General features: G+C 38.5%; 5 protein-coding genes across 11 annotated transcripts; 2 read left to right on the top strand and 3 right to left on the bottom strand.

The window, feature by feature from the left end:
• The first annotated feature begins 42,888 nt into the window (after positions 1 to 42,888).
• Positions 42,889 to 47,677, top strand: LOC104224071 (E3 ubiquitin-protein ligase At4g11680-like). Of its 6 annotated transcripts, none has more exons than XM_009775633.2 (4): positions 42,889 to 43,399; positions 45,655 to 45,777; positions 46,181 to 46,515; positions 47,405 to 47,677. In XM_009775633.2, exons 1-4 carry the CDS (start codon positions 42,948 to 42,950, stop codon positions 47,425 to 47,427), a joined length of 933 nt encoding a protein of 310 aa, XP_009773935.1. In that variant the 5' UTR covers positions 42,889 to 42,947; the 3' UTR covers positions 47,428 to 47,677. The 6 variants fall into 6 exon arrangements, with proteins under 6 accessions (XP_009773935.1, XP_009773932.1, XP_070021541.1 ...); XM_009775630.2 differs by having other exon boundaries at positions 46,181 to 46,511; XM_070165440.1 differs by having other exon boundaries at positions 45,658 to 45,777.
• A 2,214-nt stretch (positions 47,678 to 49,891) lies between these two features.
• LOC104224073 (large ribosomal subunit protein cL37 alpha-like) lies at positions 49,892 to 51,861 on the bottom strand. Its single transcript, XM_009775635.2, has 2 exons — positions 51,739 to 51,861; positions 49,892 to 50,518 (listed from the first exon to the last, which is right to left on the bottom strand). Exons 1-2 carry the CDS (start codon positions 51,812 to 51,814, stop codon positions 50,166 to 50,168), a joined length of 429 nt encoding a protein of 142 aa, XP_009773937.1. The 5' UTR covers positions 51,815 to 51,861; the 3' UTR covers positions 49,892 to 50,165.
• A 2,706-nt stretch (positions 51,862 to 54,567) lies between these two features.
• LOC104224074 (uncharacterized) lies at positions 54,568 to 59,057 on the bottom strand. Of its 2 annotated transcripts, none has more exons than XM_009775636.2 (2): positions 58,869 to 59,057; positions 54,568 to 58,706 (listed from the first exon to the last, which is right to left on the bottom strand). In XM_009775636.2, the coding sequence occupies exon 2, from the start codon at positions 58,561 to 58,563 to the stop codon at positions 54,787 to 54,789; it is 3,777 nt and encodes a 1,258-aa protein (XP_009773938.1). In that variant the 5' UTR covers positions 58,564 to 58,706; positions 58,869 to 59,057; the 3' UTR covers positions 54,568 to 54,786. The 2 variants fall into 2 exon arrangements, with proteins under 2 accessions (XP_009773938.1, XP_009773939.1); XM_009775637.2 differs by having other exon boundaries at positions 54,568 to 58,623; positions 58,869 to 58,973.
• An 11,639-nt stretch (positions 59,058 to 70,696) lies between these two features.
• Positions 70,697 to 72,194, top strand: LOC138883570 (secreted RxLR effector protein 161-like). Its single transcript, XM_070164265.1, has 2 exons — positions 70,697 to 70,754; positions 71,554 to 72,194. The coding sequence occupies exons 1-2, from the start codon at positions 70,697 to 70,699 to the stop codon at positions 72,192 to 72,194; spliced, it is 699 nt and encodes a 232-aa protein (XP_070020366.1).
• A 13,281-nt stretch (positions 72,195 to 85,475) lies between these two features.
• Positions 85,476 to 95,287, bottom strand: LOC104224075 (syntaxin-52-like). Its single transcript, XM_009775639.2, has 7 exons — positions 95,049 to 95,287; positions 91,104 to 91,206; positions 88,108 to 88,331; positions 86,663 to 86,868; positions 86,469 to 86,569; positions 86,278 to 86,322; positions 85,476 to 85,928 (listed from the first exon to the last, which is right to left on the bottom strand). The coding sequence occupies exons 3-7, from the start codon at positions 88,323 to 88,325 to the stop codon at positions 85,803 to 85,805; spliced, it is 696 nt and encodes a 231-aa protein (XP_009773941.1). The 5' UTR covers positions 88,326 to 88,331; positions 91,104 to 91,206; positions 95,049 to 95,287; the 3' UTR covers positions 85,476 to 85,802.
• Between the last annotated feature and the right edge of the window lie 48,892 nt (positions 95,288 to 144,179).

Here is a 144,179-nt window from a genome sequence, read left to right on the forward strand (position 1 = left end):
AAGGAAGTTTACTCAGTGTACGATTCAGAGATCTGATATTTCATTTCCGGCAGAGGAAAAACAATTGGCCTATGAATGTCAAGATTTGGGGTGATGGAGTAACGAGACTTGGTATCGGGCCCGTATCTTGGTTTCGGCGCCTGGTACAGGTCTTATATATGATATAAGATAACTCTGTGAAGTTTGGTAAGAAACGGAATCTGTTTGATGTGATTCAGACCTTAAATACAAATTTGATGTTTAAAGGAGTTTTGAGAAATTACATTGATCTTGAGGTCTAATTCGATGGTCATGATGTTATTTTGGTGATTTGAGTACATGAATAAGTTCGTAGGATGTTTTTGAGATTGTGTATATATTTGGATTAGAGCCCCGAGGGCTCAGGTGAGTTTTGGATAGGCCACGGGGTGGATTTTTAGGCTCAGAAAGTTGTAGAAACTTTGCTGGTATGATCAGGCCTGCAGGCTTCGCATTTGCAAAGCCTGGCTCGCAAATGCGAAACCAGCCCAGGCCTGTCTTCCTCGCAAATGCAAGGCTTTGATCGCAAATGCGATTCGTCCTGTTTCAGCCTTGAGTCGCAAATGCGACTCACCTCTCGCAAATTCCAACTCGCAAATGTGAGGGTCCTTTTCGCAAATGCGAAAGTCCAGCTTTCCTATTTGCGAACCCTGTTTTGCATTTCCCAACTTAGCAGAGGTCGGTGTTCGCAATTGCGAATCCCTGTTCGCATTTCCCATATCTGCGACCTGCAACTTTATACTTAGACAATTTTAAACTCATTTTTCACATCTTTTCAAAACGCAAACACCTTTGAGCGATTTTCCAAGAACAACTCTTCTTCCAAATCGATTGTAAGTTAATTTTAACTCATTTCCTTCAATCATTAACATCTTTTAACATGATTTCAACTTAAAACCAATGATTTTCATGGGGGAAATTGGGTGTTTTGGGTAGAACCTAGATTTTTCAAAAAATTTAAGATTTGGACCTCGATTTGAGGTCCTATTTCAAAACAAATTATATATTTGGGTTCGTGGGGGAATGGATAATCGGGTTTTGGTTTGAACCTCGGATTTGACCATGTGGGTCCGGGGGCGTTTTTTGACTTTTTGGGTAAAACTTTGAAAAACTCATTTTTATGCATTCAAATTGATTCATTTGGCATTTATTGATGTAATTAAGTAACTTGTGACTAGATACGAGTGAATTGGTGGTGGAATCAAGGGGTAAAGCTATAATTGAATCGTGAATTGTGTTCGTTGCATCGAGGTAAGTGTTTGGTCTAACCTTAGCTTGAGGGATTAGCAGTTGAGTCCTACTTGTTATGTGGTAATTGTTAAGTACGACGTATAGGTATGGTGACGAGTACCTATACGTTGGTGTCTAGCATGCCCGTGAGTCTTTATATTGTGATTATCATGACTTTGTTGTATCTTCCATGCCTTAATGGTGGTTTCTATTTGTTGTATAAATTTTGTGGAAGGAATTGTGATCTATGAACCTTGAGGAGCGTTGGCTCAAGTTGTACAATGAATTGTGAAAGTATAAGTGATAATTGAACCTCTAGAGCATTGGCTCGAGTTGTGAAGTAAATAGTGAAACAAAAGTGAGAAAGAGAAGAGATCATTATGTTGTCATCTTTGCCGGGCTATTGTTGATTTATTTGTTATCTCCCTTGCCGGGATGTTGATGTTATTGATGTTGTTCCCTTGCCGGGATTAAATTGTTGCATTGTTGTTCACTTGCCGGTATTTTTACTGCATTTTCATTTGTTCCCTTGCCCTATTGTTTGTGATTGTTGTTTGGGTGAGGAAAAGAGTTAAAGCACAAAGGGTGATGTCGTGCATTGTTTGTTTTGTGAGGAAAAAGTGTAAAGCACGAAGGGTGATGCCATATATGATTGTGAGGAAAGACACGAAGGGTGATGCCGCGTATGATTGTGAGGAAAGAGTGTAAAACATGAAGGGTGATGCCATGCCGCACGATGTACCATTTCGTGCCGATTATATTGATTATATGGTGAGGAAAGAGAGTAAAAGCACGAAATGTAATGTCGTGTACATTTCTATTATATGATTGCTTTGGTGAGGACGAGAGTAAAAGCACAAAGGGTGATGTCGTGCATTTGTTGATTTCTGATTATTTGTTGATATTCGAGTTATATTGTTCCTTTTATTACTTGATGTCTTTCTATTCGGAATTGTTATCTCCCCCACAACATGCTCCCCCTCCCATATTGACTGGTTATTTCTGTATTTCTTTCCGCTGTATATTTATTTGAACTGCACAAGTTTATTTGGTAGTCTGGTCCTAGCCTCATCACTACTTCGCCGAGGTTAGTCTAGACACTTACCAGTACATGGGGTCGGTTGTGCTGATACTACACTCTGCACTATGTGCAGCTCCCAGAGCTCCTTTTGGATAGCAGTGTGGAAGCTACCTTCAGTCCACCCGGAGATCTAAGGTAAACCTGCAGGTGTCCGCAGGCCCTGGCATCTCCCTCTATCCCTATTTCCTGTTTCGTTTTCCTTCTATTCAAAAACAGTGTACTGTTATTTCTTCAGACTTTGTATGTAGCAATCTTAGACAGTCTGTGACACTGTGACACCAGGTTTTGGGTGGTTAAGGTTTAAGTATTTGTAATAGATAAAGTTTTAATATATTTTATTGTTGTCTTCCGCTTAAACTTGAATTTCCGCTGTTATCACGTTATCGCCTTATATGTGTTATAAAGAAATAATCGGTTAATGAAGTAATTAGATCAAAGGTTTGGCTTGCCTAGCTCACATTAGTTGTCGCCATCACGACTCCCGAGGGTGGGAAATCTGGGTCGTGACAGGGCCCGCTTGGTCAAAACACGAGGTTCAGACTAAAACCCGATCACCCATTCACCCACGAGCCCGAATATATAATTTGTTTTCAAATCTGACCCTAAAACGAGGTCAAATTCCCAAATAATCAAAAAGCCCTAACTCTACCCAAATCCCTAATTTTCTACCCTTAATCACATGTTTTAGGTCTAGAAATCTAGTGGGTGTTGATAAAAATGAAAGAAAACAAGTCAAAGATTACTTACCCAAGAGGTTATGGTGAAGAAGTTCTTCAAAAATTGCCCAAGAGGTGTGGAGAAGATGAAGTTTATAAAAAATTGTGGAAATCCCGTATTGTGTTCTATTTTTGAAACTTAAAATAACTGGGTGAAAATGGTCTTTGCGTTCGCGACAGGCTCATCACGTTCACGATGAGTCAAGCCTGAGAGACCTTCGCGTTCGTGTAAGTGGGCTCGCATTCGCGGAGAAGAAACTCCTCGAGCCTTTGCATCCAGGTGGTCGCGTTCGCGTAGGGTACAATACCCCTCCCCCTGCCCAGGCTATAAGCCTTCACGTTCGCGATACCAGGCTCGCGTTCGTGTAGAAGGAATTTTCCTTCAGCACAAATAACACATCGCGTTCGCGAGGGTCCTCCCGCGAACGCGAAGAAGAAAGTATCAGCACACCAGAAACTGGACAACCCTGCAACTTTTGAGTTCCAAAAACCTTCCGAAACACACCCGAGCCCTCGGGGCTCAAAACCAAACATACGTACTAACTTAATAACATCATACGCACTTATCTGTGCGATCAAATCACCAAAATAACCTCAATAACAACGAATTAAACCTCAAAATCAATGAAATATTTCAAAACTTCTTAAAACGTCAAATGACATCCGTTTCTTACCAAACTTCACAAAATTATCTTAAATCACATATAAGACCTGTATCGGGCGCCGGAACCAAAATACGGGCATGGTACCAATATGTTCTAATTAAAATTCATTTTCAAATCCTTTAAATAATTTCAGAAAATAATTTTCTTTGAAAATTTATTTCTAGGGCTTGGGTCCTCGGAATTCGATTCCAGACATACGCCCAAGTCCCATGTTTTCCTATTCATGGGTCCGGGTCCATTTACCCAAAACGTTGACCGAAGTCAAATTAATTTTTTTAAAGTCAAAACTTATCATTTTTCACAGATTTTCACATATAAGCCTTTTGGCTACGCGCCCGGACTGCGCACACAAATCAAGGTGATTCTAAAAGAGGTTTTGAAAGCCTCAGAATGCAGAATTTATTTTAAAAATAAGTGATGACCTCTTGGGTCATCACACCCCTAGAATGTCTATTCAACAGATAGTGTGCCTAATTAAAACCTGAACTAAAATAAAATCAATTGGAAAAAAATTCTAGTGATGGAAAAAGAGTACACATGTTTAATAATATGCCTTCCGGTTGCCGCGTTAAAAACCTTGTAAGGAAAACCTAGTGGGACAAAACCTTATAAGGAAAAAAGAATACAACGTGTATTAACTCCCCCAGATGAGATAATCAATTTATATCTTTGAGCCTTCGTATTCCAATCTTGTGCACCATCTTTAAAAGATCATTGGTAGAAAATTGATAAATAAATCAGCCATATAACTTGAATGAATATGTGCATTGAAATCATCATTCTTGATAGATATGTAATGTCTTTATATAATGTCGTGAAATGACCTTTTCCATATCTCTATAGAGGTAAAAATTCTCGCTATCACATTATCATGCTTATATTATAGCAAGATACATATGTGCACAAATTGCACTTAAGATGTGGTACTTTAGGACTAAGAATTGTACTTGATTTAAGTGATTTAAATCCTTCAGGGCTTGTCATATAAGTTAAGTCATATAATCCATATTAATATACTTTAGATGCATATCAAGTTTTCATGTCTTGCTAGATATATAAGATAGATAAAAGTGATTTCACACACTATTGACTTAATACTTTCAAGTGTTCGAATTGCAGGTCCAAAACTATATGTCTTTCATATGAAACCCATTCTACTTGAATTGTTTCTCTAGACTTAAGATCATCATATATATTTAGCATTATCAGAGATGTAGTCAACGAATATTTTATATCGGTTCCAACCTCCTTTTTTTTCTTCATAAAGATATAACATAGATATCTCTTCATTCATATTTGCAGGTACCTGAACCTCTCTTGAGATTTTATGAAGTGTTATGTCATATGATCTTCTATATCACTTCCTTCTTATTATGATCATTTGCCCGACTTCTTTATTAAGAATTTTATTTGAGACTGATTTGTCTACACGCTTTAAGTGTACCATAGACTTTGTCCTTCTAGGACTTGTTCTAATAAGAGTATTTGCAGTGAGAACATATTTACTTTTTTGATTCAGCAAATACGTCTGGCGTGCTTATTCGAGGATCTAGATATACAAATGAATCCATTCTACATAACTTTTTCTCAACTGCTTATCATGTCTCCCCCTCATGTTAAAAAAACTAACTTGCTTCCTCAATTTTTTAAATCCGCCTTTTGTGCGTCATGGTGTTAATCAAAATTTATACCGCACATCGATAATAATAAGATAGAGTTATTTGGTTCCTGACCTTGAACCACTTGTGAGGGAAAAATATAATATATTTTCGTATATAACATATATTAAACTATTATAGATAATTTTGTTTTCATGAGCAATAGTTTAGCTATTAAGTGGAGGCACTCAATAAATCATTTTGCTAAACCAACTGTGATGTAAACTAACTTATCAAGATGAAATGTCTTAAATAAAAAATTTGAAAATCATGCTCTAAATTAAATTATTGAGCAAATTATCTCATAAATACTATGTTGCAAGTTAATAATAATTGCACATGTAACCATCTCATAGATGCATCTTATGTGGTATACATGAGAGGTGAATGTGCCATAGTCACCTTTGATATTTCTAGAATTCATGGTATTTACTCTCAATTTTAGTTAGTCTATTAGTTAATGAGAACAATCAACATAAGAGAACTCGTAAAAAACTTTCTAGTTCTTTAATTGTAATGGCCCGACCGGCTGTTTCGAGAGTTGTATCCCTATTTCCCTATTTACTGCTAATTTTATGCTTTACAGTCGTTATGTGACTTTCCGGAAGTAGTTGATTCGGGTCCAGAGTGGTTTTGGTATAAATTAAGATACTTAGTCTCAAAGTTGAAATCTTAAGTTAAAAGGTTAACCGGATGTTGACTTATGGGTAAACGACTTCGGAATGGATTTTTGATGGTTCCGTTAGCTCCATTTGGTGATTTTTGACTTAGGCACGTGTCTGTATAGTGGTTTGGAGGTCCGTAGTTGAGTTAGGCTTAAATTGGCGAAAGTTAGAAATATGGAAGTTTGCCTGAGAGTGGACTTTGTGGTTACCAGGCTCGAATTAGGTTTTCGAGAGTTGGAGTAGGTCCATGGTGTCATTTGTGACTTGTGTGAAAATTTTGGGGTCAATCAGACGTGATTTGATGCGTTTCATTATCGAATGTAGAAATTAGAAGTTCAAAAGTTTATTAGGCTTGAATTGATGTACAATTCGTGGTTTTAGCGCTGTTTGATGTAATTTAGGACTCGACTAAGTCCGTATGATGTTTTGGGACTTGATGTGTTTGGTTGAGGTCCCTGAGGCCTCGGGTGAGTTTCAGATGGTGAACGGATCAATTTTGGACATGGAAGATTGCTGAATAATTTCTGGTTTCCTTCTATGTGATCGCATACCTATGGCTTGTTTGGGGAAGCTAGGTTTTTACTCTATGTGTTCGCGAAAGGTAGTAGGCGATCACGTAGGTTGTCCCGGCAAAGCATCGCAAACGCGTGGGGATAGACGCATTTGCGAAGAGGAAAGGAAGCAGGAGTTGAGGCACGCGCACTGTTCTATGCAAAAGGGTGAGAGGTTATGCGATCACGTAGGTTGAGAGAAGCAATGCTTCACATTCGTGTGAGGACTGTCGCGTTCACAAAGGCTTATTTTTTGATCAGTTGAGTTGTGCTTCACGATTACGAGGCAATTTTTGCAATCGCGATTAAGGGTCACCGGGCATAACTTGAATATTTCAAAAACGAGGGTTTGAGTTCATAACACAAATTTAATTTGGGAGCTCGGTGAGAGGCGATTCTTGGAGAGATTTTCACGTGGGTGATTGGGGTAAGTGATTCTTACCTAGTTTTGGTTAATTTCCATGTTTATGCCATTGATTTTATCATTAAATTAGTGAATTGGGATGGAAAATTGGAGGGAAACGGAGAAACGTTATTAGGCCAAATTTTGAGGTTTTGATCGATATTTTCACATCGGCTTTGAGTAATTTTGGTATGGTTGGACTCGTAGTTGAATGTGTGTTCGGATATTTTGACTTTTATCTGATTTCGAGACCTGGGTCCGGGGGACGATTTTTGGGTTGACTTTTTGACTTTTGATTTAGAGCTTGATATTTTCTTATGGAATTGATTCCTTCAGCTCGTATTGATTGTATCGTACTGTTTTGGCTAGACTCGAAGCATTCAGAGGCCATTTCGCAAGGCAATGTTGGAGTAGGGATTTTGCACAGTTTGAGGTAAGTAACACTTTTGAACTTGGTTTTGAGGGTATGAAACCCCAAATTAAATACTATGTGATAAATGTTGAGGTGACGCACATGGTAAGTCACGGGCGAGCGCCGTAGAAGTTGTGATTTAGTCATTACCCTGGGGCTGTGTAGCCATTTTATCTCAACATTCTTGTTGTATTCTATGTGTTAGAACACTTGAGTTGTGATTCATGCTAGGAATCATGTTTAGGCTATATGTTGGTACTGTTGGGACTTATAGTGGTCGTCCTTGCTGTTGACTTTTGATTAAACTAAAATTTCGTACTCAATCATACTTATTCATTGTGTATCATATCTCAGTCTCTGTTGCTATTTATTGTGTCACGACCTAATTTTCCCTCCGTCAGGTTTCGTGACAGCACCTAGTCTTAAGGACTAGGTAAGCCTAATGTTTACGGAAGAACAACAATAATAAATAACATCTTAAAATTCTTCTAGAATGAACCCTTTATACAATGAACATATTCCCAAAACCCGGTAGTACAAGTTATAAGCTCTACAGAGTTAGCTACAACTTCTAAATATAACTGTTTGGAAAAGAATGAGAACAGTTGAATACAAGTAAGAAGGTGACTCCGAAGCCTGCAAACGCAACAACAGGATTACCTTGAGTCTCCTCAGCAATGTTCTGCACATCTACTAACGATCGATAACTGGATCTGCACAACAAAAATGTGCAGAAGAGTAGCATGAGCACACCATAGCGGTGCCCAGTAAGTATCAAGCCTAACCTCGATGGAGTAGTGACGAGGAACAGTCAAGACACCCACTGGTCTAATAAACTGTACAAATATAAGCATAGGGACAATAGAACATGATGTATTTATAAAGACTACACGATATGGCTAACAATACAACAATCACAATAAGGGAAGAAAAACAACAAGTAACAATGACAATACCATAATAATGACATAGAAGAGCGAGCGAAAACACAAACCCAAATACTAAATCACAAATACAGTAAAAGTAAGAAATAACTCAGATCCTACAATAGTGTTTACATCAGGTCTTAGCCAACAAACTCCACGAAATACCGAACCTCGAACACATTTACAGCTCACGGGTCCCAGTACCTAAAATCTAACACTTGCCATCCTGTGGCCCCATCACACCTCATGGTCATGCTGACAACTCACTTGCTAACTAGAGCCACTCTCACATATATGACAAGTAAACGAGGGTGTACATTTATACCCAGCAAAATTAGGAGAACTTCACATCCAATAGGAGTGTTCAACTACGTGTATGCTTGTGCAAGTGCTCTAACATAGTTCCTACCAGCTAATAAGCATAAGGAAAAGAACGGACAGCACGTAAGATGTTTCCTCACAACTTCTATGAGATAAAGCTCATACAGGTAAGTGTACCACAACACAATATCAAACAACAGGAATGCCCCCAGGCCATCACAAATCATCACAATCAATCCCCGATATGGCCCACCTTGTCTCGCCACGTGTGCAAATAATAATATGATAAGTGCCCGCCTTATTTCGCCACACGTGCATCATAATGTTCCCACCTTGTCTCACCACATGAGCAACCCACATATAAGCATATATATACATATCCCGCCTTGTCACACCGTATGTGCAATATATCATTAGTAGCAATCGCACGGCAGAAACCTCGTGCAACCTTATAACAACAACCGCACGGCAGAAACCTCATGCATCACAATATCAATGACCGCACGGCAGAAACCTCGTGCACCACCACAACATGTACAACAGAAACAATGACAATATATACAAGAACACGACAAATAAATCAACTTGAGAACTTTCGATTACAAGGAGACAGTAAAACTAGCTCACAAGGAATAACCACGATAGAGAATACTAAGTGTATTATGAAAATCTCAACAAGGGAAAAAATAATATGTAGCAACGATCCCACAATATGTAGTTCAACAACAAGGAAGCTAACATGAGTCAAATAATTCCAAATAAGGAAATGTCAACTAAATATAGGATATCTAAACTTCTTTTAAGGTTGGGAAACTTATGAAGAATATACAACAATTTCAATTAAGGATGAGAAGAGGGAAGATAATCATAACATCAATTAAGACTAAACAATTACAGGAGAGATAATAATAATTTCCAATAAAGACAAGCAATTATGAAAGATAGCATGACAATAGAAGAGGTAAAAATATTCAATTAAGCAAAATAAGAGTCAAATAGGCAATAAGAATGAATCATAAAGCAATTAATTCCAATTAAAGCATGTAGAGGTAAAATTAGTAAATGGGAAACTCAATCATATCAAGAACAACTTCATACTCAATAAATATCAGGACCTAAGAACTCTAAAAGGATAACTTTCCACAAATAAGTCCAAACACGCACACGTCACCTCGCGTACACGGACTACAATCAACATAGAAGACTCAAATCCTAAGGGGAAGTCCCCCACACAAGGTTAGGCAAGATACTTACCTCAAAGATGACAAACTAATACTCTAAATGCACTTCTCGGGTGAAAAGACCTTTGTACGGCTCAAATCTAACCAAATTAACTTCAAAGCACAAATAAAACACATAAGAAACTATTCTGGTTCATAAAGTCTCAATCTTTAACAAAATTCAAAAATCAGTCCAAAAGTTGACCCCCGGGCCCGCACCCCGGAACATGACAAATTTTACCAAAACCGAATACCCATTCTGATACGAGTTCAATCATACAAAATTTATCAAATTCCGATACCATTTGGTCCCTCAAATCACGATTTTTCATTTAGAAATTTTCTTTCAAAACCAACATTTTTCTCAACTCAAAATACAAATTAAATGATGAAAATGAAGATAAAATCATGGAATATGATAGATTGTAGGTGAAGAACACTTACCCAATCGATTTGTGTGAAAACCCTCAAAGAATCGCTCAAAACCGAGCTCCACAAGTTAAGATATGAATAAAATGATCTAACTCTCGATTTTGGGATATATTCTATCTACCCAGGCATTTGTGCATCGCAAACGCGGAGGGAGGCTGCCCAGGTTGCTCATCGCGAACGCGACAATGAGCTCACGAACGTGGAGAAGAAGAGCAGGAATCTATGCGAACGCGAAGAAGGAAAATACAGGGCTTCGCGAACACGAAGAAGGATTTCGTGGTGGTCAGCAACAAAGCATCGCAAACACGAAATGTTGCTCACGATCACAAAGGAGAATACTAGAAGCAGAAAATAGCAGTTCCAAAAATGGGAAGAATGACCCGTAGCCCACCTGGAACACACCTGAGGCCCCCGAGACCCAGTCTAAACACACAAACAAGTCATATAAGCTAAGAAGGACTCGCTCGAGGTCTCAAATCACATCAAACAATGCCGAAACGATGAATCACACCATGATTCGAACTTAGGAACTTTCAAATCTTCCAACTTTCAAAACTTGCGCCAAAACCTATCAAATCAACTCGGCATGACGCCAAATTTTGCAGACAAGTCCAAAATGACATAACGGAGCTGCTCCAACTCTCAAATCGCATTTCGACCCTGATATCACAAAAGTCAACTATGGGTCAAACTTCTCCATTTTCCAAACTTCAACTTTTCCAACTTTCACCGAAATGCCTCAATTTTCCCTGCGGACCTCCAAGTCTGAATCCGGACACACGCCTAAGACCCAACTCATAATAAGAAGCTGTTGAAATCACCCAAAACCCATTCCGGAGCCATTTACTCAAAGTTCAATTCCGGTCAAATTCTCACCGCTTAAGCTTCCAAAACTAGATTACTTCTTCCAATTTGACTCTGAATCATCCGGTAACTAAATTCAACCACGCACGCAATTTGATAAACGTAATATGAAGCTTCTCAAGACCTTATGCCGCTGAATGGAGCTTAAATTCTCAAAACGACCGGTCGGGTCGTTACATTCTCCCCCTCTTAAAACTAGCGTTCGTCCTCGAACGTGCCAAGATTCGCCTCGAAGTCCTCAAGTTGCTGAATGCACACTTCCAACATACCCCCGCGGTGATCCCACATCACCCCACTCCACATAAACCTGACGACATCATCTCAACTGAAATTTAGACTTTCTAACAATACCAATAAGCCTTAGAGCCAGAATTCTCACTTTCCATCCATTTCCAAAAGACCCGATTCTAAACCGATACCCGATATCGGTATCAACCAGCTACATCAATTCATGCCAACGCCCATATAGTATAACCTTACAATATGACACATCACACATAGGCCTACAGTAATATTTCTAATTACAATATTTGCTCGAAATCAAATTCAGCACCGTCTATAAGCCTCATATTCAATAGGAACCCGTTTCAAACCTCGACAACACTGGCGAGGATACAATAACCACGTAAACCACATAACTAAACACATGAATCACCAAATCACATCTAATACCAATAGGTACACACCCCACAATCTAAAACTCAAGAAGCATAGAATGAAAATGACTGAATATGGAAAGGGAAACATATAAGGTAAATATCAAACAAGCCCGACAAGCACAATTTTTCTTTTCTATCAATACTAATCTACAAAACAATCTAACAAGAAAGAATTAAAGCATATAAAAGAATCGCAAGGATCTCATACTGATATAACTTCTGCCGCGGTACACAGCCTGGTCTCAACACATCAAATCATATTAAATCATGAGGGTCTCGCCCTCAACTCTGAATCAAAAATAGGATATATATCAAACCAATTGGATCCTCTCGCTAAATCAATTCCGCCACAATTTACAACAAGTGCTGGCTCCCACACTGATGGATCATAAACATCATGGCTCGTAGCCAAAAATACTCATAAATCACATCAAGCCTACCGAAAAGGACAACAGGAATTTACTACTAGTCTCATGACTCTCAACAAGGACTAGAAACAGACATAGTGCCCTAGCGCAGCTGCTCAAACTCTGCGGGCCATGCATCCCGAAGGGACTGAGGTACGAACTCTCTCAAGAACATCTCTGAAAACTGAACCCATGTAAGTGAAGCTGACTTAGCCGGGCTACCCAACTCATATGTCCGCCACCACTGATAAGCCGCTCCTCTAAGCTTGAACGTAGTAAAATCAGGCCCACTCAACTCAACAATACCCATAGTGCGGAGAATGTGATGGCACTCCTCCCGAAAACCTTGTGCACTCTCTGAAGACAAACCATTAAATGTAGGAGGGTCGTACTTCTTGTACCTCTCAAGCCTAAGCTACTCTTCTTCAGATGTTGTTTCCCTGGCTACGGGCTAAACTGGAACCACAGGTTGTGCTGCCGTGATGCCTAGAACTTGACCAACATGAACTTACTGCTCTGGAGTGTGGGCGGCGGGAGTCTGAGTCCCTCCCCTGGTCTGTGAAGTAGCCTGTGCAATCAGAATCAACCCCGCCTAAGCCAACGTCCCAAACATGCTCAGTAACTGTGTTAAGGTCTCCTGAACTTCGGGGGTAACAGCAGGCGCCTTCGGTACCTGCCCCTCCCCCAATTGGAGCTACTGGCGGCTCCTCAACAGCTGCTCTGGGAGCAGCATCATTGGTAACTGCAGCACATGTCCTCACCATCTGTGAGAGAATGGAATGGTAATAGTTCAGACACCGAGATCAATAAGCTCGCACGATAGGAGTGAAAGAAGTGAGATTGTTCTAATAGTTCTGTAGCCTCTCGAAGATAAGTACATACATCTCAGTACTGATCTGCAAGACTCTAACTCTCTTATGACTCATAGCACCTACGAACCTAGAGCTATGATACCAACTTGTCACGACCCAATTTTCCCTTCGTCAGGTTTCGTGACGGCACCTAGTCTTAAGGACAAGGTAAGCCTAATGTTTACAGATGTATGACAATAATAAATAACATCTTAAAATTCTTATGGAATGAATCTTTTATACAATGAACATATTCCTAAAATCCAGTAGTACAAGTCATAAGCTCTACAAAGTTAGCTACTACTTCTAAATATAATTGTTTGGAAAAGAATGAGAACAGTTGAATACAAGTAAGAAGGTGACTCCGAAGCCTACGAACGCAGCAATAGGTTTGCCTTGAGTCTCCTCAGCAATGATCCGCACAACTGCTAATGATCGATACGTGGATCTGCACAACAAAAATGTGCAGAAGAGTAGCATGAGCACACCACAGCGGTGCCCAGTAAGTGTCAAGACTAACCTCGGTAGAGTAGTGATAAGGAACAGTCAAGACACCCATTGGTCTAATAAACTGTACAAATATAAGCGTAGGGACAGCATAACATGATGTACATATAAAGACTACACAATATGGATAACAAAATACAACAATCACAATAAGGGAAAAAATAGCAAGTAACAGCGGAAATACTATAATAATGACATAAAAGAGCGAGCGAAAACACAAACCCAAATCCTAAATCACAAATACAATAAAGGTAAGCAATAACTCAGATCCTACGACAGCATTCATATCAGTTCTTAGCAAACAAACTCCACGAAGTACCGAACCCCGGACAAACTTATAGCTCACGGGTCCCAGTACCTGAAATCTAACACGTGGCATCCTGTGCCCCCATCACACCTCATGGTCATGCTGACAACTCACTTGCTAACTAGAGACACTCTCACATATATGACAAGTAAACGAGGGTGTACATCTATACTTAGCAAAATCAGGATAACTTCACATCCAATAAGAGTGTTTAACTATGTATATGCTTGTGCAAGTGCTCCAACATAGTTCCTACCAGCTAATAAGCATAAGGAAAAGAACGGACAATACGTACAATGTTTCCTCACAACTTCTACTAGATAAAGCTCATACAGGTAAGCGTACCATAGCACAATATCTAACAACAAGAATGCCCCCCAAGCCATCACAAATCATCACAATCAATCCCTGATATGGCCCACGTTGTCTCACCACATATGCAAATAATAATATGATAAGTGCCAGTCTTGTTTTGCCACACATGCATCATAATGTTCCCACCTTGTCTCGCCATATGAGCAACCCACATATAAGCATATATATACATATCCTGCCTTGTCATGCTGCATGTGCAATATATCAGTAGTAGCAATAGCACGACAGAAACCTCGAGCAACCCTATAACAACAACTGCATGGCAGAAACCACATGTATCACAATATCAACGACCGCACGGCAGAAACCTCGTGCACCACCACAACAAGTACAACAACAAAAATGACAATATATACAAGAACACGACAAGTAAATCAACTCGAGAACTTTCGATCACAAGGAGACGGCAAAACTAGCTCACAAAGAATAACCATGATAGAGAATACTAAGCGTAATAAGAACAGCTCAACAAGAGAGAAAATAATATCTAGCAAAGATCTCACAATATGTAGTTCAACAACAAGGAAGCTAACATGAGTCAAATAATTCCAAATAAGGAAATATCAACTAAATATAGGATATCTAAACTTCTTTTAAGGTTGGGCAAATTACGAAGAATATACAACAATTTCAATTAAGGATGAGCAGCGGGAAGATAATCATAACCTGAATTAAGACTAAACAATTACAAGAGAGATAATAATGGTTTTCAATAAAGACAAGCAGTTATGAAAGATAGCATGACAATAGAAGAGGTAAAAATATTCAGTTAAGCAAAATAAGAGTCAAATAGGCAATAAGAATGAATCATAAAGCAATTAATTCCAATTAAAGCATGTAGAGGTGAAACTAGTAAATGGAAAACTCAATCATATCAAGAACAACTTCATACTCAGTGAATATCATGACCTAAGAACTCTAAAAGGCCAACTTTCCACAAATAAGTCCGAACACGCACACGTCACCTCGTGTACACAGACTACAATCAACATAGAAGACTCAAATCCTTAGGGAAATTCCCCTCACACAAGGTTAGGAAAGATACTTATCTCAAAGACGACAAATCGATACTCTAAAATGCACGTCTCGGGTGAAAAGACCTCCGGACGGCTCAAATCTAACCAAATTAACTTCAAAGCAGAAATAAAACACATAAGAATCTATTCCGGATCATAAAGTCTCACTCTTTAATAAAATCCAAAAATCGGTCCAAAAGTCAACCCCTGGGTCCGCAACTCGGAACCCGACAAATTTTACAAAAATCGAATACTCATTCCGATACGAGTTCAACCATACAAAATTTATCAAATTCCGATACCATTTGGTCCCCAAATCACGATTTTTCATTTTAGAAATTTTCTTTCAAAACCAACATTCTCCTCAACTCAAAACACAAATTAAATGATGAAAATGAAGATACAATCATGGAATATGTTAGATTCTAGGTGAAGAACACTTACCCAATCGATTTGTGTGAAAACCCCTCAAAGAATCGCTCAAAACCGAGCTCCACAAGTTAAGATATGAATAAAATGGTCTAACCCTCGATTTTGGGATATATTCTGTCTGCCCAGGCATTTGTACATCGCGAACGCGAAGGGAGGATCGCGTTCGCGAAGAAGAAAAATGAAGGCTGCCCAGGTTGCTCATCGCGAACGCGACAATGAGCTCGCGAATGAGGAGAACAAGAGCAGGAACCTACGTGAATGTGTAGGGAAGGACGCGAACGCGAAGAAGGAAAATGCAGGGCTTCGCGAACACGAAGTGCTGAAAGAAAACGTGAAGAAGGATTTCGAGGTGGTCAGCAACAAAGCATCACAAACGCAAAAGGTTGCTCGCGATCGCGAAGGAGAATACCAGAAGCAGAAAACAGCAGTTCCAAAAATGGGAAAAATGACCCGTAGCCCACCCGGAACACACCCGAGGCCCTCGGGACCCCGTCTAAATACACAAACAAATCATATAACCTAACACGGACCCGCTCGAGGTCTCAAATCACATCAAACAATGTCGAAACAACGAATCACACCATGATTCGAACTTAGGAACTTTTAAATCTTCCAACTTTCAAAACTCGCGCCGAAACCTATGAAATCAACCCCGAATGATGCCAAATTTTGCAGACAAGTCCAAAATTACATAACGGAACTTCTCCAGCTCTTGGAATCGTATTCCAACCCCGATATCACAAAAGTCAACTATGGGTCAAACTTCTCCATTTTCCAAACTTCAACTTTTTCAACTTACACCGAAATGCCTCAATTTACCCTGCGGACCTCCAAGTCTGAATCTGGATGCACGCCTAAGACCTAAATCATAATACGAAGCTGTTGAAATCACCCAAAACCCATTCCAGAGCCGTTTACTCAAAAGTTCAATTCCGGACAAATTCTCACCGCTTAAGCTTCCAAAACTAGATTCCTTCTTCCAATTTGACTCTGAATCATCCGGTAACTGAATTCAACCATGCACGCAAGTCGATAAATGTAATATGAATCTTCTCAAGACCTTATGCCGCTGACCAGAGCTTAAATTCTCAAAATGATCGGCCGGGTCGTTACATATTGATACATCATATCATCATTTTGGGGTTAGTTTCGTGACATTGTGAACCCGAGAGGCTGGAGAGATTGATGCCTGAGTGAGGCTGAGGTCCTAATTATGAGTGATATTTATGGGATCGGGCTGCATGCTGCAGTATGTTTTATTGATTTTTGCCTGTACTGAATTATTATAGCGCTTGGGCTAAAGGAGCCCCTCCGGAGTCTGTTTACCCCCGGTGAGCGCAGTTGATTTATATTGAGGGGATGAATCTTCTCTGGGCATGGATATTGCCCGAATCATTTATATTTGGGGATGGATCTTTCCCGGGGATGGATTGGCCTTATACAGTACTAAGTGACTGACTGTCAGTTGATGTATATATATTTGGGATGAATCTTCCCTAGGTTGGATTGGCCATATGCAGTATTGAGTGATTGAGCATTCTGATAGTGAGAGTACGCGAGGCTTTCAGCGTGGTGCATCACATACAGCTTGTGCACTGGCATGTAGATGTAGAGAGGTCATATTCCTCAAATCATTCAGAATTGATACATCTTACTTGTATTGAGTTTAACTGATAAACTTGAAAGCATGCCTACATTTCTGTACAATTATTTCTATATTGAACTGTACATTCTGAGTTCGTCACTACCTTCAGTCCAAAGGTTAGATTTGTTACTTATTCAGTTTGTTGTACTCACGCTACATACCCTTCACCTCGTTTGCAGATCTAGGTGCTTTCGGTCACGGTGGTTGCTGCGTTGCGGAGTCTGAACCTTTGGAGATCATTGAGGTAGTTGCTTGGCATTCACAAACCTTGACTCTCCTCCCTTATCTTTCATTTTATGCTTCAGTTTTATTTTCTAGACTGTATACCAAACTATATGTTTATATAGATGCTCATGTACTCGGTGACGCCCCGATTTTGGGATAGCTTTTGTATTGAGTTATGATTTCCTATTTTGTTTTTAAAATGTTTCCTTAAATTAAACTATTTTTTGTATCTTTCAAAGCTTTTGAGCGTTGGAAATGTCTGAGTAGTCGACATGCCTAGTACTATAATAGGCGTCATCACGACGGGTTGGTTTCGGGTTGTGACATTAATATTTACCCATCTGAATTCTCTTTTATTTTGCACATGATACTTAAATTAACACGGCTAAACCAATTATGCCAATTGGATAAATTATCAATATTAATAACTTCATGTTTATACCATGACGTGTGCAATTATTGATGTCGTGCTATCATTCCAAATATTTTGACGTTATTCATCTTACTTGTTTGTTGTTTGGATGCTAATTCATTCAACAATTGAGCTTAATTGAGTTCATTTTACGTGTAGGAATACTTGAATATGAAGTGGAGAAACGTTGCACGAAATGGTACCTCGAATCTACAAATTATAGCAATAAAAGAAGACATTGCAAGGCCATGAAAAGTCATAGCATTAGACATTGTAAGGCCATGAAAAGTCACAGCCTTAGATGTTGCAAGGCTATAAAAAGTCACAGCCTTAGACAGTACAAGGCTTTGTCCGGGGCATCAACATTGGCGCCTTTGATGGTGCCTTTCCGTATATGTTGGAGCCTTTGATGGCGCCTCTCAATGTAGTTTGGCGCCTCTGACGATGCCCTGCGCCGACGATGCTTATCCGGGCGACTTTTTATTCCTCATTAATTTTGAACATGTAGACTTTAAACCTACCTTATAAACACCTTCTAAACATAACTTTTAGAGAGAGTTATTGGAGAGGCAAAAGGCTACAGAACACTCTAAGCGCGGATCACGAGAGTTTTTCTTTTCGTTCTTCTTTAATCTGTAGTTTAATGCTTTTGAATGTGACTATGATTGTGTAGAAAATTATGATTAGCTAAACAATCTAATCTAGGATTTGATGGAACCTATCGGAGTATAATTTTTATTACGTTGATTATAATTTAGCCTTTGGATTTTTCTACGTGCTCAACTATGTGCTTATTGTTGTTGATTGAATGGCCATCAATTGACCGTGCCTATTTATTATGTATTTCTTGAAAAATAGTACATATTTAGGTTACTGTTGAACAACATCACTCCTAACGTATCTGAAAAATCAATACGGAGGGATTAACGGTGGGATTAGAAATAACGAAACTTTGGTATGATCTTAGTAAGTGGTGAACTAGTGTCAGCTAGCGTAGTTCGAGAGAATATGTCTAGTAAATTGTGGTAGTTTACGACACTTGAAGTGTTCCTGATCTGTAGAGAATATTTAGGCATTATTATAGGAGACATAGCGGAAGGATTCCGACAATTGGAAAAATCATAACTCTAGACCTCCTTAATCTTGTCTTCAACCCTTAGTATCTTTAGTTGTTAATTCACTCATTTAATCTGTAAGTTAATTAGTTAGACATAAGAATCTTTATATTTGTAACTTAGGAATTGTTCAAACTTGTCTTTTTAGTGATAGTGAATAATTGTAGCTAAGTCTTAGTTCTTTGTGGGATTAGATTCCGAACTTTTAGATCGGGTTGTATTTGCAGTGACAACTTATTTTTTTTAGGACTAGAGTTGGGAATGAACAAATTTTGGTGCCGTTGCCGGGGAAGTAATGGTGTAGTTGTAGATGTATATATTGCTAGGTTTCAAGTTTTAACTTTTATATATTTTTTTTAGTTCTACTTGTTGATTTAAGAAAAATGACATCTTGAAATTATGGGAATTTAGGTATTGGTAATTCTTATTTTGATCCTCATACATATTGTGAAGGAAATCGTCTATGGAAAAATTATCAAAATGTTCCCAAGAGCGAGTTATATGCATCAACTCAATCTTATTTGTTGAATGTGTGTGATATATGTGGTAGTCAAAATAGTCACTTTCATAGTTGTGCGTATATGTCTTATCCTCCCCAACCCTTTACTATGATGGTTTTTTTTGTGAAATTAACAGGAATAAAAAACCCAAGGCAGATGACCTGAAAGAAATAAAAGATATGCTAAGGTACCTTGTGAAACAAAATAATAACACACAATTACAGATACAAAGGCAAGAAGTAATTATTCACAACTTGAAGGCTCAGGTGAGTCAAGTGGTAGAAGCTTTGAATGTTCAGCAAGTCAATATGCCAAAAACTATGAATTAGAGTCAGCAGTTGACACTCTGATGGAGGAGGTCAGAGTAGAATACCAACAACCTAGCCAACTAAAATTTGAGGATGTCGATGTTGAAGACGTGATACTAGAGTCAGCGAAGGATAGTGAGGATACAAATTTTGTTGATTCTAGTGTCATTAGTGTTGAGGATGTTGAAATTCCTGAAGTTTATGTATTTGAGCACATTGGTCCTTACTCCAAGCATTTTTGCACATTATGTTTGGATGATGATATGAAAATAGAGTTATCCAAGACAATTGAAGAATTAAGGAATGAGGAACAAGGTCCCTACATTCTGGAGCTTTTCATGCCAGAAAGATAGGATTACATTTCTTATCTAAAAGCCATGAGTGTAGAATTGTACGATGGTTGCTTGTGCCAATTAGATTTGTTCCACCATTCCTGGAGCATAACCGAAAACTTGAAGCTAAATTGGGGGTTCAATTCAAAAGTTTGAGGTGGAGACAAAAAGTGGTTCTAGTCGTGTCGTGGCTATAACTTAGGTGTTTGTTGGGAGGCAACCCAGCTTTACTACTTTCTTTAATTTTTATTTAATTTATTTTATTACTTTTGTAGTATTTATTTTTATTTGTAGGATTACGAGTGTAGGAAGCAAAGCTATTGGAAGAATGCAAAAGCGAGCTACATGGTGAGAACGAAGAGTGGGATACCCACACAAAGGACCATGCCTGGAGGAAGTCTAACTACCTCGTAAGCCGTGATTGCTTCGATATTTGGCCTTTCAGGGAGTTTCTTGTCCACCTTCATTGTTTTTTCTTTAATTGTGCATTGGGGACACTGAACTCTTTTAAATATGGTGTGAGAAAATTCCTTTGGATAATTAGTAATATTACCTTCTTATTTTTAAATTTTTTTTGTTTAGCTACTTATTTTTATTTGTGTCGTGTTTAATTGTGTCGTATTTTAGTAGCTTAATTTATCCCCAAAAAATAAAAAAGATTGGACTTTTCCCAATGATGGATCTCCTAGATAGTTTTCTTGAGGGATTAAAGTCTAAAAATTACAAAAAATGGAAAATAGGAGGAAAAAAACATACCTTTTATTGACTTTAGGTAGTAATAATCTCTGTGGTTTTTCTTTGCGCCTCAATTCTTTTTCATGGGATGTAACTTGAATCGGATAGTAGTTATTTTTTAGTAGAGTAGTACTTAGGAAATAAATGAGAAGAAATGAAGAGATCCGCACCTTTTGACTTATTTAATGGTTGCATACTTAGGTTCTGGCATGTGTTTCACCTTCCCTTAGCTTTTAATATATGATGATGCCTTGATAAAAATGACTCATATTGAATTGTAATGACCCAGCCGATCATTTCGATAGTTGTAGTCTCATTCCCCTATTTCTTGCTTCTTTTGTGTTCTGCAGCTGTATTATGACTTATCGAGTTAGTTGGTTCGGGTCCGAAGTGAATTGAAACACTTAGTCTCTTATTTGAAAGCTTAAGTTGAAAAAGTTAATGGGATGTTGACTTATATGTAAACGACCTCAAATTTGAATTTTGATGGTTCTGTTAGATCCGTTAGGTGATTTTAGACTTAGGAGCGCATCCAGATTGTGATTTGTCGGTAGAAGAATTAGGCTTGAATTGGTGAAAGTTAAAATTTTGGAAAGTTTGACAGGGATTGGACTTTTTGATATCGTGGTCTGATTAGATTTTCAAAAGTTGGAGTAGGTTTGTGGTGTCATTTATGACTTGTGTGCAAAATTTGAGGTCAATCGAACGTGAATTGATAGGTTTCGGCATTGTTTGTAGAATTTGGAAAATTCAAAGTTCATTAGGCTTGAATCCGTGTATAATTCGTGTATTCGATGTGTTTTGAGGTAATTTGAGGATTTGACTAAGTTTGTATGATGTTTTGGGACTTGTTGGTATATTTGGCTGAGGTCCTAAGGGCCTCGGGTGAGTTTCAAGTGGTTAACGAAGCATTATTGGACTTTGGTTGATGGTTGATAGCTGCTGGTCTTTTTATTCTGGATTCCTTGTACGTGATCACAGGACTTCATCCGCGATTGCGTAAGCTTATCTAGTGCAGAGGTGAATTTCTTCTACGCGATCGCGTAAAGCTGGATGTGATCGCGTAGGTCTGACAAGCAGTAGTCTGCGATCGCATGGAGGTATCCGTGTTCGCGAAAGGTAAGCTGAGGGGCAGTCTGTTTTGTGCTTCGCAATCACGAGGCTATTTCCGCGATCATGAAGTTATTTCCGTGATCGCGATGAAGGCGTATCTGAGCAGATTTTAAAGATTCAAAATGAGGATTTCGAGTTCATATCATAAAATTGAAGTGGGAGTTCGGTGGAAGGAGATTTTTGGAGAGATTCTTGCGTGGGTGTGTGGGGTAAGTGATTCCTATCTAATTTTGGTCAAATTCCATAATTATGTCTTTAATTCCCCCATTTAATTTATGATTTGGGGTGAAAGATTTGGGGAAAAAGAAGAAGTATTCTTGAGATGGATTTTTGAGGTTTTGAATGGGATTTTGTTATCGGATTTGAGTAAATTTGGTATGGTTAGACTCGTGAGTGAATGGGCTTTTGGATTTTGTGGCTTTTGTCGGATTTCAAGACGTGAGTCTGGGGGTCGGGCTGATTTCGGATTTTTGGCTATAATTTAGTACTTTTCTTGTAGAATTGATCCCTTTTGCCTATATTGATTGAATTGTACTACTTGTTGCTAGATTCGGGACATTTGGAGGCCGATTTGCGAGGCAAAGGCATTTTGGAGTAGCGTTTTGCTCGCGTCGAGGTAAGTAATAGTTTTAAATCTAGTCCTGAGGATATGAAACCCCGGATGTTGTGCTATGTGATTATTTTGGAGGTGATGCACATGCTAAGTGACGGGCGTGTGGACGTGAACCGTGGGAATTGTGACTTGGTCCATCCCGTGGAAACTGTAAAGTGGAATAACTTGTTATTAGCTATATGTTTCTCTCAGTGTTATAGAAATTAAACTGGAACTCATGTTAGAAATCATGCTTAGGCTATATGATGTCACTGTTGGGACCCTAGAGGTCGTGTACTTGTTGAATTAGCTGCTATTTATTGTCTTGTACACAGTCATGACTTTATTTGTGTATCATACCTCCGTCTTTTCATGTTCCGTACTGATACATGTTATTATCTCTGTTTGGGCTGATTTATATAATTTCTGAGAGCCCGAGGGACTAGAGAGGTTGCTGAATGAGATAGGGCTTGAGTGTCGAGCTGTGAGCTATGTGTGTATCTATGGATCGGGTTACACGCCACAACGAGCTTTAGGGTTGTGTGTGTATATATATATAGATCTGGTCGCATGCCGCAACGAGCCTTATGGCTATTTATCTATCATGGATCGGGCTGCACGCCGCAACGATATAGCAGTTGGGCTGAAGTAGCCCATCCAGAGTCTATACACCCTAGTGAGCGCAAGTACCTATTCAGTGTGAGTACTGAGGGCTGAGAGACGATAGATTAAGCTGTTGAGATGAGTTGAGTGATTGTTGCCCTAAGTGGCTGTACTTGCTTTCATTTATTGTTGCACTTAGTTTCTATCTATCATTGTCGTGAAATTTGAAAGATTTTATAACCAGTTTACTTGAACTTGAAATAGTATAAAACTGATTTGACTTAAACTGTCAGATTTCAAAGCATGTCTATTCTTTACTGAAGTTGTTATAAATGAACTATAACTGTGTAGCTCGTCACTATCTTCAGTTCCTTAATTATTATTGTTACTTACTGAGTTGGATGTACTCACGTTACTACATGCACCTCGTGTGCAGATCCAGGTGCTTTCGGACACTGTGGACATTGATCGCGTGCGTGGTTGAGTATCGGAGACTCACGAGGTGCTCCCGACATTCGCAGTCATTGTCTCTCCTTTTTTGTTATCTTTTCTTTCCTATATTGGCATTTTGACACAGACTCTTGTAGACACTTTTTTGGACTGGTTGTTTCGATGCTCAAAAATTAGTGGCACCCCGATGTCAGGCTTTTCCGACTTATGTTTTGGGTTTAACCCGTTCTTATGAAAAACTCCAGTTATTTTAAATGTCTTAATTCATTTCAGTTAAATATTGAAATTGTTTTTAAAACACCGGCTTTCCTAGTACCATGATAGGCGTTATCACGATGGATTAGGTTTTTAGATCATGACAAGTTGGTAACATAGCCTAGATTCCATATGTCTCACAAGTCATAAGCAGGTTTAATAGAGTCTTGCATATCGGTACGGAGATGTCTATACTTATCTTCGAGAGGTTGTCGAACCCTTAGGAAGCTTCACATTCTTGAATTCTCATCGTGTGAATCTGTTGATTCTAGTAACTAAACTTCTATTATTTTATTCTCTCACAGATGATGAGGATACGTGCTACTAGGCAGGATGGATAGCCACCAATATCACCAGCCAAGGCCGCGAGAGGCCGAGGTCACGGTAGAGGACACGGTAGGGGTAGAGGACACGGTAGGGGTAGAGGTACAACTCGCACATCAGCTAAGGCAGCACCTGCGAATCCACCAATTGCCCCAGTTCAGGATCAGATCCCAGTTATGGATGCGCTAGTGGAACCAGCCCAGGCACCAGCTGTGCCTATTGTGATTCCAGGCCTTAACTCAGATTTTGACCATATGCACCAGTCTTGCTTAGGTGGTCTCTATTCCGACTACAACAGCCACTTCTCAGGCCCGGGGAGGTACTCAGACTCCTGCCGCCCGCATACCAGAGCAGGTGATGCAGGGACTCTAGACACCGGGGGCACTACCAGCCCACCCGGTAGCAGTTGCTCAGGCCCATGTGGTTCCTGCTATGACTAATAATGAGCAGTGGAGACTAGATAGGATTGGTAGACTTTAGCCTCCATCTTTCAGTGGGGCAGAGTCGGGGGATTCCTAGGGTTTCTTGGATAGATGTCAGAGGATCCTCCGTACACCATGTATTCTGGAGACCAGTAGGGTATCGTTCACTACTTTTCAGTTTACCGGAGCTGCCTTCACCTGGTGGGAGGCTTATGAGAGGCGTAGGACGGTTGGTGCAGCGCCACTTACATGGCAAGAGTTCTCTATTCTCTTCTTGGAGAAGTATATACCGCAGTCTCACAGAGAGGAGCAGCTCAGATAGTTCGAGTCATTGTGTCGGGATGATATGACTATGATGCAGTACGAGATAAGGTTTTCTGAGTTGGCCCGTCATGCGATTTGATTAGTTCCCACTGATAGGGAGAGGATCATGAGGTTCATTGATTGCCTCACATTTCAGCTACGTGTGTTTATGACTAGAAAGAGGGTATTTGGTGCTTCTTTTGATGAGGTTATTGTCATTGCTCGAGAGATAGAGTCAGTCCGCCGCTAGGAACGGGTTGAGAGGGAGGCCAAGAGGTCTCGTGGATCAGGTAGTTTTGGTGGTGTTCCTTTTAGAGGTCTAATCTACCACGGTAGGGGTCGTCCCTATAGGCAAGCTCAGACAGCTTGTCAAATTCACCATGGTGCATCATATAGCCATGGTTCTCACAGTTCTCAATAGGGTCACTCATCTTTCAGTGCCCTTCTAGCTTAGAGTTCATCCCATGCTCCATCGGTTCAGGGCTCATCTATGCCAGGTTCTTCTACCAGTTATCCTGGTCCTCGGGGCTCCCTTCATTTCCCACCACCGACACCAGGGAATTGCTATGAGTGTGGAGAGTCTCGTCATATCAGGAGATAGTGTCCCCGCCTAGTGGGAGTTCTAGCTCAGCAGAGGAGCCAGCCTATGACTTCAGCACTAGTTAATTCACCACTCGCCCAGTCAGCACGGGGTGGAGCTCAGTCAGCTAGGGGTCTCTCAAGAAGGGAATGCCGATCAGGTGGTGGTCAGGCCTGTTTCTATGCACTCCCTACCAGGCCATATGTTATTGCTTCAGACACAGTGATCACAAGTATTGTCTCAGTATGTCACCGAGATGCCTCTGTATTATTTGACTCTAGTTCCACCTATTCATATGTATCATCGTATTTTTCTCATTATCTGGATATGCCCCGTGAGTCTTTAGCTTCATCTGTCCATGTATCTACGCTGGCGGGCAATACAATTATTGTTGACCGTGTGTATCGATCGTGTGTAATGACTATTAGGGGGTTGGAGACTAGAATTGATCTCTTGTTGCTTAGTATGGTTGATTTTGATGTGATATTAGGTATGAATTGGTTGTCTCCATGTCATGCTATTCTGGACTGTCACGTTAAGACTGTGACGTTAGCGATGCCGGGGTTGCCAGGATTGAGTGGCGAGGTTCTTTAGACTATGTTCCCAGTAGAGTGATTTCACACTTGAAGGCCCAGCAGACGGTTGGGAAGGGTTGTTTATCTTATTTATCCTTTGTGAAGGGTGTTAGTGCTGAGACGCTGACTATTTATTCTGTTCCGGTGGTGCGACATTTTTCGGATGTGTTTCCTGCAGAGTTGTCAGGCATGCCGCCCAATAGAGATATTGATTTTGGTATTGACTTGGTGCCGGGCACTCAGCCCATTTCTATTCCTTCGTACTGTATGGCACCGGCTGAGTTGAAAGAGTTGAAGGAGCAGCTTTAGGAGCTCCTTGAGAAAGGGTTTATTAGACATAGTATGTCACCTTGGGGTGCACCAGTTCTGTTTATGAAGAAAAAGGATGGCTCTATGAGGATATGCATTGATTATAGGTAGTTGAACAAAGTCACTATCAAGAACAAGTATCATTTGTTGTGTATTGATGAGATCTATTTGACCAGCTTTAGGGAGCGAGGGTGTTTTCCAAGATTGATTTGAGGTCAGGGTATCACCAGTTGAATATTCGAGACTCGAACATTCTTAAGATAACTTTCAGGACCCGTTATGGTCATTATGAGTTCCTTATGATGTCTTTTGGGCTGACCAACGCCCAGCAGCATTCATGCATCTGATGAACAGTGTATTCCAGCCTTATCTCGACTTGATTGTTATTGTATTCATTGATGATATCCTAGTGTACTCTCATAAACAGGAGGAGCATGCGCAACATTTACGGATTGTGTTGCAGCGGTTGAGGGAAGAGAGGCTTTATGCCAAGTTCTCCAAGTGTGAGTTTTGGCTCAGTTCAATGGCATTCTTGGGGCACGTGGTGTCCAGTGAGAGTATTCAGGTAGATCCGAAGAAGATAGAGGCAGTTCAGAGTTGGCCCAAACCATCCTCAACTACAAAGATTTGGAGCTTTCTTGGTTTGGCTGGTTATTACCATCGATTTGTGCAGGTTTTCTCATCTATTGCATCGCCCTTGACTAAATTGACCCAAAAGGCTCCTTTCAGGTGGTTGGATGAGTGTAAGGCGAGCTTTTAGAAGCTCAAAACTGCCTTGACCACAACTCCAGTTCTAGTTCTACCATCAGCTTCTGGTTCTTATACAGTGTATTTTGATGCTTCTCGGGTCGATATTGGGTATGTTTTGATGTAGGAGGGTAGAGTGATTTCTTATGCTTCACTCCAGTTGAAGCCCCATGAGAAGAACTACCCTGTTCATAATTTGGAGTTGGCTGCTATTGTTCATGCATTGAAGATCTGGAGGCACTATCTCTATGGTGTGTCTTGTGAGGTATTTACTGATCTTGTAGCCTCCAACACTTGTTCAAGTAAAAGGATCTCAATCTGAGGCAGCGGAGATGGTTAGAGATGCTAAAGGACTATGATATTACTATTTCATATCATTCGGGAAAGGCCAATGTGGTGGCCGATGACTTGAGTAGGAAGGCAATGAGTACAGGCAGTCTTGCATTCATTCCTGTTGGGGAGAGACCTCTTATAGTTGATGTTCTGGCTTTGGCCAGCCAGTTCGTGAGATTGGATATTTCCGAGCCTAGTCGGGTTCTAGCTTATGTGGTTTCTCGATCTTCCTTGTTTGATCACATCAGAAAGTGCCACTATGATGATCCTTATTTGCTTGTCCTCAAGGACAAGGTTCAGCACGATGATGCCAGAGATGTGACTATTGGTGATGATGGGGTGTTGAGTATGCAGGGCCGAATATATGTGCCCAATGTAGATAGGATATAGGAGTTGATTCTTGAGGAGGCCCGCAGCTCATGGTATTCCATCCATCCGGGTGCCACGAAGATGTACCAGGATTTGAGACAACACTATTGGTGGAGAAGAATGAAGAAGGATATAGTTGGGTTTGTAGCTCGGTGTCTCAACTGTCAGCAGGTAAAATATGAGCATCAGAGACCAGGTGGATTCTAGAGTGGAGGTAGGAGCGGATCACCGTGGATTTCGTAGTTGGGCTCCCACAGACTTCGAGGAAGTTTGATGCTATTAGGGTGATTATGGATTGGCTGACCAAGTTTGCAAACTTCATTCTTGTAAGTGCTACCTATTCTTTAGATCGATTGGCTGAGATTTACATCAGAAGAGTTATGCTGACAAGAAGGTATGTGATGTGTCTTACATGGTTGTGGAGAAGGTTCTGCTAAAGGTTTCACCCATAAAGGGTGTTATGAGGTTCGGGAAGAAAGGCAAGTTGAGCTGTTGGTTCATTGGTCCTTTTGAGGTACTCCAGAGGATTGGGGAGGTGGCTTACAAGCTTGCCTTGCCACCTAGCTTGTCAAGTGTGCATCTAGTATTTCATGTTTCTATGCTCCGGAAGTACATTGGCGATCCGTCTCATGTTTTGGATTTCAGCACAGTTCAGTTGGATAGTTATTTGACATATGATGTGGAGTCAGTGGCTATTTTGGAGCAGCAAGTTTGACTCCACATCATATGTCAAATAACTATCCAACTGGGAGACCGAGCGGGAGATGCAGAGCAGATATCCACACCTATTTATGACTCCAGGTATATTTCTAGATCCGTTCGAGACGGACATTTGTTTAAAAGGGGGAGGATGTAACGACTCGGCCAGTCGTTTCAAGAGTTGTAGCCTTATTCCCTCATTTCTTGCTTCTTTTGTGTTCTGCAGCTGTATTATGACTTATCGGGTTAGTTGGTTCGGGTCCGGAGTAATTTCGGAGTGAATTTGAAAGCTTAAGTTAGAAAAGTTGACCGGATTTTGATTTATGCGTAAACAACCTCAGATTTGAAATTTGATGGTTCTATTAGCTCCGTTAGGTGATTTTGGACTTAGGAGCGTGTCCAGATTGTGGTTTTGAGGTCAATAGTATTAGGCTTGAATTGACGAAAATTGAAATTTTTAAAAGTTTGCTCGGGAGTGGACTTTTTGATATCCGGGTCGGAGTGGACTTCCAGAAGTCGGAGTAGGTTCGTGGTGTCATTTATGACTTGTGTGCAAAATTTGAGGTCAATCGGACGTGAATTGATAGGTTTCAGCATTGTTCGTAGAATTTGGAAAATTCGAAGTTCATGAGGCTTGAATCCGTGTGTAATTTGTGTTTTCGATGTTGTTTGAGGTGATTTGAGGATTCGTTAAGTTTGTATGATGTTCTGGGACTTGTTGGTATGTTTGGTTAAGGTCCCGAGGGCCTCCGGTGAGTTTCGGGTGGTTAATGAAGCATTTTTTGACTTTGGTTGATGGCTTATAACTGCTGATATTATTCTTCTGGTTTCCTTGTATGCGATCGCAGGACTTCATTCGAGATCGCGTAAGCTTATCTAGGGCAGAGGTGAATTTGTTCTATGCGGTTGCGGAGTCAAGAATGTGATCGCGTAAGAGTATTAAGTTGTGCTTCGCAAACGCGTGGCTAAGGACGCATTAGTGTAGAATGATTTGAACAGTGGAGGAGGTGAGGAAATTTCTCTACACGATTGCATAAAGTTGGATGCGATCGCGTAGGTCTGAAAAGCAGTAGTCCGCGATTGCGTGGAGGTATCCGCATTCGCGAAAGGTAAGTTGAGGGGCAGTCTGTTTTGTGCTTCGCGATCGTGAGGCTATTTCCGCGATCGCGGTGAAGGCGTATCTGAGCAGATTTTAAAGATTCAAAATGAGGATTTCGAGTTCATATCATAAAATTGAAGTGGGAGTTCGGTGGAAGGAGATTTTTGGAGAGATTCTTGCGTGGGTGTTTAGGGTATATGATGTCACTGTTGGGTCTCGCAGAGGTCGTGTACTTGTTGAATTAGCTGCTATTTGCTATCTTGTACTCAGTCATAACTTTATTTGTGTATTATGCCTTTGTCTTTTCATGTTCCTTACTAATACATGTTATTAACTCTGTTTGGGCTTATTTATATGATTTCTGAGAGCCCGAGGGACTAGAGAGGTTGGTGACTGAGATAGGGCTTGAGTGCCAAGCTATGAGCTATGTGTGTATATATGGATCGGGTTACTCGTCGCAACGAGCCTTAAAGTTGTGTGTGTGTATATATATATATATATATATATATATATATAAATATATATCAGGTTATGCACCGCAACGAGCCTTATGGCTATTTATATATTATGGATCGGGCGGCACGCTGCAGCTATATAGCGTTTGGGCTGAAGGAGCCCCTCCGGAGTCTGTATACCCCCTAGTGAGCGCAGATACCTATTGAGTGTGAGTACTGAGGGCTGAGAGCTAAGTGATTGAGCTGTTGAGATGAGTAGAGTGATTGTTTCCCTGAGTGGTTGTACTTGCTTTCATTTGTTGTTGCACTTAGTTGCTATCTATCATTGTCGTGAAATTTCTGAAAGATTTTATATCCAGTTTACTTGAACTTGAAACTGTATAAAACTGATTTGACTTAAACTGCCGGATTTGAAAGTATGTCTTTTCTTTACTGAAACTACTGAAAATGAACTATAAATGTGTAGCTCGTCACTATCTTCAATTCCTTATTTATTATTGTTACTTACTGAGTTGGATGTACTCACGTTACTCCATGTACCTCATGTGCAGTTCCAGGTATTCCCAGACACGATGGACATTGATCTCGTGCGTGGTTGAGTATTGGAGACTCACGAGGTAGCTTCCGGCGTTCGCAGTCCTTGTCTCTCCTTTCTTGTTATCTTTTTTTCCTGTATTGGCATTTTGACAGAGACTCATATAGACACTGTTTCTGAATTGGTTGTTTAGATGCTCATAACTTAGTGACACCCTGATGTCGGGCTATTTTTTCGCACTTATGTTTTGGGTTTACCCCGTTGTTATGAAAAACTCTGGTTATTTTAAATGTCTTAATTCATTTCAGTTAAATATTGAAAGTATTTTGAAAATGCCAGCTTGCCTAGTACCACGATAGGCGTCATCACGACGGGTTAAGTTTTTGGGTCGTGACATGAATAGCATGTGGTATGGCTCCTATGTCTCATTTTCTTGACTTGTGTTCACTTTGTACTTTATGCTTAATATATCTTGGTGAATACTTGTTTGGTTGAGAGTCAGAATGAGATCGTCCTTAGTGAGTCATGTGCCATGTATGAAGTGAGTTCTTTGCATAGTCCATGTCATTGCGTTTAAGTCTAGAACTTACCCGAAAATATGAATTGAAGTGAAATCCCAGATGTTGCTCAGTTTGAAAAGTGATATTAGTCTTTCTTTGATCTTTTTGAGTTTTGTTGCTTATCACAAATAAAATCATCTTTAGTTTACCCTTATGAGCATATAAGCCTTTCTTTCGGCACCCGCATTTCAAGCCTATCCCTTTTTGTTCTGAATTGAATCATTTTCATCCTTATACATCTTAAAGCACTTGAATTATAAAAAGAACGCTAGAAAGAAGGAATGAGAAAACTTAGGGTAGCTTTTAAGTGGAACCAATAGAAGGAAGAAATATACACTTGTATTTAATAAAATTCCACTAGCACCATGACAAAATACAAAAAAGAAAAGAAAAAAAGGAGAAGAAATAAATAAATAAGGATTTATTATTCTTGCTAGAGGATGTGATATGAAGTAGTGCATAAAGAAGAAGGAAAAATATTCTTGGGTGAGCTATTTTGTGATGATTGAAGTGGATTGAAAAAATTTTGCACTTAAAATTGAATGTGTGAGGTGTTAAAGTGCTTAGGAGGGTTACCCACTATATCCTAAATATATATTACCCGTCCCTTAGCCTACATTAAAATCATAATAAAGTCCTAGTTGATTTTGGACCGAGTGTGCCTACATTAATAGATGTTTACATAATGGGCAAACCTACGATACCTTTTGCGTGCATGTGACTTCTTTGAGTGAGTGATTTTCTTCATATGTGTGAGTCCTTAAAATATATTCGATCATGTGATTTGAATGTGTGGACTGCTTACTCTTTTATTTTTATCGTAAGGGTACGTGGTTTCACAAAGGATAGGTAACATTATTAGACTTCTCTGTTAGATTAAGTATTCATGCCTTGGGTGCATTGTGACATTGAGTTAGTTTTCAAGGCTAGGATTGTTATAATCATGTTGTTCTTGTGTTGGATACTTTGAAATTGGGCATAAGTACTAGAAGTGTATTTTGACCGCATATGCTAGAGCTTAAGTATTGCTATTAACCATGCTCATAGGTGTAGTGTATTTTGAATGTGTGTCTTGTTCGATACTTGAAGCAGAAGTGTTTAGTTTGTTGACTCAAGGGAAAGCGACATTTAAGTATGGGGTACGGATGTCACTATAATTCCATATATTTTGATATTATTCAGCTTACTTGTTTATTGTTTGGATGCTAATTCTGCGACAATTGAGGTTAATTTAGTTTATTTTACGTGTAGGAATACTTAGATATAAAGTGGAGAAAAGTTGCACGAAATGGTATCTCGAAGATACAAAATAGAGCAATAAAAGAAGACAATGCAAGGCCATAAAAAGTCACAACCTTAGACATTGAAAGGCCATGAAAGGTCACAACCTTAGAAAGTACAAGGTTTTGTCCAAGGCATCAACATTGGTGCCTCTGATGGCGCCTTGTAGTGTATATTGGCGCTTCTGATGGCGCCTCACAATGTAGTTTGGCGCCTCCGATGATGCCCCGTGCCGACCTTATTCGGGCCACTTTTATTTTCTCATTAATTTTGGACATGTAGACTTCAACCCTACCTTATAAATACCTCATAAACTTAGTTTTTAGAATTAGGGACATTATTGGAGAGGCAAAAGGCTATAGAACACTTTGGAGCGCGGATCACAAGAGTTTTTCTCTCATTCTTCTTTAATCTGCAGTTTAATGATTTTGAATATGATTATAATTATTTATACAATTATGAGTAGCTAAACTCTCTAATCTAGGGTTTGATGGAACCTATTGGAGGATGATTTTCATTATGTTTAATATAATTTATCCTTTAGATTTTTCTACTTATTCAACTACGTGTTTACTGTTGTTGATTGAATGACTATCGATTGATTGTACCTATTTATTATGTACTGCTTGAAAAGGGATACATATTTAAGTAGTTGTTGAACAATGTCACTCCTAATATTTGTAAGATATTAAATACGGAGGGTTTAAAGGTGAGATTAGAAATAACAAAACCTTGGTGTGATCTTAGTGAGCGGTCAGCTAGTGCCAGTTAGCGTAGATCGAGAGAATATGTCTAGTAAATTGTGGTAGTTTCTCAAAAGCGAATTACGACATCTGAAGTATTCACGATCAATAGAGAATACTTAGGCGATATTATAGGAGACATAATGGGAAAGATTCCGACGATTGGAGAAATCATAGCTCTAGGCTTCCTTAATCTTCTAACCTTTAGTATCTTTAGTTATTAATTCACTCCTTTAATTTGTTAGACATAAGAGTATTTATATTTATAACTTAGGAACTGTGCAAACTTGTCTTCTTAATAGTAGTGAATAATTTTAGCTAAACCTTAGTTCTCTGTGGGATTCGACTCCGAATTTTTAGGCCGAATTATATTTGCAGCGACCGCTTATCCTTTTTAGGACTAGAGCTGAGCGTGATTAATTATCAATAAACTTCAAGTTTATTATGATATGATTTTTTATATCAATGAACTTATACTTTATTGTAGCATTCTTTTATTCGTGTAGTACAAACTAGAGAATATAGGGCGTAGATTTTTACATACATATTACCCCGCTACAAGTTATAGTAATAGAGAATATTAAGTCTTTCCTTTACTTACAGTCTCAATATAACCAACCACTTTCGCGAATACTTTAGAAACTCAATAAGTTTCTTTGAGATTTAGTACGACACAATACTTTATTGATAATCAATTTTATTTTTTCAAAATAGTGTAATTGGCTCTTCCAGAGCTCTCAATTAATTTTATACTACCACATATTCATCAACATCCATATGGTGAATATCTCTTTTACGGAGAAAGTTATACCATTATGGTCATGGTCAACATCATTATAGACAAGATATGTTGCTTCCATTACTTTTGACATGCAATAATTATACTGCCATAATATTTTGGCATAATCACAATATGTATGTGATTAATTACCATTTATGCCATAATAATAAAAGAAATTCTATATTTGTCACAACCCAAATCCGTAATAGGTCGAGACTGCGCCTAATGCCGCCATTAGGTAAGCCCACAAGTGTAACTACTATTTATTTACCCGTCCTTAACAAATTAAAAAGGAAGTTTCCCCTTTTCTTAACATATTTGTAATTACGCTAAATTTCGTGCAACTGTGATAAGTCTTTTTAAATAAAATATCAATATAATAAATACATACTCTGCGGTGATCGAAATGACAGGTACAGCAGTACATAAGTGCTACAAATTCCCAAAATCTGGTGTCACAAGTACATGAGCAATCTAGAGAATATACAAAATTACTAAAACTATTGTCCAAACAGGAATAGAAAATAAGATGGAAGGAGACTCCGGTGCTGCGGATCGTAGCAACGCAAGCAACTCACCGCTAAGTCTCTGAAGATGATCGGCTACGCGCCCACGTGACCACTGATGGATACTATATCCGTGTATCTGCACATCAGTACAGAAGTGTAGCGTGAGTACGAAGAACAACGCTTACCCAGTAAGTATCTAGTCTAATCTAAAAGAAGTAGTGACGAGGGGTCGACTTGACACTTACTAGAGGTCAATAACAATAATAAAAGTGCATAAAGTAGACATGGTGAGCATACAAAAGGTATCAATGAGACAATTTAAAGCAACTACAATAAATATAGCAAGGGTCTGTAACACATTACCAACATCTCATAACTGGTCGTGAAGGAACTACCCCAATTATCCAAATTGGAATCCATTTCGATTATAAGCACGAAGTTGCTAAGACTAACGAACCGATCCCATAAGAATAGACCATATTGTCGAGGCAAACGACCCAATCCCATAAGAGTGGTATTATCATGTTGCCGAGGAGAACGGCCTGATCCCATAAGAGTGGCGCTACCATACTACCGAGGCAAACGACCCAATCCCATAAGAGTGGTGTTATCATACTACCGAGACGAATGGTCTGATGCCATAAGAGTGGTGTTATCATACTGCTGAGACGAATGGCCCATTCCTATTAGAGTAAAGAAGTTTAACTCGCCACCGGAAGTACATGCGAGGCGAGAGGACATGGGTTTTTCTCAGTTATTAAGTATTCCTCAATTTTCCAAAATAAAAAGGCTAAATTGATAATTGCAACTTTAATCCTTCGTTTCAGCTCTATTCAAGACAGTAAATACGCAAGATAAATACAACAGTACAACTAAAAGCATGATCTGGATCTAAGTCTATCCGGACATATCATGGAATATATCTACGCACGGACTCTTGACACCTCGTGCGTACGTAGCTCCTCACACAAGTAATACACAAAAAGATACATCTACGAGGATGAATTTCCTCTTACAAGGTTAGACAAGAAACTTACCTCATTCCAAAGCTCACTTTTCGGCCCACAAATTTACTCTAAAGCCTCGAGTTGGAGCCGAACAATCCGAAGCTAGCCAAATATTACATAAATAAATCAATATAAACTCACAAGTTCATAATTTAGCTATTAGAGTAATCACTCAACCCAAATTGGAAGATTCCTAAAATTCACCTCCGGGCCCACATGCCCGGAATTCGGAAATTTTCGAAGATAAATATTACTCATAGCCTCACGAACTCATATATATATATATTACTTAATTCCATAACCATTTTCATGATCAAATCTCATTTTTATCAAAACCCTAGTTTTTTTCCTTTCAAAATCCCATTAATTTTACCATTTTTCTATGTTAAATCTACCTATGATTCGCGTATTTAGCTAAAGAATTGATAGGGATCGCTTACCTCTTGACGTTCATGAAATCCCTCCATAAAATGCTCTCAAAATCGCCCAAGATCAAGTGGGAAATTAAGGAAATAAGCTAAGTCCCGCAATAAAAAGCTCTTGCACCAATCGCAAAATGTCGCATTTGCGACATTTTGTTCGCAAATGCGACAAAACCATCACAAATGCGAAGGCTGGTCATCTCTGCCATGGTCATAAATGCAACCAAAACTTCGTAAATGCAAAGAGGGGCAGTTTGCAAATGCGGCAGAATCTTCGCAAATGCAAAATCCTTAGTGCCTTCCCAACTTTGCAAATGTGAATGGTTCCTCACAAATGCAAACAAAACTTCGCATTTGCGAGACCTTCAGCACCAGCCCAGGAAACCAGAAAAACTGAAGTCCTTCCACCCCTCCAAACACGTCTGAAACTCACCCAAGCCCTTGGGGCTTCACACCAAACGTCCACACAAGTCTAAAAACATCATACGAACTCTCTCGCGCGATCGAAACACCGCAATAACATCTAAAATCATGAATTGCATGCCAAAATGCATAAATTAAATCATGAAGCTAAAAAACTTCTAAAAACACTTACGCGTGTCCGATTCCTATCAAATCAACTCAGAATAATGCCAATTTTTTCTTGCATGTCATAAATCGCCATATAGAACTACTTCCAGGATCGGAATCTCAAACGGACCTCGATAACACCAAAGTCTACTTCAAACCAAACAAAGAACTTGGAAAACCTTCAATGCACCAACTTCAATATTAAGCGCTGATACGCTCCTGGGTCATCCGAAACTCGATCTGAACACACGCCCACGTCCAAAATCATCATACAAACCTATTGGGACTGTAAAATCCCGATTCCGAAGTCGTTTACTCAGAACATTGACTCAAGTCAAACTTAACCATTATAGGCTATTGTTAAGAAACTAAGTGTTCCAATTTCAACTCGAACCCTTCCAAACCCGAACTAACCATCCCGCCAAGTCATAAAATAGTAGAAGCACATACGGCGAGTCTTAATTAGGGGAACGGGGATCTAGAAAGCAAAACGACCAATCGGGTTATTACACTGTGATAAGTCTTTTTAAACAAAAGATCAACATAATATATACATACTCTGCGGTGATTGAAATGTCAAGTACAGCAGTACATAAGTGCTAGAAACCCCCATAACCAAGCGTCACAAGTACATGAGCAATCTAGAGAATATACAAAACTACTAAAGCAACTATCCGAAAGTAATAGACGGGAATAGTAAATAAGATGGAAGGAGACTCCGGTGTTGCGGATCATAGCAAGGCAAACAGCTCACCCCTAAGTCTCCATAGATGATCGGGTACGCGCCCACGTGACCACTGGTCGAACTATCTCAGTACCTGAACATCAGTGCAGAATTGTAGCGTGAGTACGAAGAACAACGCATACCCAGTAAGTATCTAATCTAACCTCGAAGAAGTAGTGACGAGGGGTCGACTTGACACTTACTAGAGGTCAATAATAATAATAATAAAAGTGCATAAAGTAGACATGGTGATCATACAACAAGTATCAATGAGACAATTAAAAGCAATTACAATAAATACAGCAGGGGTCTGTAACACATTACCAACATCTCATAACTGCTCGTGAAGGCACTAAACCAATTATCCAAACTGGAATCCGTTTCGATTATTAAGCACGAAGTTGCCGAGGCGAATGGCCCGTTCCCATAAGAATAGTGGTACTTAGTACTGTCGAGGCGACTGGCCCGATCCCATAAGAATAGTGTTACCATCTTACTGTCGAGGCAAATGGCCTGATCCCATAAGAGTGGTGTTATCATACTGCTGAGGCGAACGACCCGATCCCATAAGAGTGGTGTTACCATACTGCCGAGGCAAATGACCAATCCCATAAAAGTGGTGTTATCATACTGCCGACGTGAACGACCCGATCCCATTAGAGTAGAGAAGTTTAACTCGCCCACGGAAGTACTTGCGAGGTGAGTGGACATGGATTTTTCATAGTTATTAAATATTCCTCAATTTTCACAAATTAGAAGGCTAAATCAATAATTGCAACTTTAATCCCTAGTCTCAGCTCTATTCAAAACAATCAATATGCAAGATAAACACAATAATACAATTAAAAGCATGATGTAGATCAAAGTATATCCGGACATATCATGGAATATAGCTACGCACGAACTCTCATCACCTCGTGTGTAAGTAGTTTCCCACACAAGTAATACACAACACAGATACACCTAGGGGGATGAATTTCCTCTTACAAGGTTAGATAAGAGACTTACCTCATCTCAAAGCTCACTTTACGACCCACAAATTCACTCTAAAGCCTCAAGTTGGTGCCGAACAATCCGAAGCTAGCCAAATATAACATAAATAAATCAACATACACTCACAAGTTCATAATTTAGCTATTAGAGTAATCACCCAACCCAATTGAAAGATTCCTAAAATTCACCTCCGGCCCCACGTGTCCGGATTCCGGAAATTTTCGAAGATAAATATTACTCGTAGCCTCACAAACTCAAATATACAATTTTTACTTAATTCCATAACCATTTTCGTGGTCAAATCTCATTTTTATCAAAACCCGAATTCCCCCCCCCCCCTCAAAATCCCATTAATTTCACCATTTTTCCATGTTAAATCTACCTATGATTTGCGTATTTAGCTAAATAATTGATAGGGATCACTTACCTCTTGATGTTGATGAAATCCCTCCACAAAATGCTCCCAAAATAGCCTAAGACCATGTGGAACATGTGGGAAAAAGCTAAGTCCCGCAATAAAAAGCTCTTGCACCAGTTGCAAATGTCGCATTTGTGATATCTTGTTTGCAAATGCGACAAAACCATCGCAAATGCAAAGGCTGTCCATCTCTGCCATGGTCACAAATGCAAAGAGGGTAGTTCGCAATAGCGGCAGAATCTTCGCAAATGTGAAATTCTCAGTGCCTTCCCAACTTTGCAAATGCAAATGATTCCTTGCAAATGTGCGCTCGCAAATACGAACAAAACATTGCATTTGCGAGACCTGCAGCACCAGCCTAGGAAACCAGAAAAACTAAAGTTCTTCCGCCTCTCCGAACGTGTCCGAAACTCACTTGAGCCCTCGGGGCTCCACACCAAATATTCATACAAGTCTAAAAATATCATACGAACTCGTTCACGTGATCGAAATACCTAAATAACATCTAGAATCATGAATTGGATGCCAAAACGCACAAGTTAAATTATGAAACTCAAAAACTTCTAAAAACACTTCCGCACGTACGATTACTATTAAATCAACTCGGAATAACGTCAAATTTTGTGTGCAAGTCATAAATCACCATACGGAACTACTCTTCGGCTCGGAATCCCAAACGGACCTCTATAATAGCAAAGTCTACTCCAAACCAAACTTAAAAATATTGAAAAACCTTCAATGTACCAACTTTCAATATTAAACATCGAAATACACCCGGGTCATTCGAAACCCGATCTGAATATACGCCCATGTCCAAAATTATCATACGAACCTATTGGGACCATCAAATCCTGGTCCCAAGGTCGTTTACTCAAAACATTGACTCAAGTCAAACTTAACCATTATAGACTACTGTTAAGGAACTAAGTCTTCCAATTTCAACCCGAACCCTTCCAAACCCAAACTAACCATCCCCGCAAGTCATAAAATAGTAGAAACACATACGAGAAGTCTTAATTAGGGGAACAGTGATCTAGAAAGCAAAACGACTGGTCGGGTCGTTACAATATTTCATCTCAAACCTCCTTCTAGAGGTAAGTGTGGTATATTCACTACCACTAGCACGTTCATATTCTTCCAAGAATGAATATGTATCCATAAATCACATGTTGTCACATTCACATTATGAATGGACCATAATCATTTGTATGTGATTTACAAAAGCTCATGTCAACTCGATGACAAACATTACCTTCACAAAGTATAGGATTATTTTGAGAATTCTTATTGGGCTCATTACCATAGTGATGACGATTATAGTTTCGTTTATTGCCACGTCCACTTCTATTGATACATTTACAGTAATAATTTTATCTTCTTTCAGATTTATCACATACTGCTACCGCATTCTCCTAAGAGAACGAGAATAAAGCAAATTCAATCGGATGCGTTTCCACTTCTTGTGCTCACAATCATACATGAATTTGATCGTGGCAAGATATAGAAATTTTACCAATTTGGGTGGATATAATTTCTTACAAACTCTATTAGAGTTATAACCAAAATTTATTATTTTTGCTTATATTTAAAATCAAATTATAGAATTTCAAGAATTTAAAAGTGAAAAATAAGGTAAAATACTTTCCTTAAATCCAGAATTTATTCCTGAAGGAAGTTCATAGAATAATTGACAATCATTATGCTCAATATTATGTACAAGTTGAGCACCATACACGTATCTCAAAGCCTAGTGATCAAAGCAGATGCCTAATATAGGAATATCAATGCATGCACGCAAGAGTCACACAAATTCCTATATATTCTCTCCACGGGTGGTTTAATTTCTCAAACATTGTACAACTAATTAATAATATATCTATAAATTAAAATAATCGTCTGCTACTCAATTGGTTAGAGTCTTGTGTTGATAACGTGCTATAAAACAATAAGGGGTCATTTGGTAGGATGCATTAGATAAAATAATGCATGCATTAGCTTTGTGTATTAATAATACATTATTTGGTACACATTTTGAACCTATGCATTAGTTATGCAAGCATTAGCTATACATCCTATTTGGTATTATCCTATGCATAACTAATGCATCGAAAACAATGGTATTAGCAATGCAATGAGTTTTAATGCATGCATTAGCTTAGTTAAAGACAAAATTATCCTTCAAAATTTATGTTTGATTAAAAATGCTAGTTAGTATATTAATGCAAGTTCAAATAATCCAAATAGTGAGAAATAAAATTATATCCTAGTAAATAAATAAATACTTAGCATATTTTCTTTTTTATAAATAAATATTTAATTTAATTTTACAATATAGGTAGACAAATCAAATAATTTTTGTAAACTTTTTCATATAAAAATATTTCTCAACATATATTTCTTTTAAAAAGTTAGAGTGTGAACTAGTTTTGAGGGCATTTTTGTAAACAAACAATTCTTTTAGAAATTGTGCAATGCTTTAATACATCAAACCAAACAATGGATAAGAAATATGTCAGCATAACTAATACCAGCATAACTAATGCAAGCATAACTAATACCAGCATTACTAATACACCCAACATTATTCTTATGCACCCTACCAAACGACTCCTAAAAGAAGAAGAAGAGTATTGCATAAAAAAGTATAGAGAAAGAATACTTATTCATTTCGGATGAATTACAATGGAATAGAATCTCTTCTATTTATTGAGGAAAAGGACTTAGCCATAAAGTAACAAACTCTAAAATCTCTCTAAAAGATAGATATTCACCATAAATGAAATATCACTATTTATAACAGTAATCAAATTTCTTTTTTGCCTTCTGGAAAGCAATTTTGTAAAATTAACCTACTTCACAGAAAATCAATAAATAGCGGAGCAGTAGTAATAAATAAATTGAGAAAAGATTCTAAATCTGTTTACTGTATATTTGGTCAGTACGCCTTAACAATAAAATTCTTAGTGCACTTTAACAAACTACGACATTCAAAAAGCAAGTCCTTAAAAGTGTCTGGTGTGATAACAATTTGGTTTAGCATATAGTATTTAATTAAAATTCTATTTAAATATTCAGCAGTACAACCATATAGTGTAAATTATTAACTAACTGTCCGACAAAATATATGGAGACTTTGAGAGGAAAGGTAATTAAGTGTATTATTAAAACTGGATAAGCATCCCTTAATCATGCCAGCCAAGACAGAAGGTCATTATATTTTACCTTATCTGATCAAATTAATAGGATACTATTTTGAATCAATGGGAAAGTGATTTACTTTCTTTTCTTGCACTAAAGTCGGATATTGGATTTTACCTTGCTGTTCATTATCATCCATCTTCCTCGCATGGTAAAACCGTAAAAATATTGACAAAGAAAGGCTTTAACATTATATTTCTAATGTCAAGGATAATGATAAAATTGGAGAAATTTTTTAATACCTAAACTCAATTTTAGGCGCTAAATCCGTACTGATTTATCATGATTAAGTGTTAGATTTGCGTAATAATATTAGTTATTTATCATGATTAAGTGATACTAGAATATGACAAAGTCATGATACACATTTGCTAGTTTGGATTATGTATCCAGTTCAGTAAATATTTATCCTAAAGTAATGTACCAAAATTACAACTATAACCAATTCTTAACAACCCTCTCCCCAACCTTGTCCTTCAACCATGTGTTATGTCTCCGTCCTTGGATAATTTTTTTAATTTATTCTTATTTAGAATTTGTGTCTAGATAAGTAAAATTCATAATAACATCACTATATATATGCACTACCAAGAAAAACAAAGTTTTGAATGGAAAAGTTTAATTGTTTCACTTGACTTATAAGTTAAAATTGACTTAAATAAACAAATAAATTTGAAAATTAGAGGAAATTATGCAAATCAAATTCTATAATTGTTATTTTTTTTTTCCTTTTCCTTCACTTCATAATTTATGCATATGACAAATTTGGACCCCGCACTCACAAGAGTGCCAATGGCACTTACCAAGTATTACCAGAATTTCTGCTGATTTTGCTTTTTCTCTAACCCCACTATATATAGCATTCCACCAGTTCTCACCCAAAACAAAACAACTAGTCATCACTTTCAATCCACCCCCCCAAACCCCACCCACCCAAATAGACTTCACAAGAACACTTGAACAAGCAAAAAGATTCAAACCTTATGCAGAATGGACCAAGAATTTCAAAGAAATTTAATTAGTGAAAATGGTGGTTTTGAACAGAGCTATTTTAGAGGTTTAGGTACCCCCTTTTCTTGGTATTTTTCAAGAATGGCCTCATATTTGAACCCACAAAACCACCATCAAAGTTTTGATGATGATGGGGTTGTTTCTTATGATGATGATGATGCATCACCATTTTGTTATTATGGATACTCAAGACCCATTGTGGTTCTTGATGTAATATGGAACTTGGCATTTGTTTGTGTTTCTTGTTTTGTGCTATTGACCACTTTAAGTGAAAGGCCTTCTACTCCTTTAAGGCTTTGGATTGGTGGCTATGCACTTCAGTGCCTATTGCATGTGGGTTTTATTTGGATTGAGTTTCAAAGAAGGAGTTTTGATGATTTTGATGCTGTCAATTTTGATGGAGTTTCTTCCTTTTCACTGTTTCAAAGCAGGTAACTCTAGTTCAATTTGTCTGATTTTTAGGGTTTGATAGTTAGTATTGGGTTGGCTTTTTGTTTATTTTTTTGTCTGACTGGATGGTTTATGAAACTTTCTAAACAGGGAAATTTTTTTGTTTTAAAGAAATAAACTTTGCTTGTAGTTGACCCGTTGCATGGTACTCTATACCTAGTTAAGTGTTCATTCTCTTTTCCATTTCCTCTTGCACCATTTTTTTACTAGTTTACTGCCATTCTGTGGTTTGTTTTACAATTGTTCTATTTGCAGTAAGTTTTTGTTTTTTCTTTAGGGTTGGGACTGGGATGGGGTGGGAGTGGGGGGTGGATAGTTCATAACTGAGGGAATCCTTAGAAATTCATCTACCTAGTTTGACTAGTAAATTTTTGTATTTTGTCTCTTTTCCTTGTTAGGTTTCTGATTTTATTCAATCTTTGCCCTATACTTTAGCTGTCATAGTATTCTTAGCTTACTGACTTTCCGAAGAATAATAATTGGGATAGCAGCATGGTGTGCCTTTAACAAAGATGAGGAAGAAAAAGCATTCCTTTTTTGTTAGAATGTGTGAAAGCTATTGCATGACCCCAGCTTTTGTAGTACATATTACATATATCTCGGGTAACGTCTATCTAGGAGTGCTTATATCAAAAGACATAATTTCCCATTGCTTCCCTTCATTTGAATCTAAGATCCTTTTGAAATAAGTGTAGCCTCTAGTTCTATGTGTTTTTCTTTAATATTAATTAAAACCGAGTCTAGCTTCTAGTTCTTGGATACCTAAAAGTTAACCACCTTAACATGGCTTTGTATCCAGAGTGGTCTGTTTTATGGTAGATTGAAAAGCAAATCTTGTTGCAAGTCGAACGTCCTTAAGCTAGAGTTGTTTCTCTTTGCTTTGTGGTGCCATGACACAACTCATAGAGTGAGGGCCGTGGGGTTGAACCATTCTGGTTTTGTGTCACTAGGAGTGTAAAGCTCTTATAGCAGTCTATGTTTACTGGATTTGGTGGATCTCTTTTCAGGAATACTAGGATATTTGAGGTCAATACATGCCTATAAATTGTATTAGCATGAAATGAGATGTCTTTTAACGGTTTCTGGGCTTTAGTTGGCCTTCCTAAGAAATTATTCTTAAGTGACTATTAAATGAGAATGATTGCCTTTAGTATTTTGGCATCTTTCTGATACATATCCGTTGAAAAGCATTGTCCATCTGCTCTGAAAATTTTCAGCTATAACTTAAGAGAGCTCATGATTCATCACACATAGACACATACACAAAAGGGACTTTAGAAGAGGTCCTGACTTTCAATCATAAGGAAATCTAGGGACTTTTTCTCAAATGGTCAATTTTGATGGGGATTTCCCGGAGTTAATAGTCCTGTTTGTCCATGTAGGGATAAGTGAGACTTAGAACCTCTAGTTTTAGAATCCCTAAATTGTCTTTGAAAACAAAGTATTAGTAGGAGTGAATTGGACTCCTAGAGTCAAATTGAATAGAAGATTCATATAGCCAAATTAGACTTGTTTGGGATTTAAGTATAGTTGATTGATTGATTGATATATCTTGTCAACAAAAACTCTAATGCAAATGCAGGCGCTGGCAAGGGGATTCTATCCCTAACTTCGCTAAGCTGATATCATTGCTCTTACTTAAAATAGTACTTGCATCTTTTCTTTTCTTTTTTTGGAGAAGATTTGGTTGATAATCTTTTCTCCTCCATTGCGTCTAGCGTTATTTGCCCTTTTCTCTTAAGATTTAGATTTTCCATCTTAAGAAGGAAACATCGGAAGAAAAGGGTAGTAATATTTTAACCAAATTCTTGGGTCAGAGATTATAATACTGAATTGACATTCAGCTGTGGTTGTTCGTGTGACGTATCAATATGCCCGAGCTTGTTTGCACCAATAACCACCCCGCTCCCACTACACTACAATAGAATGATAATAAAAGAAGAAAAAAGGGCAAAAAGATCAATTACTTTGTTGTTAAAGCTCAAGGGAGGGAAAGAAAAGAAAATGGCAGCTGCTCTTTTTTTCTCCTTCCCGAATATCGGCAGTTCATATTTCAATGCTACTTCACTTTCGAGCTCCTCTTTTGCCCAGCGTATAGATATTTTGCTTTGTTTTGGTCCTGGAGCTCATGAACTAAAGCTCAAAATTCTGATTGACCTTTACTATTTTGATTGTGAAATGTTATCACTCTTAATAGATGAAATTTATGTACTCAAATTTCCACTTCTTTTTGTAGCAGCATCATGAAGAGGCTGGAATCAGTTAATACTGTGATTTCATCTATCTGGTGGGTGTTTGGCTTTTACTGGATTGTTATAGGTGGCCAGCTACTTCTGCAAGACTCACCTCGTCTTTACTGGTATGAGCTATGCTTTTAGAATTTGAAGCTTTTTTTTTCTTTGTAATTACTTCTGTGAGCCACAATTTCCCTTCCTCCTATCCCCCAAAATCAATGAACAAGATAAATTAGGAAAATATACAAAGTGTGAGCTTGACTAAATGGAAGCTTCCCTAGATGTATGTTTATTTCTGAAAAGTATGGGTGCAAGACTTATCTTTTTTGCTTTTATAATATTTGTATAATAGACCCTTCTGGCCCTTATCGGACCCCGTGCATAGCGGGAGCTTAGTGCACCGGGCTGCCCTTTCTTTAATATTTGTATAATGTATGTGTGTGTATGTGTATGGTGGGAGTGGCGAGGCAACTTAAAAGTATCAGTATGTTTGATAGCTTAAATAACAGTATCCTTAAATTGTTGCAGGTTATCAGTGGTCTTCCTTGCATTTGATGTGTTCTTTATGGTCTTTTGCATTGTGATGGCATGTGTACTCTTCTTCGCGCTCTTTTGTTTCTTTCCATTTATAGCAACAGTTGCATATGCCATGAGACTTGGAGATGGAGCATCTGAAAATGATATCGAGACTCTTCCCAAGTATAGATATGGTCAATCAAATACTTCAGGGAACCTTGTAAATGTGAAGACAGGAGAAGATCACTCAAATGTTAATGCGAAGACAGGAGAAGATCACTTCGTATCACAGTTCAACAGTAGTGATTCTGTACCTGAGCTTGCTCTTCAACCAGATGATTCTGTAAGTATGTTTCGTCCATTTGAATCTTTTCCTCTTAGTTTATTGCTTTCTCTTCTCGTGTGTTTGCTTAATTTGAATTAAGGATAATACTGTAAGTGTGGAGGGAAGTAGGCTCTGTAAACTATTATTACACAGAGAGATACAATTATTAGCAGACTATGGAGACACAAAAATAGAGAAAAGAGAGAAGACTTTCTTCGTAACTAAGGAAATCTTTTGAAGTATCGAGAATGAAGATTCTACTAAAATTATCTTGTTGCCTTTATTCTGCTTTTTATATGGCTTTTGGGCTTTCCGTTCCTGTCTATATTTTCATTAATGTGGTGTTTATGGTTTCCTGCGCCGAGGGTCTATTGGAAACCGCCTCTCTATCCTCACAAGGTAGGAGTAAGGTCTGTGTACACACTACCCCCCATAACCCATAGTGTGTGGGGGATAATACTAGGTAGTATGTTGTTGTTGCTGTACTAAGTATTGTAAATGAAGATTCTAGTACGAGTTGTTTCGAGATCATTGAATGAAGGAACCTGGATTTTTCTCAGATTTATTTGACAAGGGCACTATTCCTCTAAGTGTGAACATAGAAGCTATTTTGCTCCGAATCTGTCTCTAAGTTTTGGCTATTTGATTTGGTATCCAATTCAATGAGCTATTTTCTTCTCTTTATCTGATATTTCTTTAATATGGATTTTAGAGTGGAAAAAGTAGAAGAACGGAGGGTCCGTGTCATATCCAGATGGAGTAGTTTGAGTTATATCTTTCGAGGAAAAACAGGATGATCCACCTTTCTTTCTTGAATCTATCATGCTTTGTCGAAAAGAACCCCAAAAGCTTTGCAACTTGTGTCAAACTATATTGTTTTTTTACCATAGTTGCTAACTTTTTTGACACAGGAGTGCTGCATATGCCTCTATAAATATTTGGATGGAGTAGAGCTATGCGTCCTTCCCTGCAATCATCATTTCCACCATGGGTGCATTAGCAAATGGCTAAGGATAAATGCAACCTGCCCACTCTGCAAATTCAATATTCTTAGGGCTGAAACTCTAGTCTGACTATTTTTGTCAATCAAAAGACTTGATATTATACAGAGAAATGTTAGCTGCTAGCTGCTGGCAATATGTAATGTAAACTTAGCCATATTTTAATGTATTGTCTCATCCTCACTGTCTTCTTGTCATTAAAATTAGCCATATTCAATGATCTGATTTGTACCCTCCTTTTTCAGCTCAGTATTGATAATGGAGTTTAGGTTCTATGCACTTCACTTGACGGAATAAAAACTACTTAAAAGATAAAGGTTAATTGATACAACAACTGTGCCTCAGAGTTGGGATCGATTATATGGATTCTAATTTCTCCTTGAGCTCAAATCAGGTCATCAAAATGAAAAACCCTTCACCTCTGGTCTGAATTGTAAAATTAAATGGTACTTACCATTTTCTTTAATATTATCAGACATTTTATCTTTGATAATATTAATAATCTCACCATTGATGTGGCTGATAAGTGGGCAGATGCAAGGGAATTCTGTCAACCACGAACTGGATAAAAAGCAACTTGGTGGACAGTGGAAAAAGTCAGTGGAGTTGCACCTTTTCTCATCGTCAGTCAATTATCCAAATTCACTACTATGACGATTCTACTTTGACTTTTTCTAAGTACTAATTTCGCATATGGGTATAGGCTTGGACAGCCTAGGACCACAGGGATGATGTTTATTAAGGATTAGCCATTACTTATTTTTGTTCTGAAATTTTAAACTAAAAATTGAAATAAATTTAGGACGCACTGGCTAATTCTTAAGTAGCATCCTTTTAAAGTGGCTACCTTATTTAGATTGGTTGAGCCCATAGTTGAATAGATGGACTTGGACTAAAGATTTAGCGGGAGAAATTCAAAAATAGCCAGATTTACAACTGGTCGTTTCAAAAGTAATTGAAATTTAGCCATTTTTCATGTAAAGATAAATCTGAGCGAAAACACTGTTCAAAACCCGGAAAATACGCCAGCATAATATGATGGAGTTCCAGCATAAATATGCTTGAACTCCAGCATATTATACTAGAGTTACAGGATAAGTATGCTGGAACTCCAACATAATATACTAGAGTTCCAGCAAGTATAATTGTCCAGTCCAGTATATTATACTGGAATCCAGCATAATATGCTGGAGTCCATACACAGGTGCACCGAACTCCAGTATATTATGCTGGATCGGCCTCTGTTGCAGCAAAATAGTGACTATTTTTCATTGACTTCGTAAACGCTGACTATTTTTGAATGACCAGTCCGAAAACTGGCTATACCGTGCTATTTTTACAGATTTAGCCTGCAAGAAGCATCCAGAACCAGAAGATAATGCTCCTGCTTAAGTATTTAAAGCTTCAGACTTAAACAAGGAATTTACAGCTCAGAATAAAGGGTGACTGTAGAATTAGAGGCAAGATAATAAGATCAGAGGTCCAGAAGTTGTTTTATAATAAGAAAAAAACATAACTGAAAAAGATACTAATAGTCAAAACGTGCAAATGCTGGGCAGAATATGCATGACCACTTTGATTTGAAGGAGACTAGTCAAATAGCTTTATTTCTAATTAAGTAAATCAATTTACTTTTTACAAGTTGAGTTGCTCAAAATGCAAACCAGATTGGCACAAAGTAATTTGTTTTTTCTTGAATCATAACCTCGTACCATTGGAGGATAATGTTGGTTCAAGCAGATGGTTTCAAAATTTTACCATGACAATTAGTCCAATCAGGATAGTTGTTTTGTACTTCCTCTAATGAGAACATCAGTACAAGAGCAGCTAAGAGCCTATGACTGCAACAAAGAGGTTTTCCAAATTTCAGCACAAGGATACTCATAAGATGCAAGCAAGGATTGAGCTTCAAGGTTATATTTCGAGGAACAAAGTTTGAAGCTTTGGATTGCTCTATTACTCCACTGTCTTCCAGGCAATACAATTACATGTAGCCATACCCTAAAGTGACAATACCAAGTCCTAACTAACATATCCAAAATAATGATCAGAGAGCCATGGATTCCATATGCACCTAGCAAGTCTCATCAGTTTAGTGATGATGGTCTATTTACTCGAGGAAACTTCCAAGCTTTTGAATGCCAAACTTGATAATGTAGATACTTGGTTTCAATTTCCAAGTCTGAATCAAATGAAGAACTATGAAAAAACACTGGGAACATCACTAAACCAAGTTAGTATTGTTATCTACTTGCCTAATCCTCTAATGTGACAATTAGCACCAATTTCCAGAGCCACCAACATGTGTTACAGGAAATAAAACCTCCAAAAAATCAGACATAGCTTCCAGAAAAAAGCTCAACAAAATGAGCAAAAGGGAACTCCACGAAGAGAAAATGAAGAATGACCGTCCATGGAATATATCCAAGGGAACTTCCTGAATCACCATTAGAAATAGTACAGGATGTTTCTCAATCAAGTAACGACAAGTACAAACTCAACCCCTAACATATTCGATCACAAAATTAAGAAATTTAATCAGGAAAAGAATCTAATTAATTTCTTGAAATTTTAGATACAGATTGAAGAAAATTATCTTAAGGTCACAGCATTGCATTTATAGAAGGGACACAAGACAGCAGATAAACCTGCAAGATATCTCAGGTTAAGCCTAGACATTCTTGTTCTTCTTCATCTTAGAAGGTGGCCATCGCCCTTTCTTCCTTAGGTGGCGCTTCCTAACGAGTCTCTTCCTTCGTAGTCTGATCTTCTTTGCCAATTTCATTTTCATCTTTTGATCAACCTTTTGCTGAAGCTTAGACTCCAGGGGCAGATTCTCAACAGGCACACTTTCTTCATTGTTCTCTGGTGCCGGTTCAGGATTATCAGAACCCACACTATCAATGTCCGCAGCTGCCTTAGCAATCAATGCACCTCTCTTGTTGAAGATAAGAGGTGCTTGAATATGGGAATTGGCAGATAACTTCGGTTTCAGAGTAACGTGACTGTTGCACAACCTGGAGGCTAATACAGAATAGATTACGATGTTCAAAAAACTTTAGAGTGGGTCACATGAACAACCAAAAGAACAATCTAGCATACTTTCTTTTTCTTCTTTTTCCCCTTTCTGATTTCCAAGAATCCACCATAAATCAGAAAAAACGTGCCCCCCATTTTCTCATAGATATAGATTTCCCATCAGTCGCCTAACTTTGGTTTGAAATTTACTACTGTATCTATTTAGTGTAAACTCATGTATACGGAAGATATCCTAGTTTGGAATAGTCAAGTGATGTATGTGCACAGAAAAGAATACTAATCTTGATGGAATGCCTGGAATCACATAATAGGCGCCATTAGCTTCAAATTGAGATGGACAGTTTGAATCCAATATAATGCGAAATGTAAGCCCTGACACCCCACCCCCAAAAAAGAAAAAAACTACTATTCCTAATCTGAAATTTGTTTAATTCAGCTACATGAATCCTCTATATCCATTTGTGCTACTCACATTCATTTGCATAGAATATTCACTCTATCCCAAGTTATGTGACACTATTTCATTTTTAATCTGCCCCATGATGAATAAAACAATTTAACTTTAATTTCGCATTTTATCCTTAATGAGATGATTTATAGCTACAAAAATACCTATGGATTGTTTTAGACCACAAATTTCAAAATTCTTTCTTAAACTCCATTTTCAGTCAAACACACTCACATAAATTGGGACCGAGGGAGTAAAGATTTTGTCTTATAAGTCAAATTAGGGGTTCTTTGTAAACGGGGATAACAAAAGCCTAAGACATTTGCCTTTTTTGGCAACCAAACAAGCAAAAAGGATACTCTTCCCAAATTGCATAGTACATAGCAAGGAAACAACTAAGGGGACAAAAAGCTGAAGAAATAAGAAAAACCCAAAACCCAGCACGAAAACCTAATTCAAAATATCTAGAAAAAGAAAAAGAAAAGAAAATGCGATCAACAACATGTATCGAGTATTCAAAGCACAACGCAGTCAACTATAATGAATTAAGAAAATCTTCTTCTTCTTTTTTTGTTTGTTTGGAGAATGGTATATATTAATGAAATAAGAAAAATTCAAGCAGCTGCAAAACAAAAGAGGAATTCAAGCAAGAATCCAAAATCCCTTTAACAAGGTCACAAGAAATAGCCCGAAATTAAAAAATAATACAGTTGCAGAGTATTCATTGGAGAATGTTATTAAGCAATATAATACTTACATGGGAATGCAGAAGTAAAGGAAGAATGAGAGGAGAGAGGAACAGAGGGAGCAGGGGTGAAGATAAGGAGAGACATTTCCCCTGCTGTTTTGAGATTGTTTTTTCGGATAAGCTTATTCTACAGCAATATATATATATGAACACTGGGTTTTATTTGGCAATTTTACCACTTCCCTTTTAAATTTTTATTTTACATTGCGCAAAGGGAATGGGACAATCTTTTTTTTTTTTTCTTTTACTGCTTGGTCTTGGGAGGATTATGTAGAAGCAAATGTTACTTTGTTTTTTACATGATATTAGTGATAGTGGAAATAAATATTGAAAAATAATACTACTAGATAATATTGGTCAAATACAAAATTGAATAATCGGTCGAAATTAATTACATTCCCTAGCCAAAAAAGCATAAATATGCATTATATATGTGTATTATATATATATATATATTGATCCTATTCAAGACCACCGAAAAGTAATATTCATTAATTGAATTTTAAGGCTAAAGACCTATCATCTCTATGGGATTAAATCCCAAGTTATTGCGAAGTAAAAAATCGATCAGATTATTGAAGTAAATATTCTTGCATTTATTGCTACTGCACTATTTATTCTAGCTTCTACCGCTTTTCTACTTATCATTTACAAAAAACAGTCAGTCAAAACGATTAATTATTAACTAATTTGAATGAAACTTGACTTCTGAGTTCTTAGCCAAAATTGACGAAAAAAAATAAAAAAGATTCTAGTTTCTTGTCTTAAATAGATAGTACGGTAGAAAGAAAGATTCATTTATTTCATTGTACCATATTATCTTGATATATGTGAATATCAATTCTATATATGGGATTGATATAGCATTCAATTCTATTTATTTGTTATATCTATTTGTTCTTATGTCTTAAGTTTGAATTACTAGATTTTTTATTTTCAATCTGAATCACGGTATCTATTGAAAGAATCAAATCAATGCAGGAAAAGCGATAGATATAGGCAGATTCAAAAAATCACGTAGTAACCTTTTTTTTTAACATTCCCAAGAAGCAATTGAGTGAACAAAGAAAAATATTATCAAGACGAGTGAATAGATTGACCTTGAAACAATAACGATTAATTACTCTTGCTATAAAACAAACTCGTATTTTATCTTGGTTACCCTTTCTCAATACTGAAAAACAATTTGAAAGAATCGAGTCGGCCGCTAGAACTACTGGTTTTAAAGCTCGAAATAAATAAGCTTACTTTTTCTTCACTTGAATCATATTACAAGAATCTAGATTTGAGTATCATGTCGTAGGAAAAAATAAATTAGAAAAAAGATTTCTTTTTTTTTTATTGAATTGAACGTGTTCATTCATTTTAACTACTTTAGCATATTTTCTCATACTAATTTCTGCTCTACCTTCCCGGAGTTCATCCTCCGAGGAACTCCATTTAAATTTATATTCCAAGACAACGGGGGGGGGGGGGGGGGGAGATTTCTAGTAAAACAGAACCAATGATGTCGAGCCAAGAGCATTTTCATTCCTACATAAAATGGTAGATATAAGAATTCACAACGAATCTTGTCCTTCAAGTCGCAAGTTGCTTTCTATCACATCGTTTCAAACAAAGTTTTACTATAACATTCCTCTAAGAACCGATATGAAATTGATTCAATTGTGGAATGAATAGTCATTGTTTGGACTGACGTATAAACGCCATAATCTATACTTTTCTATATTTATATACTTAGATATAAGTTACTATAGAGATAGGTGGATAAATATTTTTCTTTAGTAAAACCCCATCGCTAATATTAATTTATCTAACATATCAATTAATATACAAACTATTAATTATTTATTTAACATATTAATTAATATATAAATTGTTAACTAATATATATATACACACAAAAAAAGAAAATTATACATTTTACCGGCTATTATTTTTGGGAACGGCTAAGAATATACGTTTCTCGTAAAAATTTAGTTTGAGACAAGATACATTGTCTGAAAATTTAAAATCGCTAATTATTTGAATTGTGAAAATAGTGAAATTGTGATTTAAAAGAAGTTCAGGTAGGCAGGTAAATAATGAAAATGAGAAGATAAAAGACACTATATATCTTGTGTTAAATAAGTTTTGACACTCACATAAGTCTCTAGTCTAAATGATAAATCCCGACAAGCTAAAGGGTTGTATTCAGCCCAAAGTGCATAGATTGGTTCCTTACCATAATTGATGTTTGTAAAATATATTCATTAAGTTGTAGATACTATTACTAGAATCGTATAAATGCTTTGAAACATGTCACGTCAACTAGGAAAGAGTTACTGTGGATGTTTTTAAACAAGATTGATTATCCTTCTGTAAAAATTAAAGTGAAAAAATAAAGACAATATAGCAAACAAAAGAGTAGCAATATTGCACCCCCTACCATTCTACCCACGTTTGTTAGATTAAGGTGAAAAATGGACGATTAAGGTATTGAAGGAGGGGGCAGATGTGCTCTCATAGAATTTTTCAGTGTAAATCTAACTTAAAAACTGGTCTTTTGATCACAAATTAATGGTCAAGGATCAAGAATATGACAATTTCCTACCTCCTCATTTGATATGTCTGAAGCTGTCTTGGACTTGGGGGCTCTTCCAAACAGGTTAGTCATTCAAAAAATTGACAACTTCAAATTAAAATAGTATGAAACGAAAACTGTCTTTTAGTAGCTTTTTTTTTCTTCATGAGATTTGGTAAATTATTTATAACCATCAACTAAAGCTCAATGCATCAGATTGATGCACCTCATGAAATAAGCTAAAATAGCAGAAACAGAAGAGATCCCCAGAACACTTCATACAAAATCTTAGTATTCCTTAAAGTATGTCATGCAATAAGGAAGATAAGATACTACACTACATCTCAAGAGGAGCTTATGTCTCAAAAGCAACAACCAGAACACCAAGCTTACATCACAAGTCTTTAACAAATAATAAAGACTATTACACTTCATTACGCTGCAACAAGGAAAACAGCTTTAAAAATGGTAAACCAGCTATAAGAGGCAAATATCTAAATAAACATGTTGAGCTCAGGCCTACTGAAAACATTGGTTTCATCATCTTCCAGAATGGGATAAGCAGCTACAAGTGCATCCTGAGCGCCAATGTACAGAGAATTGTAAATCTTCCAGTACACTTCCCTAACTTTCCTTGCTGGATGGAACAACCCCTGCAGACAATAGTTAAGGATTACGGCTGCTCCCAGTGCAACCCTCATTCCTTCAATGGCTTCCATAACTGCATTGATCACATGTGGAGAAGTCTCAAAAATGTTTGGCCAGACGTAGTTCAAAAGGTGGACAAGCGCATCTTCACATCCAAGACCAGCAACTCCAAGAGCCATGTGCTTCACAGCAGAGGCAGCAGTCTGCCTGTGTACAAGATCTCTGTCCATTAGAGCATCTTCCAATAATGGAGTCACAGCATATATATAGTCCTTGCCCATTTCTCCAATGTACTCGAAAAGGAAGGAGAGAGATTTCAAGACACCATTCTGAACATTAAGCTCAGGGACTCGATATTCGTTCATCAAGGCAGGCAAGACTGTAAAGGGAGAACAGGTTTCTGCAACAATAGCAATGGCGACAGTGGTGCAGACACGGTTCTGACGTTCCTGCACCTTAAGGTTGTTCAACAATGTTGCAAGCACATCCTGAGGCCCAATAGCTTTAGCAATGTACCCAAATGTGTTCACTGTTGCTCGACGGATACCTTTCTTGTGGGCTTTAAGCATCTCAAGAAGCTCAAAACAAATTCTCATCCACTCCCTTGCAGGAACAAATTCAGCTCCACGATCTGCAATTCGACCAACAAGGTCAATACAGTTCTCCTGAACTTTCTCGTGACGATTCTTCAAAATTGGGGTCAACCGAGGAAGCAAGTCCTTAATTGGAGGTGTCATCTTGGTCATACCAATAACATTCACAATAGCCTTGAGAGCCCCCAGTATAGATCCTAGAACTTCTGGGTATTCTTCTCCCAAGTACTCATACAAGACAACACCAAGATGGCCCATTAGTTGCTCTTCCCCACACTGCTTCATAACCACTGCAATTCTGGATATCAGATCTGCAGCTTGCTGTCTCACCTTTGCACTCTTGTTGTTCAGTCGCCATTTTATGGTACCACAAATCTGAGGAAGGTATGGTTTAACTCTTTGGCCAAGTGCATTTACAACAGCACCAAATCCGTTAAGCATCACATTGGCATCGTCACTGGTCTGCTCTTGGAAGGCATAAAGGATTCCATCAATTAAAAGCTCTTCCAATCGAGCATCAATATCAGATGCACCAAGATTTGCAACCACCTTCTCAATGGTCTCCATGACCATTCTTCGGTATGGTTCACTTTCATCTTTGAGGTCTTCCACAATTCTCCCAACTATATCAGCTACACCAACTTTGTTCGCTATCTCCACAGTGGTTTCAACAAGCTGCTTGTAGTTTCTGCGGTCCAAAGCCATTCTTCTGACCCAGAAGTTCCTGAAGAACTCTGGAAGTATGTCTTGACGGATGTAATCCGGCTCCACACCTTCTGTACTCACGCACTGCTTCACCACTTTCAACACAATTTTCTTCATCTCCTCGTCAGGTGATTGAAACTCACGAATAAGAATAACCATAACTTCTTTGGTATAGTAGCTGGCATATACAGCATCCATAAGAGGAATGATGAAACCTATAGCCTTTAAGAAGGCAGCCAAAACCTTGCCACGATGTGATCTAATACCCTTCCATAAGGGCTTCAAAACTGAATCAAAACTCTCAATACCGTACGGCGCAGCAGCTTCAGCAAGAGCAGCCAGAGAAAGAGCTGTAATAGTTCTGACCTTCTGGTTCTCATCATTGAGACCATGTTCAATAATTTCCACCAAAGACCTCAAATGTGGAAGAACAGCACAACCAATGAGAATAGCGATCTGCTGAACAATCTTAATACCCGTATGACGAGCCTGCCAAGACTTCTTACTCTGACAAACTGCTTTCAGGAACGGCAGCAAAGCAGGAATACCGAGTGCAGACGCTACAACACTAAAAGCTCGAGCAGTTGTGTTCCTGACATACTCATCAATGTTGTCAATATCTGGACGCATGGCAGCAATCATAGTCGCCAAGCCAGCTGCCTTGCTAAGATTAGATATAATTTCCCTTCCTTCAACACGAGCATAATAATCTTCATCAATCAGAAGAGGTTCAATAACGACAAGAATCTTGTGCACATACGGGCGAACCAATTCATCCAATTTGTAGAGTACCCTATCAATAACTTTAACCAGCAAGTGCCTTTCTTGGTCTTCCAATGTGGGTTGCATGAGCAATGGCAGAATTCGATTAAATAAGGGCCCCGCACCAAATTCTCTGGCCTTATCAGTAAGCTGTCTCAAAGCAGTTTTCCTCTGAGGGGGTGTGCCATTTTTAACCTTGAGCAAAAGCTTCATAATCTTCCGCTCCTTCTGTTCATCGGGAGACAACTCCTCTTCATCTTCCTCGTTCAACAAGGAACCAAAATACTGGTAATCCTCAGGCTTCATAAATGGCAAACCACCAGGCATTTCTTTTGGTACATCAAACTGTTGACCCCGATTTTCCTCAGGAATAGAATACAAGGGAGTCCCTATAGGAGTAGGTGTGGCAAGCAGCTTCCTGGCAGGTGTTCTAATGGGAACATAAGATGGTGGAGGCTCCAAAATCTTATAACCTTCCTGAGGAAACATTGCATCAAGCTCCTCATCAGTCAAGGGCCGATTTCTCTCTTCAATGTCCTTCTCCCACCTCATCAAATTGTATTGTTCAGGAGTCATCGGACCACGCAAATTGATGGCCCCAGGGGTTGGTGTAGCTAATTCAACTCCCCCAACAGGAGTAACACCTGGTGTATATGCTGCTGCCGGGGTAGCACCTGCCATGGGAGTTGCACTTCCCATAGTGGCTGGAGTCTCATCCCACCTTGACCTCTGTCTTTTAGGTGTGGGGGTAGCAAGACCTGCCAGCTTTGGTGTAGCATCCCAAGACATACCAGCTGGAGTTGCTCCTGGAGTAGCACCACCAGCAGGGGTAGCATCAGAATCAGCAACCCTACCAGGCGTGGGAGTCTCATCCCACCTATTCTTCTTCACCGAAGGAGTTGCATCACCGACCCTGCCGGGTGTCGGGGTTGCATCCCACCTCCCAATACCAGGAGTTGAGTCAGGCAAATCCCAATCTGACCCAGCTTTGGCCTTCTTAGCACCACCATCATCCTGAGATTGGTCCCACCTATTCCTCCTCTTCTGAGCTGGCTTCTCAACCTCCTCCTTCTTATCCGCCGCCTTCTCCTGCTCTTCCTTCTTCTTCTTTGCAATCTCCTTCATCAACTCTTCCTTCTGTCTCTTCAAAGCCTCCTCCCTCATGACATCCGCATAGGTCCTCACTTCCGGCCCCGGGGTTTTATCCAAAAAGGGATCATTCCTCTCAGGGGAGATCACACGATTCAACCTCCTCCTCCTATAATCATCCTCCCTATCAATAATCTTACTCGGTTTGTTAAATCCCGTTGGCTCATCCTCTTCCCCAGCCCGCGGGGCCTCCTTGAAGAACTGCTTCGGAGCAGTGAACGATGCCATCTTCCTGGCAACCTCATTCTCCGTGTCGAAAGTATCATCATCATCATTCACTGGTATCGACTTCTCATAACCCTCAAATCGGTTGGTATTATACAGATCAGTATCAAAAGTCACCGAATTCATAGAGGCGAGCTGCTCCTCCATCTTCTTCCTCTCCTCTTGCGTCTTCTGAATCTCATCATCCATTTTTATATGCTCAATCAATCAAGAGTTCCCCCAGCACCCGAAGCTTCAAAAAACCTAACCCTAATTGAAGATTTATCGAACCACCAAATGTAAGCTGAATCAGGATAAATAAAGGAATATGCTGATATTCACTAATTAAGCACCTGAATTCACAGAGAAAATTTATCAAATAATAAGAATGTTAGAAACTATATAATATAATCAGTTTGAATATTCATACAAGTTCAAAATCAATATCAAAAAACAGATAAACATGATAGGATAAAATTTAGGGATTTTAATTTATAGAAGTATCTGAAGAATACCTGATAGAATAGGATATTATTCCGAGCCCTAGTAAGAGAGGCTAACGCTCGCCGGCGTTGTGGAGTGGGGTTTTTACTTTTTACTATATGTTGAGAGCGAGATACGATTATATGAAAGTTGAAAGATCCGTACACCGCCTCCGGAGGGTCGGTTGTATGGAGCTATGGACTACCCGACCCGTTGAAGGTGGGGAATATGTAATTAATCTGGCTACATAAGGATAAAAATTACATCTCAATTTCAACTTTTCAAGTTAATTGAAATCCAATAGGAGTATGTTATTTTGGTTGCATAAGGAAAACAATATCCGCACATATTTAGTTGGCAGCATAAAAAAATAATTTTTGTATATCTAATGAAGTGTTTTGGTTGGCGGCGTTAAGCTTAATATTTGCATAATTTTTGCAAGAATTTTATGTATTATTTACGAAAAAATGTAGAATAAGAATGAGTAGTAATTATAGGTAAATAGGGATATTTAAAGATAAAAGTGGCTTTATGATATGAATACCTACATAACATTTACTGTAAGATTTTTTAACTCATAATAATCACTACATTATTATTTATTGTATAGAAATTTATATATTATTATTGTATAAATATCCATGGTTAATTGGTTGACTAATCTTAGGGTACATTTATTGTGCGTGTACCCGATATTAATGAGTATATAATTTTCATAAATTATATAAATATTATTAGATAATATATTTAGGTTATAAAATAAAAATTAAAAATTATATTTTCTTGAAAATGATATATGTTGATCTCATTTCACTAGCTCATTATGAAAAAAAGTCATACCCTATAAAAGTCCTTAGATATCTTATTGTAATTTCTGAGGGCTGCTTTGAAGATATATATTATGATTAGTGTTGTTGTTGTCTGACATAATACTCGAAACAAATAAGTGATACAGAAATAGATTATTACAATTCTCCAAAAATTTGTCAAAAAAAATAAAACTTTTGATTTTTTAAACATGTGGGAGTGGAGAGGTTGATTTTATAGCTCATAAAAAAATTAATAAGTGACAATATGAAGCTAAAAAGGACTAATATTGAGTTAAAATTTTTCAATAAATAACTTAATATATATAAAAAATATATAGGAACTTGTCATTTGTTAGACAAGTGCAAAGGAAAGAAAATCAATTAGTGATAACTCATATAGAATATATTTTGTCTTTAACTATTTCAGCCTTATAGCTTGAAGTATGCATTTTTATCGACTTGTCTCTCAATGCTATATTGTAACTAATTTTGCTTTATTTTCTTATTTCTTTTGCCGTCAATACGCCTCTTATGGAAAAAAAAATGTATGTACACTACGAGTTTTATAATTACTTATATGATAAAGTTGTAAAATAACTGAATTGGATTCCTAACTAGTTAGTTGATTCAATTTATTTATTTTGTTAATTTAGTTCAGAAACATAATTGTTCATTCTCAACATTAGAGGAAGTAATTTTTCTTTGTTCAAATTCTTAATGTTAGCTCATTCGAAATTTTTAATGTTTAACTGTAATTATATTTTTATCCAATATGAATTTCATGTTCAAAGGATAAAAAATCGATCTAACATTTCTTTTTCTTTTTTGGTTGGAAAGATAGGCAATATTATAGCATAACAAATATTTACATAAGTTTAGAGTCTTGGATGCATACACGACATCCGTTGTACAAAGATAGAGCTAGATTGTTTGTTTCCCACTACTTGGGAAACAACACTAGTATGGGAAGTAGAAGCTACTAAGGGAGTTGTACTATTACACACACTAGCTAAACCATATGATCCAAAGAGAGATTGTGTAACATTACTACTAAGCTGCCGAGACATCCTGCTGTGGAGTGTGCCCTGGTGATCTTGTTCATAACAAGACATAACAAAGGGTGGGGGTGTTCCAAAAAGTAGGCATTGCTCTTGTACATGCGTTGCACCATATTTAGCTAATTTATCTGCTATACAATTCTGCTCTCTGTAGATAACTTGTACTGATGGACTATCCAACTATTGGAGCAAGGACCTGCAATCATTAATAATATTAATAAAGCTCATTGCTGGTGACTTTAACATACCAATTTTTTGCTTGTGCATCCGTCTCAATGATGATTGGTAAGAGCATTTGTTGGATAACAATTTGTAAACCTTTGAGGAGTGCAAGGAGTTCTATTTGTATAGAGGTGCCTTCTTTGACAGACCCTGCAAAGCCTATGATCCAATTACTTTTGTGGTTGCGAATAACTTCACCAATTCCATAAGTGCATAGAGCCGGGCAGCAAGATTTTAGAAATTTTAGTTGATTTTAACATTCTAAATATTAGAAAGATAATTAAATCACAATTTTTTTCCAATGTAAATCTATTGTAGCGCGTAAAAACTATTGATCAACATATCATTATAATAAATTACAGTATAAAATTTATTTATTGTTAACCACTTTGTTAGAGTGTAAAAAACCAAATCCCTCAATATGTTTAAATAAATCCAAAATAAAAAGAGACTACCTTGGGGCATAATGCCAACTACAAACGTGAGAAACTTAGTTAGGGTGGGATTAATTTATATAATAAATTAAGGAAAAATTTACTAATAAGTAAAGTTTTCGTTGAAAAGTCTAAAAATTAGAAAAATAATTAGATAATTATTCCTAAAATTATGAAATTAATTAAATAAATATTTCAAATATTAAAGAAATAATTAAATGACTATTTTGTCTAGTGAAGGGTAAAAAAAAACTACATTTCGCTGACAGCTTGTTTGGATGGTTGTTATGTATCGCTTCATAATGTATCATATAGTATTTTATTGTATTGTACTATATCTTTTTTATATATACAATGTTTGGATAGATTGTATTATTTGTCATCGTTTCACGATGACATGCACCAACAATATAAAGAATAAACTTGCAACATTATATAAAAAAGTAAGTTACGAGATAGAATTATTATATAAAAAGATAGGGTAAAGGATAAAATAGGATTAATCAATAGTAAGGAAGGGTAAGATGAGAGAAGAAAATAAGATAACGACGCGACCACACCAAATCGATCATTCCATAAAGTGACACTTTTCATTGTTACGTAACAAAAAATTTAACAGTACGATATAATAAAATTTAGGTAACAATCGAAACAAACATTATATATAAAATAACAATATAATACAAGAAGTAACAACCATCCAAACAACATGCAAATTAAGGATATAGATAATATCCTCTCGCAACAAGGAGACTCGATGTGGTCTTCTTGACGCACGTCAGTGGAAAAAACATAAATCGGTCTGATTACATATAGCCCATAGCAACAGATGAACAAAGCAATCCTCTACTTTTTTCATTCTATAAATTTAAGAATGTTTTAAATAATTTTTAAAACTTACTTAAATGACCTTTATTTGTAGCAAAATGATCAAGTATATAGAAGACAGTCAGAGCAACTCCAATCTATTAAATTAAAAAAAATGGATGCAATTTATGTAAATAATTTTCTCTCCAACATCTTAACAATTGCTTCTAGTCGCTTGCTTTGACGAACATAAAATATTAACTTACACCACTCATTGGACTTGAAAGAGAAATTGCATGCCTTTCACTTCCTCCTTACTGATGCTATATTAAATAACTCAATCTAACATTCCAAGTGAATGCCCGGTCCTAGACAATCATGGTTTGTAAGGAAGGTATTTGATATTAGAGAATGACCTTAGCAATATTACAAGGGGTTGGGGGGAGGGAATATACATCTCAGGACTTCTATAAATATTGGGATTGCCTAATTATGTAAAATGGCTAGTTAGTTATAAAGTGGTTAATTAGCTGTAAAGTGGTTAGTTAGATGCAAACTAGCTAAGCCAGACATTTAGTTAATTAGATAGGATAGTGTGTATATATATTTATTACAGGTATCAATAATAGGTGAGAGTTTTATTTTCCACTTTTTTTTCTCCTTCTTCTCGAATGCTCTCTCTCTCTTACTTCGACCTCCATTGTTGTTCAAGCCAAGCTTGAGCCAGCCTTTACTTTGAGCAATTAACATGGTATCAGAGCCTAGTCATTACAATATATCATCTCTCGATTATCCATTTCTCCTTTGTGTTCGTCGATTTTGCCTTTTCCCCCAATTCAATCGATTTTTTAGAGCAGTTTCATTTTTGCCCTAATTGATTGTCTGAGAAGGGGCTTTTTCTCCCAAAGTGTGATAACATAATTAATCTCAATCACTCATGGCCGTTGATGATTTGAGTGATGTGGCTAGCACAGATATGCACATCGGAGTTCCAGGAAATTCCGGAATCGATCCAGGTGATCCCTTGTATCTGCACCCGTCGGATAATCCCGGTGCTATGCTTGTTTCCATTCCTTTCAGTGGTGTTGGTTATTGTTTATGGAGGTGTAGTGTATTGCGAGGCTTGTTAGTGAAAAACAAGCTAGGGATTATAAATGGTGAATGCAAGCGTCCGGAACCTCACTCACCCACATTTCATCAATGAGAGCGATGTGATGATATGATGACTTCATGGATTCTTAATTCCTTGTCGAAGGAAATCGCAGATAGTGTTGAATATGCAAATGATGATATGGAGCTGTGGATTGAGAAAGAAGATCAGTTTGAGCAGACAAATGGAGCTTGACTGTACCAAATCCAAAAGGAAATAAACGATATATCTTAGGGAACTCTTGATATTACCAATTACTACACCAAATTGAAGAAACTTTGGGAATAATTGAGCACCTTGAGTAAAAAAGTCTCAATGCAGTTGCAACTGTACTTGTGGCACGAAGGAAAATTTCTACAAAGCTGAGCAGGACAGGCGAATAATACAATTCCTCATGGGGTTGAATGAAACCTACATTATGATTCGAGGAAGCATCCTCATGATGAATCCATTACCAAGCTTAGTTCAAGCTTTTTCTCTCCTAATACAAGATGAAAAGTAGAGGGAAATCAAGTCACACACTCAGCTGTTTATCAAATCAACTTCTATGAATGCTGCTAGTTCTAGGTCCAATACTTATAGGACCAACTATTCGCCCAATAACACCAACTATGGTGGACAAGGAAGGGGAAGACCTATATGTGATTACTACAGAAAGCCAAGGCATATTAAGGAAAAATGTTTCAAATTACATGGCTACCCCGAGAGTTCTGGATATCCCCGCAATCAAAATCAAAAGCCAAACCAAAACTCCAACCAAAATTAGGGATTCAATCGGAACCAGAAGTATAACAAGAGAAAGAGAATAGTGGCAAATGTACATGAAAATCAGTCCTCTCACATGTTATCCAACAAGGGAGAAGAACAAAATGATTTGAATGAAGACCAGAACATCAGCCTGTCAAAGAAGCAATATGGGCAAATCATGAATCTACTCCAAACTTTCAAGCAGGGAATGGAGGAGAGAATGCAGGTGCCACCAATCTTATCGATAGGGTTGTGAACTTTATAGGTATAATAGTCTGTACTTCCTCTATAGATTTTGGTAAATTTTCGTGTCAATGTCTCAAAAACAAGACTGATTCCTGGATATTAGACTTAGGGGCCTCAAATCACATGACCTTCAATAAGTCCTTATTAACCAATATTGTAACACTGCCCTATCCACTCTTAATAGTCCTACCAAATGGATATAAAGTGAGAGTAACAAAAATTGGTAGTATAACACTTGTTCCTGATATCACTTTACACAAAGTAATATTTGTACCTCCTTTCAAATACAACCTAATTTCTATGCATGGCCTAACCAGTGTTAATCCCAGAAGCATAACAGTCTTCACTGACAATCTTTGTATTCTGCACGCCCCTTCAATTAAGAGGCCTCTGGAGATTGGTAAGGCTTGTGATGGGATGTACCTTCTTTGCACAAAATGTCTGAAAAAGGTACTCAGGTTCTGTTGTTAGCAACTTAGTTTCTTGCATTGGTAATCTCATTGCACACATAACTCACACTGTCACATTGATTCATCTGTACGTAGTTCATTATCCACAAATAAGTGTGTATCTCATCCACCTGTATGTTCATGTTTGAATAATAAAAACCTTAGTCTGAATTCTTGTGTATCGCCTGATCACGGTGTAAATGTTCTATGGCATAATAGACTTGGGCATGTACCCTTTGTCAAAATAAGAGGGACTTCCTCTATCCCCATCTCCTTTCCTTCAAAGCAACTCTTTCTTTGTTCTATTTGTCCAATGGCCAGGTAGGGAAGACTACTATTTCCCCATAAAACAAACTTTTCCACAAAAATCTTCTAGCTACTACACATAGACATATGGGGACCTTATCATGTGGCAACACATGACAACTACAATTACTTCCTTACACTGGTGGATGATTACAGTAAGTCCACTTGGACTAACCTTCTCACATACAAAAGTAATGCCTTACAAGTCATAAAGACATTTACTTCTATGGTTGAAACCCAGTTTAATACAAAAAGTTAAAATAATAAGATCAGACAATGGCTTGAGTTCACAAGTATAGAGGCAAGTATGTTTTTCCAATCCAAAGGCATCATTCACCAAAAGACTTGCCCTTCTATACCTCAACATAATGTGATAGTAGAAAGAAAACATAAATATCTCCTGAAAACTGCCAGGGCACTCCTATTCCAATCAATGTTACTTGTAAAATACTGAGGTGAATGCATCTTATGTGCAACCTACATCATAAATAGATCACCCTCTTCCTAGAGTTATCCTAAATCCCTATTTGAATTACTTCACAGGAGAAAACCAACATACTCTCACATGAGAAGTTTTGGATGTCTGTGTTATCCTTCTGCACCAAAAGTGAATAGAGACAAATTTGAACCTAGAACATACCCACACATATTCATTGGTTATCTCTATGGTGTCAAAGGGTACAAGGTCTTAAGTCTTGCCACTAAGAAGATATCTGCTTCTAAAGATGTTGTCTTCATTGAGAATGTGTTTCCTTTTGCTATATCACCTGAAAACACTTCATTTCATTCTATTCTTAATTCTGTTCCATTCATTGATTATATTCAAAAAGGCACTGAACTTGCTTATGATAGTGATAATGGCATCGGTGTTTACACATAGCCAATCCCAACACCTTGATTTCAACACCAGTTCACCAACTATGAATTCCTCCAGTCCTTTACCACAACCTGAAATACCTCAATCTTCAAGCCACACTTCATCACCAATAGTCTATCAGTATATTAAAACACATCTTGCCTTAAGGAAATCACAAAGACCACATAGGACACATGTATATTTACAAGACTACCTACACTCACTCCCTAAGCTAAGATCATCACCATCTGTTGCTCACAGCAACTCTGATGTACCTTTCTCCCTTAATGCCCTATTCTCTAACAATCATCAGATAATCTCTGATGTCTTAAATCCTGAGAGTCAAAGTCTTGTGACAAACATCTGCAGTGACAATGAACCCTCATAATATGAGGAGGCAGCTATGAATCCACCTTGGTAAACAACTATGAACCAATAGTTTGAAGCATTGCATGCCAACCACACGTGGGACTTAGTTCCCTTACCTGCTGGAAAGAAAGCCATATGATGTATGTGGGTGTACAAAATAAAACATAAAGCAGATGGTAGTATAGAAAGACTCAAAGCTAGGTTGGTTGTAAAGGGATATACCCAACAGGCTCGAATTGATTACGCAGAAACATTCTCCCCAGTAGTCAAGATGACAACTGTGAGGTCCCTAATAACCATCGCAATCAAGAAATGGTGGTACACATCACAATTAGATGTAAACAATGCATTCTTACATGGGGATCTAAATGAGGAAGTGTACATGGAGCTCCCACAGGTCCTAACAGTAAGCAACTCAGGCTTGGCTTGCAAACTCAACAAATCTCTTTATGGCCTGAAACAGGCAAGCAGGCAGTGGTATGCTAAACTAACTGAGGCTTTATGCTCAAGGGGTTATGCACATTCAATGTATGACTATTCTTTATTTTACAAGAAAACTAATCATTCATCTGTTTATATAGCAGTATATGTCGATGACATTGTAGTTACAAGAACTGACACTATGGAGATTTCAGAGTTAAAAACATTCTTAAACAATAGCTTCAGAATATAGGATCTGGGGAGGCTACATTACTTCTTGGTGTCGCACCTCCTTCTTTCCCTCCGCGGAGAGAGGTCCAGGTTCCGACGTTTATGGGGGGTGATAACTCATTTTCTTTTGGGAATTGGGCATTTGAAGAGTCACCACCTAACGAGTTATGGTGCGTTAGGACACCTAGAGCAATTAACTCATGTAACTAGTTTGCATTACCAGAGATTTAGGGTAATGGCTCGAAATAACCTCGAGGGGAAGGTGTTAGGCACCCCTCTTGGTCCACAAATGTGGGTCCCGACCAAACTTATATTCACCAATTAGTCTATATAAATAAACAGTTGAATCAAATAGGTTGCAAGTAAAGCACGTTGGATAACTCAAGTAATAAGATAAAGATTTTTGAACAAGTTGTAAAACAAAGGTTTTAAATAGAAAAAGGAATTTTGGTAAAGGAGGAGTCCTAGGTTGGTTAGCCTATAGGATCACACCACACAATGTCCGATAAACACTCCTCGATGAGGGGCTACACATGACATTAGCGCGTAGTCATCATATCCCATATCTACCCTTCCCCATCTCCTTAGTGATCATGCAAAGCGAGTGTTGGTCAGACAGACCCTGATACCCGTCCCTTCTTAATGGTCCTGGAGGGATTTAGGACCTCTACCTATAGGTGGTTCTAGACAGACCCCTAAGGTTTCAAAGGTGAAAATTCTAAGGTGATAGGCAAAACAATTCGGACTTTTAGCACATAAGATAAAAGGGAGCAATTAGAGGCTCAAAGTTTCCTCCTCAAACAAGGCACATAAACAACACGACTCAAGCACAATTAAGGGCTTTTATTAAACAGTATCCTAAGGCAAGATGTCTAGGCGAATACGCAGAAGATAAGCAATTTATTTTTATAAACTCAAAAGTAATGACCCTAACAATTGCCTATTGATTTTTAAAGCTTGTTAAGATCAGAAGAACATTAAGTCACAGAAAACAGTTTCAGAATTGCAAGTTTTGAAAAACACCCTAAAGGCTTGCCTACGCAGAACACTGATAACTACGTCTTATAGTGAAACAAGGCAAGTTTTAAGACGGGCTTTTAATACCTATATGCATGTTGTCTAATGATAAAATGAGGCATTTTTGAAAGCACTCGTTTCAGGAAATATACCACTTAATTAAACCAATTCAGAAGTGAACTAAACATTAACCGGATTGAGTTATTTAAACTAAACTTAGGCTAGATCCATAGGCAGTATTTGATATTGTTCCCTATAGGCATGATATCTAAGTTTAATACTGATTTTAAAGGCTTGCAGGCATGGAAACATACATAAACACCTGTTGTAACAGAATTTGGATTAAATCCTATAGGCATGGCATCTATTTGTGAAGCTGATTTTAAGACTTGCAGACATGATTTCTATTACGGAATTATTTGAAACCTATAGGCATGATTTCTAATATGGTGAGATAAACATGACAAGATGTAAAGTCCTATAAGCATGATTTCTACTTGGTAAGGCAATCAGATTAAAATGCAAAGTCCTATAAGCATGATTTCTACCCGTATTACCCCATAAACATGTAGCTACTATACCTTTCACTAATTACCCCAATATTTGTTTACAAGTTATTACAGGCCATATGAATGAATTACATAAGTAGATAAGAAAATAAGAAGTTATTCTATAGGGAGCCTTCAATTAGGCCCAGGTTTCCAAAGCCTCCAATAGCCTCAAATGCCTCAATTCCATAGACAAAGTCATAGTCTAGGTGCATCAAAGTTCCCTAAGAATCTCAAGTATCCCGGGCAGTGCTTACACCTAGACTTGGTAACCAAAATTGAATAAGTGCAGTGTGAAAAGGCCAGCCTCAGTATGCCAGAATTCAGAGGGTTCTCAAGAGGATCCCAAGGCAGTACACATACTGGAGGGGGCAGAACTTATTGACTTAGGAGTAGAGTAAAAAGTGACTGACACAAGTTGAAAGGTTTGATTGGAAAAACTGTATTAAAAGGAAGTTTGTTTGAAAATAATTTAGTAAAGCAACAGAGACAGTTTGAAAAGAGATTGGAGTAGTGAACAATAGTCCAAACACAACACCTTTAAGACAGGTTCATACACAACCAGGAGTCACAGAACCAAAGCAAGTTCAGCAGTCACAAACAGGGGTCAAGGGATTTGGGATACATAGAGTACAGGATTATAAACACATAACAAGTAGAGGTACTTGGTACAGACATGCTCAGAAACAATTGATCAGACATAGAGGGGATAATATGTTTGCACTGATCCTAAGGAAGGGGAATTCAAAATATGGTAATCATGCAAGCATATTAACTGCAGGTTTCACAACAAAACCATAAGTAAAAGCAAACTAGAAACAGGATGAACTGAAGCAATAAAAGAACCATATTGTTTTTGGAACTTGAACTGAAATTAGAACATACCAGTAAAGAAGACAGTAAACAAAGTGAAGGAGCAGGAGAACACAATAGTTAACCTTGGCTTGCAGCCGACTAACTCAAAATAGTAGCAAATAGCACAAAAGAGAGAGAGCATAAAGTTTAAGTGAGAGAGAGAGAGCTTTTGAACCAAGAGTGTTCGTATCTTTGTGCTAATAAGAGAGTATGTATATATAGTTTGAAAGTAGGTAGCAAATAAGGTAAAAATCAAAGTTCATCAGTAATTATGGGGACTCAGAATCAATCAGTCACGAAATCAAGGTAAGTACTCCCTTTAATTGAGGAGTCAACTTCAAACGGTAATAAACATGTGGCAAATAAGGAAGGAAATCGTATAAGGCTGAGCATAACAAATAAAGAAATATTTTCTGCATAGTACAAGTACACAACACGTAATAGAGGCTAGGTTCAACATGTTTCAATCAAGGAAAAGACTTAAGAAATCAATTAATAGTATAATTGACCGTAGAATAAGGTCAGAAAATATTTTACAAAGTTAAAAATCAGTAGAGATATCATGCGAAATCAGTGAAAGATCAATCACAAAGACTCAATGATTCAAAAGTAGAAAATAACACTGATTTAGCACAGCTTTATAAGAACAAGCACATAGTAAGAAAAAACCAGAACTCTAAGAGGTCGAGTAGGACCAAAAATCATATACGAGTTAGGGATTCATGTAGAGCATAGTCTGAATTAGTAGAACAAGTATGATACAGGTAGGAGAAGTGAAGAGTGAGAAACATTGGTAAACAAAATAGGGTAAAATCACATAATAGGGAGGGATAGCCATAATTAGGAACCTTAACAAGCAATCATAGTGTAAAATCACAGAATCACAGAAACATATAGATTAACTAAACACGTTATCAAAACAAAACTCAGAAACCCTAGATTAGAACTAAGAAATTAGAGTTTTGAACATAGGCAAGTTGAAGAGGTAGTAAAATCATAGAATCAGTCAAAATATGAAAGAGATAGAAGCTTAAACATAAAGAATCGGTTTAAGCAAAGTTTTAGAAGAAGTTTCGAAAACCCTAATTTGAGAAGAAGGCAAAAATACTTTGAAACTGATGATTTTTGTAAAGAGTTACAAGGATAGTGTAAAACATCAAAGAAACAGACTCAAATCGTTTAAAAATTGTACAAATCTAAGAGATGTAAGCAAAAAATTAGGGTTTCAGAAGAAACCCAAGTAGAGATGAAAGAACCTGTCAAAAATCTCAAGGGTCGTAACAAGTACAACATGATTTCGCTTGGAATCATACTGAAGTAGCCAAGAAAAGATTAGATGGCAAACCCTATATGCAAATTAGCGTGGCCCAAGGCCCTTGAAGGCCTCAGAGAAGGTGAGCATGACAATAGAGGAGCCATTGGAGGCTTAGGAGTTGAAGGGTGGTCACCGGAGAAGGGAGGCGGCGGTTGAAGGAACTAGGGTTAGGTTGAGGGGTTGAGAGAGGAGAGGAGATGAGAGAATACACATGCGGAAGATTTGAGAAATGAGATAGGGTTAGGGGGTCGTTTGGGATAAAAAAGGAAAGAACTCATGAGAGCCGTTGATCTTTTAGATTAACAACCAGGATTTAGTGGGCCTTGGGTCGGGTAGGCGGGTTTAGGGCTTGGGTCGGGTGTTTTTAATCCGAAATTGGGTTGGGGTTGGGTTTAAATTGGGATACAATTGAAATGCAGATCTGGCTATATTTTAAATAGCCAATTTTCCTATATAATTTATAATAAATGATAAAATATTTCTAAAAACTAATTTCAGGTACTAAAATGGTTTAAAATATATATATTTAACATTTTAAAAATGTAGAAGGTCGATTTTATGCATATAAATGTAATTATACATTAAATGGGCTAATATTGCAGTTATATGCAATTTAGTTTTAAAAATACCAAATGCAATTATAAAAATCCATAAAAAATATTTTAATCACATCTTGGCATAAATATAGAAATCAAATGACTAAATCACCACAACAATAATTTGAGGGATAATTATTGGGGATTTTATGAATAAAAGGGAAGGAAATAAATCAATTTAAATACTTAAAATTATGGGAAAAATTATAAAAACCGTGTGCATGCTTATATATGCATATATATGTTATTTTGAAGGTATCTATACATATTTAAAATATATAGAAAAAATTGGGTATCAACACTTGGGACTGGAGGTTTTCTACAAAGATGATGGTGTAATAATATCCCAGAGAAAGTTCACTCTTGACCTGTTGAAAGAATACCAGTGCATGGATCACATCAGTTTCAATTCTCCAATGGACCCCACGGTGAAACTTAAAGCTAAGGAAGGAGAAACATTAACAGAACCCACTTACTACATAAAATTGATAGGGAAGTTCAATTTCCTCACCAATACTAGACTAGATATAGATTACAGTGTGCAACACTTAAGCCAATTCGTGGATGACCCTAGAGAACCTTATCTAAAAGCAGTCTTTCATCTGCTCAGATACTTAAAGAGGGATCCCACCTTGGGCATATTCTTGTCTAAGGATCAAGATTACACAATCAGAGCCTATTGTGACTCTGATTGGGCAACATGCCCAGACTCTAGAAAATCTGTATTGATGGGCAGTAGTCCAGTTATTTGGAAGTCCAAGAAGCAGGACACTATCTCCCTATCCTCTGTAGAAGCAGAATACAGAGCCTTAAGTAATATAGTAGGAGAACTGGTGTGGCTTAGTAGATTGTTTGAAGAACTCACATCACCTTTTCCTAAACCCATTGCAGTATTTGTTGCAGTCAGCCTGCCATGCACATAGCTAGAAATCTTGTATTCCATGAGATAACCAAACATATAGAAGTCGACTGCCATTTTGTAAGAAACAAGCTACATGAGGGGTTGATTTCACTACACCATGTGGGGACTACAGATCAACTTGCAGATGTTCTAACAAAGGCCCTCACATGAGTCAAGCATTTAACAGCTTTGTACAAGTTGGCAGTGTTTTCCACACAACCAACTTGAGGGGGGGGGAGGTATTGAGATTGCCTAATTATGTAAAGTGGCTAGTTATGTCACGCCCCGAACCTGGGGGGCGAGACCGCACCTAGTGCCTCACCTATTCTTGCTTACCAACTTGCGACTAAGGGACTCTGAAAATATAATGTCATACTTTGGCCATGGGACACATTGAAAGACAATTGTAAATGCTGACTAAACATTAATATGATGCTGGACTGACAAGGCCTCATAACTACTATAGCTGGCAAACCAACAAAATATACATGAAAGGCCTACAAGCCCAACATACTGCACTAACTGACAGGATATGTCTACAAGCCTCTACTAACAAATATACTGTAATCGGAATAGGGCCACAGTCTACTCATAATATATATACATATATATACAAGATGTACATAAAGATCTAGACCCGTCAACTCCGAAGGGCATGGAGCTTATAGATCAAGCTGAACTCGGGCAGCACCTAATAAGGACGTCTACCCATCTGTCTATTTGAACTTGCATGAATGAAATACAGCGCCCCCAGAAAAGGGTCGTCAGTATGAAATAATGTACCGAGTATGTAAGGCAATAAACTGAAAGTTGAACTGAACTGATAATATAACAACTGAAAGCAACTCGAAGTCAAGGATAATCTGAAGATATGTTTATCTGCTGATACTAACTCAACTCTCTCAATATAGTAAGTAAAATAGTTGTCCGACCTTATAAGGCCCGGTATATATATAACTGCACTGTCGTAGTAGGCTCACTTATAGGCGCTCGGCCATACTAGGCTCTGTATCTCAGCCAACTAGGCTCGCTCATAGGTGCTCTCCCATAGTAGGATCGGTATATAACTTACCATCTGATTAGAGGTTGTCCAATAGGGGCCTGCCCATCGATTATAGCTCGATGATAATGAAAATACTATAATACTGTATATATAGACTTTCTACTCTCTTGACTGGAAAAAGGAAATACTCCATTGAATATGAAGTCCCAATACAGAGAATATTGTAACTTACAAGACTAGGAAAGTATACATAAATTCCGGGACATGAATATTTCTTTATGCCTCGTTATCAAACTTGTGTAATTACGAGATAATGCAAAATGAAGGAAGATCTTAGCCTTAACATACCTAAATTTTACGAAAACACGTAATGGAGGATCGAGTAAGGAAAAATCCGTATGATATTCTTGAGAAAGATTGTACCGGGCCTTCTTTGAATTAGAATTTCACATACCTTGTAATATTTCAGAGAATCTCATGTTAGTCATTGTTATTTCTCTCTTAATAATGTTGGAATGTCATTTTACTTAGTCTTAGAAAAATTCCATATGTTACTAATAGATAGACTAAATATCTATACATGTAAACAAGATTGCCTTTTGCCTTATGAATCATTTTATGCATTTTTCCACTTTGGCTTAGTCTATGCCATGTGGCAATTTCCAAAAGACACTTTTCTACTTAATATTATAATTGTCTCCACAATTGATCAATTATCCACATAATTAAGAATTATCTTAAATTACTTAGAATACTACTCACTTTTGACACACTTTATACACCTTACTATCATGGTCATGTGGTACCTTGTATGGTACTAGTCCATAAGTAACGGGTATTTTAGCTCGGGTCGTATTTTATCCCAAAATATCAAACTTCAACGAAATTTTATTTTCTTCGATTTGCTTACCCTCTCATCTTCACGAATTTATTCATCACTTGTTTGAAATAGCATAATAATTATAATCTCCAAATAATCTTGTCCTTGAACTGAAGTTAATTATCTTATGACAATTTCACGTATAATACTACAGGGTATAACATCGTCGTAATATAATACTGCAGGGTGTAATATCAACGTAATACTGCGGGGTATAACATCATTCCCCCCTTTGGAACATTCGTCCTCGAATGTTGACTGATGCACTCATCATTCTCATAATCCATAGCTCTTGCGAATACTTTTAATATTCTCCTATCTATTTAGGCAACCGTTCTTTGAATAAATCCAAAGGCTAGGACATCCCCCCTTTAAGCCCCTTTCTCACACCACGGCTTGTAGTCGGAATCCTTCTAATATTGTAACTGTTGCTACCTTCTATCATGTATCTTGTATGACTCTAACTTTGTACGTGCGCCTATAAGACGCTTCTATCCTCTTTCTTCCAATTCTTAGCCAGTCTCTAGGCCTCACTTTGTGAACACATACAAAATTATGTCAAGTTATCCCTCTAGGTGTCATTAGCTTTACTACACCTAAGTAGGTCATACTATACCATACCTCTTACTTCGATTTATTATTACTAAGGTCTGCGACCACACTCCAGGTTACTCTTGTTGCTTATCCTATATGCATAAATCTAAGTCTTTTAACGCTTCTTCATTTCTGCTCATTCTAAGACTGGTGTCATAATCTCATCTCGTACTTTGTATCTTTTACCCATCCATTATAGATTCACCTTAATGTTGATCTACAATCTTCCATTGATAAATGCTACTAGTCATAGACTCCTTTGAGCTTATTCAAGCTATGCTAATCTTTACTTAATTTAGAGAACCCATCGGCTCTCTCTCATTTTCGTGGGCTTAGTACCGATGGTTTATCTATTCTTGTCACCTTCTCACTCGCCCTTTCTTATCCCTACTCCTGTCTCCCTACAATCTGGTCGCTCTGCCATACTTTAGCTTGCGACCCATACATATCAATTTTTACTACTCACAGCCTTCCTTCAACTTCTTGCACCATTGATTTTCTTGTGTTATCCTGGAACATCAAGTGAGACATCATATCGTCTCTAACTCTTCTTTTACTTTCTTAACTAGACCTCTCGATACCTAGAAACCATAGGCTGTAAGATATGCCACTGATGATGCCGCTATCATTCCTGTTTATTGAATCCCCGCGCTTCTAGCCTTCTATCCGAAGTATGGACTATTAATAACCTTATGTATTTGAGTATCTTTTACGTCATTCACCTTTACCTTACTTACTTTAAAGTCTCACATCACATCTTCTATCGACTTCATGACTTCCCTTCCATATGGGTATAATTCACATCCACAAGTTGAACTTCTATTATAATACTTGCACCTTTTTACATGATTAGATGAGAGCTTTATACTGACTTCTTATGAGGCTGGTATTCTTCTAACTACACCTTTGATATTAAGAGTGACTCTGCCATGTTCTCAATCACTATGTTCATAATTTTCTGGGTTCAATAATCAAACTCCTAATTTACTTAGTTGATGTAACTCTTTAGTTTCCTCTTTCCTCTGATCAACCTTTATGTAGGCTTAAGCTATATGCCGATCTGCGGCTCATGGTGTTAGTTATTACTTTTAGCCTTTCATGGCACTATGGAATATCCGTGATACAATTCTTTTAACAATTCTACCCTTTGTTTATGACCCGAGCTCAATTCTTCCTTTTAACTTATACCGGAACCTTCTACGGCTGTATGATTGTCAATATATATGCTGTATAGATAATGCTCCAAACTCTTAAGTGCGTTTATAATGTAACCAACTCTGGTTCATCGATCGAATAATTCCTTTCGTTCTATCTTAGCTTTCTTTAAATGTAAGCTATTACTTTTCATGGTCTTTCTGACCCCTTGTTGCATCCATGCTTAACTTATCTTAGTTCCCACACATATTGGAATTCCATACAACTCATATGATCTTGAATATCACTTTTGATTTTACTCCCCGTTCATTAGCCACGGTAGGTGCTACTTCCTTATGGAGTGCATACAATGTTGTTTTGAGACAATTGTTATAAGACTATTTCCTCTTTAGGTCACTGAGTTTAGGTTGAAGCCTTCTTTCTTATTTTCCTTAGCTATTCTTTCATTTTAGTACTTAGGGAAGGCCCTCTGACTTTTGTAAAGCTGCAAGCGTATTACATCATATATTCAACAAAATTTTTTATGCCCCTCCTTGTCTATAATTATCTGCGGTTACTTACCTCCACGCCCTTGTGCTTCTAGGGTTGCTTCTGTACTTGATATTTGGACCATCTTCCCAGTAGAACTCTCTTTTATTTCCGTGATACCCATATGATTCTTTAACTACCCCAACTTCTATCCGAATATTTCTCAAGGGTTCCGATGTCATATCTGCGAGACTGAATTCCCCATGTTGGGGTTCACTATGTTTATTTTACATGGTCTGTTGATTTATTTGTAACCTCTTGTCTAGCCATAACTAGACTCTTCCCGAATCAACTACTGACTGCTCGTTGGTCCATTCTCATATCAATACTCCGCATAATCTTTCTTGGGTTATTTCTTTTGTCTTAACTTACATTTTGCGCTGGCTCTTTATTTATCAATAACATCCCAGCTCGGAACCCTTACTTCCTCTCCTTGGCATCGTGCTTGCTTAATGTTCTGGAATCGTAGCATATACGTAGGAGCCAAATAAGTGTAATCTCATTCCTTTTTCATTTTTACCGCATTCTTCCTTTACCATTCCATGATTACTAGAACCACTTAATTCTGAATTCATGGAACATCACTCCATATTCCCCCCTTTTGGGAAGTACTAAGAGTTAGTGCTACGATGATCTACCTATAGATGTTTTACCTTTTCAACTTTGGCGTCTTTTTGCATCATTGATGACCCTTACTTGCCTTGCGGAGATTTTTGTACCAAGGATAACATAATTCCTTACTCACAAGGGTAACACTTAGTATAACTGACACACATAGTCCCTTAAGCTTGACTTTGGTCATTGCTTGCTTTAGAAAACATCTTCCTGAATGACCTTTAAAGGTTATTCTTCTGTCATCCTTTCAATTATCGTTGGAACGCAATCTGAAAGTCTCATGATGTCGACCATTATTAAATCACTCAGTCCCTAATTCATGTTTAGTTTATCTTGTTCACCAGCCCATACTGATTTCTATTATTCTGAGGTATAACTTTTCCTTCTGGTAGTCACGTTGAAGTCATGAACTTATTTCTTAAAATGAGGACATGACTTTGTGGACTATACTCTTTTATTATCTCAAAGCCTGGCACCTCTCGTATTTTCCTTCACTTGACTATAGACTCTGTAATACTGTCATTTTTTGATCTACCATTGTTATCCATGTATCACGTCTTACTCATAATGCTCCATTAATTCTCTTTATATTTCTTGCTATCTTTTCTGTCAATCACTTTATTCCGAAAACTTCGACAATACATTCTTTTGCTTTTAGCTCCCCTTGCTTCATCCATGGGCTTTTCGGGTTGCCCAACATTCTTTCTCTACTAGGGACGGGAGCCATACTAAGGTAATATTATCCCTTCAAGGTTTCCAGTGCCTATCTTTGTAGTACTCATATCTAGCTGCACTATTTGCAACAATTTTAGAGTACACCATCTGGGTGTCTCACACGGAGATCTATTAGTACATGCAATATCCTTCGGAAATGTGAATTAACGCAAACAGTCTATCCACCATTTTGGGTCACTCTAACCCCAGTCGGATCCTGATATCCGTCCCTCTCTTATACTTCTTTTGTTAGACCTCATAGGGCATAAATGAGATGGGTCGCCCAATTGTACATACCTATGTTACTATTGAAGGTAACTCAAAATGCTTATATCTCCCTCCTGAGTTGAAAGTAACGATAATCTTCATTAACTGGGTACCTCGTACCCTTTTTCACCTTGCTTATTTTACTTGCTGGAACTTATGTCTATTTTTCGATTCTCTTTTTCCTTTTTATCGTAAAAGTGAATAGACATTCTTGCCTTAGGGATCCTTATCAAGAAGCGTACACATCTTAGTATACACACGGTCTGCTGAATACTTTATATTTATCCATCATAAGCATGATGCAAAAATCGAGTTCTTCTAACTCAACTCTTCCACAACTATATCTCTTACCAACTATCTTTCTGGATGTAGGCATCATCGTATTATAAATAAGATAAAGTTTAGGAAATTGAGTTCCTACAACTAAGCTTTACCACACGATCTAGAGTAAGAAGAAAGAGTGATAGTCCTAAATGCCCTGTAGCCTCGTGCTTATAAGTGTGGTGTACGACACACCCATAAACAAGACTCTACTAAACACGGCTTGTAAACTCCCTAGGACAGAACTGCAATGATACCACTTCTGTCACGCCCCAAACCTGGAGGGTGAGACCGACACCTGGTGCCTCACCTATCCTTGCGTACCAACTTGCGACTAAGGGACTCTGAACATATAATGTCATACTTTGGCCATGGGCCATATTGCAAGAAAATTGCAAATTCTAACTAAACATTAATATAATGCTGGGCCGACAAGGCCGTAATAACTACTACAGCTGGCAAACCGACAAAATATACATAAAAGGCCTACAAGCCCAACATACTGCACTAATTGGCAGGATATGTCTACAAACCTCTACTGATGGATATACTGTGATCGAAACAGGGCCACAATCTACTCATAACATATATTCATATAAAGATGTACATAAAGCTCTAGACCCAGCAACTCCGAAAGGTATGGAGCTTACCGATCAAGCTGAACTCGGGCAACACTAATGAGGAGGTCTACCCGTCTGTCTGTCTGAACCTGCATACATGAAATGCAGTGCCCCCATAAAAGGGATGTCAGTATGAAATAATGTACCGAGTATGTAAGGCAATATACTGAAAGCTAAACTGAACTGATAATATAACAACTAAAAGCAGCTGGAAGTCAAATATAATCTGAAGATATGCACACCTGCTGATACTGACTCAACTCTCTCAATATAATAAGTAAAATAGTTGTCCAGCCTTATAAGGCTCTTTATATATATAACTGCTCTGCCGTAGTAGGCTCGCTCATAGGCGCTCGGCCATACTAGACTCTGTATCTCGGCCGACTGGGCTCGCTCACCACAGTAGGCTCGGTATATAACTTACCATCTGATTTGAGGTTGCCCAATAGGGGCCTGCCCGATTATAGCTCGATGGTAATGAAAATACTGTAATACTATATATATAGACTCTCTGCTCTCTTGACTGGAAAAGGAAAATACTCCATTGAATATGAAGTCTCGATACAGAGAATATTGTAACTTACAAGACTAGGAAAGTATACGTATATTCCGGGACATGAATTTTTCTTTATGCCTCGTTATCAAACTTGTATAATTACGAGATCATGAAAAATAAAAGAAGAGCTTAGCCTTAACATACCTAAACCGATTCTTTTTTGAGAAAACACGTAACGGAAAATCGAAGTAGGGAAAATCCGTATGATATTCTTGAGAAAGATTGTACCGGGCCTTCTTTGAATTAGAATTTCACGTTGCACCTTGTAGTATTTCAGAGAATCTCACGTTGGTCATTGTTATTTCTCTCTTAATAATGTTGGAATGTCATTTTACTTAGTCTTAGAAAAATTCCATACCTTACTAATAGATAGACCAAGTATCTATACGTATAAACAAGATGGTCTTTTGCCTTATGACTCATTTTATGCATTTTGCCACTTTGGCTTAGTATATGCCATGTGGCAATCCCCAAAAGACACTTATCCACTTAATATTATAATTATCTCCACAATTAATCAATTATTCACATAATTAAGAATTATCTCAAATTATCTAGAATATTACTCACTTTTAACTCACCTTATACACCTTACTATTATGGTCATGCGGTACCTTGTATGGTACTAGTCCATAAGTATCGGATATTTTAGCTCGGTCCGTATTTTATCCCAAAATATCAAACTTCGACGAAAATTTATTTTCTTCGATTTGCTTACCCTCTCATCTTCACGAATTTATTCTTCACTTATTTGAAATAGCATAATGCTTATAATCTCTAAATAATCTTGTCCTTGAACTGAGGTTAATTATCTTACGATAATTTCACGTATAATACTACAGGGTATAACATCGTCGTAATATAATACTGCAGGGCGTAATATCGACGTAATAATGCGGGGCGTAACAAGTTAGTTGTAAAGTGGTTACTTAGCTGTAAAGTGGTTAGTTAGATGCAAGCTGGCTAGGCCATACATTTAGTTAATTAGATAGGATACCGTGTATATATATTCATTAGAGGTATCAATAATAGGTGAGGTTTTATTTCCCACTTTTCCTTTCTCCTTCTCGAATTTTCTCCCTCTCTCTCTTACTTCGACCTCCATTGTTGTTCAAGTCAAGCTTGAGCCAGCCTTTACTTTGAGCAATTAACACATAATATAGAAAGATGCCATGAAAGAGGTTAATACTGGCTCAAATGCAGTTCTTAGACACCATCATGTTGTGGTTGGCCTTTCATCAAAGACTTATCACAGTTGATCAATTGAAGAAATGAAGTATCTCTGTGCCAAGTGAATGTGTATAATGCAGAACGAATACAGAGGAAACAGTGTCTCATCTCTTTGTTGACTGTGAGTACTCTAGGACTGTCTGGGATACACTGTTACATTGGATGGAGAGAGGCACCAGATTGGAGGCTGGAATGATGAAGTGGAATGGCTCTCAAAAAGGATTAACAATTGCAAGCCTTGAGCAAGCATACTGGCATTTCTTTTTGCAGTAGTTTACCACACTTGGATGGAACCGGACATGTGAAGATTTCAGGGGCAAATGACAGAAAGTATTACGAGGATTCGAGGAGACTGGTGGTGGAATGCAGTTGTACAAGGTAAAGTGGAAGCGAAGAAGGTGGCTTACCTGCGGTTAGTGGGGAGCATTGGAGAGGAGGAGAAGAGAGCGAACATTGCGAGATATAAGGTAGCTAGAAAGGAGGCAAAGATGGCAGTGACGGAGGCAAAGACGACAACTTTTGCTCGTTTGTATGAGGAACTAGGGAACAAAGGCGGGGAGAAGAAGTTACCCCGACTCGCTAAGGTGAGAGAGAGGACGGCTCGGGATTTGGACCAAGTTAGGTGCATAAAAGATGAGGACGGCAAAGTTTTGTTGGGGGATGACCAGATAAAGAGGAGATGGCAGACCTACTTTCATAAACTTCTAAATGAGGAAGGGGATCAGGATATTGTACTAGATGAATTGAGGAACGCCGAAAGCCCCCATGTACTAAGTGATTGTTGGGACATTGAGGTCGATGAGGTCATGGAGGCAATGCGTAAGATGAGAAGGGGCAGAGCTACCGGACCAGATGAAATTCCGGTTGGGCTTTGGAGGTATGTGGGTAGAGCAGGCTTGGAATGGCTTACTAAGTTGCTTAATGTTATATCCAAGACTAATAGGATGCCCGAAGAGTGGAGGTGGAGTACAATGGTCCCGTTGTATAAGAACAAAGGCGATATCCAGATCTGTAACAACTATAGGGGTATTAAATTACTAAGTCATACCATGAAAGTCTGGGAGAGAGTGGTAGAAATAAGAGTGCGAAGGACGGTGTCTATTTCAGACAACCAGTTCGGGTTCATGCCGGGGCGATCTACCACAGAAGCTATCCACATTATTAGGAGGATGGTGGAACAATATAGGGATAAGAAGAAGGATCTCCACATGGTGTTTATCGATCTAGAGAAAGCGTACGACAGGGTTCCTAGGGAGGTCTTATGGAGATTCTTAGAGGCTAAAGGGGTCCCGGTTGCCTACATTAGGGCGATTAAGGACATGTATGATGGAGCTAAGACTTGGGTTAGGACAACAGGAGGCGATTCAGATTATTTTCCGGTTAGTACGGGGTTGCACCAAGGGTCTGCATTCAGCCCTTTCCTATTTGCCCTGGTGATGGATGCTATAACGCATCATATTCAGGGAGAGGTGCCATGGTGCATGCTATTTGCTGATGACATAGTCCTAATCGACGAGACACGACGCGGCGTCAGCGAGAGGTTAGAGGTTTGGAGACATACCCTTGAGTCCAAAGGTTTCAGGTTGAGCAGGACGAAGACGGAATACCTTGAGTGCAAATTTGGGGCAGAGCCGACGGAAGCGGGAGTGGAAGTGAGGCTTGATTCTCAAGTCATCCCTAAGAGGGGTAGTTTCAAGTACCTGGGGTCGTTTATTCAGGGGTCCGGGGAGATCGACGAGGATGTCACACACCGTATAGGGGTGGGGTGGATGAAATGGAGGTTAGCGACGGGAGTCCTGTGTGACAAGAAAGTGCCACTGTTACTGAAAGGTAAATTTTATAGGGCAGTGGTTAGGCCTGCTATGTTGTATGGGACCGAGTGTTGGCCGGTGAAGATCTCACACATCCAGAGGATGAAAGTTGCAGAGATGAGGATGTTGAGGTGGATGTGCGGGCATACAAGGAAGGATAAGATTAGAAATGAAGATATTCGAGAGAAGGTGGGTGTGGCCCCCATGGAGGACAAGATGCGGGAAGCAAGACTCAGATGGTTCGGGCACATTCAGAGGAGGAACACTGATGCACCGGTGAGAAGGTGTGAACGACTGGCGGTGGTGGGTACGAGGAGAGGTAGAGGGAGACCTAAGAAGTATTGGGGAGAGGTGATCAGGCAGGATATGGCGCGACTTAGGGTTACTGAGGACATGGCCCTAAACAGGGAATTGTGGAGATCGAGCATTAAGGTTGTAGGTTAGGGGAAATTGTGATGTCTTTTTTACAGCGCACTAGAGTGAGACTAGCCAGTTAGGAATTAGTCTTAGGATGCTATTGATCAACTATTGATGATGGGCTTTATCTTCTGTGTATTAATACCTTACATCTTTCTCGTATTTCCTATATCTCTTATATTGTTGTTACTTTGTTTTTTATGGAATTTATGTTATGTTATGGATTTTACGGTATTTTATGTTGTTTTATTATGAGTCTATTGATAGTACTAATATAGTGTCTCTTGTTGCCTCTTTGAGCCGAGGGTCTCCTGGAAACAGCCTCTCTGCCCCTCGGGGTAGAGGTAAGGTCTGCGTACATATTACCCTCCCCAGACCCCACTTGTGGGATTACACTGGGTTGTTGTTGTTGTTGTTGTTGTTGTTGAGAGTGGAAATGACACGAGGTAGCCACTTTTAAGCATGTTGTTTAAATATATTCACAGTTTACAATGTATTTAAAGATTAACCTATTTCGCGCTCAAACTTAAGGACATGACATCCTAGAATTTAAACTCAAAATTCAAACTTCAGGACATCGTCTAAAGTTCGATAATTGTGTCTTGAAATTCAAATCTCATGTCCTGAATTTGAAATTAGTAGTTCAGAAATTCAGGACACATAAATGTCTTGAATTTCAAATTAGCATCTCAAAATTCATGACACTAAGTCGTGAATTTCAAAATTCAGGATACTTAGTCCTGAAATTTGGATGAATTGGCTAATTTTTAAATACATTGTAAATTGTGGATATATTTTAAATAGCAGGCTTAAAAGTGGCTATTGCTGCACTTCACCCGATTGAAGACATAGTACTCCAACTACATATTAGAGCGCAAAAAAAGATCAATCGGAAGAAGTTTTTAGAAAGTTTGAATAATTTTCCTGTTTAGTTTTAGAAAGTTGCACCAAGGGTCGGCGTTCAGCCCTTTCCTATTTTCCCTGGTGATGGATGCCATAACGCACAATATTCAAGGGGAGGTGCCATGGTGCATGCTATTTGCTGATGACATAGTCCTAATTGACGAAACCCGACGCAGCGTCAATGAGAGGCTAGAGGTTTGGAGACAGGCCCTTGAGTCTAAAGGGTTCAGATTGAGCAGGACGAAGACGGAATACCTCGAGTGCAAATTTGGGGACGAGGCGACGGACGAGGGAGTAGAAGTGAGGCTTGAATCTCAAGTCATACCTAAGAGGGGTAGTTTCAAGTACCTTGGGTCAGTTATTCAGGGGACCGGGGAGATCGACGAGGATGTCACATACCGTATAGGGGTGGGGTGGATGAAGTGGAAGTTAGCGACGGGAGTCCTGTGTGACAAGAAAGTGTCACCGTTACTAAAAGGTAAGTTTTGTAGAGCAGTAGTTAGACCTGCCATGTTGTATGGTACCGAGTGTTGGCCGGTTAAGAACCTACACATCCAGAAGATGTAAGTAGCAGAGATGAGGATGTTGAGGTAGATGTGCGGGCATACAAGGATGGATAAGATTAGGAATGAAGATATTCGAGAGAGGGTGGGCGTGGCCCCAATAGAGGACAAAATGCGGGAAGCACGACTCAGATGGTTCAGGCACATTCAGAGGAGGTGCACTGATGCACCTGTGAGGAGGTGTGAGCGATTGGCGGTGGTGGGTACGAGGAGAGGTAGAGGGAGACCTAAGAAGTATTGGGGAGAGGTGATCAAGCAGGACATGACGCGACTTAGGATTACTGAGGACATGGCCCTAGACAGGGAATTGTGGAGGTCGAACATTAAGGTTGAAAGTTAGGGGGAAGTAGTGAATATCTATACAGCGCACTAGAGTGAGACTAGCCCGTTAGGAGTTAGGCTTAGGATACTACCGGTTAACTACTGATGCAGGGCTTTATACGCTGGATATTAGTTTACCTTCCATCTCTCTCGTATTTCCTATATTCTCTTATATGACTGTTATTTTGCTATTTTAATTTCTTTTATGTATGTTATGTATTTTATGTTATTATATTATGAGTCTATCAATAGTACTAATATATCGTCACTTGGTGCTTTCTTGAGCTGAGGGTCTCCTAGAAACAGCTTCTCTGCCCCTCGGGGTAGGGGTAAGGTCTGCGTACATACTACCCTCCCCAGACCTCACTTGTGGGATTATACTGGGATGTTGTTGTTGTAGTTTTGTAAGACTAATTGTAAATAGATAAATCAGAGGGGAGACTATTAAGTAGCAATAGTGGCTCTATTTGGGTAGCTCTGTAGCTCATTGGAGCTAGCGGAAGTAAATAGTTATACTTGGTTGAACAAAATTTTTGCCCGTTTGACCCAAAAAAAGAAGTGAATATTAATATTTATCTTCATATGTGACACTCAACAGTTCTTAGAAGATGGGCTAAACATGGAACTGTCTCTTTGTTACTAACAAAATCACTTCTCAAATGACTTGGACCAAAAAAAAAAAATATTATTCTTTTCCAATAAAGTGGATTAATATGTGTGATCCTTGTACATTCAGAAGCATGTATCCAAGAGAGTAAAACCACCAAAACAATCACATTTTGATATGTCATAAACTGCGTAATAGTTTGACTATAAGCCTGAAAAATGCATTGCACCATAAAATTTAAGTTCACAAGAATTGTCTCTACAACCCCCACTCATATCAGTGGCAGAGCCTTGTTTCTTCTCAAATTATAAGCTATATTGTGTCATGTACGATTCCCGGAAGCACAGGAAAACCCAAAATATACATAATACCTGCTTTCATAACAAATGATGAAAATTTTGCAGTCCTTGTATAGCTAGAACTTTAGAAGTTGATTGAAGAAGTTGCAAAAGGAACGCAACAAAGGGCTTCTCTTGTAACAATGAACAATAGAAGAATTGGATGATACTTTACCATCATCAATTATCACAAGTACTTTACCAATAGGAAAATGACAACGGCAAGAATAACGATAAATATGACCAAAAGGCACAACCATGTACAGCCGCCTTTTGTGCGTTTATTCAAAAATGCTAATTTCCTTTGCACCCTCTGTTTCAAAGGAAAATGGAAAAATCGCATTAGCTTGAGCACGACAAAATCAGAGATTTCACTTCTTATTAATTCCTCCATCCAATTTTACCATCCACAGGTTTGAATGCAAGTGCACCCATCAGCATTTTGATTACCATACAAAATCTTAGTTTACTCTGCTAATTAATCTGATAGCATTGGTTTGTGTATTCATGTTATGCAATAAACTATATGACTTTAGCAAAAGCAAAACTACTTCTTAAAGAAATGTATATATAAGAATGAATAACTCATGTAACAGTAACATACACAACACAACCAAAAAAAGAAAAAAGTCAATTTGAAGCATATTGAAAACGGGCAATACCAGAAGCCGGGAGTTTGTTGTATCAACATGGTAGTCTAAGTTATCCTGCATATCAGATAAAATGTTATGCTGCTAAAATGTAGATACAGTTTTTGAAAACCCCATCAAAATGAAAGGGATAGAAATGCTTTCAAGTGTTAGACAAAACCATAAAAGGTTAAAATGAAACTTTTTGCAGTAATATCACCCACCAGTAGTGCAGTATGTAGGTTCAGCTCTTCATTGATTGCTAATGCAACATGTTTTGTGCTTGTCACTGTCTCTTCCAATTTATCAAGATCCTCATCCTGCTCTGTTTTAAATATAAATCAAAAGACAACCACATTAACTTAGCTTTTTGAAAAAATAAGCAAACATGTACATTTCTAGTGTTATGACAACATGCCTTTAATAACTTGTCGTTGAAAGCCTACAAGACCCTGGTTGTCAAGACCAGTTGCCCGACTGATAACATCAGGTCGCTTAGTTTCTGGGCCAAGCAAGCTGTCCCTATTTGCAAGGTTATTCATATTGAGTGTGGTCGCCATCTGATTAGCTTTCGTAATCATATTATCGAGCATGTCATGACGACGCTTCATCTCCTTTTTGGTTCTGTTTACAAGTAAAGAACCATGAATAAACTTACAAATCTTCATCAACTAATAACAGCAAATATATACTCTGAAAAACTGTTGAAGACATAATTAAGTAAATAAAAATGTGCTCTTTCTAACACCATAAGCTTTTAAATGAGATGGTCGCACACTTCAACATTGTATCAGAGCAGACAAAGGTCCTAGGTTTGAGTCTCACCGCCACCCAATATCAAAAAGAATTTTCACGTGCTTGGCTCATCAAAAAGATTCAAGCCCGCACGTGAGGGGGCGTGTTGAAGACATAATTAAGTAAATGAAAATGTGCTCTCTCTAACAGCTTAAGCTTTCAGATGAGATGCACACTTCAACAAAAACATAAAAATTCCCATACAACTATTAAAATGATTTCGGGATTAATGATTCACTCCACTTTCATTTTTCAGCTATAAAAATTTAACACCTCCGGCTTATGGACTAAGACTAACTTTTTTTTGGAACTAATAAAAGTGTACCGCACCTGTACCTCCAGAAGATGAACACTTCTTTAACTATATCATTTGTATGCTGACCAAGTTGACCATCAAAGTCATCTATTCAGCCTACTCCCATCAAACTTCACCGGAGTTACACTCTCCTCAAACCACAACTCCAGCAATCCAGCTTTTCCTAACCTCTCCGCCCTCCTGTTGACCCTCTCAATCTCTATGCTCCACTCCACCCTATACTAAACCCTGTTCCAACATACCTAGGACTCATCAGCTCACCTTTAAATAATGATTTTAAACTTTACGTTCAAGTTGCAAATCGTCTCTCCCGTATCAACAGTGTATTTATATTAAAAACTTATTAACTTCACTTCTACCCGTTGTCACAGCGGGTTATAAGCGTAGCTTATAATCTGAGGAGTTATATCTCAAATCTGAAACTGGAATTTAACTCTATACCAAAGGCAATAACCAGAGAAACAAAGCCATTTTACACCAAACTGTATAAAGAGGGAACAAGTACCAGATCTTTCAAGTAAAGATAAGATTATAATCATGAAGTAAATTTTCAAGTCAATGATAGTGCATCCTTGAGCACAAAGTATAGAACAGAAAATGTTGAAGTAAATTTGTGAAACAACATGAAAATGTTGATTTGCCATCTTTCTGTTTAAACCTGAGTACTTTATAAGGATATCATAATAAACTGAAAGATGATTTTATATAGTATCATAAAAAACCAAATAGAAGTCTGTATGCAGTTTTCTTACAAAGGCTGCTTGCTTGGGAGTGTTGGAAGAAGGGACTGGAGAGTATCAAGCCTTGTCTTTAATATAGTGATTTTTCTCCGAGCTGCAGATAAATGTCGTTGTGTTTCAGGTCCGGAAGAGGGCAAGGAGTTCCTCGCAGAAATCATAGAACCGACTTCATCCGCAAGTTTGGATGCTTCATTAAATTCTCGCATCCATGAGTCAGCAGACGATGCCATAGATAGCTGAGAAATCAAAATTGCATCTTAGGCAAAAAGAAAAAGAAAAAAGAAAATGAATATTAAATATTACTTCTGACTCTTATTCAAAATATAAAAGGAATACTGAATTAGCTCTACGACCAACTTGAATTCCCACGTTTGAGTTGACAAAATTAATAACGACGCAAGTCGAATTAGGCATTGTATTTGGGTGACTATTCGTTATTGAGGAATAGATAGGAAAAGAAAAGAGAAAAGGTTGTCTTTGGAACAATAAAGTTGGATTCCATATAATATTTTCTTGTGGTGTAAAATATAGCGAAAATTTCCTTTTCAGAAGATGAACATTGTTTTACAACAACAACAACAACAACGAGCCAGTCAAATCCCACGAGTGGGGTCTGGAGAGGGTAGTGTGTATGTAGACCTTACCCTTACCCCGAGGGGGTAGAGAGGTTGTTTCCGAAAGACCCTCGGCTCAAGAAAACAAAAAGACGACAAAAAGAAATAATATATCAGTACCATCAATAAAAACCATAGAAACATAACAGCGTCACATGAACCAGAAAATAGATGAAGAGCAAAATAATAACCAATAGATAAAGCCCGGTACTAAGAAAAACGAAAGAAGGGTGTGAACTGAACATTAACCACTAGCCGTCTAAGACATAGACTAGCCTCACTCTGGAGCGCCGTAGAGAAATACACAACTACCCCTAACCTACAACCTTAATGCTCGACCTCCACAACGTCCTGTCTAGGGCCATGTCCTCGGCAATCTGAAGCCACGTCATATCCTACCTAATCACCTCTCCTCAGTACTTCTTGGGCCGCCCTCTACCTCTCCTCGTATCTCCCAAAGCCAGTCTCTCACACCTCCTTACCGGGGCATCTGGGCTTCTCCTCTGAACGTGCCCAAACCATCTAAGCCTTGCTTCTCGCAGCTTGTCATCCATGGGGCCACACCCACCTTTTCCCGAATATCTTCATTCCTAATCATATCTATCCTAGTGTGCCCGCACATCCATCTCAACATCCTCATCTCAGCTACTCTCAACACCATGAACATTGTTTTAGGATGATATAAATCATATAGGCAGACATTCATTTTGGGAGTACGTTATTTGAAGTTTAACTTTGGAGCTGCTTCCCATAATGAGTTAATTTGCAATAACTTTATAGTTAATTCCAAGGTGCAACAGAAAAATAACATCTCAGACTTTTATAAACACGCAAAGATCAGCATCCATACCAAACTGCCTCTGAGATATCAGAGTGCAGCCAAAAGTAAAGAATATGTGGAAAGAAATAAAGAGAAATAAAAGTGGGCACAGGCTTGGAGCTGGCCATAAAAGTCGCAACGCGGGGAAAAGAACCAGAATGTTGTATAATAAGGCTTTTCAGTGTAAAATAAGGCTTGATGCTGCAAATAAAAGTAATAAAAGATAAGATACAGGTAAAGAACAGAAAAAAAGCTTCATGATGGTTGGTTCAACACTCAAGCATAACTCACGCAAAAAAGTGTGTTACAAATATAACTCTTAAGCTTGAGTTCACACAGTCTAAACTCCAAAGTGAATATTAAAAGTCCAGTAAAACTATAAAAATCTGAAACCAGAATAAAGAGTAAACATTGACAGATGAAACTTAGGACGCCATGTCTCCTTATTTGAAAGGACAAAAAATAAAATCAACAACGACTGTTGAAATAAAAGGAACCATAGAAAAATAAGGCCACCCGGGACATGGCAGAGCAGAAGCCCTTATTCTTCATCATCTAAAAATGCAAATATGTTATACGCTTTGGGAGCTGTTTTATTACGTATTACATCGAATGTTTACAAGCAGAGACGGGTCCAGGATTTGATGGATACATGTTCCACTGCTTTTAATGCAAACCGACCATAGTGAAGTGATTGAATTTGGGTGTACATTTAGTCGGTTCGATCCTTTTTGATTAATTCGGTTCGTGTCGGTCCATTTTGAATTAATTCAATTCAATTTAAAAGATTTTTTTTATGCATAAATGAATATGTGATCTCAAAATCGAATAAGTTCTTCCAATTCGGTCTAATTCTATGGATTCAAATTCGATTAATGTGATTAAAAAATATAAAGTAAAAGTAAAATTTTATATTAGGAAATACACTTCAATCTACATATAGCTAGATTAATATTATGTCTTTGATGCATCACTCTAAATTTTTCTAAAATTAATAAAATAACATTAGATGGATAAAAAGAGGAAATGATTAAAATCACATTCAAATAAATTTGAAGATCTAGAAAAAGAAAAAGGAAGCAAATACAATTTAAATAAATATTAAAAATGGGATGGTACAAAAAGAGTGAATAACAAAGCTGAAGAAATTAAAAGAATTTAAGAGAAGGAGCATACAGAAAAGAAGGGGAAAAAGATGACAAGAGAACAACTAGGAATCAGAGAGTCAATCCTGGCCTGTTATGTGGGGCTTTAGTGCTTTAACCGGGGCACCTACAGTCACTTTGTGACTTGGGGTGCCACCCGTCATATATGTTCATATTTTGCAAAATACCAGTACATATATAAGATTTTAGCCAAGCGACCGGGTGGCGTACCACCCCCAGTACCCTACATAGATCCGACCCTGTTTACAAGCAAAAACATCTAAACGCAAATACACATGCACATGAATAGGTTTTCACGGAATGAAGCTCATAAGAAGCAGAACAGGCATGTTTTGGAAGTTTTACATACTAGAACATCAATCATATGCTAAATCTTCCATACTTAGTATAAAAGGAAATGAATCTGACCTTTCACCAAAACGATGTCAACCAGGCTTGTTGATCTAGAGCTTTAAACAACACACTGAATTACCTCAATATTGCCTGAGAACTTCTCAATTGCAGCCCATGCCTAACAAAGAAGTGGATATACATAAATATTTATAAAAATTTAAAAAACTAGAGTAAAATCTGAGGCATATATTCTGAAAAAGTTAATGTAATAATGGTCATTACTTTCTATAAAGAAGCATATTAACTCTTGACTTGTGTGCACAGAACGAACAAGAATGAAGTTAACCAAACCAAATGATTGAAAAAGACAAACCGCTGCAAGTAAAGGGAAGTTATATAGAAGCATATTAACTCTTGACTTGGATAGCGGAATTCATTTAAGGGATTTGTCTAGCAAACCTTTCTAGAGTAGTATGCTCATTAAACAATGTGGAATAAGATTCTTATAGGGGTTGATAAGAAAATATTATAAAAGCGATCAGAGATTTGTAAACCCATCCTTCAAGAAGCTATTCAGCAATAGTAAAAAGAGCTAATGAAAAATAGGAGCTTTGCTGCAGTTCCTGAGCTGAAACTGATAGAACAAAGCATCTCTTGGAACCAGACCATTCCAACACTCAATGATTTATTTCTCAAGACAAATTAGGGGTTCAACACTAGAAGGATGCCCATCATAAAGTGAATGAAATGCTGCAGGTAGGAATGCAACCCAATGACTAGTGAAAGCTTAGGAGGTAGACGTTCATCCGGTAAGCCAGAATAAATCCTTGACCGATAGATGTCTTATGCAAGCTGTCAAATTACCACGACAGTCCTCCTTTATTTGGGTTAGACAGTCGACACTAGCAATATGAGGTCAAATAGAACACTAAGCTCTCAAAATTATGTGAAGACTCCCAAGAAAATTAATAACGGAAAAAATGAAGAGTATCCTGTAGAACATTTATTTGGCATATCACAATTTCCTGATACCACTAATTACTAGCTGGTGAATGTTCTTCTGAGGTGAAAATATACCATATTCCCTACTTAACAAGACTTTTCTATTTTGTTCAAATTAAAGAGGTTAGAACCAAGATAAGAACTAGTTTTACATCTTCGGTTATTATCTGTCCACAGAAACCGTTCATTCTTTTCCATGTGCATAATCTCTCTCCTTAATGCAGTTTTAGATAATTAGTCTTAAACACACACAATATAACTCAGAGTGATTATGTGTCCACAGAAATCATATTCATCCTTTTCCCATTGACAAAAGTTTTCTTTAGTGCAGTTGCAAGTTAACCGTCTTCATCACCTCATATGACCATGATGATATCATGTCTACTGTGAAGACCCAAAAACGAACCAAAGAAAATAGATAAATAAAACTTTACCCAAAGATGGTGTTATATTCTGGTAAGCACAGAGATTATGAACTAATATGGTCTACTTCACCATAACATCAGAAAGAACAAAAAGTACGAACAGTTAAGCTAAACAAATGAACAAATACACAATCACCAAACACAAACACATTTTATCTATATAGGAATAGGTAACTCTAGTGATGAAGAAATCAAATTGCTTCTTTAGTGCTGTTCACTCCTACTTGATACTTTTAACGGTACGGAGAAATTTGCAAAACTACTTCTTTTTGGAAATTGATTTGCAAACTAGTTGTCATGTTTAATCGATCAAATTTATGCAACACTTCCATATGCCGTCCCTATTTCCTCTTTGTATGGGAACATTAGTAACTGCATCAACAGAAAGTAAGCAAACAGTTGAGCCACCACATACAACATAGAATCGATCACTTTATTGTGAATGTAAATTTCTTTAACTAAGTGATAATATATTAAATTCTATTTGTCCAGCGTCATTCCTATTAAGAAAAGACCAAGTTCCTGGTATAAGATGTTCTGAAATCACCTGACGATTAACAAGGATAGCTTTGCAAATTTCTTTCTTTGACTAAATTTGCTATCGAACCGCAACACTAAGATCATATCACCATTTCATCTTATAGAGATAAAATCGAAGATAAATTTATTACAGCACATCCATAAGTTTGAAGAGATACCCTTCTCTATGGAACACATGAAGGCATTTTCTTAACGATCAGAAAACTCCAATATAAAACAGCATGAGCGTCTTGTAGCATTTTCAGAAAGCTGCTTGCTCTGAAGCCAAAATCAATTGACTTCCCTGATATCTTTTGTCACACATGTCCAGGCCTTCAATAGACTCTTAAAGTCAGGCAAACGCCTCACACTCGACAACTTACAAAAGAGAGGCATCATCCTTTGCAGTTAATGCATACTTTGTGAGGAAGAAGAGTTAAATGTCAATCACTTATTCCTATACTGAAGATTTACATGCCAAATCTAGAATTTTTCTTTAACTCCTTGGGCATTAGAAGTTGTATGCCAAGATCTACTCTGTATTCGTGCTTGCTTGGCATAAGAAGGGAATGACCAGATCCTCTCTTGGTATATGGAACTCAATTCCAGCAGTCGCATGGTGGGTTATTTGGAAGGAGAGAAATGCTAGAGTTTTTGAAGATAAGGACATGTAGATATCTCAAACAAAAATGTCTATGTTGGTTTTTGGTGCAACATGGGCATGGAAAATGTGTTAAGAGCCTGACACTATGATTGACTCCCTTAGTTCTTTACACACACTAAAGTACTCACCTTTTTGGATGTACATTCCATCATTATCTTTTTTGTTGGGTTTACATTTACTAAATACTTACATTACCTATCTTAAAGTGTGGGCTCACTTTTGTTTCTCATAAGAGACAAATCCTGTTCACACATTACCTATTGAGGGCATCATATCATTGTACAATCTACGAAACAATATGGTGCTATCCTCGACTAACATAGGTTTTCATTACTACACCAGCTGCATAACAGAATCTCAGTTATTACAAAAACTCCAAAGTACTTGTTTTCTTGAATCTAACTCGGAAGTCCCTAATTGTCTTAAACTTATACCAAGAAAATATCTTAAACGCCAAATTTATTGAGTATTGAAACGAATCATGTTGAAGTAGAGAAAAATCCATATTGAGGATTCATATAATCCGAAATGAATTAATTTGAGAATTAGGCATAGTTGTTGTTGTCATATTGCAACTCATAACTGACAGCATAAGCCTAACATCAGCTCTTTTATACTTGTAAAGGAGAGCTGAGGCCCTGTTACTGATATAAGGAAATAATAGTTAACGTACTTGCATCATTAGAAACTCTTAACAATACAATAAGATTAAATTTAAGGTAACAATCAAAAACAGAGGCGGATCCAGGATTTTAAGTTAATGGGTTCCTACAGAAATCTCAAGTTAATATACAATGGATTAACGGATTAGGTTCCAATCTAAATATTCTTATACATTTAGGATTTTTCAATAGATATACAGGATCTAGGAAAAAGTTACTGGGTTCACGGGAACCCGTAACTAATGCACTGGATCCGCCCCTGATCAAAACAAACATTTTATTTAAGGTAACAGTACAATACAACACTATGTGTAACAACTAACCAAACAAGCTGTTATTTTACAGTTCTGTTAGATGAGTTCAAATGTAATACATATATTTTTTCTGCAGTATTGCAGAAACTACAATAGTAACTAAAGCAGCTAATTCCAGAATTCAGTTTACCTCTAAAACATACCAAACCATTAATACCAGAAGTGAACTATTGGCTCTATTAAGAACCTACTTTTGACATCATTACAATCTCCATACAACTGTCAAAATACTACCAAACTAACAAAACCGAATTAAGACAAAAGCTAAAAGTTTGGAAATTCTTAATGTTTACGCAGCAATCTTCCTGAGTTTAGCAGAAACCCAAAAAGAAAGGATAAATACAAAACAAAATAAATGATTCATCATGAAAACCAGAGCAATCTAGATTCAAATCAGAAGGAACGAGTAATTAGTGAAGGGTGTTGGAATTTACCATACGCAATGAATTGAATCAACAGTTTGCTGGTAATTTTGGATCAGGACTCCGCGTGAATTCTGTATATGACCATTTTTCCTTTAGTTCTTGTAACAATTAATTGAGGAAAAGGTCAAAAGGAATGAGGGGAAGGAAGGAAGCCAGCTTTATTGTCCGTTTGCAAATAAATTACAACACGAATATACTTGTTATGGTACTCCCATAATGTGGGCCGTGAGATCTTTGGCAAGTTCTTTGATTGGGAATTCGTTTTGAGGGGATATATGCTGACTAATAAAAGTCTGAATATCTTTGAGAGTAATTCATATTTGTCCTTTAAATATTGTCGTGAGCATCTTTATTTCCTTAAATTTACTAAAGTAGAGCATTTTTAGTCTCACTAACATAATTTGTTTAAAAACTAACGGCACTACCTAGCAGTAAAAGGAAAAGTGTGACGTCCCGATAGGCCGTTTTGAGTACTACCCTTTATTTGTGTTCTAAAACCTCCATTAGCTTCATTTGATTTTTTTATTTTGCGTGCGTGGTTCATGTCGTTTCCGGAAAGTTTTTACGTAAAATGTGAAGAAAAAGTAATTTTTGGCTTAAATTGACACTTGAGTTGACCACGATCAATATTCTTGGTAAACTACCACGGATCAGTGTTTTAACAATTCCGGTGGGTTTGTATGATGTTTTTGGACTTGTACACACTTTTGATTGGGGTTTGGGGTGAACCGAGCGCATTTCGACGCGTTATGTGAAAAATTTTGAAAATGAGTTTTCAAGTTGAAAATCATGAGTTTCGATGATCAATTCTTGTTATTTGATGTTATTTTGATGATTTGAGGAAGCGAGCAAGTTTATATGATGTTATTACACTTGTGTGCATGTTTAAGTTTCATATGCGCTGTGGATGAGTTTGGATGGTTTGAGGACTGCTGATGCCTCACCTGTTTCTGGTGTCTGTTGCAGATCGCGCAATTGTGAGGTCTGGCTCGCGCTTTTGGGAACAAGAGTTCACATTTACGAGAAGGGGTCTGGGCTGGGTGACCTCCTATTTGCGAGGAAAACGTTCGCTTTTGCAAACTGACTAGGCCGCTTTTACTAACTTTTTGGTCGCATTTGCGACCACTAGCAATCTTGGACATCTTCGCAAATGCGAAGAGTGTATCTGTAACAACCCGACCGGTTGTTTTGGGCTTTAGTATTCCGTTTAGTGGTTCAAGGTCTTGGGTGGCTTCATATTGCGTATCATGACTTGCATGTATGGTCAAATTCGATTTTTGGATGTTTGGGATTTATATGGATGAGTGATTCTCATTTTAGAAGCCTAAGTTGAAAATATAGACCGAGGTTTGACTTTGTGAAAATAACCCCAAAATAGTGTTTTGATGACTTAGATAGGTTTGTATTGTGATTTTGGACTTGGGCGTATGCCCGAAATTCGAATTCGGAGGTCCTTAGGTTGATTTGATTTGTTTTGCCGAAAGTTGGCAATTTAAAGGTTTAAAATTTTGATAAGTTTGACCATAGGTTTGCTTCATATCTATCGAGTTCGGATTTTGATTTTGGGACTTGGAATAAGTCCGTTTTGTTATTTGAAACTTGTCTGCAAAGTTTGGCGTCATTTCCGAGTTGATTTGATAGGAATCAGACGTGCAATTGTGTTTTTAGAAGTTCTTGAGTTTCATGTGAATTTCATGTGTTTTGGAGGTCTGATTCATAGTTTCGGATGTTATTTTGATGGCTTGAGCAGGCGAGCGAGTTCATGTTATGCTTTTAGACTTGTATTGATATTTGGTGTGGAACCCCAAGGGCTCGGGTGAGTTTCAAATGCGTTTTAGAATGTTTGGAAAAGCCTGAGTTTTGTTGGTTTTTTCACATATGCTTCAGATCTTGCAAATGCGAGTTTTAGTTCGTATTTGCGATCTCGTATTTGCGAGGAGGGACATCGCATTTGCGAGATGGGCTGGGATATTACACCCCATATTTTCGTACATAAGAGTATGCCTTAAGTCAATTGATATAAGCTCAGAAATGAGATCATCTTTGAAAGTACATAAAGTAAGTTAATCATGTTACCTTTGAGGTTACTGTTAGTATTCTGTATTCAAAAATATATTCAAAAATAGAAACAATGTAAGTCAGAAATGTAGAAGAACAGAATTAATCCGAGACCACTGAATTCACAGTGCTTCCTTAAGGAGCTTAATCTCCTCCTGCTACCCGAGGTTTAGGATTATTTCCTCCCAGGATAGAACGAATTATCCTCACTGGTGTGGTGGTACTTTAAACCCCAGTAACCAACGAACTCAAAGATCAGTAGCAAATCACATTTACTGCTTTATTTCTATTAAAAACAATGCAGAGGGAAGAAGGAGAAATCAAAATTTTCGTAAGGAAAATCTGAGGGAGAGTTCATGTATTTATAGCCAAAATGTTGGGTAATACCGAAGAGTTGCACTCTTCGTGTAAGACTGCAACTCAAAATTGTTGTTTTACAAAACGACCATTTACGCAAACTACCAAATCAAATTAAAATGGAGGAAAAATTAAATTACCATCACAGAAATGGTCTAATTTGGATTAAATAATATTGCGTTAATATTAACAAATAAATTTGGTACAAAAAATTAATCAATCAATTAGATCATTTGACCAATACGAATCCGAAGCCAAAGCCGAAGACAAGCCGATCGAGCGATCAACGATGACGGCGCGATGCTTGCCTTCTTCTCAACTCTTTAAGAACTAGAAGAAGTGTAATTATATATATACCCATCACAATTCTTTTCCTCCTCCAATATGGGACAATGTCCCTTTGTCAAAGAGGAAAATTCAAATTTTTTATTTTTCCTCCATTTCCTATTTAGTCTATTTTTAAGCACTAACAAGCTTAAAACCCAACAATTACAAATATTTAAGATCATGAATAACAAGTACCAAGAAGGTTGGAAGGCTTAGAAGCTAAACGAATTGAAGAAAATAAGTTTCGTCAAAAGTCGACAAGTTGGGAATGTTATAACATGTATTTTTGGGGTGATACTAGGGTGCTTAACATGATAAGGAAGTTATGTTATGAGTTAATTTAGTCTTATTATAGTCATGTATGTTTTGAAGTCAAGCGAGTTGTGAAACAAAAGTTGGGAAAGGTCATCACAAGTTACATTCATAAATATGCTGAAAATTAGGTCAAATATAGCAGAGCTTTTCTCTCAATAATATAAGAACTATAGGGTGATCCACCTTTCAAATTGAAGGAATACGAGTGTATTTTCCAACACATTAAACCGTTCATCGATACGACATCAGAATAGAGAGATATTCGTATTTTCACGAGACTGCGCAAGCAACTCCCAATGGGTCCCACTTAGGCAGTGGGTGATTCTCCAACCTTTAAAGATCGAGACAAGGCTCATATGAAGTCATTTTTTGATCCAACCAGACCCTATACTCTCCCAAAATACTCTTAAAGCAGTCTCGATGATTCTAGAGTGAAAATAAAGATAAAAACATGAATCCATTGCTAGAAATCCTGTGGTGCTTGCTAGATCGTAGTTCTTCATCTTGTGACTGTTCTGGAGGATTCTTCAAAGTGATGTAACCTCAGATTTCATGTTGTTCTTGTTGATTAAGGTAAAAATCAATGTCTCCCTTATATATATTAGAGTTTCAAGGCGAAATACAAGTGCTTACACACCAACTTGAACACCAAAATTTGATTCAGGAAGAGAATACAACTTCTATAGTGTTGTGGTGTGCTTGAGGGATGTTGTGAGCTACACCAGCTGGGGATTTCAAGTTGTATCTACTACCTAAGGTAATTAAATCATGTTCTTGGTTGTTCTCAAGGTCAATCATATGTTGGTTGAGTTGTTTGAGTGAAAATCGACAAGATAGTAATTGACATGGCATAAGGAATCGTTATATTCTTTTGTGGGCTATATATATATATATATATATAATTTGTTGTGGTTGGAAATTGTTTGATATTGTTATGGCTGTTGTTTTTAAGCTTATCCATGTGCCAATTAAGTTGATTGAAGAGGAAAACATGAAAACAAGAGGTTAACGATAAAGGTTAAGGTGCTAGGTGTGTGGACTATTTTTGAAAATTTTCTTATGATGTTTTGGGCTTAAAAAGATATGGTAAGAATAAGTATGATGTTATAGATGCTGTAGGAAGATTCATGGAAAATGAATTGGATTAAATTATATTTTATTAATCGTAAATCGAGTTTGCCGCTCAAAATGGTTGTTAAAGTAATCAGAGAGCTTATTGTGAATTATATTGTTATTGTTTGGGCTATTTGGTGACTTTTAGTAAGCTATGGGATGTAGTACAAACAGGGGAGCTATCCGTTTTCTTGTATTGGTTTCGAAATATGAGAGTTACAATACTTATATGATGACGACAGAGTCAGTTTATTCATTGTAGACGTAAGAAGATTATATTGTGCTTGGTTAACGATTAGATAGAGGATTGCAAAGGTATGTTAAGGCACCTCCTTCTTTCTTTTGGCATGATCTAAAGTGAAATAAACGTAAACGATACGCTATTTTATAATGGATATACTCCTAACAACTAAGGTTGTACATGTTGTTCTTTCCTTATAAAGTTATTCCATGCAAGTATGTATGATCCTTGAATCCTATTGAGGTTCATATTGATGGTATGGATGTCCATAATGTTAATCGAAGGCGAGACGACCTTACCTCACTCTGAAAGTTTTAGAACGCGATTCCATGAGGCCAACATGCATTACATATATATGTCTATTTTACTATACCGAGTTGCGCTATAGTCGGTTAGGTACGACACCTATTGTGCAACCACTGATCAGTTGGGTTTTACCGAGCTCCACATGGTCGTGTAAGATTCTACCGAGCCTTATGATGGCCGGGTATGTTTTTACCGAGCCTATTACGGCCGGGTACAATATGATGATGCCCACAAAGGCGTATGTTTTTAAAAGTTTATGTGTGTGTATATATATATATATATATATACATATATTTCATTTCATATCTTTGGTCTCATTTTCATATCTTTGAACCCTAGATTCGGTAAGAAGCGACTTTGAGGAGGGTTTTTCATCTAAAATCATTGGGTAAGTGATTTAGATCAATTTCAAACATATTTCATGATTATATATGAGATTTAACATCAAATTTGTGAGAATAAATTTTAGAATTTTGATAAGTTTGGTCGTAGGTTGACTTCATGGCTATCGGGTTCAGATGTTATTTGATGGCTTGATCGCACGAGCGAGTTTGTGTTATATTTTTAGACTCGTACTGATGTTCGGTGTGGATCCCCCATGACTAGGGTGAGTTTTAGATGCGTTTCGGAATGTTTGGAAGAGTCTTAGTTTTGCTGGTTTTTGCACAGATGCTTCAAATCTGGCAAATGCAAACTCGCATTTGCAAGGAGGGACATCGCATTTGCGAGATGGGCTAGGATATGCTAGGTTTGCATTTTCAAACAATTGCGATCATTTTTGTCTCTTTTGCGGATATGTTCAATCTCACATTTGCGATAAAATTGTCGCATTTGCGACATTAGCAGAGGTGTGAGGAGTGTCGCTTTTGTGATCATTCTTAGCATTCGCGGGGTTCATATTTGCGAACCCTAGTTCACATTTGTGAAACCTATGCCTGAACATAAGGGCTATAAATGGGGATTTTGGTCTTATTTTTATATATTTGAACCCAAGATTTGGTAGGGCGATTTGGAGGAGGGATTTTCATCTACAATCATTGGGTACGTGATTTTGATCAATTTTAAACTATATTTCATGATTATAAATGAGATTTAACATTAAATTTGTGAGAATCAAAGTGAAATTTTGAGAAAACTTTGTCTATGTTTTGAAAATAAAAATCTAGGATTTGAGTGTCGAGTTGGACTCGGATTATGAAACAAAACACATATATAAACTCGTGGGGTTATGGGTAATCGGAAACTACCCTTAGACCCGGGGTTTGACAGGGCGAGCCTGGGGTTGACTTTTGTTGACTTTTGAAAAATTGTGTAAAGATCATAACTTTATCTGTTATAATTGGTTTCTTTTGCATTGTTTTATGTTATTAAGTCGTTTTGGTGAGATTTGAGTTGAGCGGAGGTGAATTGTAAAAGAAAAGCTATTTTTGAGTATTGATTGAGGGCTTTTGAGGTACGTATCTTGCCTAACTTTGTGTGAGGGAAACTACCCCGTAAGGATTGGTTTAATTGTATTATTTGTATTATGTTGAGCCGTGGGCTATGTGTGGTTGTGGTATTGGAATTATTGTTGTAGAAGTGTGGTAGCATATGGGCACATGTGGTGCGAGTTGTTATTTTGTGATGTTATATATTTTGGCACATGTGGAATTTTTGAGAGTATTTGTCGAGGTGTTTGCATGTGAGTTGTCTGTGCTATTGTTAATATTGATATTTGCACATGCGGCGTGATAAGGCGAGCTATATTTGTTGGGTTTGCGCATGTGGCTAGACAAGGTAGGATAATTATTATGCGCGTGTGGCAAGACAATGCAGCATATACTTTATTATTGCACACGAGGCGAGAGAAGATTGGCTATGTCGGGGAAGATTTGTGATGGCTTGGGGGCATTATTATTGATGATAATTGTGTGGTGGTGTGACCTTCTTGTGTGTGTCATGCATATTATGAGTTTTGTTGTGTCGTTTCCTATGTGGTACTAGGTGTCTCTGATTTTTACATGCTGACTTGGGCTACATTAGTACACTTGCACAAGCATACACCGTAACATGTCACCTATATCAGTCCAGGAGTACGACTATTGATGTTTATTGATCATGTACATGTGTTCTTATATACCTTCCTTTTCTGTGCGTGGATTGGACTGTGACATGTGAGTTGTCCATGCAGATATGAGGTATTAATATCATTGGCACGTGAGTTATCCATGCTTATCCGAGGTAATAATGATATTGACACGTGAGTTATCCATGCGGTTATGATTGGTAATGTTGGCACGAGATGCGATGTGATTATGATTTGACATTTGAGACCCGTGACTTGTGATTTCGAGGTATAGTACCTGGGGGTGATTCTTGTGTAAACCTGGTGAAAGGATGGTTGATTATTAGGATGCCATTTGCTTTTCCTTAGTTGGGCTCACTGGCACTTTAACTACGTTCTAATTACTTCACAGCGTTATTACCTGTTTACTCCTTGTTGCTATGTGTTACTTCTACTTTCCATTTGCTAGTGTTATATTGTTATTCTTCTATGTTTAGCCTTATATTGATATTCATTCCTCTCTTAGTTTATGTTAATACTTGCACAATTTAATATGTCTAGTAGGTGTCTAGACATGACATCTTCACTACTCTATCGAGGTTAGGCTTGATACTTATTGGGTACCGTTATGGTGCACTCATACTACACTTGCTGCACATTTGTGTGCAGATCCATGTACGTCTGAACGTGCTAGTCATTAGATAGCTGATCGGGTATTGTTGCGGAGACTTTAAGGTATACCTATCGTTGCGTTTGCATGCCTCGGAGTCACCTTTTGGAGCATTATATTGTTACTGTTTACTTCCATTTCAAACAATGATGTATTTGTAGTTACTCTTACAAATGCTTATGACTTGTACTACCGATTTTTGGGGTTTTGTACATCTATTGGTGGTTGTTGGCTATGTATAGCAAATACTGGTTCATGCTTAATTGTTAATTAGTTTAAATCTATTAATTACTTAGTATGTTTTAGGCTTACCTAATCTTAGAGACTAGGTACCATTACGACTCTTAAGGAAGGATTTTGGGTCGTGACAATATTCACATTTGGGAAGGGAGGACAATGCGCATTTACGATAAATGTGTCGCATTTGTGACTTTTGGGCTTCTAACGCACTGATTGCATTTGAGATCCGTGCTTCCCATTTGCAGTGTTTCAAATTGCGAACAAGAGTTCGCCATTGTAATACCTGCAGCTGGGTAAAAAGGGGGAAACAGGACTTAACTCTTTTTATACCATTTCTCAACCCTAAACACTTTAGAGGCAATTTTCTTGAGAGTTTTTTTTTCCTAAAATCATTGGTAAGTAACTCTAATCCACTTTCTTTCAATTACCCATTACTCTTCATGAGTATTTAATATCAAATCTAGGATTTCCATGGTAGAAATTAGGGATTTGGGTAGAATTTGGCGATTTTGTAAAATTGAGATTTAGCCCTTGAATTGAGGTTAGATTTTGAAAAAAATCACATAACTGGGCTCGGTGGTGAATGGGTGATCGATTTTTTGTCCGAATCCTTGATTTTGACCAAGCGAGCCCGGAGTTGACCTTTTCTAATTCATCTAAAATTGAACCTTTTTCCTTTGTGAGTAGTTTCTAAAGCTTATTTTGAATTGTTTGATTGATAATTTTTTAGATTTGGTTGGTTTGGAGGCTTGTTCAAATGGCAAGCCCGTGGTGGATTGATTGAGTTTGTTGTGGAGTGAGGTACGTGTTGTATTTAACCTTGACTTGAGGAAATTAGGACTTGTTGGTCTTTTTGTTATGTGAATTTTGTGGGGAAACGACGTATATGCAAGGTGACAAGTGTATATGCGCCGTCATGAGATTAGTGTAACGACCCGACCAGTCGTCTTGAGAATTTTCACTTTGCTCGGTAGTTTGAGGGCATGAGTAGCTCCTATGATGTATTATGACTTGTGTGCATCGCCGGTTTTGGTTTCCAGGTTAGTCGGAATCGATTTGGAAGAATAAATTTTATGATTGAAGCTTTAGGTTGGAAGAGTTGACCAACTTTGACTTTTGTGAATTTGACGCTAGAGTAGATTAGGTTGGAAGAGTTGACCAACTTTGACTTTTGTGAATTTGACGCTAGAGTAGAGTTTTGATGGTTCCGTTAGACCCGGATGGTGATTTCAGACTTGGGCATATGCCCGGATTTGCAATTGGAAATTTCTAGAAGGATCCGACTCATTGGCGAAAGTTGGAAATTTGAAGGTTTGGAAAGTTCATAAGTTTGACCGGAAGTTGACTTTGAGGATATCGAATTCGGAATGTGGTTCTGAGAATTAGAATAACTTCATTATGTCATTTGGGACTTGTGTGCAAAATTTGAGTTCATTCCGAGTTGATTTGATATGTTTCGGTGCAAGTTTTGGAAGTTGAAAGTTTAAAGTTCATTTAAGTTCGAATTGAGGTACGATTCGTTGTTTCGATATTGTTATATATGATTTGAGGCCTCGAGTAGGTCCGTGTTATGTTATGGGACTTGTTGTCATATTTGGACAGGGTCCCGAGTGGCATGGGTGAGTTACAGACGTGTCTCAAACCATTTTTCCATTCATATGTTGTGGTTGGCAGCTGTTGGTACTGAATTTGCGCACCTGTGGCTAATGTTGCGCAGGTGCAGTGGTCGCAGAAGCGGAGAGGTGATCGCACCTGCGAAAGGAGCTGAGTTTGAGAGTCATCACAGATGCGGAGTTTAAGGCGCATCTGCAGTCCCGCAGAAGCGATATCCATGGGCGCAGAAGCGAGATTGAGCACAAAAGCGGGATTTTTGTAATGACCCGATCGATCGTTTTGAGATTTTGCACTTCGCTCTCCAGTTCTGGGGCATGACTAGCCCCGTATGATGTATTATGACTTATGTAAATCGTCGATTTTGGTTTTCAAGATAATCGGAATAGATTTGGAAGAACAATTCTCAGTTTGAAGATTTAAATTTGAAAGGTTTGACCAAGTTTTGATTTCGTAGTAATCGATCTCGGATTTAGATTTTTATGATTTGGTTAGCTCCATTAGGTGATTTTGGACTTGGGAGTGCGTCCGGAATGTATTTTGGAGGTCCGTGTTAGATTTACGCTTGAATTGGTGAAATTGGAAATTTGGCGTTTCCGGTCGGCCGTGGAAATTTTGATATCAGGGTCGGAATGAAATTTCGGAAATTGGAGTAGGTTCATAATGTCATTTGTGACATGTGTGCAAAATCTCAGGTCATTTGGAGGTGATTTGATAGGTTTCGACGTCATTTGTGAAATTTGGAAGTTTATAAGTTCTTAGGCTTGAATCCGAGGTTGATTTGGTGTTTAGGGGTTGTTTTGAGTGATTCGAAGGCTCGACTAGGTTTGAATGATGTTCTGAGATATTTGGTTGATGTCCCGAGGGCCTTGGGTGTGTTCCGGGTGGTTATCGGGGTATGTTTGGCTTTGAAGAGACTGCTGCTGCTGCTGTATTTTTCTTCTGCTGGTTTCCTTATACGAGATCGCAAGAGCGGGGCCGCGATCGTGTAGGTCTGTTGAGGGCAGTTGGGAAATTATTCTATGTGATCGCCAACTTGGTTCTACGATCGCGAAGATCTATGGAGTTGGCTATCGCGAACGCGTGGCTAAGGTCGCGATCGCGAAGAATAAGGGTGGCAAGTGGGCCGGTTAGGCCCGGGACCGGTCCAGGCCCGCGAGCCTATATGGGTAGTGGGCCTAAACGGTCCTACCCGTTTAAGCCCGACACAAAGGAGACATACAGGCCCATGTGGGCCGGTTCACAGTAGGGGCCTGTTAGGATCGGGACCGTTTAGGCCTGGGACTGGCTCCTAAGTGGGCCGGTTCAACCGGTCCTAAACGGGCCCAACGGCTAATTTTTAAATTTTTTTTCTCAAATCAAATTCTGACCGTTGCACCTTTAAAATGTAGCTATTATGGCTGCCAAAATAGCTGTTGGTTTTTTATAAAATAGCCATTAAACCCCCCTCCCCCAACTTTGTTTTAACCCCAAACTTTTTATAATTATACTTTTCCCCTATTTTCAACTATAAATACCCCTCATTCTTTCATTTTTCTTCACCAAATCATTAATCTCTCTCAATCTCTCTCTAATTTTCTTCTAAAATTGGTTACTTTGTTGTTGCAACTTGTGTGAAAAATTGTGAAGTTGGTGAATTGAAGTATTCAAGTCTTCAACGATAATTAATTTCAACAAGTTGTTCGTCAATTCGGTAAACTTGTTCTAACTCTTTAGTTTTAATATTATATTTTTGTTTGTTTTATTTAATTACTTTGTATAATTATAATTAAAATGGCGTATTCGTTAAAAAAATATTTAGTAAAAATAAGGGAAAATCCAAGAGTGGTGAATCTAGTGGCCAATCTATTCCTCCTCTAATTCCTCGGCCTCCCCTACCCAAACCCCATACCCGCCCTCCACCTGCTCCTATTCTTGATAATGATAATACTTTACTACAATTTACGGAGAGTCAATATGTGCATAATGTTGGAGGTGGCGAAAACTTAGATCATGATTATATGAATTCTCTTTACGGTAATCCAACTATTGATGAAGGAGATGAGCAGGAAATATATTTAGATGAAACGCAACCGGATGATGATACACCCACTAGTCCTGTTGCTCAAGTTAACCCAACTAATCCAAATGATGCCCCGGTTGACCCCCATGTTACTACCCCTACTTTTTCTAGACAAACTTCTAAACGGGCCGAAACATCTCTTGTTTGGCCATTTTTTATTCAATAAGAGAAAAAAATAAAGCTAAGTGTAAAACTTGTGGCAAAGAGTTAGCTTTTAACTATGTTGATCGGGGGGGGGGAGGGGAAGTTTGAGGAGATACATAATGATACACCCTCAAGATAAAGCTAAATATTTTCAAATGAAAGCTGCGGCCGGGAGGGGGGGGCAAGTCCAACTAGTCAGCCTGACCCTAGTACCGGGTCAAATCAATTTCAACCAGGAATTAATACTGTTACCGATGGTATTTTATATTATGACCCAAGAAAAGATAGGGAAGAATTAGCAAAAATGGTTACAATTATGTGCTTATCTTTTAGTTTTCCTTTTAACCCTCACTTTGTGCATTATATTAGAAGAATTTTTAATCCTACTTATAAAAGATGGCATCACACAACCGTAAAGAGCGATATTTATAAATATAAACATGAATATGAACAATATTTGCGCTATTTATTTACTCATATTAATTATCGTGTTGCTATTACTATTGAAATTGGTAGAAGTGGTAATGGCTGCGATTATTTTACTGTTACAAGTCATTGGATTTATGAGGAGTGGATAATGCAAAAGCACATTATTGCTTATAGAATAATTAATTCACGCCACACATGGCAGTTTATTTCTAGCACGGTTACAGATATATGTAGATATTTTTGCATTAGTGATAAAATAATATCAATTTCAATGGATAATGCTACTAGTAACACTAATGTGTAACCTTTCTTATCACTACAGTAAATTGAACTGTTTAGTTTATCTTACAGATCTTGCAAATTTATTTGCTTATTTTTTAGAGGATGGGGAATTTTATGAAGTAGCTATTGATTCCATGAGAAAGAAATTTAAAAAATATTTTTTTACTATTCCCCCTATTTATGGTATTGCTGCCTTGTTAAATCCTACTATGAAATTATGTGGTCCTCAATATTGGTATCGATCTATTTATAATGGTTTAACACTTATACCTGAGGAGTTGTCTACACTTTCGGACGCACAAACCTCAATTAAAATAAATGCTCTAACTATTTATAGTGCTTATCAAATTGCACTAGATAATGCTAGACCAGATATTCCAACTCCTTCTTCTTCTTCCTCTTCTAGTTCTCAATCATCTAAAAGAACTGTAGGAGTAAGAGCACTTACTGTTTGGACCGAGTTTAAGGGTTCTCAAGGTTGTAACACTAGTGATTGTTCACAACTAAATGAGGTTGAAATTTATTTGTCATAGGTACTTGAGGAAGTGAATCCCGACGGCTCATTTAATCTTTTGGAATGGTGGAAGGACAAAGAAAAATACTTTCCGATCCTTTCAAGGATGGCCCGAGACATTTTAACCATTCAAGCTTCAACAGTGGCATCAGAGAGCGCTTTCAGTCAAGCAAGACTACAACTCGATGATTATAGAGCGTCTATGAGGGAGAGCTTGGAAAAATCAGTACTTTTCAGAGATTGGATCCGTTCAGAACGATGAAATTTTGGACTTGCTGAATCACAACCAGAGGTAGACAAAACTTACGAAGAAATGCTAGCTGAATTTGCGGAGGTTGCAGCTTCGCCCGGAAGCAGTGATGAACAAGCTTCTTTTCCGCCACAACCAACGGAAATTCCTCCGAACCTTGATGGATTTATGAAATTTGTAAGAGATATATGTAAAATTAATATATAACTTGTATTTTGGCGCATCTTGATTAGTTTCTTTTTCTTCTCAATGGTGGTATTAACACCTTGGTTGTGCTCATTCCATTTGGGGGGGGGGGGGGTGGAAGCTAAGAGAGATTGGGCCATGTTTTCTTAATGTTATAATAATAAAAAGTATAACGCATTCCTTTGAATATCTTTTTGCAATATTTGTGTTTTAAATTTAAATTTAAATTTTTAAATCACAATTATATAATAAAATTTACAAGAAAATGCCTTAGATAAAAAATTTAAATAAATAAATAGCCCCACAAATAAATAGGCCCACTATATGTATGTATGTATGTATATATATATATATTATCACAACCCCGGTTCGCCCTCCGTGAACCATCGTGACGAAACCTAGTCTCTACGACTAGGTAAGCCTAAACTTGCGGAAGATAACCAAAACTTGTGGAAGTAAAACAATTTAAAAACAGAAATAAGGAATAACAGTGTTAAATGTGCCGCTCGGCATACACCATATTTATATATATCTCAAAACCAATATCTAAATCCAAGACCCGAAAACCCACGAATCACAAGGTAAGATCAATACTACATAGCTCTAACTCCAGAATGTTTAATAAGAATAGAAGAGTACAAAAGGGCTAAATACTAAAAGCAGGAATAGAAGGGACTTCTCGGTCTGCGGACGCGACAGATGTACCTCGAAGTCTCTAGAGCAATCGCCTCCTCAAGAAAGATAGGCCTGAGTAGAAGTACCTAGATCTACGCATGAAAAACATGCGCAGAAGGGGCATGAGTACACCACAGCGGTACTCAGTAAGTGCCAAGCCTAACCTCGATCGGGTAGTGACGAGGAAGGTCATGGCCCTACTGAGGTTAAATACAATATAAGGATTAACAATGTGGAATAAAACAGTATAAATAAGTGCAACAGTAAGAAATAACATAGAATTGACAGAACAACAACTAGAACAGAGACAAAACAAGCCACAGAAAGAAATATAGCTCAATACAGAGATAATAACCGGGGCACCTTCCAGGATACCGTCCTGTAGTCCCAATTACAACTGTCTAGTGGATCTCCCGGGATACCGTCCCGTAGTCCAACTATCAATACACGGGGATCTACCAGAATCCCGATCCATAGTCCCAAATGTAAATACCCAGTACTGGGGGAATCTACCGGGTGCATTCCCGTAGTTCCATATAACTGTGCAGGGGGGATCTATCAGGAATCTAACCCGCAGTCCCAAAGTAAATGTGCAGGGGGATATACCGGGAATCTAACCCGTAATCCCAAAGTAAACAGACAAGGGGGAGCTACTGGAATCCCACATCCGTAGTCCCAAAATAAATACACAGCAACAGTAGGAAGATATACGGTAATGGTAGAATTTCATATTAAGGCAATAAATTATTCTAGCCTAGCATGCTGCACATAATTCAAGTAAGGCAGGTTGAATCAAATAAGGCAATTAAGTCACTTAGACATGCTTTCCTAAGCTAACAACAAGCTTAATAGTGCAAGAAATAGAAACAGGAACGGAAACATACTAGTAATTACTTAAAGAAAATCGAATTTCCAACAGTTAGCACAAGTACACACTCATCACCTCACGTACAAGGCATTTCAATTACCAAATATACCAATCATAAGGGGAAGGTCTCCCACACAAGGTTAGACAAGCCACTTACCTCGAACCGGCTCAAAACCAACCAAACACCACATTTTTGCCACGAGTACTCGACTCCAAATGGCCCAAATCTATTAAATTCAATTGCATAATGTAAATAACACTTCAAGTAACTGATTCTATAATTAAATTCTAAGCTAATACGCGAAATTAGGTAAAATGACCAAAACGCCCCTCGGGCCCACATCTCGGAATCAGGTGAAATTTAAATTTTAGAAACCTCATACTCTCACGAACCTATACATAATAAGAACACTGAAATCGGAGTCCAAATGGCCCTCAAATCCTCAATTAAAGGCCTCATAAACTCAAGCTCTAATTACCCATTTTTCCCAAATTTCTCGCCACTAATTAGGTCTTTAATCACATAAAAACGAGTTATGAAGTCAAGGACGTTACCTCCAAGCGATTCCCCTTTGTTTTCCTCAAAATGCTCTCTCAAAAGCTTCAAACCCGGATAAAAATGGTGAAAATATCCCTCAAATTCACGAAGGCAACTATTTATATGTTCTGCCTAGCGATTTCCGCATTTGTGACCCTGGGACCGCATCTCCGGTCCCGCTTCTGCGGTTCCACTTATGCGGAGACTTAGTCGCATCTGCGACTTTTCATTAAATGGCTAATTTCCGCACCTGCGGCCCCCAACTCGCAGGTGCGATTCCGCTTCTGCTGAAATATCCCTCGCATCTGCGGAACCTGCTAACCTCCCTAAATTTTGCTTCTGCAGCCTCTTAGCCGCTTCTGCGGCGCCGCATCTGCGGTCCCAAAACCGCATATGCGAAAATACCAGAAGCAGCAAAAATACAGCAGCTGCAACAATTTCTCAAACTTTCCGTCAACCATCCGAAATCACCCCGAGGCCCTCGGGACCTCAACCAAAAGCACTAACATCACCTAATACCTCATTCAAACTTGTACCAATCCTTAAAACACCTAAAACAACATCGAAACCTTGAATTAATCAAGGATTTAAGCCTAAGAACTCCAATTTTCTTCAAAATACGCTTTCGATCAAAACGTCTATCAAACCTCGTCCGAATGACCTGAAATTTTGCACACACGTCACATTCAACACTACGGAGCTACTCCAACTTCTGAAATTCCATTCCGACCCTCGGAGCAAAATCTCACTATCGGACCGGAAACTTCAAAAAATTCAACTTCCGGCATTTCAAGCCTAAATTAGCTACAGACCTCCAAAACACAATCCGAACATGCTCCTAACCCCGAAATCACCCAACTGAGCTAATGGAACCATCAGATTTCCATTCCGAGGCCATCTTCACACTGTTCTGACTACAGTCAACTTTCCAACACTTAAGCTCTCATTTAGAAACTAAGTGTCCCAAAACTCTCCGGAACTCAAAACCGAACATCCCGACGAATCGAAATAGCAGAATTAAACTTGGGGAAAACAGTTAATAGGGGGATCGGGGTGTTAATTCTTAAGACGACCGGCCGGGTTGTCACATCCTCCTACACTTAAACATTCGTTCGTCCTCGAACGAGCATAGAGACATACCTGAAGGAGTGAAAAGATGAGGGTGACGGCTGCGCATATCCTACTCGGTCTCCCAGGTCGCCTCCTCGACCGACTGACCCCGCCACTGAACCTTCACTGATGCAATGTTCTTTGACCTTAGATTTCTGACCTGCCTGTCCAATATTGCCACTGGCTCCTCAACATAAGATAGATCCTTGTCCAACTGGACTGAACTGAAATCCAACACGTGCGACGGGTCGCCGTGATACCTCCGGAGCATCGAAACATGAAATACCGGATGAACTCCTACCAAGCTGGGAGGTAAGGCAAGCTCATAATCCCCAACACGCCTCAATATCTCAAATGGGCCGATAAACCTCGGACTCAACTTCCCTTTCTTCCCAAATCTCATAACGCCCTTCATAGGCGAAACCCGAAGCAGAACCCGCTCTTCAACCATATAGGAAACATCACGAACCTTCGGGTCCGCGTAACTTTTCTATCTAGACTAGGCTATACAGAGCCTATCCTGAATCACCTTAACCTTCTCTAAAGCATCCTAAACTAAGTCTGTGCCTAATAATCTGGCCTCACCCGGCTCAAACCAACCCACCGGAGATCTATATCGCCTACCATATAAAGTCTCATACGGTGCCATCTGAATGTTGGACTGATAACTGTTGTTGTAAGCAAACTCTGCCAATGGAAAGAACTGATCCCAAGACCCTCCAAACTCAATCACACACGCACGGAGCATATCCTCAAGAATCTGGATAGTGCGCTCGGACTGTCCGTCCGTCTGAGGGTGAAATGCTGTATTCAACTCTACCCAAGTACCTAACTCATGCTGAACGGCTCTCCAGAACCATGATGTGAACTGGGTATCTCTATCTAAAATGATAGAAACCAGAATACCATGTATGCGAACAATCTCCCGGATATAGATCTCCGCCAGCCACTCCGAGGAATAAGTAGTACATACAGGAATAAAGTGAGTGGACTTGGTCAGCCGATCCACAATCACCCAAATAGCATCAAACTTCCTCAACATCCATGGGAGCCCAACTACAAAGTCCATGGTGATCCACTCCTACTTCCACTCCGGAATCTCTATTTGCTGAAGCAACCCACCCGGTCTCTGGTGCTCATACTTCACCTGCTGGCAGTTGAGACACCGAGCTACAAATCCAACTATATCTTTCTTCATCCGCCCCACCAATAGTGCTGTCTCAAATCCTGATACATCTTCGCAGTACCCGGATGAATGGAATACCGCGAGCTATGGGCCTCCTCTAGAATCAACTCTCGAAGCCCATCAACATTGGGTACACAAATCCGACCCTACATCCTCAATACCCCATCGTCGCCAATAGTCACATCTCTGGTATCACCGTGCTGAACTTTGTCCTTGAAAACAAGCAAATGAGAGTCATCATACTGTCGCTCCCTGATACGATCAAATAAAGAAGACCGAGAAACCACGCAAGCTAGAACCCGACTAGGCTCCGAAAGATCCAATCTCACAAACTGGCTGGCTAAGGCCTGAACATCCATCGCCATAGGCCTCTCCGATGCTGGTAAATAAGACAAACTCCCCAAACTCTCTGCCCGACGACTCAAAGCATCGACCACCACATTGGCCTTGCCCGGGTGATACAAAATAGTGATGTCATAGTCCTTCAGCAACTCTAACTACCTCCTCTGGTGCAAATTTAGATCCTTTTGCTTGAACAAGTGCTACAAGCTCCGATGGTTAGTATAAATCTCACAGGGAACCCCGTATAAATAATGGCGCCAAATCTTCAGGGCGTGAACAATGGCAGCCAGCTCGAGGTCGTGAACATGGTAGTTCTTCTCATGTATCTTCAACTATCTGGATGCATAGGCAATCACCCTACCGTCCTGCATCAACACCGCTCTGAGGCCAACCCTCGAGGCATCACAATAGACCGTATAAGACCCCGAACCTATAGGCAGTATCAAAATTGGGGCTGTGGTCAAAGCTATCTTGAGCTTCTGAAAGCATGCCTCACACTCCTTCGTCCACTGAAATGGAGCACCCTTCTGGGTCAACCTGGTCATAGGGGCTACAATCGATGAAAACCCCTCTACAAAACGATGGTAGTAGCCAGCCAAACCAAGGAAACTACGGATCTCGGTAGCTGAGGATGGTTTGGGCCAACTCTGCACGACCTCTATCTTCTTCGGATCCACCTGAATACCCTCACTCAATACCACGTGGCCTAAGAATGCCACCAAATCCAACCAAAACTCACATTTCGAGAATTTAGCATATAACTTCTTCTCTCTCAAAGTCTGAAGCACAGTTCTCAGGTGCTGCTCATGATCTTCCCGACTCCGGGAATACACCAGAATATCATCAATAAAGACAATGACGAACGAGTAAAGATACGGTCGGAACACATTGTGCATCAAATGCATAAAGGCTGCTGGGGCATTGGTCCGCCCAAATGACATAACAAGGAACTCGTAATGACCATACAGAGTCCTAAAAGCAGTCTTTTTTGGGATATCTGGCTCCCGAATCTTCAACTGATGGTAACCTGAGTGCAAATCAATCTTAGAAAACACCCATGCGCCCTGAAGTTGGTCAAATAGATCATCAATACGAGGCAAAGGATAACGATTCTTCACTGTCACTTTGTTTAATTGGCGATAATCAATACACATACGCATAGAACCATCATTTTTTTTCACAAACAAGACAAGAGCACCCCAAGTCCTTCAACTCAAGATGAGCCATACGATACGGAGGGATAGAAATAGGCTGAGTGCCTGACAATAGATCAATGCGAAAATCAATATCTCTATCAGGTGGCATGCCTGGAAGATCAGTTGGAAATGCATTGAGAAAATCCCGTACTACTGGAACTGAATCAACTGAAGGGGTATCAATACTGATGTCTCTCACATAAGCTAGATATGTGTCATATCCCTTCTCAACCATGCACTAAGCTTTAAGAAAAGAAATAACTCTATTGGGAGTGTGATCTAAAGTACCCCTCCACTCAACACGTGGTATACCTGGCATAGCTAGCGTCATGGTTATGGCGTGACAATCAAGAATATCATAATGGGGCGACAACTAGTCCATGCCCAAGATAATATCGAAGTCAACCATACTGAGTAACAATAAATCGGCTCTAGTCTCAAAACCACTAAGAGCAACCAAACATGACCGATAAACGCGATCCACAACAAGAAAATCTCCCGTAGGAGTAGAAACATAAACAGGGGAACTCCAATAATCCCGAGATACACCCAAATGCGGAGCAAAATAAGAAGACACATAAGAGTAAGTAGAGCCTGGATCGAATAGAACCGATGCATCTCTGTGGCAAACCAATATAATACCTGTGATGACAGAATCGGAGGCAACAACCTCGGTATGGGCAGGAAGGGCATAGTATATGGCGTAGCCTCCCCCTCTAGGGAGACCTCTACCTCCCCGACCTCCTCCTCTAACTGGCTGAGCAGGTGGGGTAGAAACTGGAGCTGTAACCATAGCTTGAGAACTCTGCGGGGCATGCTGTGGTTGAGAAGTCTGTGGAGGTCACCCCTTCCAAGTCTGGGGCAATCCCTCACCATATGACGTGTGCCACCATAATTAAAACAAGCTCTGGGAGGACGTGGTGGCTATGACGGGCTAGGGCCAAGTCTACTGAACTGACCTCTAAAAGCACCTCGCGTAGGAGGCGCGCCAGATACGAGTGGTGCATAATAAGGCTCCTGAGGCCTATGAGTAGCTAGAGCACTACTAGCTGCTGGAAGAGCTGAATGAACAGGGCGACTCATATAACCCATACCGTGACGACCTGCAACTGGGGTACGGGCACCAGAATAATGGCCTGACTCTCGAGACCTCTTGGCCTCCCTCTCCTCTTTTTCCCTAGCATGCATACCCTCAATCCTCCTAGCAATGCTTACCACCTGGTGATAAAAAATATCTATCTCCAACTCACGAGCCATGCTAGATCTGATGCTGGGAATAAGGCCCTCAATAAACCGGTGAACCCTCTCGTGGACAGTAGAAACCAAGGCTAGTGCATGTCTAGCCAAGCTGGTGTCACGGACAACATACTTTGAAACAGTCATAGCACCATGGCGCAAATACTCAAACTCTGTGCGCCATGCGTCCTTGAGGCTCTAGGGAACATACTCCCTCAGGAACAGATCTGAAAACTGAGCCCAAGTCAGTGAAGCAGCCTCATCTGGAGTGTCTAACTCATAGGTGCACCACCACTCATAGGCGGCTCCTCGAAGTTGGAAGGTAGTGAAAGAAACCCCGCTCGATCCTGAGATTGCCATGGTACGGAGAATGCGGTAACACTTATCAAGAAATCCCAAAGCATCCTCTGATGCTAGACCACTAAACACAGAGGGCTTGTACTTCTTAAACCTCTCAAGCCTCAACTGCTCATCCTCGGAAGCCGCTGCTCTATCCTCGGGATGAACTGGCACTACAAGCGGCATAGGAATAATCTCAGGGACCTGCTCAATATGCACTTGCTGCTCAGGAGTGCGGGCAGCAGGAGTCTGTGCTCCTCCCTCGGCCTGAGATGTGGCTGCAGCAAGGGGAAGCAACCCTACTTGAGCCAAGGTGGTGTACATGCTCATGAACTGCGCCAAAGTCTCCTAAAGAGCTGGAGTAGTAGTAGTAGTAGTAGGCGTATCAAGTGCCTGGACTTCGACTGGAACTGCGGGTGGTACCTCGGCGGCAACTCGCACAGGTGTTCTGGCTGCACCACATGCGCGTCCTTAGCCTCTACCCCAGCCCCAGCCTCTGACGGCTGCAGTAGGCGGCGCGGGTGCCTGATCATTTCGAGTAGCACATGTCCTCACCATCTGTGAGAGAATAGCAGACAAAAGTTTAGAATTGTGATGTAAAAATATCACATGACAAGGAAATCAAATGAAGTGGAAATTTTCCTAACAGTTACATAGCCTCTCGTAGATAAGTACAGACATCTCCGTACCGATCAATAAGACTCTAATAAACTGGCTTGTGATCCATGACTCCTATGAACCTAGAGCTCTGATACAAACTTGTCATGACCTCGGTTCGCCTTCTATGAACCATCATGACGACACCTAGTCTCTACGACTAGGTAAGCCTAAACTTGCGGAAGATAACCAAAACTTGCGGAAGTAAAACAATTTAAAAACAGAAATAAGGCAATAACAATGTTAAATGTGCCGCTCGGCATACATTATATTTATATAGATCTTAAACCAATATCTAAATCCAAGATCCAGAAACCCATGAATCACAAGCTAAGATCAATACTACATAGCTCTAACTCCGAAATGTCTAATAAGAACAAAAAAGTACAGAAGGGTTAAATACTAAAAGCAGGAATAAAAGGGACTTCTCGGTCTGCGGACGCGGCAGATGTACCTCGAAGTGTCTAGAGCAGTTGCCTCCTTAATAATGATAGGCCTGAGTTGAAGTACCTAGATCTGCACATGAAAAACATGCGTAGAAGGGGCATGAGTACACCACAACGGTACTCAGTAAGTGCCAAGCCTAACCTTGGTCGGGTAGTGACGAGGCCCTACTGAGGTTAAATACAATATAAGGGTTAACAGTGTGGAATAAAACAGTCTAAATAAGTGCAGCAGTAAGAAATAACATAGAATTGACAGAACAACAACTAGAACAGAGAAAAAACAAGCCACAAAAAGAAAAACAACTCAACACAGAGATAATAACTGGGGCACCTTCCAAGATACCGTCCTGTAGTCCTAATTAAAACTGTCCAATGGATCTCCCAGGATACCGTCTCGTAGTCCATCATATATATGTCCGAAGGATCTCCTAGGATCCTATCCGGTAGTCCAACTATCAATACACGGGGATCTACCGGAATCCCGATCCGTAGTCCCAAATGTAAATACCAGCACTGGGGGAATCTACCTGGTGCATTCCCATAGTTCCATATAACTGTGCAGGGGGATCTATCGGGAATCTAACCCATAGTCCCAAAGTAAATGTGCAGGGGATCTACCGGGAATCTAACCCGTATTCCCAAAATAAATAGACAAGGAGGAGCTACCGGAATCCCACATCCGTAGTCCCAAAATAAATACACAGCAGCAGTAGGAAGATATACGGTAATGGTAGAGTTTCATATTAAGGCAATAAATGATTCTAGCCTAGCATGCTGTACAGAATTCAAATAAGGCAGGTTGAATCAAATAAGGCAATTAAGTCACTTAGACATGCTTTCCTAAGCTAACAACAGGCTTATTAGTGCAAAAAATAGAAATATGAAAGGAAACATACTAGTAATTACTTAAAGAAAACCAGATTTCCAACAATTAGCACAAGTACACACTTGTCACCTCACGTACAAGGCATTTCAATTACTAAATATACCAATCCTAAGGGGAAGGGCCCCCACACAAGGTTAGACAAGCCACTTACCTCGAACCGTCTCCAAACCAACCAAACACCACGTCTTTGCCACGAGTACTCGATTCCAAATGGCCCAAATCTATTAAATTCAATTGCATAATGTAAATAACACTTCAAGTAACTGGTTCTATAATTAAATTCTAAGCTAATACGCGAAATTAGGTAAAATGACCAAACCGCCCCTCCGGCCCACATCTTGGAATCAGGTGAAATTTACATTTTTAGAAACCTCATAATCTCACGAGTCTATACATAATAAGAACACTAAAATCGGAGTCCAAATGGCCCTTCAAATCCTCAATTAAAGGCCTCTTAAACTCAAGCCCATTTTTCCCAAATTTCTCACCACTAATTAGGTCTTTAATCACATAAAAACGAGTTATGAAGTCAACGACGTTACCTTCAAGTGATTCCCCTTTGTTTTCCTCAAAAATCTCTCTCAAAATCTTCAAACCCGGATGAAAACGGTGAAAGAATCCCTCAAATTCGCGAAGGCAACTATTTATATGTTCTGCCCAGCAATTTCCGCATTTGCGACCCTGGGACCGCATCTGCGGTCCTGCTTCTACGGAGATTTAGTCGCATCTGTGACTTTTTATTAAATGGCCAATTTTTGCACCAGCGGCCCCCAACTCGCAGGTGCGATTCCGCTTATGCGGAAATATCCCTCGCATCTGCAGAACCTGCTAATCTCCATCAATTTATCTTCTGCGGCCTGTTAGCTGCTTCTGCGGCACCGCATCTGCGGTTTCCAAACTGCAGATGCGAAAATACCAGAAGCAGCAAAAATACAATAGATGCAAGAATTTCTCAAACTTCCCGTCAACCATCCGAAATTACCCCGAGGACCCCGGGACCTCAACCAAAAGTACCAACATTACCTAATACCTCATTCAAACTTGTACCAATCCTTAAAACACCTAAAGCAACATCGAAACCTCGAATTAATCAAGGATTTAAGCCTAAGAACTCCAATTTTTCTAAAAATACGCTTTCGATCAAAAAGTATATCAAACCTCGTCCGAATGACCTGAAATTTTGCACACACGTCACATTCAAGACTACGGAGCTACTCCAACTTCCGAAATTCCATTCTGACCCTTGGATCAAAATCTCACTATCGGACTGGAAACTTTAAAAAATTCAACTTCCGGCATTTCAAGCCTAAATTAGCTACGGACCTCCAAAACACATTCCGAACACGCTCTTAACCCCGAAATCACCCAACGGAACCATCGAATTTCCATTCCGAGGCCGTCTCCACACTGTTACGACTACGATCAACTTTCCAACACTTAAGCTCTCATTTAGGGACTAATTGTCCCAAAACTCTCCAGAAGTCAAAACCGAACATCCCGACGAATCGAAATAGCAGAAATAAACTTGGGGAAATAGTTAATAGGGGGATCAGGGTGTTAATTCTTAAGACAACCCCGGTCGTCACACACACACATATATATATATATATATATACACACATACATTTAAAGTAATGTATAAAGTATATATATATATATATATAGAGAGAGAGATATAGTATATATGATATATATAAGCTATATAATTTACAAGAAATTGCCTTAGATAATTTTTTTTTTAAAAAATAGTCCAGGCCCATTTAGGCCCGTTTAGGACTGGGCCCGACTCACATAGTCCGAGACCATTAGTTCACGATCCTGATCCCAGTCTGGTTACACCCAAAAGCCCATGATGCCCGAGTCCGTTTAAGCCCAACCCGTGAAGCCCGTTTAGGACTGGGCCCCAGACCGTTTGCCACCCTTAGCGAAGAAGGATTTGGAGCGATCGTGAGGTGAAGGAATTTCTCTACGGTATCGCTTAGTGAGGGTTGCGTTCGCGATGTTTGATGAGTTTTTTATCTGCGATCGCGTGTGTGTTTCCGCGATCGTGTAAGGCAAGTCGAGGGGCTGTCCATTTTTTGTGCTTCGCGATCGCGAGGCAAATTCCGCGATCGTGATGAAGGAAACAACCGGGCAAAATGTTTAAGTTAAAAAATGAGGGTTTTGGTCCATAACATCAAAATTCATTAGAGAGCTCAGGAGAAGGCGATTTTGGAGGAGTTTCAGAGGAGTGATTGGGGTAAGTGTTCTTCACTCAAATTTGGTTAAACCCCATGATTCTGTCTTGATTCTTATCATTTAATTTGGGAATTTGGGGTGAAAATTGGGAAGTTAGGGATTGAAATTGGAGAGGTAAAATTGGGGATTTGAGGGTCCATTTGAGATCCGATTTTGATGTTCTTGGTATGTATGAACTCGTGGGAGGATATGGGTTCTACTAATGTGATTTTTATCGGATTCCGAGATGTGGGCTCGGGGGTCGGGTTTGACCAATTTTGGGATTTTTGATGTAAATTGATTATTTCGCGTGGGCTTTGTTCCCTTAGCGCATATTGATGTTATGAATCTAATTTTGGATAGATTCAAGGAGAGTTGAGGCCGAGTCAAGAGGCAAAGGCGTCGCGGAGTCGGATTTTCGTCCGGTTTGAGGTAAATAATGATTGTAAATGTTGTCTTGAGGGTATGAAATCCCGGATTTCACATCGTTGTGCTACTTTGAGGTGACACACACGCTATATGACGAGCGTGGGGTCATGCACCGTTTGGAATTGTGACTTGGTCTGTCCCATACGACTGTTAAGTCGCGTATTTGATTGGAAACTGTTTGATATCATTGTGTTTTGGAAAGTATTTCTATGTTTTGGGTGGAATGCCATTTTTGGGCCTCGTGCTAACTGTTTTGGACCCTTATGGGGCTTTTTACTACTATTTCCTCACTGTTTTGATTTAATATCTACACTCAGTCATGCTACATTTTACTGATTTCATAACTCAGTCTCTATTACTTTGTTTTTATGCATAAAATGATATTTTGGGCTGAGCACCCTATTTTACTGATAGCCCGAGTGGCTTCTGAGGCTGATGACTGAGAGACTCTGAGTGTCTGATTGTTAGGCTGATGACTGAGAGACTCCGAGTGTTTGATTGTGAGGTTGATGACTGAAAGAGGCCGAGGGCTTGGTCGTGAGGATAATATATATATATATATATGTTAATGGATCGGGCTGCGTGCCACAACGATATATGGATCGGGCTGCACGCCGCAGTGATATATAGATCAGGCTGCACGCTGCAGCGATATATGGATCGGGCTGCACACCGCAACGATATAGCACTTGGGCTGTAGGAGCCCCTCCGGAGTCTGCACACCCCTAGTGAGCGCAGTCGACTATATATTTATGGATTAGAATGCATGCTGCAACGGTTATTATAAGGTACCTATTGAGCGTGAGTGCTGAGTGTGAGCGCTGATTGATAAGAGCTGAGTCTCGAGTGACTAGGAGGCTTGCCCGAGGGGATATATATATATATATACACACACACACATGAGTGATGCTTTGCCCGAGGGGCTTGTTTTTATGAAATTAATATCTCCACTCCTCTTTATATATATATATACACACACATACATGAGTGATGCTTTGCTCGAGGGGCTTATTTTTATGAAATTAATATTTCCACTCCTCTTTATGCTGAGCCTTTGTTGAAAATGTTGAAATAATATTTTTTTAAAACAACTTTCATTGAAACTGAGTTTTTACGAGATGTTCGGAATTTAATCACTGATTTGGCTTTGCTATTTCCACTGAGATTTTTATGTTATGAGATGTATATGAGTAACCGAGGGGTCTGCCCGAGGGGCTGTTTATGATTCATGTTTTGCCCAAAGGGCTGTATATGAACTATGTTTTGCCCAAGGGGCCGATTATGATTTTCATCACTTTTACTATAAACTGCATTGAACCTCTATTGAAACTGTTGGAAAGCATCTTCAAATGATTTTTAACAAAAAACTAGATTTTAAAGGAGATAATTGACTCATATTCCAAGTTGAAAACCTGTTGTGCTTGCTGAGTTTATCATGATGTGGATTCTATTTGTTTCCTACTACTCAGTCTTTATTTACTTTTATTATTTACTGAGTTGGTGTATTCACATTACTCCCTACACCTTGTATGCAGATTTAGGTATTTCTGAGCTCGGTGACAGGTTCAGCGGAGTTAGCAAGGTAGCTGCTTGACGATCACAACCCTTCTTTTCTCCCTCCTTATTCTCCCTTAGTGTACTTTTGTGATTTTCTCGACCATGTTGGTAAGTAGGTGCTCATGACTAGTAATACCCCGATGTCGGGCTTTCTTTCCGCACTGTTGTTTGTTTTAAACACTATATAAAGGTTTATTGTTAAATAGATTCGATTTTACCCTAAGAATGGAAAATATTGATTGGTTTTGGGTTTTTGTCTGCTGGCCTAGTTCCATGATAGGCGCCATCACGACCGGGTTGGTTTTGGAGTCGTGACAGTTTTGAACCACACCTGTGTGTGCGTAGAAGCAAGGAAAGTCCCGTAGGTGCGGAAGGCTGGTCTTGAGAGAGGCTTCACAGAAGCAAAATTTTTTCCGCAGAAGCAAAGGCCGCCAATGCCACAATGTGACCGCATAAACGGAATTTGCTGGGTAGAAGCTATAAAATCGAGGTTTTTGGTTCTTTTATCATATTTGGAGATTTGTGGCTCGGATTGAGGTGTGTTTTGAAGCAATTTTCATCATGTGGATTGGGGTAAGTGCTCTACACTCGGTTTCGATTATATTTTGCGAATCTATCTTCATATTTGGCAATTGGTTGATAATTGCAAATGAGAAATTGGGGGGTTTTGTCTAAAATTTTATAAAGTGAATTCTTGAGTTTTGAACATCGATTCGGAGTCGGATTTGAGTGAAACTAGTATGGTTGGACCCGTAATTGAATGAGTTATTAGATTTTGTGAGTTTCATCGGGTTCCGAGACACGAGCCTAGGTTTGACTTTTTGGTTGACTTGGGGCTTTTGATTAAAGATTCGACCTTTATCATTTGAAATTGTTTCCTTAGGCTTCATTTGATGCATTTAAGTTGTTTTTGGCTAGTTTCGGGCTGCTCGGAGGTCGGTACGCGCGGGATGAAAATTTGGAGCACGTTTGGCTTACTCGGTATTGGATTTGGCTTGTTCGAGGTAAGTAACACTATTAAACTCGGTGCTGAGGGTATGAAACCCCGAATTACGTATTATGTGATTGATGTTGAGGTGACGTGCATGCTAGGTGACGGACATGTGGGCGTGCACCATGTGAATTGTGATTTAATCGATTCCATGGAACTGTATAGCCATCTTATCTGAACATTTTTACTGTATACTATGTGTTAGAGCACTTGAGCTGTAATTTATGCTAGAAATCATATTTAGGCTATATACTAGCACTATTGGGACCCATAGTGGTTGTTCTTTGTTGTTGAGTTATTTGTTTAATAGCAGTTATGTACTCAGTCACATTCATCATTTCATTTCATATCTCAGTCTTTGTTATTGTATATTGTCACATCTCGCATCATTGATTAGGGCTGCTTAGTATGAGCGTTTTGAGCCCGTGAGACTAGAGAGATTGAGGCCTGAGTGTCATGCTGTGATATATATATATATATATATATATATATATATATATGGATCGGGTTGCACGCCGCAACGAGCCTTATGGCTATATATATATGGATCGGGTTACACACCGCAACGAGGCTTATGTCTATATATATGTAGATCAGGTTGCATGCTGCAACGTGCCTTATGGCTATATGTGGATCGGGCTGCATGCCGCAACAGGTATTGTACAATGCCGAGTGACTAAGTGTGCTGAGTATTGAGCATGGTGAGAGACGATACAAGACAGTGATATTGAGTACTCTGAGAGTGTGAGTACATGAGTTCATCACTGAGATACATTGCATTTGACATGCGTACTTGAGATACATGCATAGAGAAGCATTTCCTTATGCTACCCGGTTTTGGTGACATTCATGATTTCATTTGTATATTGACATGTAGGCGTAGAGATGTATTTTCCTCATGCTATCTGAAAACGAAACATGTTATTTATTATTGTAAGGTTTTGGGAAAATCACAGTTTTCAAACTTACTCATATTTTTGGTGTTTTTGGTGAAAGGTTTGGGATTTATTGTTATACTTGAAAAACATGCCTATTTTTCCGTAATTGTAAACGAGTTGAGAATCTTACCTTTGAGCTATTTTCATGTACCATTTTATTATATTGTTGTGAATTGATGCTGGTTATTGGAGTTTGACTCTGACCCTTGTCCCAACTCATCACTACTTTCAACCTAAGGTTAGGTTTGTTACTTATTGAGTACGTGAGGTCAGTTGTACTCATACTACACTTCTGCACCTTGTGTGTAGATGTTAGATGCTGATGTTGCTGCGTACAGAGGGAGCTAGATCGGAAGATGTACCTACGTTCCAGTTATGGCTATCACTAGTCCTTGGTAGCTTTAGAATTTTTGATCTGTTCATGTATATTTCAAACATATAATGTATTTATTTCATACCAGCTTTGTGACCTTTAAATCTTAGAAGCTCATGATTTGTACTACCATTCCTTGGGGAATTCTTTGTATAAAAGCAGTTGTATTATCTTTTCTTCTCTTAATAAATCTCATTAAATTGGATAGTTGGTTATTGGCTTACCTAGCGAGTTGGGTTAGGTGCCATCACAGCTAGTTGGATTTTGGATCGTGACAATTAAAGTTTACGGGATTGGGCTATTTACTTCCATGTCTTCATTTATTCCATGTTATCTCTTGTTATATGCTTTAACTACTACATATTCTTACCTAATATCTATGCTTTACTTGTTAATTGTTTTTCAATTATTATTTGTTTTGATTTGCCCATTTCTTCCTCAATACCTACTTATCTGCTACATGTTCCTACTTGCCTTAGTTGTATATTCTCATTGTCACATGTTTTCACCAGCTTTTATTGTCCTTATATTATTTGATGCACTTTATTATGCTATTTCGATTACGTGAGTCATTTAGTGTTCTTGTATTGATGGATCGTCAAGGTTTGAGCTTACGAGGAATTGGATATTCTCCGTTTGTATTGGTTGTTCTTTCATGTTCCGTACATTTAATTCTCTTTTTGTGTTGATATTTTGTAAATAGTGGTGTCGACTTGTTTATGTTAATAAAATGATATTGGGTCGAGTTGCCCGTCGCAACGGTACTGAAATTATAACAAACCCGACCGGTTATTTTAAGCTTTAAGGTTCCACTCAGCGGTTCAAGATCTTGATTGGCTTGTGTATTATGACTTGTGTGCTTGGTCAGATTTGATTTTCAGATGATTCAGAATGAATTAGGATGGATGATTCTCACTTTAGAGGCTTAAGTTGAAAATGTTGACCAAGGTTTGACTTTTGCGGAAATGACGCCGTAGCGGTGATGGCTCCGATAAGTTCGTATCGTGATTTTGGACTTGGGCGTATCCCAGAACCAATTTTGGAGGTCCATAGGTTAATTTTTTGCCGAAAGTTGACAATTTAAAGGCTTAGAAGTTTGATAAGTTTGACCGTAGGTTGACTTCATAACTATCGTGTTTGGATTTCTAATTTGGACTTGGAATAAGTCCATTTTATTATTTGGAACTTGTACGCAAAGTTTGGCATCATTTCGAGTTGATTTGATAGGAATCAGATGTGCAGTTGTGCTTTTAGAAGTTCTTGAGTTTCATATTGAATTCATGTGTTTCGAGGTCCGATTCATGATTTTAGATGTTATTTTGATGATTTGATCACGCGAGCAAGTTTGTGTTATATTTTTAGACTTGTGTCGAAGTTTGGTTTGGATCCCCAAGGGCTCGGGTGAGTTTCAGATGCATTTTGGAGTGTTTGGGAGAATTTTAGTGTTGCTGGTGTGAACAAGTACTGAAGGCCTCGCAAATGCGGGGTGGGAGATTGCATTTGCGATATATGGCATAGTCTGTTAGGGTTGCATTTTTGAACCCAGTATTCGCATTTGCGAAGGTGGTCTGGGTTGAACAGTGGTCGCATTCACGATGGTCCAATGTCGCATTTGTGAACCAGTCATCGCATTTGCGATGACAGAAGGAGTGTGAGGTGTTTACTTTTGCGATAAGTTCTTTGCATTTTCGGGTTTGCGAACCCCAGGTCACAATTGTGACACCTGCGACTTGACAAAAAGCTGAGGGAGGGGATTTAGATCTCATTTTCATATTTTGGAACCCTATACTTAGTAGGAGGCAATTTTGAAGAGGGATTCTCATCTACAAACTTTGGGTAAGTGATTCGAATCTATTTCTAATCATGTTCCATCAATATATCTTAGATTTTAACATCAAATCATGTGAATCAAAGTGAAAATTTCTAAAACGTTGTCAAGTTTTTGAAAAATAAGAATTTGAGTTTTGAGAGTCGATCTGGACTCGGATTTTGAAACTAATCATATATATGAACTCGTGGGTTCATGTGTAGTCGCAATCTACCATTGGAACCAAGCTTTGACCGGGCGGGCCCCGAGTTTACTTTTGTTGAATTTTGAGGAATTGTGTAAAGATCATAGCTTTATTTATTGGAATTGATTTCTCTTGCATTATTTAATGTTATTAAGTCAATTTTGGTTAGATTTGTGCCGAGCGAAGGTGAGTTGTAAAGGAAAAGCTAATTTTGAGTATTGATTGAGGTTTTTTGAGGTGAGTATCTTGCCTAACGTTGTGTGGGGGAATTACCCCGTATGGATTAGTTTGTTTGTACTATTTGAACTATGCGAAAGATGTGTACACGAGGTGACGAGTGTGTACACGGATTATATGTGGAAATTTGACCGTCTTAGACTCTTAGGTTCTTATGTACATTAAAATGAAGTTCTCTTATCATGTTAAATATTCCATTGCTAAATTTTAACCTTACGTGTCTTATTTGAAGTTGATCGATTCATGTTCTACACTTGTTGACAAATATACTCTTATATGCCTTAATTGACTTATCCTTAAGTGAAATCATTGTTACATGTTATCCCTCTTATCATTGAGTTGTACCTATTTGGAATCATTGTTACATGTTATCTCTGTTATCATCGAGTTGTATGTATTTGTGATTATTGTTACATGTTATCCCTTCCATTGTTGAGTTACTCTAATTTGATACCGTTGCTACACATTATCTCTCCTGATGTTGAGTTATTCTTGTGTGAAACCATTATTATTTGTTATGGCTTTCATTGTGAGCTCGTTCTTCCATTCTTTGTGTTTAGAGATTCCTGTGTTGATTTACTTATCGTACTCCTGTGTTATTGTAGTTGTTGTTGTACTTAGTGTCATTGAGGCAAGGGCTATGTGTGGTTGTGGTATTGGAAGCGTTTTGAGGAAATGTTGTGGCATATAGGCACATGTGGTACGAGTTATTATATTGTGTTGTTATGTTTTTGGCACACGTGATACTGTTTAGAGGATTGTCGGGGTGTTTGCACGTGAGTTGTCCGGGCTATTGTTATTATTGATAATTGCACATGCGGCGTGACAAGGTAGGATATATATATATATATATATATATATATATATATATATATATATATATATATGTGTGTGTGTGTGTGTGTGTGTGTGTGTGTGCGCGCGCGCGCATGTATGTTAGGGGGTGTGCATGCGGCAAGACAAGGCAGGAATATTATTATGCGCGTGCGGCAAGACAAGACAGGTATTTACTTTATTGTTGCGCACGTGGTGAAAAGGGGGCTATGTTGGGGATGATTTGTGATGACTTGTGATGGACCGAGGGCTTTATTATTGATGACATTTGTGTAGTGGTGTGCCTACGTTGTGTCAGTCATGCATTTTACATTTTGTTGTGTTGTTGCCTATGTGTCATTCGTTGTCTTTGCTCTTATTTGTTGACTCGAGTTGGGATAGAAGACTTGCACAAACATACACGTTATTATTCACTCATATCAGTTTAAGAAGATGAATCCTGATGTTGATTGATCATTTACATGCCTTCTGTGTGAGAGTTGTACACGTGAGTTGTCCATGCAGTTATGAGTTTTTGTTATTGCTGGCACGTGAGTTGTCCGTATGGATGTGATGACCCAAAAGGTCATCTCGTGTTTTAGAATCCAATTTGGGGTTCCGAGGCCTTCAAGACCTTATTTTCTTTCTCCTCAATTTACGTGCACATTCTGGGCACGCTTCTAGAAAAGTCTTTATGTGAGAATTTGAGAAAATGCTAAATTTTGCCTTTAAAATTGAATTAAGTTGACTTTGGTCAACATTTTGGGTAAACAGACCTAGACCCATGATTTGGCGGTCCCGGAGGGTCCGTAGTAAAATATGGGACTTGGGCGTATGCCCGAAATTGAATTCCGAGGTCCCTAGCCCGAAATAAATTTTTGAAGAAAATTGTTTAACTGGAAATATAATATTTTTTTATAAATTGAACAATATTTGATTTTTTTTGGTATCGGGCCCGTATATTGGTTCCGAAGCCCGGTACAAGTTTAATATGCTGTTTAAGTCATGCCTATGAAATTTGTTGAGTAACGGAATTTATATGACGTGATTCGGACCCTCGGTTGTGAAAATAGAAACTTTAAGTGTTCTTTAGAATTTCATTGATTTTGATGCTAAATCCGTAGGTTTGTGTTCTTAAACTCATTTCTTTCATTTTCCATCAACACCCATTAGATTTCTAGGCCTGAATCTTATTCTTTAAGAGTAGAAATTAGGGATTTTGGGGGAATTGGGGATTTTGCAAATATGGGAATTTAGACCTCGATGTGGGGTTGGATTTCGAAACCAATTGCATATTGGGGCTCGGGGGTGAATGTGTAAGCGGGTTTTGGTCCGATCTTCGAGTTTCAACCAAGCGGGCCCAGGGTCGATTTTTGACTTTTTGGGAAAAATATTGAGAACCTATAATTAAGCATTGGAATTGAGTTCTTTAACATTTATTGATGTTATTAAGTTAATTATGACTAGATACAAGAGGATTGGAGGTGGAATCGAGAGGTAAAGCAGTAATTGAGGATTGATTGTGGCCGTGGAATCGAGGTAAGTGTTGTGGCTAACTTTAGCTTGAGGGATTAGGTATTGTTTGCCCTATTTGCTACTTGTTAGTTGTTGAGTACGACGTATAGGTGTGGTGACGAGTATCTATACGTTGTTGTCGGGTCATAGCATGCGAGTGAGTTCTATACTTGTGACACTTGTGTTTCTTTATACGTATTATTCCTGTTTAAACTAGTTATTGTTCATGTTTACAAGTTTTACTATGTTGTTCCTGGTTTGGATATTGGGTGAGTATTGGCTGAAGTTGAGATTTCTATTGTGAAATTAAATGATGAAACAAAGTTGTTTGATTGTGATGCCCTTGTCGGGTTGTTATTGTTTCTGTTGCTGTTATGGTGAGGAAGAGTGATAAAGCGCGAAGGGCGATACCATACACATTTATATTATTCATATGGTGAGGAAGAGTGATAAAGCACGAAGGGTGATGCCGTGCACATTTATATTATTCATATGGTGAGGAAGAGTGATAAAGCACGAAGGGTGATGCCGTGCACATTTATATTATTCATATGGTGAGGAAGAGTAATCAAGCACAAAGGGTGATGCCGTGCACATTTCTATTATCGATTTCATGGTGAGGATTGAGAGTAAAAGCACAAAGGGTGATGCCGTGCAATTTCTGTTTGTTGTGTTTATTGTTATTATCGGTTCAAAATGTTTTAGCTATTTAAATTCCATTACTGTTTTGATTCTCTATGTTGGAACCCCGATAGCATGTTGCCCTTCTCATTCATTTCTGCTTAGTTTTTATTACTTGTTACTCTGTTGGTATATTGTTAACTGTACAACTTTATATTGTTGTCGTGTCCTAGCCTCGTCACTACTTCGCCGAAGTTAGGCTCGACACTTACCAGTACATGGGGTCGGTTGTACTGATACTGCACTCTGCACTTTCTATGCAGATTCCGATACTAGACCATACTGATCAGAGTTGAGGTTGCTGCCTTCAGTCCACAGGAGACCCAAGGTAGATCTGCCGGCGTTCGCAGACCCTGGAGTCCCCTTCCCTCTATCTTTGTTCCTGCTTTCTTTCATTCCGAAAAACAGATGTATTTTCCTTTAACTAGTATTTATAGAAATTCTTAGACGTTCATGGATTGTGACACCGGATCATTAGGGTAGTTATGTTCTAGAGTTTGAAATGTTATAAAATTTCCGCACTCCATATCTGTGTAGCTTTAAATTATTATTTATTACTGTTTTGGTTAGTCATTAATGTGTTAAAATATATCTATTAGCTTGCCTAACATACAAGAGTTATGCGCCATCACGATCCCGACGGTGGAAAATCCGGGTCGTGACAAGTTGGTATCAGAGCACTAGGTTGCCTAGGTCTCCCAATTCACGAACAAGCTAGGTAGAGTCTGATGGATCGGTACAGAGACGTCTGTGCTTATCCCCTAGAGGCTACAGAGTTTAGTAATAACTTCACATCTATTCTTCTTTGTCATGTGATTTGATTTCTCAATGCTTGTCGCGCCCCATTTTTCCCTCCGCGGAGAGAGAGAAGTCCGGGTTCCTACGTTCATGGGGGTAATAACTCATTTCCTTTTAGGAATTTGGGTTTTTGAAGAGTCGCCACCTAACGGATTATGGCGCGTTAGGGAACCTAGAGCGATTAACTCTTAGACTAGTTTGCATGACAAGAGATTTAGGGTAAGGGCATGAAATAACCTTGAGGGAAAGGTGTTAGACATCCCTCACGGTCCACAATGGTGAGTCCCGACCGAACTTATACTTATATGAATTAGTCCTTTTAACAAATAAATAGTTTAAACACATACTTGCAAATAAAGGCATGTTTTGGGCATTATATGACTCAAGTAATGAGACAAAAAGAGAAAACAAGTTGCATATATAGAGAAAAAGTAAAGCTTAGACATCGGGAATTGGGAAAGAGGGGTCATAGGTTGATTAACCTATATGATCACCCCACACAATGCCCGGTAAATACTCCTCAATGAGGGGCTACACGTGACATTAGCGCGTAGTCGTCATATCCTTACTACCCAATTCCTTCCCCTTGGTCATAGCCTAAAGCGTTCTAGTAACCTTGAAAATGTTCTATGCGTGCACTACCCGTCCCTTCCTTGTGGCCTTGGAGGTATTTAGGACCAATAATTAGGGTAGTTCTAGAACTTCCTAAGGTTTTAAAGGATAAAAGTCTAGGCATCAATCAAGAACAATTAGGACTGCATCTAAAGAGAACAAATTATAGGCTCACAGTAACCTCCACAAATATAACAAGTAAATGCACGTCTTCAAACAACAGTCAGGTATTTAAGAGAAAATCCTAGAACATGATATCTAGGTGAGCATGGATTATACAATATTGAATTAAGACAAAGTGGCAAAGACCTATTAGTTTGCCTACTGATTTTAGATCTGTTAAATCTGAGCAGTTTCAAATAACAAAGCACAGTTTTATAGTTACAGAGTTTTAATCGCCATATAGGCTTGCCTAGGCATAATAGTGATGTCCTAAAAAATATGATATCTATTAGGAATGTAGTAAAACAGTGAGCAATTTTTAAGCGGACAACTTGAGATCCTATAGACATGTTTTCTAGGCGGTATTAATTAAGTCAGTGTTTGAAAACTCATTTAAAGAAATAGATAGTTAATTAAACCAATTCAAACATGAATTAACTGATTTGTTTAACTAAACTAATTTTAAGTTCTATAGGCATGATTTCTATTAGAGCTGATTTTAATCCCTATAGGCATGGTATCTAGTTATTAAAACTGACTCTTGAACTTATAGGCATGATATCTAAGAAAACGAATGTGAATACATGCTGTAATGAAAACTGAACTTCAATTACTTTATATCTATATGCATGATATCTAAATATAAAGCTGATTTTAACCTTATAGGCATGATATCTATTATTAAAACCATTTAGATCCTATAGGTATGGTTTCTAATATTGTGGCAGTACTATAAACATGGCCAACACGTTTGAATTAACATAACCCTATAGGCATGATATCTACCCAATTTACCTAACATATATATAACTACCCACCCCTTTTTTCACTAATCACCCCAATGTTGTTTACAGTAATTATTACAAACCAATGAATTAAATAAAAATGCATAAATAAACAAGAGTTAATCTATAGGGAGCCTGCAGTAGGCCCAAATGACTTCCAAGCCTCCAATATCCTCAAATGCCAAAGTTCCATAGACAATATCTTGTCTAGGTGTGTCAGAGTTCCCTAAGGACCATAAGGATCCCGAGCAGTACTCACACCTAGACCTTTTCTCAAACAATAACTGATTTAGGTGCAGTGTGGAAAGGCCATCTCTGACATGCCAAAGTTCAGAGAGACCTCAAAGGATCTCAAGGCAGTACACATATCAGAGGGGCAGAACCTAGTATTCTAAGAGTAATGTGAGAGTGCATGATGACTTTGAAAAAGTTTGGTAAATAGAGAAAGAAGGTCTTAGTAATAGAAAGAATTTTATGAAAATCATAACATAGTTAGAGTAGGAATAGTTTGAGAAAATATGAAGAACATTTTTACAACAATCAGAAAGCAAGTCAGAGAATACACAGTTTCAGAACAAACCTCACACAAGGGAAAGAGGTAGGGGGAACACCTAGAATGCACCTTAGTGATGGCAATCAAATACACAGATTGTAGTTGCAAAGTTAAGTTGAGAACACATAGGTTTAAGACACAAATAGGATCTCATTAGTGAAATAGAACAAAGTGGACTAGACAAACACTTCATGAGACATTCAAGGTTTTAGAAATACTAATCATATACAGAACATGCAGGATTTGGTCATGCTGGGTGAAATCATAAGCACACTATGCAACTTGGGACATGCTAGTGAACCAATTATTTAAAGCAGGATTGGCATTCCAAACAGTGTAATAGCCATGAGCTTACACATGCTTTGTGATACAGTAATCTAGGCTAGTTGCATATTAAGTAGAATAACACATAGAACTGGAAATCACAAATTGATGAACTACAGCAACAAAGGAAACATATAGTTTGGAAAGTGAATTGAATCAAAACATACCACTTAAGGAGAGTATATAGAATACAGAGTAGAGATGATGCCAGTATCCTGCCTTGGCCTACAACCGGCTGGACTAATAAGAATTGCAAGGAACAGAAGGGAGTATAAAGCTTTTGAGAGTATAATAGTGTAGATGAATTAGTGTTCGTTGTTCAGAAATTAAAATAAGATGGGGTTTATATAGTAATCAAAAGCTTAACAAATAAGGTAAGAGATCAATTAAGTAGCAAATCAGGGAAGTCACTTGTAAATCAGCAAGTCTTTCCCTTAATCAAGGGACAATTTAAATCAACGGTAAAAGCATGCTAAGTATTTAAGGAAAAGAATCAAGTAAGGTTTAGTATAAAGTAGGTAATTAGGGATAAATGAACAGAAGTTTTAATTAAGAAACAGATCAGTAAGAATCAGCAAACTACAAATAAGGCAAAGGCAAATTAATTAAGGCAAGCAATTCAATCAAATCGAGTAGAGAGGTAAGAATTGAAAGTTTAAGGGAAAGTGTTCAAATCAAACCAAGAAATAAGGAATTCAGAATAATCAAGGAGAAAGTCATGAAAGAGTCAGCATGTTTAACATATAAAATAAGGTAGAACATGAATAGTCATTATTCCACATAACTTTAACAAAATAAATAGTTAGAATGACACTGATTCAAGGAGAATGTTATAGGTCTTAACATGGATAGTCAGGACAAACACAAGCACATAGAATCAGTGAAAGGTCAAACTAAAAAATTCAGTAGAAGCATATTAGGGCAAGAAAGTCATGAGAAATCACAAGAATCCAAAGTAAGAACCAGTCGATATACTAGTACTCAGAAATCAGATGAAGAACATAAAAAAGAATTAGGGCTTTTAGTACAAATGAGCTAAGTTGTAGCAGACTTACAAAATCAATCAAAATATATGAGAAGCAGAAGATTAAACACAAAAAGTCATCAAACAATTTGTAAAAAGAAATTCCGGAAACCCTAGTTTAGGAAAAAATGAAAATCGCTTGAAAATCATATGATTCTTGTAAAGAATCTTAAGGTTATTGTAAAACTCACATGAAACAAACCCAAATCATCTTAGATCTATATAGATCTAACTGGTTTAGAAAAGAAAGTAGGGTTTTGAAGAGAACCATATAGAGGTGAAGAAACCTGCTTAGAAAACCATAGATCGTAGTCAATATATGACGATCTTATTCGGAATCACACTGGAATGGCCTGAACAGGTGAGAGAAGAACCATAGATGCAAGCCAACTAGCCCTGGTCCCTTGAGGGCCCTGGAGATGGCAAGATTAACGTGAGGGAAGCCATTGGAGGTCTGAGAAGTGGTGAGAAATCATCGGAGATGGCCATGGACGAGGGTCAGTGAGATTATTAGGGTTAGGTTTTGAGAGAGTTTGAGAGCAGAGAGGGGTTTCAGGGTGGCGGGTAGTATGAAATGATATGGTTTGGGGGGTCTTTTGGGTTTATTTTAGGAATGGTCATTTGTGGCCGTTGATCTTTAAGATCAACGACCGAGATTAAAAGGTTTTGAGGGCTGGATCGGGTATCTGGGGTTTGGGATGGGTAGTTTAATTGGAATTGGGCTGGTAATTGGGTTAGGTTGGGGCTGAAATTGAAAATAAAAAAATAGGCTATATTTTATATAGCCACTTTTAATAGTTATATAATTTATAAAAAAATATAAATGATTTCAAAAAATATTTTCATTTACTAAAATGATTTAAAATAGTTTTTTAATATTTTAAAAATATAAAAGATTATTTTATGCATCAATAATGTAATAATGCATTAGTAGGGCTATTATTGCAAAGATATGCAATTTAGCCTAAAAAATATAAATGCAATTATAAAAAATACACTAAAATATTTAAACAATATTTTGACATAAATAATGAATTTATATGACTAAATCACCACAAAAATAATTTGAAGGATAATTATTGGAAATTTTATAAATAAAAAGGGAAGAAATAAATCAATTTGGAGCTTTTAAAAATTATAGAAAAATTATAAAAATGCTTATGCATGCTTATAACTGCATATGTGATATTTTAAAAGTATATATATATATATATATATATATATATATATATATATATATATATATATATATATATATATATATATATATGTTAAAATATATGAGAAAAAATTGGGTATCAATAGCTGCCCCTCTTTACTCGGGAAGGATGAAAGAGTTTTCGGGTAAAGAAATGATGGCCGATTTTGACCAAACGGGATGTTTTGAAAGACAGAGGCTGGACACTTACCTTGAGTTGCCTACATATCCCTAGTCTTATAGGAATTAGGCCACGTGTAGTTCTGGATTCATTGACAAAATATACCGATGAAGTCATTACAAGAACGGACACGGGATGCAAAAAAGGCTATGGTGAGCGGTTAAGGTTTGAGACAGTTGAAGGAACTGGAGCGAGGTCGCTCCTGCTAGGATAGCGGTTTCTTGCTGGTCACCTGCAGATGAAAAGATGCTGCCGACATGCATTTGCGCGAAAATTTAAACATGATGCGCATTCCCTTTAGACCATGAAGGTTGTCTTCGGACGATTAAGGATGACGTCCTTGGACCATGATGTCCTGGGCCATGAATTGTTTAGTGAGGGATTTGCAGGCTATGAAATGTTGATCTCGGGACATCAGATGGTGCCTCCGAACCATGACGCCTTTGAATAATGACATACAAATTTGAGGGATCCTCAGGCTATGGCATGGTGTCTTCCGGCTATGAGGGTGATGCCATTTAGACTATAACTCCTTTGGATAGATTGGTGATATTTATGCCCAGTATATGCAATAATATGATGTTAACAAGATAAGGCTTAGTTTTGTGAAATAGAGGGCAGAGCTTAGCCCGATTGAAAAACAAATAGATAGTACTAGAAATAGAGCAATATTTGTGCAAAGAGGGACAGTGCTTAGTCCCATATAGATGGGGAGGCAAGGATTAGCCTCATGCAAATAGGGAGGCAAGGATTAGCCTCATGCAAATATGGAGGCAAGGATTAGCCTCATGCAGATGGGGAGGCAAGGATTAGCCTCATGCAGGTATGGAGGTAGGGATTAGCCTTATGCAAATGTGGAGGCAAGGATTAGCCTCATGCAGATGGGGAGGCAAGGATTGACCTCATGCAAATATGGAGGCAGGGATTAGCCTCATGCAAATAGGGAGGCAAGGATTAGCCTCATGCAGATATGGAGGCAGAGATTAGCCTCATGTAGATATGGAGGCCGGGATTAGCCTCATGCAAATAGGGAGGCAAGGATTAGCCTCATGCAAATATGGAGGCAGGGATTAGCCTCATGCAAATAGGGAGGCAAGGATTAGCCTCATGCAAATATGGAGGCAGGGATTAGCCTCATGCTAATATGGAGGCAAGGATTAGCCTCATGCAAATGTGGAGGCAAGGATTAGCCTCATGCAAATGTGGAGGCAAGGATTAGCCTCATGTAGAGAACAAGTTGCAAATAAGAGTAGTATATGTCTTAGTTGGAGATATATTCGGTGTCTGATGTCCTGATTGATAGCGAATTTGTTACGTGTATATATTTGCGGATGCTATCGCTACGTCAGATGTACCAGCTTTCAATGGAAAATTGTAAGTTTTGTGGGGGAGGTTAGTTTGTGCCTTCGTCTACTGGCCTTGCTTTGCTCCGTTCTGGAGGCCTTTTCGAGTTTCCCTGGGTAACACCTGACTGTCACAGAAATAGAGTTTTCAAAAATATGCAATTATTGATAAAAATAGAGTCATTTTATAAATATTTTGATATATCAAGTGATTTTAAGATGAACTAGTGACTGTAACATATTTCAGAGACACTGCAGCTTTCTTATGTAAGAATTTTGAGGGTCCTCCTCAAAATTCTTCCCCAGCTTGGTAGATGATCTTTTGACCCCTTGCGGATAATAGGCCTTGTTGCACCTTCTTCAGAATTTTGAGAATCCTTCTCAAAATGGATTCTCAAAATTCTGCCCCAGTTTCTTAACTGATTTATTACCGTTTGACACATGTTGGCTTAGCTATACTTGTTCCGAAATTTTGAGGGTCCTCCTCAAAATTCTGCCCTAGTTTCTGATCTTGGGAGGAAATGGAAATTTTATTATAATATGACCGAACCTTTAAGGATGCCTACGTATCCCCTCTTAAACGGGAATCAGGTCAAGCGTAGTTCAATTACATCAGATGAAGAAATGTAAATTGTCTAAGCATAGTATCTTTTGACTGCATCCGAATTGATTGGTTTTGGCCAAATTTCTCCGTCCATTTCTGCAAGTATGAGTGATCCTCTTGTTAACACCCTGTGAACTATGTAAGGACCTTGCTGGTTGGGAGAGAATTTCCCTTTGGCTTCATCTTGGTATGAGAAGATCTTCTTCAGCACTAACTGTCCTGGTGCAAATTGCCTTGGTTTGACCCTTTTGTTGAAAGCTCTAGACATTCAGTTATGATAAAGTTGACCGTGACACACTGCGTTCATCCTCTTTCCATCGATAAGGGCCAATTGTTCATAGCAACTCCTTATCCATTCTGTATCGCTGAGTTCAGCTTCATGTATGATTCTTAGAGAAAGAATCTCTACCTCGGCTGGGATGATAGCCTCGGTACCATAAACCAATATGTAGGGAGTTGCCCCGATTGATGTGCGAACCGTAGTGCGGTATCCCAATAAAGCAATAGGTAGCTTCTCGTGCCATTGTCTGTGGTTCTCTATCATCTTCCTTAGTATCTTCTTGATATTTTTGTTGGCGGCTTCTACGGCTCCATTCATCTTAGGTCTATAGGCTGTGGAATTCTTACTTTTGATTTTGAAAGTTTCACACATGGCTTTCATCCAATCACTGTTGAGATTAGTGGCGTTATCAGTAATAATGGACTCGGGAACTCTGAACTGACAAACAATATGATCTTGGACAAAATCTATGACGACTTTCTTGATTATAGCTTTGTAAGATGCAGACTCTACCCATTTTTTGAAGTAATCAATGGCTACCAAAATAAACCTGTGTCTGTTTGAAGTAGTGGGCTCAATCGGACAAATAACATCCATTCCCTAGGAGGTAAATGGCCAAGGTGAGCTTGTTGCATTGAGCTCGTTTGGTGGCACTTTAATCATATCGGCATGCACCTGGCATTGAAAGCATTTGCGGACATACTGGATGCAGTCTGTCTCCATGGTCATCCAAACATATCCGGCCCTGAGTATCTTCTTCGCCAAGACAAAACCATTCATGTGCGGGCCACAGGTTCTGGCATGCACATCCTCAAGCAGTTTAGAAGCTTCGTTTGCATCGACACATCTTAGCAATCCCAAATCGGGAGTTCTTTTATACAGATTTGCTCCACTGTAGAAGAAGTGATTGGACAATCTCCGGAGTGTGCATTTCTGAGTGTGATTTGCATGCTCTGGGTATTCTCCCCTCGACAAATACTCCTTGATGTCATGGAACCAAGGCTTTCCATCTATTTCTTCTTCAACATAAGCACAATATGCCGGTTGATTATGGATCTTCACGGAATGAGATCAATATAATTCTTATCTGGATGTTATATCATAGATGACAAGGTGGCCAAGGTATCGGCAAACTCATTCTGAATTCTGGGCACATGTCGGAATTCTATCTTCGTGAACCTCTTTCTTAATTCCTTCACATGGTGTAGATATGGAAATATCTTGGAATTCTTGGTGGCCCACTCTCCTTGTACCTGGTGCAGAAGCAAATATGAATCACCGATCACCAGCAGCTCCTGAATGTTCATGTCGATTGCCATGTTGAGCTCTAGTATGCAGGCTTTGTACTCTGCCATGTTGTTGGTGCAAGGAAATTTGAGTTTAGTAGATACTGGATAATGTTGACCCGTTTCTGACACCAAAACTGCTCCAACACCCACTCCTTTGAAATTTGCAGCTCCGTCAAAGAACATCCTCCAACCATCGTATACTTCGGTAATGTCTTCTCCTACAAACGATACTTCTTCGTCAGGAAAATATATTTTCAAGGGTTTGTATTTTCCTCCCACCGATTTTTTAGGGAGATGATGTTACAACCCATATCCACATGTGTTAGTTCATGCCATATATTAGTTAACATAAATCCAAGAAGGAATTATCTTTGAGATGATAAGAAGTCAATCCTATTGGTCTTAAGTGATACAAGAGTGTATAAGGGTGATTAACCAGTATTAGAAGTTAAACGAATCAAGGATGTTGTAACTCGAATTTTCAGGTAATCTAGCGGTGCTTAATACACTCAAGAGGTCATTTATTAAGGTATTTTAATCATATAATATCCGTATCATAAGTCTTGAAGTCAAACGAGTTATGAAACAAAAGTCGACAAAAGTTGTCGCAACTTAGGTTCATAATTTTACTTAAACATTAGGTCAAATGTTTCTAATCTTTTCTCATAATTTACAAGGAATTACGGGGTGATATACCAACCAAATTAAATATCTATGAGTCTAGTTTCCAACGCATTAAACCGTTCATCGATACGATCTCGGAGTAGAGAGATATTCGCGTTTTCGCGAGACTGCGCCAAGCACCTCTCTATGGGGCCCACTAAGTCGGTTTAAGATATTTGGACCTATATAGGATGCCTCCAACCCGTTTTAAGTCATTTCTTTTCACTATTTTCAGACCTTAGAACCCTAGGAACATCCTCTCAAGGTTCTCTCAAGATTCAAGACCCAAAAAAAGGGCAAACAACACAAATCAAGTGTCGGGAATTCCGTGGCGCTAGTAAGTCTCTTGTTCTTCTTGTTGTTGCTCATTTTTGTGTCGTTCCAGCTCGTGTGGGAGGTTGTTTTAAAGGGTTTATGTTCTGTAAATACTCCCTCATGTTCTTAATATCAATCCTAGGTGATTTCAAGCCTTCTAAAGTGATTCTAGTGCCGAAAAACACTAATTGATCGCTAGTTTCGCTTTTTTGTTGTTGTGGCAGCATTGGAGGGATATTTCATGGAAATTTAAGGTCAAATTGGAGTTGTTCTTTCTGTATAAAGGTAAGGAACCTCTTACTCTATATGTATTTAAGATTATCCAAGTTGCGGCTAAGCCATTGAAGCTAGAACTTGTGAGATATATATCGAAAGGCTTGGTAGTAATGTTATTGTTTTGTGGACTGTTTTGCGTTGTTGTTGGGCTGCGTATTTTACTACTATCTTGTGGAGTTTTGGAGGAGGAAGGGTGTGGAGAAACACCATATATATGTAGGGTTATGGGCTGATAGTTATTCGTAACATTTCCAGGTTGTTTGACACGACTACGGTGGTCGTCGTATGTATGGAGTGATTAGGCTATGTGTGGACTATTTTGGGAGGCTCAATATGTTTATTATTGATGTTGTTTGGGCTGTTTGGTGACTGTTTTGAATGGTGTGAGGTCATATATATAGGGGAGGTGCTGTCCGTTTCATCGTAAAATAGGTTGTGGTCGATACATAATAGTTATGACGCTTAAATGATAACGATAGTATCGTTTCTCTTATTGTAGACTAAGGAGTTTTGACAATTGCATAGCTTGAGATTGGGGCAGTATATACAAGGTATGTGAGGCTATCCCTTTCCTTCTTTTGCACGACTCCGATTGTACATAATGTAATGAACGAGCTTCCAAAGATACTCTACTCTTAGAAGCTAGCAGTACTTACATTGTTTTCCCTCTTATGGAACGATTGATGTTAATGTTGCTTCTCTTATTCTTATGTTATCAATGTTATTGGTACTTCCTGATTCTTATAAGGTTCATAGTGAAGAGTTAGTCCTAATAACGTGTACAGAGGATACCGACCTTACGTCACTCCGAAAGGTTTAGAATGTGATTCCATGAGTCGAGCATGCATTATATATATGTATCTATTTTACTCTACCGAGCCACGCTATAGTTGGCCGGGTACGGCACCTATTGTGCAACCACTGATCAGTTGGGTTTTACCGAGCTCCACGTGGCCGGGTACGATTCTACCGAGCCTATTATGGCCGGGTACGATATGATGATAATGATGCCCACAGAGGCGAATGCTTTAAAGGTTTATGTATTTATACATATGTATCATGCATTTCATGTAAGTAGCCCTCAGAGGTACTAAGATGTTACAGGTTGTATATTCTCTATCCTTGCTTACATTACTGATCGTATTTATGGTTCCTTGCCTTACATACTCAGTACTTTATTCGTACTGACGTCCTTTTATTTGTGGACGCTGCATGTCGTGCTGCAGGTCCTGATAGACAGGCAGGTGCAGCTCCCCCACCACAGTAGACTGTCCAGTTCAGCGGTGATTGGCGAGATCCCTTCTCCGGACTTGCCTTGGTCTTGGTATGCAATTTTTGTTATAGACATTATGGGTATGTCGGGGCCCTGTTCCGGCTATGTTGCAACACTTATGTTCTTTTAGAGGCTCATAGACAGGTGTCGGCTCATGTATAGTTTGGTATGCCTTGTCGGCTAGTTTTTGTTGTATAGTCTTTCATAGTAGCGTGGTAGCTCATACCTTATACGTAGTTTCTTGATTGTCTGGTCATCCCCTGCTATGTATGTTCATGCCGTCATATTTTATTGCTGGTTGTCCATGATCTAGGTCTACCATTTATATTGATCTCGTCAGCCTTAAAAGATAATAATGAAGGTTAGATGAAATGTACGTTGGTGCTCGACAAGTGTGGTCGGGTGCTAGTCATGGCCCTTCAGTTTGGGTCGTGACAGATGATATGCCAATGCTTGTCCTTTGACCGCCTTTTGAGTTACATAGATGATGTCGAACTCACTCAGCAATATCTGTCACTTGGCTAATTTCCCAGTAGGCAGGGTTTCTGAAATATGTACTTTAGAGGATCCATCCTGGATATGAGGTATGTAGTGTAGACACAGAAGTAATGCCTCAATTTCTGAGCCGTCCAGGTCAAAGCACAACAAGTGCGTTCCAGTAGAGAGTACCGTGCTTCGTAAGGTGTGAACTTCGTACTCAAGTAATATATGGCTTGCTCCTTCTTCCTTGTCTCCTCATGTTGCCCCAGAACACATTTGAAGGCTCCATCCAAAATAGATAGATAGAGTAACAAAGGTCGTTCTGGTTCCGGTGGGACCAGAACTGGTGGTGTGGACAAGTACTCTTTTATTTTGTCGAATGCCATCTGATAATCCTTTGTCCAACTTGTTTCAGCATCTTTCCTTAGAATCTTGAAGATGGATTCACATATGACTGTGGACTGTGCTATAAAGCGACTGATATAGTTGAGACACCCTAGGAATCTCATCACATCCTTTTTGCTCCTAGGTTGCGGTAACTCCTGAATAGCCTTGACTTTGGACGGATCCAGTTTGAGCCCTTGACGACTGACAATGAATCCCAGTAACTTTCCCGCGAGAACCCCGAATGCACATTTTGCGGGGTTCAGCTTCAAGTTGTACCTCTTTAGCCTGTCAAAGAAATTTCTCAAGTCCGTTATGTGATCTGCGGCCCTCTTGGATTTAATAATGATGTTGTCTACATACACCTCTATCTCCTTGTGTATCATATCATGGAAGATGGTTGTCATAGCTCTCATGTAAGTAGACCCAACATTCTTTAGACCAAATGGCATCATCTTGTAGCAATATAACCCCAAGGTATAATGAAAGCTATTTTCTCTGCATCTTCTTCGTCCATCCAGATCTGGTGATAACCCGCAAAGCAATCTACAAATGATTGGAGTTCATGCTTGGCGCAATTATCGATCAGGATGTGTATATCTGGCAGTGGGAAGTCGTCCTTGGGACTTGCTTTATTTAAATCCCGATAGTAAACACATACTCTGACTTTTCCATCCTTCTTCAGAACCACACGATGTTAGCTAACCAAGTTGGGTACTCAACCACCCTGAGAACTTTGGCTTTGATCTACTTGGTAACTTCCTCCTTGATTTTCAGGCTCATATCTGGTTTGAACTTTCAGAGTTTCTACTTTACTGGTGGACACATGGGATTAGTAGGCAACTTGTGAGCCACTATAGCCGTGCTCAAATCGGTCATGTCATCATATGACCATGAAAAAATGTCCTCATATTCCTTTAGAAAATGGATGTACTCTTCCTTCTCTCTTGGTGACAAGTGAATCCTGATGCGAGTCTCCTTGACGGTCTCGACGTCCCCCAAATTTATTGCTTCGGTTTCATCCAGATTGGACTTAGGCTTATTCTCAAAATTTTCAACCTCCCTGACAATTTCCTCGGTTATTTTATCCTCTTCATCTGAATCGCTATTCTCATGTTGCATTGCCTCATTACATGTCACAGTCACCGGTTCATCAGGAAAAGTAATAATAATGCTGTAGAAAGAAAACGTGTAAGAAATAGTAATGAATAATAAAAGGCAAATGCATTCGATTAAAACCGGAAAATCATCCAGACAAGTATGGCTCGATGAACCGAGCATTTATTTTAAAACAAGTAAATCTTTAAAAAAAATTACTGGGAATCTTAAATGCCTAGGATGACTATAGAAGTAAAAATCTGCCAAGCTACCCAGGGACTCGACGAGCTCGGGATGGTGTGGCAGTCCAGTTCCTGAGAATAGCTCCCTTCTTTACGGTCTGAATAGTGAGGCGTTCTTCCTCCTCCTCCTCAATTATGGCACTGCAGTCTATGTCTTCATCCTCTAAGAACAAAGTCTTCAACCCAGCTAATGTTTCCTCTTCTGCAGTCCCCCATATCGTATCATCTTGGTGAAGAGCTTGTTCTAAGTGTGGCACTGGTTGCTTGAGAGGGTAATACAGTCCGCACCATGGAGGAAACCAATCATTGATTCTTGCCATATGTACTGATATTCGAGCCCAAAGGTGGTACCATGACCTTTCAGCCGTATCAGTTTAATGATACCTTGGAGGTTCTTCCCCAACCATTTGCCGGGTTCATATCCAGACCAGGCCAATATGCTTTCTATTTTACTACTCCACCATTTATCCTTCTCGACGGCATTGACCCATTCAATGTGATGATAGGTATCCCCTCCTAGCCTTCTTCTATGTCCAATAGCCGGGATGGTTTGACTGGTGTAAATGGGGTTACTCCCATCTCCGTGAACGATCACTTCCTGACGATTCCATTCAAATTTCATGACTTGATGTAGTGTGGAAGGAACGGCTCCAGCGGCATGGATCCATGGTTGGCCCAACAGAAGATTATATGATGCTGGTATATCAAGCACCTGAAACTCGACGTCGAACCAAGTTGGCCCCATCTGCAAGCAAAGGTTGATTTCCCCGATTGTGGCCCTTTGGGACCCATCGAAAGCTTTCACATTCATGCTTCCTACCCATATTTCATGAAAACCTTTGTCCAACCTTTTTCGAGTGTCCAA

This window comes from Nicotiana sylvestris, chromosome 12 (genome assembly GCF_000393655.2).
Source record: "Nicotiana sylvestris chromosome 12, ASM39365v2, whole genome shotgun sequence".
Classification (NCBI taxonomy): domain Eukaryota; kingdom Viridiplantae; phylum Streptophyta; class Magnoliopsida; order Solanales; family Solanaceae; genus Nicotiana; species Nicotiana sylvestris.

Excerpts from the sequence above, each read along its gene's own strand:
- LOC104224071 (XM_009775630.2), top strand. The coding sequence starts at position 42,948 with ATGGACCAAGAATTTCAAAGAAATTTAATTAGTGAAAATGGTGGTTTT. Across the intron at positions 43,400-45,654 it reads TTTTCACTGTTTCAAAGCAG|CAGCATCATGAAGAGGCTGG; the intron begins GTAACTCTAGTT and ends TTCTTTTTGTAG. Across the intron at positions 45,778-46,180 it reads GACTCACCTCGTCTTTACTG|GTTATCAGTGGTCTTCCTTG; the intron begins GTATGAGCTATG and ends AAATTGTTGCAG.
- LOC104224075 (XM_009775639.2), bottom strand. The coding sequence starts at position 88,325 with ATGGCATCGTCTGCTGACTCATGGATGCGAGAATTTAATGAAGCATCC. Across the intron at positions 86,570-86,662 it reads TCAACGACAAGTTATTAAAG|AGCAGGATGAGGATCTTGAT; the intron begins GCATGTTGTCAT and ends TATTTAAAACAG. Across the intron at positions 86,323-86,468 it reads ACCTACATACTGCACTACTG|GATAACTTAGACTACCATGT; the intron begins GTGGGTGATATT and ends TCTGATATGCAG.
- LOC138883570 (XM_070164265.1), top strand. The coding sequence starts at position 70,697 with ATGGCAAACCCTATATGCAAATTAGCGTGGCCCAAGGCCCTTGAAGGC. Across the intron at positions 70,755-71,553 it reads CCTTGAAGGCCTCAGAGAAG|AAAAAATTGGGTATCAACAC; the intron begins GTGAGCATGACA and ends TAAAATATATAG.
- LOC104224073 (XM_009775635.2), bottom strand. The coding sequence starts at position 51,814 with ATGTCTCTCCTTATCTTCACCCCTGCTCCCTCTGTTCCTCTCTCCTCT. Across the intron at positions 50,519-51,738 it reads CTTTACTTCTGCATTCCCAT|CCTCCAGGTTGTGCAACAGT; the intron begins GTAAGTATTATA and ends ATTCTGTATTAG.
- LOC104224074 (XM_009775636.2), bottom strand. The coding sequence starts at position 58,563 with ATGGATGATGAGATTCAGAAGACGCAAGAGGAGAGGAAGAAGATGGAG.